Here is a 116,582-nt window from a genome sequence, read left to right as displayed (position 1 = left end):
TTCTGCTACTATTTTCATTCCAGTAGGGATGGCAGACTCTTTTCGGGGGGGAGCAGTTGTTCCTGGGATATACAAATAGAGCGGAAAGTTAGAACACAAATTTAAACAATTGGAATTGGGGGCTGGGTTCTTGAGGGGAAAAGAAGTTGTAGCAATCAAGTGCCTCCACTAGAAGGAAAAAAATCTAGAAGCGGCTCGTCTAACACAGCAGAATAGCCTTCACCATTAGAGCTAGGGGATTATTTCATTTTTCAAAATAACTTACTCAAAAGATCGGTGGGCCGAAATAACCTAGTAGGCCAGAAGGAAAGGGTGAGAGGCGAGGATGGCTGGGCAGGTGGACACCCGGATCCCGCAGGTATAGGCAAATGTGTTCAGTCAAAGGAGCTGGCAAAGAGAACCACCGATGTGCACACCGTCTAGATGCAAATGTTCTTGAATAGTTAATTACTAATCACACTCATGTGCTCTGTAGAAGTAAATTATGAAAGAAAAAAAAAAAACCCTCAAGTTGCCCGACTGAAGAGAAATGTTATCTTCTTTCCCTAACACACTCCCTCCCCCGTGGGAGTTTGAGTTTCTTCTGTCGGCCCCTCGGCTGGTGATGTCAGTGCAATGGTATGAGCATCTCCACCCCACCCCCCTCCCAGACGGCTCATGATTCACGCAGCAGTCAGGAGGCCACCAGCAAGGAAACTCAGAAAGAAATCCCGCAAGTGGCATCATTCGCCTGTGAAGGTGTTTCCACTGGACCAGTCTGATGCTAACTGGACCACGGCTAATGGACCACGGCTAACTTGATCTTCAATGCCAACGACATCACGGCACCCATTTCGCCACCACCAAATCCACCGCACAAACACCAACAACCCAGAAATCCAAAAACGTATCAATTAAACAGATTTTGTATTCTCCTAGGACCTGCTCCAAATTCCGTCAAGAAAAGCTCCCCAGGAAGAGAAGTTAACAAGAGGACATATAACGGATGCTAAATGTGTAAACATATGCCAGCAGCTGCTGCATAAGGCCTGCTCCGTTCGGAGATCTATAATTGGGAGGGGATAACTAGGACAGTGAAAATAAAAAATAAAAGTGATCTTCCAGAGTGGAATAAAAAAGAAATATATTCATCCCACAGTCGTAAAACCATTCATGTGCAGTGATTTTTTTTATAGTTTTATAATTTTGTATTGTTTTATAAATTATTTATAAGGTGTTGTAATGCTTCTTATATTAATTTTTTACAGATGAATTTTTTGCTACAAGGCATAAAAAGGTGCCTGAACAAATTCTTAGGAATATAAATTATATTGTGTGACTTGTAAGTCTTCGGGACCTCACCTACTGCTTAATTTTTATTATGACATTTCTTATTTCCACTTGTAAACAACTTCATATGCCAACAGCACTTAAGCGTCTTTTATGTTCCCATGAACTGAAGGTTAAGGTTGCCACTAACAAAAAATAAAAGCCACTCCAGGCACATGTGATTGTATTCCAAGCTTCAATATTTTTCTTACATATTCCTAAATCACGGTCAGCTTCATTTCCTTCATGGTTTGATGAGAACGAAAAATGACCAATGTTATATTTCACACTTGTTTGTGGGCTTTTTTCTTCTTTTTCAACCAAAAAAACCATTTTGAACCGCTGAGAGTTTTAATTGCATTTGCAAGGTTTTGGTTTCTATATGTTGTAATCACACCATACACACGCACACGCACACAACACACACACACACACCCCACAAAAGAGAGAACAAAACAGCAAAAGGAGCTAGGAAAAAAGAAAACCAAGTAGAGGCGTATCAAAGAACTCAAGCTATAACCAAAAAGAAATTGTAAAATGCCTTTGCTCATCTTCTCTACGCTGGACCAAAGCTCAGTATTTGTAGGTATATGCACATTGTATAGATATGGCTTAAATGTTGCTGACAATCTTGCAATACTAAACTGTTCCTATTTTAAGAAAAAAAAAAAGAAATACAAACTGTTCATCAATGTTTTACCTCAGCACTCTACTTGTACCCAGTTAATGACCAAGCTTAAAAAAAAATGGAGAAAAAGGAAATTGATTTTCATTTCAATGTTTGACTGTAAAATCTGTTTGGATAACATTTTGTAATGAGCTTTTCGTCACGTGGTTTGCTTGTCTTCAACTTGAAATTATGTGAGGCACATTTGTTTATTTGTTGTTAAGAAAGTGATTTTTTTTTGTTTTTGTCCTACGTGCTGTGATCTAGACTGGTCACCAGGGTCACTGATGAGGCACCACAGAGAGCTGCCTCTCCATGCGTGGGGCAGGCAGCAGGAAGGAGGGCAGGAAAACCGACTGGGTTGTTTTGAAAAAATCATCATGATGAGAAGTTGACATGATGGACTTGTGACCAAGAAGCCAAACTGGATATTTAAAAGCTCCTTACTTGCTCTGACATTGAAACCAAAGCTGATTTATCTGCACAGGTTGCTTAATGTTTAAAAAAAAAAAAAAAAAAAAAAAAAAAACCTGACGAAACTGTACTTAATCTAGAGCAATATCTGTATGGTCAGTAAAGCTGCACTTTGTGTATTTCTTAACAGCTTCAGATCTGTCACTTTTAATTTGTACCATAAAAAATAAAGAATTGTTTGACATGAGCTTCTAGGCTAAGCGTGTCTTCAACTCAGATATGTCATTTAAATTGCAAGCATGTAAATGAGCGTGTGTTGTAATGGTAGCTGTTAAGAAGAGGAAGGGAATCCAGGCAGACCGGTTAATGTCATGATTGTTTCAACTTTCCAACAAAATACTAGATAAATTAGGACTCCGTTGGTTGCAGGTTACAGAAATCCAACTTAAACTTGCAGAAACAAAGAGATCATGCTGTTTTGACCCGACCAGGAGCACAGCTGGATACAGTGGTTCCAAGCAGCTCATCGGCTTGCCCTGCTCGGCTTCCTTCTCCGACGGAGACCCCAGATGTGGAGTCTTGTGCGCCTGTCTCTAAATGAGGAGTTGTGCTGGGGAATGAGGTACTTGAATCGGCCACTCAGGGTCACAGACCCTTCCTGTCTATTGGCGGGGGGGCGGGGGGGGGGGGGTCCATGTGATAACAACCCTGCAGGACCCCAAGGATGAAGGAGGAAGTCTCCACAAGACCCTGAAGACAGAAGACGGAAACTATATAGTAGGCAGACAAAACCCGCAGCCACCCCAGTCTCCTACTAACACCCAGCTGTGTGTCACGTATTATAGAGGATTCTGCTCTTAAGCAATGTCTGTCAGTGCATGTTCTAGAAAATTTTGGCATTTAGAATATGCTCCTGATTCAGTTTAACGTGAATTAATGTTGTTTTGTAATTTACTAAATCAAAAGGAAGGTGGGTATATCTTGTCAAAATACCAGTTAAAAAAATATTTTTAATTAGAATCACAATCTGCATATCTTTAATGACCTTCAGCAAACATTTCTTATGCTACATGGAGGTCCATACATCAACTTCATCTTGTGATTGATAGAAGTGCTTCAGGGCAAGCAAAAGAACCAAAAATCGGAGTGTCCGTACATTATAAATAGGCAAGGAAAGTGGCCAGGAAGCTCCGAGATGGATTTTTAAGAGGAGCAAAAAAAAATGCTGATACTTCTGCCTTCGTGGGCAGTGAAAGACAAAATATAGTCGTTGTCAAGCTTTCTTTCCATTTAAAATACTCTAAAAATACTCTGAGCAAAGGTCGTGCCTATAATTAAGCCTATTATTATAAAATATGTTTGATAATATACCTTTAAAAAGATAGCCATCTCAACTATACTCAAATTAAAAATAAAATAAGTATGTCAAAGAGGTACCTGGACTTCCATCTTCATTACAGCATTATTCACAGTAGCCAAGATATAAAAATAAATTGGGTTGTCTTTTGTTCATTATAGAAATGCTTAATATACTGAAGGGACACAATTATTTCAACTGTCACAATAAAAATCTACTAGTTTCCACCTACCAACATTGGCACGTTCAGCAAAGTTGGGTTCTACCGTCATGCTGGGCCGAAGAGAAAGACCAGGAAAATATCAACTTAAAAAGTCATAATTGTCTCCATGCTTAATAAGGACATTCCAGCACCAATAATACAATATTTGGGCAACAACCACTGATATAAATATAATTTCTTTGTAACTATATATCTGAATCACTTTATTAATATACTTTACCTATTATAAGTCTTATAATAAAATCTAATAAAGTAGAAAACAAAAAGATGAACATAAAATAAGATCCCCACCACTTACATTCAGTCATTCCATACTCCACAAATACCTGCTAAACACTTCCTATGTGCCAGAAACTTTTTGTTGTGGACACGCAGAAATAAACAAAATGAATCCTTGTCTTTAAGAAACTTAGAATCACTCCAGGTTTCTTGTGTTGTAATATTTCACAAATAAATTTCAGAATCTAAATGATGAAACACAGTTCTGAAGCTGATTTGAAACCAGTAAATGAACGGGCAGAAATAGCCCGAGTTCCAAGACAATCACCAATACCTGTTTTAAAAGGCTCCAAAGGCTGTCCCAATACAATTTTCCACTAAGCCAACCATATACGTGTCATCTGTTCAGCGGCAAGTGTAGCAGGACAATAGTTGATGAAGTTAATCAAAAATCCGTAGTTGGAAAGAGTTCAGGAGCAAGCTGTCACAAAGCAGATGAAACCAGCTCCTCATTAACTCACACAGGTCTGGGTTCCTTCTCCATCATTCCTCCCTTTGAAAGGAGTCTAAGCAAACAGCCCTTGAGAACCTTTCTGCTTATCGGCACTACCAAGAGAAAGCCATGGTCAAGGGAAAAAGAAGACACCTGTGGAGGTTTTCTATGTATTAGGTGAAAATCTATCTAGAACATATGAAACATCACTGTGTTTTCTTAAAGCGGATTGTGGACATAATTTACATTCTTCTTTATGGGCTCTCTCCATCTATCTTCATCTATCTCCACTTATTTTGTTTTGTTTTGTTTTGTTTTGTTTATTTATTTTGAGAGAGAGAAAGAGCATGTGTGCTCACACATGAGCCAGGGAGAGGCAGAGAGAGGAGAGAGAGAATCCCAAGCAGATTCTTCACTGTTAGCACAGAGCCCGAAGTGGGGCTTCATTTCACAGTTTGGGAAATCATGATCTGAGCCCAAATCAAGAGCCAGACGCTCAACCAACTGAGCCAGCCAAGCGCCCCTTTATCCTTGTTAATGGCTCCACCCATCAGCGATCCAAAGCAGAGGTCTAGAAGTCATCCTTGACCCCTGTACACACCCACATACACATCTCCAAGTCACCACAAATCCTGGCAATTGTGCCTCATGAATTCCTTTTGACTCTGTTAACCCGAAAATGAAGAGCCACAGTAAGAGGCAAACGAGCACTTATTTGGCATCAAAGAATTGCAATTCAGGGAGAAAAGATTCAGGTGGAAACCCAAATAGCGTCCTGCTTGTAGGATGGAAGGAAGCAAGGGGTTATCATAAGGAGAAGGAAGAGGGACAGTTACATGAGTTGAGGGGGAGAGAAAGCTTTTCTATAGGTGTTAACAGGCTAAGCTGCTCTGGGTTAAACACTCTGTCTTCAGAAAGTCCACAACCATCAGCCTTGTGATCAGGAGGTCCATACTCGCACCGACTTCTCAAGCAATTGTTTAAACAATTGCCGTTTTCAATGAGAAAGAATGAAATATGGCCCTTTGTAGCAACGTGGATGGAACTGGAGAGTGTGATGCTAAGTGAAATAAGCCATACAGGGAAAGACAGATACCATATGTTTTCACTCTTATGTGGATCCTGAGAAACTTAACAGAAACCCATGGGGGAGGGGAAGAAAAAAAAAAGAGGTTAGAGTGGGAGAGAGCCAAAGCATAAGAGACTCTTAAAAACTGAGAACAAACTGAGGGTTGATGGGGGGTGGGAGGGAGGGGAGGGTGGATGATGGGTATTGAGGAGGGCACCTTTTGGGGTGAGCACTTGGTGTTGTATGGAAACCAATTTGACAATAAATTTCATATATTGGAAAAAATAAAAAAATAAAAATAAACAATTGCCGTTTTGCCCAGTCCAAACAAAGACAGGTAAGACCATTTCTCTGCAGCGGCCACTCCTGGTCTGTTTTTAAATGGCTGCAGTCATGTCAGTTTTCCACACTCTGTCTCCTGGTCTCCATCCCCTACTGCCACTACTTAGTTCAAACCTGCCCACCTCTCACCTGGACCACCTTGACATGCTCCTCCTGGTCTCTCTACCCATCCTATATGTGCCCCCCAAGATATCATTCTAAAAGGCCAACATGAACCTATTTCTCTCTTAAAATCTTCCCTATGCTAACCATTGCCTTCTGAATGAACACGAAACTCCAGCACAGCTGGCCCTTTCATGACCTGGCCCTTATTTACTTCTTTAGCCTCACCTCTCATCAATTCTCAAACCAAACTTCCTAAAATTTCTTCGCTACCCAAGGAACATTCTATGCTTCTGCTTGGGACATCCATCCACTGCACTGTTAACCTATCCAACTTCTACCCATTCTTTAAGGCTCAATTCTGTTCAATTCCACAAAATTGCTACTGGATTTCCACCATGTGCCAGGCACTGGGCTGCTTTCAGCGTACGTGTACTGAGCTTGCATGTTTATCGGTCACCACTTACATGTTACAAAATCACTGCCAGAGACCTCTGAATGACCTACGGATTTGGCTTACCTGTGGACTTGGAGTTTGGCAATATATTCTTTTAGCCAGTTGTCATTTGTATGTGGCAGACTTTCCTGTAACGGTAATTTTATATCTGTATAATTTTTAAAGTTCTTTCATGTACAGCAGTCCCCCCCTTATGCACAAGGGAGATGGTCCAAGACCCCCAGTGGATACCTGAAGCTGTGGACAGTACTGAACCCTATATATACTCTGTCTTTTCCTATAATACACAGTGATGATAAAGTTTAATGTACAAACTAGGCACAGTAAGAGATTAGTAACGATAACTAATAGTAAAGAGGAACAATTATAGCAATATGCTGTAATAAAAGTTATATGAATGTGGTCTCTCTCTCAAGATGTCTTACTGTACCGTACACATCCTTCTTCTTGTGATGAGGAGACCTGATCAAATGCCTAGTGATGAGATGATGTGAGGTGAACGACGTAGGCATTGTGACATAGCATTGAGCTACTACTGATTTTCTGAAGATACATCAGAAGGAAGATCATCTGCTTCCAGGCTGGTTAACCATGGGTAACGGAAACCACGAAAAGCGACACCATGGATAAGAGGGGACTACTGTACTTTTTTTTTTATTTGCTCCTAACATAAGCCCTTGGACGTGTAGGAGTTTCTATTTTAGAGATGAGAACTAAGTATCATAAAATTAATGGGCTTGACCAAGAACTCAGAGTTCATGAGTACGGCTGGCATTTAAATATATTAGGAATTAGAGTATTCACCGAGGTGGATACACATTGAACTCCTGTGAAATGGTGTCTGATGCCTGTGTAAAGTACAGTATTTGACATATGGTATAGTTCAGGAAAGGCTGCTGTTGAAGATAAATTCCAATTATCTAATTACCAAGTCCACCATGATTAGGTGAATGTAGCCTGAATGATTCCTGCTTGGCAGAAATAGTAAAAGATACATAAATGGAAGTTAGAAATGACTGTATATGTCATACGATTCCAACATCACCAAGAGTCACGGGCTCCTCGTAAAAATACAGACTTCCAATTGTTCCAAAGGCAGATGGGTTGAAACCAACTGAAAAGCAAAAGAGAAAGTTTCTAAATCCTTCAGGTTGTTTGACTAATCTCATCAGCAAGTGAAGAACATGAAATAAGCGTAGAAACAGGAAGCTGGTCTGGACCAGCAAGTCCACTCCAGAATTTTTCTTTGATACTCCCATGTCACCCTTAAGAATTTTGGTTGTGCTCCCAACTGTCAAGTGCTTCTAGCTTCAGCAGACCTGATGCGTTGTCATTTAGGAACAAGGCCCACTCTCTTCATTGCTTTATTTGTACTCGTACAGTCTGGCATCTGTGTGGCAGCCTTTGTATGTGTCAGTGGGCTTCATTATCAAGGTCATTAGGGCATTATCTCTGAATATGGTGATGTTTCTAGAATGTTTGGCTATTTGCACACAGGTGATGGTAAGGAAGCCAGTATAATTACACAGATCCAGAACTGAAGTAGCTTCAAAACCTGAACTTCAGTGAAAGAGTAAGAGACCCACATGCAATAACATTAGTAATGAACCATATTACTGATGCCCCTTCCAGATGCTCTTATTATGATGCTGGATAAAAGCAGAAAGGAGACAGGCATGTCTTAGATTCCTACTATATGTATGTATTACGTCCTCATTTCCAAATTGCGCCCTCTTATCTGAGATTTGCAGCCTTGCCTACACTTACTTAGGCTACTAATAAATGTTCTCATAGAGGAAGATCCATCAAGACTTACTTACATCCCAACTGACTAAACTCTCCAACTAATGCCTCATCAAAGTGGATCACTGGGCCTCAGATGAGTCTACTTTGGATCCTGTGGTTCTGGTCACTTAGACCACATCGTGACTACAGACAAAGGAAGAGAGATCAATTGGGAAACATTTTTGCTTGGTTTTGCTTTCAGTTTTTCTTGCTGACACCTTGTATTTTATAAGTAATCTGTGTTTGTGGAAGAAAAATCAGAAAATCCCAAGAAACAAAGAGTTTCCATTGTCAGCATATTATAGTTCAACTGTTTATCTTTTTATTGGTCTATTTTAACATTTATGAGCTGCCTAATGTGATTATCTTGAACTACAGAGACAGAGGGCAAATCAGGAAATCAAACATGGAACTCATGTAGCTTGAAATCCCATCTCTATGAAGCACCACAGCTGCATGAGTCGCCCAAACTCAGGAATTATTCTCCCAAAATTTTCATTAGACCCATCACACAGCTCACCTTAGAGGAAAACACAACAGCCCCCTGGTTGTCCAGGAGATGTGATGCCTGAGACTGTTTCCACATAGGCTTTACTAACCAGGCAAGAGGTACTAGTGAAGAAAAGTAGGTTCTAGTCATGGAGACATGCATCCCCAGGTATTGGCAGGACTGTAGTGCCGAACATCATGAATTCCTTCTTAGGTTGAGAACTTCTGCCTTACGTTAAAAAAAAAAAAAAAATGGTTTCCTCTCCATATAAGTCCAAACCATATCAACACTTTGGGTGACCATATCACGTTCACATCAAACATTATACACACGTGCCCAATGGAGAACCAGTCTAGGCTATAACAGCACAGAAAGATAACTTAAACCCATCAAACCCATTCCCTGCCATCTAATTTGACAACACACACCCCAACACACACACATCAAATATAAGATACTACTAGTTTTTCCCTTTTGGAGAAAAGAAAACTAAAGCACAGAGAGGCTGTCTCAAGCCCTAAGTCTCACGGCTAGCCACTGGAACAATGAAGATAAGAGACCAGGTCTGTCTAGGCTTTAAGGCCTACTTGTCAAGGCCGTACTGAAATATCCTCCAAGCCCACCAACAAAATTCAGGTTCTCCCGAACCTAGATGCCCATGGAATGCGTGGGCATACCTTTTGTGACACTTCTGTTTCTTCCCAGCATGATTTTCCCTCCCAATGCCTGCCACCATGTCTTTTTTGCCCTTCCAGTTTCATGGTGAAAAAACACAGCAGGATCACCCACATTGCAAGAACAAACCCTGGGGCTGACAGTGCACTTCCTTCAGCCCCCGATGCTCACCACCAGTGTCCACCTCAGACCTCTCAGAGAGAGGAGGCACACGGCCAGCCTGAGAGACGATGAATGCCCTAAATACCAACAGATGTTGAACTTTTTCAACCAAACTACGATAAATCATACCAAAATGGCCCAGCCTTCCTCTCCAGACCTGAGCAGAGAGAGATGGGAAGGATGGTTTGGAGGCCTGCTGATGATAAATGTCTACTTTGGTTACACATCAGGGGGGCATTTTGAAGGTAATGCTGTTAAGAACAACAGGCATGAACAGACTTCCCTTTAATACTGGTGATTAAACAAAATACTACTCATTTGGTTCTCATTCATATGTTGCTTTTCACGAGAATTACAGTTATAATAGAGGTCATAAACTCAAATATTTACAGTGCTGAGAAGTAAAGTGTATGAGTAAAATGAACCCAGGAGAACAGTATAAGAAGGATAAAAAGGAACTGACACTTGGCTTCAATGTCAGGGACGATACGATGTGGTATGGAGTGTGATGGGCTGGAGAACACGTGCCTTATCTAAAGGACATAACCTTGCCTCAGCTCTGGCCTCTCATCACTGTGTGGGAAAGCAGGGCCAGCATCGGCAGTCCTTCCAGTTTTTCCAGAAAAGCTGAAAGCCCTTATTTTTATGTGAATTATCCTAACTTATAAATATCAGCAACAATTTTTTTTTAATTTAAATATATAGGGACCAAGCAAAATCTATCTAAACACTCTTGGGTTTTGGCCTCTGAATATAATAACTAGACAACTCATAAATTATGAAATCCGGGAACTTGCTGCTCATTATTTAAGTAATCTGGTGATATGTTCACCTGCCCAACACTGTGATTGCAGAAACAGTGCCCCATTCATTTTTTAATATCAAGTACCTACACTGAATATACACTAAGTGCTCAACGAACATTGACTGAGGTCAAGTACAATATCACCACCAAGCTGATCCTTTAGTGGCTATGGTCCTTGGGGACCCCCACGTTACACGGGGAAAACAAAAGGTACTGGCCTGCGATATATGGGAAATGTATTGACCTGATGTCTCCCAGCACCTGGCATCTCAAGCCCAGCTCAGTGTCTTCCCTAATTCTCTTCTAATTCAGTTTCCTTCCCCAACTTTATAATACCAGTGCCATCAGCGTTTATAATAAAGTCTTTATCAAGAAAAGGAGGAGGGAGGACCTGCACATTTTACTATGATGGATTGAAAACACTGATACACTTGTTGGTATATTTAGACCATTCATATATAAAGGAATTATTGATGTAGTTAGATTAATATTTACCATATTTGTAACGGCTTCTATTCATTGCCCTTGTTCCTTGTTTCTTTTCTTGTCTTCCCCTCCCCTTTTTTTTTTCTGCCTTCACTGGTTTACTTGAGCATCTTATATGATTCCCTTTCTCCCCTGTCTCAGCATATCAATTATACTTCTTTATTTATTTTTTTAGTGGTTGCCCTAGAGTTTGCAGTACACATTTACAATTAACCCAAGTCCACTTTCAAATGATGGCATACTGCCTCCTGGAGCTGTCCAAGTATTCTCGAACAGAATATTCCCTATCCTTCCCTGCTGTTCTCTATAATATTGCTGTCATTCACTTACATGTAAGCTGTAATGACTAAATACATTGTCATTATTATTTTTGAACCAACTATTATCTGTTAGATCAACTAAGAATAAGAAACACAGGGGCGCCTAGGTGGCTCAATCAGTTAAGCATCTGACTTCAGCTCAGGTCACAATCTCATGGTACATGAGTTTGAGCCCCACATCAGGCTGTCTGCTGTCAGCACAGAGCCTGCTTTGGGTCCTCTGTTCCCCTCTCTCTGCCTCTCCCTTGCTCACTCTCTCTCTCTCGCTCTCTTTCAAAAATAAATAAACATTTTTTTAAAGAAAGGAAATAAAAAAAAAAAAAAAAAAAGAGTAAGCCTGGGTGGCTTAGTCAGTTGAGTGCCCGGCACTTGATTTCAAGTCTTGTCATGATCTCATGGTCATGAGGTCAAGCCCAACATCAGGTTCTGTACTGAGGTGGAACCTTCTTAAGATTCTCTCTCTTTCTCTCCCTTTCCCCCTCCCCTGCTTGTATGCGTGTGTGTTCTCTCTCTCTAAAATTAAAAAAAAAAGAATAAGAAAAATGAAATGTTTCATCTTACCACCATTTGTTCCTTCTATAATGCCCTTGCTTTATGTAGACCTTTGTCTCTGACATATATTAAATTCCTTCTCTCAGAAGAATTATTTCCACATCTCTTTCAGCACAGGTCTCTTGACAACGAACTCCCTCCATTTTTTGTTGTCTGAGAAAGTCTGTGTTTCTTCTTTGCTTTTGAAAGATAATTTCACTGGATACAGAATTCTAGGTTGGTGGCCTCTGTCTTCCAACACTTTAAATATTTCACTCCACTTGCTTCTTGCTTGCGTTATCTGAAGAGAAGTCTGATGTACAAGTGAGGGGTTTTCTTCTCTATTTGTAATGCTCCTTGTAATATCGCTTTCATTTCAAAAGGGAAGGTTATATAATAGTATTAAATAATCTTAAGGGATTTAAATAGTTCTTTCAAAAATTTTTTAAAAATTTTATAAAGGTTATTAGAGCTAGAAAAATCATAATAGAAGGGAAGAGTTGATTGAACTTTCTAAAAATTATTTTGGGTTCATAAGGTAAAAATGCAGAGAACCAAATCCAAGGCTCCTAAAGCCACCTTCTTATCCCTGAGGATGATAGTCACGTCACATTGAACTTCAGGCTACAATAAAACCACAGAACACCGCCACATAATGTACCGATAAATGAAATACTTCCACCATGTGAAAATATTTATGTTTTCAATCCAAATGGAGCATTTTACCAGCATACCTGCTTCATTGCATCTCATTGGTTTGGGCCCACATCTCGGCCCACCAAGGTATTTCTCCCCATGATTCTGCCATTTAACAAAAATACTTGCTTGCTCTCAAAGTCTGAGGCCAGCTTTTTGGAGATTCTAAGTGGATGCCTTCGGCCACAAGTTGCAGAAATCACCTCTGCTTTCTTAGATAAAAAGAGGGGATTCGTAGAGAGGGAATTAAGACCTCAGAGAATGGACGTGTGCCTGGGTGATCCGGAGAGGAAAATGTACCGGATCTGTCTCTTGAGGACTAAGAAATGGAAAGCACAACTATCTTTTTGTAGCACCAGCCTCTCTAAACATACTTTCTCCACCATTCTTGGATGTCATCACCCAGAACTCTGATGTTGCCTCTATCTTGAATGAACGCTAAAATACCTTTGTCTTGTTTGGATTTGCTCAAGAGAGTAGCTAATAGGTCAGAACTCTGCCTCATGACTGAAAGCCAGGGGGTGGGGAGAGAAAAAGCCTTAGGCTTTTTACTATCAAGAGTGAGAGGCCAGGCCCCACACACTACACCATGAAGACAACACACCATGGGGAATCCCCCCAGTTGAGCAGTTAGGATTGGACACTGGAAAGTCAGATAAATATCAAAGTTCACCATAAATAGGGTATTTTTATTTCAACAAGTATTTTGGAATAACACAGAGCAGAATTGATATTCAGAGGCTCTCTACCACGGCAGGTAGAACTGTGGATCATAATCAGCCTCTGTTCTGAGTGGCTTGCGTTGTAAAATACTTTGAATATCATCCTGATGCCATCCTGTACATAAAGCTATATGAAGCAGATTGAGCGAAATAAGATGGGTGACAGTGTTAGGTAATATAATTTTAGGTCAAATAGAAAGATGCGATTAATAAGTAATGAGACCACTTTGCTGGTGTGGTTTCTAAATGAGCTCCAAGGACAATTCCAAAGGAGAAGCCCAGAGGTTTTTGATCTTTGGCAGCAGCAGGAGAATAAGGAGGCTATGGCGAGGGATAGTCTGGTTTTTGCTGCGTTTGTTTTTTGTATATAAATGCTGCTCTTTTTAAGGTCCCAGGATAAATGTAGCCATATTTCTTTTTCGAATCTTTCCTGCACAAAGAAAATATGACTGACCAACTGTTCTTAGTCATGAGCTTTGCAAAGAACCATGATAAGCAACTTGGTCCAAGAAAGGGACTAAACGAAGCATTTCTTTCTAGGGGAGTCAAGGTGTTCAAATCACCTGACATCCACACCAGTGAGAGACAGTTGCAAGGAAAGGCATCGCAATGAGTAACACGAGTACGCATTCAACGGACCAAAAGGATCAACATGAAGAGGAAAAAAACAAACGGGACTCACAAGGTAAAATTTTTAAAAACCAAATTTTAGATGTTAGGGCTGAGAAAACAAACCACCGGGGCCAGAGAAAGTCCCTGCTGGAGACAGCCCTATCTGTTCACTAAACCCTTTTGGTTTTCATCTGCTTGGCTCTGAACACCCAGAGAGGGGCCTCTGTCTGCAGACCTCTCCCCACACCCCACTCCCCCACATTAGAAGTTGGATCCATCATAACTGAAAAGTTTCCCTCATTCCGAGGAGGCCCATTATTCTTTGCTGTACTTTTAACGACGGTCAATAACTTGTCCCTTTTCCTTCCGTTATTATATTCCTCAGTATTTATAGACGCATCAGTGGTTTCTTTCCTTCAAAATGTGCATATTCAATTCCCTCGATCCCAGCTGACTGCAAAATGCATGATTTTGAAAAGAGTAGGGAGGAGAGGGAGAAACGAGGGTCATCTTTATGATCCTTTGCATATCCCCAGTTTATCAATGTCTCCTCAATAATGTGGAAGGCCAAGCTGGACCAGGCATTTAGTGCTTTAAGTGGGCACATCTACCAGCCCTCCCTACATATTGATCAGCTGATTGATTTTTAAGATTTATAGAAATGCACTCACTGCCAAGGTCTCTGGGCACCTCTATGACAGTAACATTAAGCAACATAAAGAGGTAGATGTTCCTTATCCCAAAGGTTTCCTCTTGCCACTCAAGAGGCTTTTTTTTTTAATGCACATTAAAAGGTAGACTTGATGCCATGCACTGAAGGTCGTCTGAACAAGGTTTGCTCAGAAAGCAAAAGGAAAAAGTTTTCTCAGCCCTGGAAAGCACCTGTTCAGCAGCAGCAGCTCTTTTTTGTTTGGGTCCCATTGTCCTTCCTGGATGTCCTGGACGTCCTAATGGACAGTCCTCAAGACTCCCGCACACAAGTGACCACCGCTTCCTTGCCAGTGACAACCTTAGCCCCACTTTGTTTTCTCATCTCCTAGATAAAAATTGGCGAGATTCTCAATCACTGAACTGCCGCTCCCCATTTCCCAAAAGCACCCAATCGAGAATGAGCCTCACTTCCTTAAACCCTCCCTGACATCACTCCGCACAAACCCAAGTCCTATAGCAAGTCTCCCCTGACTCCTCGTCCCCAGACACCCACCCGTGGTGCCCCTACTATGCGGCTTCCCTTGCTGCTGCTGCTGCAGCAAGGGAATGGAGTGAATTTTGTTAGACTATAGGAGTGTTTCTGGTGGCTTTTGATGGATAGGCTTTGGCAGTACCTGGAAGTGAGGCGCCACCATAATAAATACTTTAAAAAGTACCCCTGGTTGGGGGGGGGGGGCCTGAGTGGCTCAGTAGGTTAAGCGTCCGACTCTTGGTTTCGGCTCAGGTCATGATCTCACGGTTCCATGAGTGTAAGCCCCACATTGGGCTCTGCGCTGATGGTGCAGAACCTGCTTGTGATTTTCTCTCTCCCTCTCTCTCTCTGCCTCTTTCTCTCTCCATCTCTCAAAATAAACAAATAAATTTATAATTTAAAAAGTATATATCACTGGCTAATAAGTAATTAGTGCATTGAGGAACCGGTTATTGGAGGCTACGAAGATGATACACGGCATGAGGTGGTGAACCATGGGTAAAATGTCACCTGTGATTGCTTGGAAGGTAAATAATGTTCTTCATGGACTCGCAGCTCTAGGGAGATGGCTGGAAAACAGAGCATTAGTAGACGTGTTGGCTGTTGCTGGCAGCTGTTGACAAGGTACCAGAAGAAAAAGATAAGTTCAGGAAAGTATCTGCAGGGTGCCAGTAAGAATGAGACAGGTAAGAGTCTGGAAATTCAGGGACTTGTAGGCTGAAAGAAGAAAGCCATTCAACCCCAACTGGGAAAAGAGAAAAGTGAGGTGGCCTCTGACCAATAAGGGCAAATAAGACTCAGCCTTTTAAAGTTTTTTTTCATTATTTTTTTAACGTTTATTCATTTTTGAAAGAGAGAAAGAGACAGCACAAGCAGGGGAGGGGCAGAGAGAGAGAGACATGGAATCCAAAGCAGGCGCTAGGCTCTAAGCTGTCAGCACAGAGCCCAACGGGGGGCTCTAACTCATGAACCGTGAGATCATGACCTGAGCCTCATGACCTGAGCCGAAGTCGGACACTTCGGCCAACTGAGCCACCCAGGCACCCCTTTAAAGGGTCACTACTATGAACCATTGTTAAAAACTTTAAGGGCACCTGGGTGGCTCAGTTGGCTGGGAGTCCAACTTTGGCTCAGGTCATGGTCTCGCTGTCCCGAGTTCCAGCCCCATGTCCAGCTCTGTGCTGATAGTTCAGAGCCTGGAGCCTGTTTCAGATTCTGTGTCTCCCTCTCTGTCTCTGCCCCTCCTCCACTCGTGCTCTGTCTCTCTGTCTCTCTCAAAAATAAATAAACATTAAAAAAATTTTACAACCTTTGAATGGGTTCAAGCATCTCAGAGGAAAGGTTCAACCAAGGGTGTGGTGTGCAGAAAATCCTTTCTGTTAGAATATCTCAGTCCATAGAGACAAAGTGTGGATCTTCCATCCACACCTGACAAACTCAAGGGGCTGGACTGTTAGGATGAGCGAAAGAAAGAACTGGAGTGGGGACAAAAAGGCAAAGAATTACAGAAAATCTAAGAAGTGTGCCTAGAAAAGACTTGTGGGCGTGGCTCATGGAACTGAGACGAATCAACTAGATCAAGGGTCGGCAAACTTCTACAAAAGGACGTACAGGAAATAGATCCGGTCTTGTAGGCCATATTGTCTCTGTTACAACTATGTAATTCTGCTGTTGTAGGGTCAAAGCAGCCATAGACAACATGTGAATGTCTCTGTTCCAATAAAACTTTGTTAACAAAAACAAGGGGTGGCCTGGACTTGGCCCATCAGCCATAGTTTGCTGACCCCTGAACTCGGTAAGCTTGGAAGTCATTATACAGCTAAGGAAACCACAGCTGAGATTAGAGAAGTCTGTTATTGGGGCACCAGGGTGGCTCAGTCGGTTAACCGTCCAACTTTGGCTCAGGATATGACCTCATGGTTGGTGAGTTTGAGCCCCGCATTGGGCTCTGTGCTGACAGCTCAGAGCCTGGAGCCTGCTTCAGATTCTATGTCCTCCTCTCTCTCTGGCCCTTCCCCTCTCGAGCTCTGTCTCTCTTTCTCTCTCTCAAAAGTAAATAAACATTAAAAAATTAAAAAAAAAAAAAGGAATAAAAGTCTGTTATTGACTATTTGAAACATAAAACAACTCTATCCTTATTGCTGTTCCAGAGTTCTGCCCGGGGCCCTTTCCTCTCATTTTATATTCCCTTCCTGGTGAGCCCAATCCAAAGCTCCTCTAGTTTCAAGAAACAGTTACGCATTTGAGCTATACTGAGCTCAAAAAGGGGGAATTAATTACAAGGGGCACAAGCTTTGTTACTTATTACAAGCACTTGGAAAACCGGGCAGCTAGCTACTCAATAAATCTCTTCCTTCCCCATCTCTCAGTGTCTCTCTTTCTCTCTCTCTCTCTCTCTCTCTCTCTCTCTCAGCCAGCTTTCCATGTTCCTCTGTGAATATGCCAGCCTATGATCTTGGTGGTCTAACCAACTACGGCTGAGGAAGCACAGTTAGCATCACCCAGACTTGGATTCTGGACTTTACCCATGATGGTGAGGCAGTTTAGTGGGGGTCAGGGTAGAAGGGAAGGGACCAGGCTGGGTACATAGTGCTGCAAGTATCCTACGAGGCCACATGACCTTTCCTGATGTAGGTCCTCTCTACCACTCAACCTCATGCATCATGACTCTTGTGCAATCCTTCATGCCCCAGCCATCCTGCACTCATCTTGCCACCCTCTTTCTCTCTTATCTTCCAGCCTTCACCTGAGCTCCTCCCTTGCCTGGGAGCACATTTTCCTCTCAGTGGCTAACTCCTTCTTGCTTACCTCATCTCCAGGTAGGTGGAATTTCCTCCAACCAATCTTCCAAAATAAAGTTAAATGAGTCTCCTCTGTACTCCCCTGCCTTCTGGATCATCGGAGCAGTTAGCACGCTATACTACATACTGACCTACCTTTCCAACAAGCCCATCAACTTTTCAAGGGCTACTTTCCCAGAACTTGTGCCTGTACCTGCCTGGCACATCATCAGTGATCAATAGATGCTTGCTAAACACATAACCCTACCAACTCCCCAGATTCCCCTTCTTTCTTGGTGCCACCCTGCTGACCTTCCCAATCCATCATTCCAACAACGATGTCACAAACTTTCTCAGTCCCCTCACGCTCTGGATCACCACGCCCTACCAGGCCTGCTCATCCTCAACCCTGATTCAATTCAAACCTTTCTTTTCTTCCTGGGCAGCCCAATGCTGCTGGAAAAATTACAGGCAGATGCTGGATGCTACCATTTCAATCTAAAGTCTCTAGTCTCCGTGGAGAAATGAGTGGAATTTTGTAACTTTCAGCTATTTTGCAACTTTCCTTAGTCTGGCATGTTTTCCAGCCTCTAGGCTGCTGTCCTAAAATTTTTTTGGCATGGATTTTGACTTAAGTCTTATTTTCTGGCTGCCATGTTCTGGGCTGCATGGACATATTGGGGGAGCTAAGACAAGACGGTTCTGTGAGGTCTGCTGACATGGGGACTCAGGTTGTGTCCATGGCAGGGTGTGAGACTATTCAGTAGGGTGAGGCGAAAGACAGTGGGATCTACAGGTGCCTTCAAGATCCAATTCAAGATTCAAGGCACAGTGATGTTGACCTAGTAACAGATCCTTAGCCAGTAGAGCATTCTAGGGATTCTGAGAACAGCGAGGTGGCTATCATTCAGATGTATGCTTAAGCCAGCTCCTGAATACTTGTCTGTATACAAGCAAGAAAGAAATAAAAATGGGGAAATATGGCGGTACAGCAGCAGCCACCTGCTGGGGCCACTGGTGGAAACCCACGGTGCCCAGGGGCATTACAGAAAACCCCGACAGAGTGAACATGTCCCTGAGCACATAAAAGATGCTCTGTAACCCCTGAAATAGTTGTGGGGCTCTTTGAGGGGCTTCCGGGTCTAATGAAAAAGGGGATGTGGAGCTGGAGTGACCCAGGTGACCCCACCTCTGGGTGCTGCATTTGCCTCTTCCATACAGGCCATGAGATATAGTCTTCCACAATTTCTTACCTCATTTCCAAACACTAAGCCCAGATTCTGCACCTGCATTCCTGCAACAGGAATGACAGAAATGAGAGGGAGAGAACAGGCTAGAGCACCCATCAGGGGTTGGAGGGCGTGCTGATGAAAAAGAACAAAGGTCGAGTGAGCAGATCTGAGTTGAGGGAGCCTGATCTCAGGGAAACTGAAAGAAAATCCAAACTCATTCTAAACCACCATTGTCTTCCTTTAAAAATGGTTCCTTCTCAGTAATCTTTGTGTTTTCTGGGGCACCTGGATGGCTCAGTTGATTAAGTGTCTAGCCCCTGGTTTCGGCTCAGGTCATGATCTCACAGTTCATGGGATCAAGCCCCATGTCAGGCTCCACGCTCACAGCAAGGAGCCTGCTTGGGATTCTCTCCCTCTCTCCCCCTGCCTCCCTTGTATGTGCTTGCTGTCTCTCTCTCTCTTTCTCAAAATAAATAAATAAATAAAGCATTTAAAAAATTATAAATAATAATCTTTGTATTTCCAGTGACAGGTGCAAGTGCCCAACCCCTAATAAAAGCAAGATGAATAAATGAATGAACAAGTAGATAAATTAATGACTCCCCTAGCTCTGGAGACTTGATGTCTCCTAGAGAAAAGAGATTTGAGAATGATAGACTTCATAGCTAAACTAATATTAGCCCACGGACTTCATCTGGATCCACGAATATGGATACAGGAGATGGTGTCTGTCTTCAGCACAGAGGCTCAGAACTCTGGGGAGAAGGAAAACTTACTCAAATTCAAGCCGTGGCCACATCAACACCTCACCATGTATTAATCACATGGCCCACCCAGAAAAGCCATACCTGCCATGGCCCTCTAGCGTGAGGGCTGAGGGCTGAAAGGGAGAGGAAGCAGCAAGGAAAACAGAAGAAGCAGCCAGCTCCACAAACACGAAACCAAGCCACGGTGGCAGCTTCAGTTTGGAAGGGACAGATGACTTCATCTGAGCTGAGGTCCAACTCAGGAAGGGAGAGGGTGTTTTACTTGCCGTGATCTTGTCTGAATCCCTTTAAGAGTGAACTGTTGGATCAAAATATATTCCCAGTGGGTGGTTTTCCTGGGCCTGGATGTAAAATGAACTAGGGTTCTTCTTAAGCCATGGCAGGAAAAAAAAAAAAAAAGGCTTGGTATGGAAATGCAATAAACTTAAAAGCAGTGGGTCCATTACTTTTTCTCTTAAGAGTGACATTTATCAATAAATATCAGCTTATACCTGGCCTAGACATGTGATATGTAACCATACATGTCACATTTGCAGTGAGAAAGTTCACTGACCAAAATAAAATAAAATAAAACAAAAAATAAAGGAAATCATGCAAATTAAATATTTTCATTATTAGATTTCATTTTCTAGCTGTTTTAACTTAATAGAATTTTTTTCCTTAATTTCAGACTACATCATGCCTTTTGGCTGAACGATGATTATCTTTCCAGCCCAGTGGCCTTTTTCTGTCAATGGCAATTAAATCCACAAAGATGATTTGCTTTCTAACCGTTTAAGGTTCTCGTGTTTCTATCGCGCATCAGAAATTTTGCTCAAGTCAACCAAATTTTGTTAGGTAAATTTTATTTAATAAGACAGGATCCAAATCCCCAAATTAAAATGCAAACATCTTAGGGGCTTGCTAACTACAAGGTGTTTTATTGTGTGATTACTATTATAGGACTTTATACATAGTGAAAAGCTGAAAACCAGATCTTTTGGTCTGTTCTTTTTTGTTTTCTTAAAATTGTTTTTAATATTTATTCATTTTTGAAAGACAGAAAGAGACAGAGCACAAGCAGGGGTGGGGTGGAGAGAGAGGGGGACACAGAGTCCAAAGCAGGCTCCAGGCTCTGAGCTGTCAGGACAGGGCCGGACACAGAGCTGGAACTCACAAGCTGTGAGATCATGACCTGAGCTGAAGTCAGACACTTAAGCTTAACCAAGTGAGCCACCAGGTGTCCCTCTGTTTTGTTTTCTTAAAGTGTATTTTCTGAGCTCATGTCTCTCTTTGTTCCCATGTAAACATCCGCAAAATTTTTTTAATGTTTGGTACGATTGTGTAACTACATATTTTTTGCATAGGATTTTAAATTTCTATATTTCAAATGATCATTAACTACCACTTAGTGAGCACAGATGAATCTTTTAAAGTGAACAAAACAGATCCTGAGGCTATTTAGGAAAAAAAGAAAACGCATTTTAAAGTTCTTTTCAAACCATAAAAATAAATAGCCAAATCAGAATAAAATACAAAGCTTTGATTCTTCCTTTTTTCATTTTTTCTAAGCTATGTAAATCAACTCTATGTACTGATATACTTTAAATGGGTTTTAAGATCTTAAAACCCAAACTTAAACTCATTCCTCTGATAATGAGATTATATTCATTGAAAACACACACAATCCAATTGATACCAAACTTTAATATAGAATGTCATGTTTTTCCTACTTGATTTTGAAGAGTTTTGGGGGTTTTTGTTTTGTTTTTTGAGAGAGAGAAAGCACTCATGCACGAGTGAGGGTGTCGGGGGAAGACGGAGGAGAGAGGGAGAATCTCATGCAGGCTCAGTGCAGAGCCCAACACAAGGCTGGATTTCATGACTGTGGAATCATGACCCGAGCTGAAACCAAGAGTCAGACGCTCAACGGACTGAGCCACTTAGGCGCCCCCTCCCCCCCCCCCGCACTACTTGATTTTATTTAGCGGTCTAAATGCAACAGGATTCTACCAATGACCAATGAGGAGCACTTCATGCGAGTGTTCAGAGTGAGGTCTTGAAGTCAAATTGTCTCTGTCCTAAATGCCCCCTATGCCCACAGAAGGAATCTGGCCAACTGGAACTGAAATATAGTTTTTCTTCATCTTACTTTAAGAGATGCCTACATCTTAGGCAATCATAGCTCTCTGTTTGGATTTTTGTATTTTATCTGATTATAAGGCCTCCTCCTGTGTGCTACAATAGAAGTTTTGGCAAAACTAATAAGCTATAATAAAAAATAATAGCTGTTATGTATTAACTTCCTGCCAGGAACTGAACTAAGTACTTCACCAAAAGATTGCGTGTGTGTGTGTGTGTGTGCACGTGTGCACGCACTTCTGGGTATTTAGTTTTCACTACAATGAAAGAAGCTTTATTACCTCCATTATAAAGATGAGAAAAATAAAGCTTAGCAAGTTTAAGTAAGTTACCCAAAAAAATGTCGGTGGTAGAAATTAAACCCATGCCTATCTAATAGTCCATGCCCAGAATCTGTCCCCCAAAGATCCACATTGTATTTGTTGTAAAGTCATTTAAAATTTTTTTTAATGTTTATTTATTTTTGAGACAGAGAGAGACAGAACATGAGTGTGGGAGGGGCAGAGAAGGAGGGAGACACAGAATCCGAAGCAGGCTCCAGGATCTGAGCTGTCAGCACAGAGCCCAACACGGGGCTCAAACTCACGAACCGTGCCATCATGACCTGAGGTGAAGTCGGCTGCTTAACCAACTGAGCCACCCAGGCGCCCCTGTAAACTCATTCTTAAACTGCTTCTCATCTGAGAACATGGGCCTCCATTCCCAGAATCATGTGTGTAAGGTCTCCATCCATTCTACTGGAAACACAGAGCAAAACTTAAACTTAGGAGTTTCAGAAGCTTCTAGAATTTCTCAACATGGAGGTCTACCTGGGCAATGAAGATTACACGTCATATGTGTTCTCTGACAATCACTCATATCTGGGAGTCAAGGGAAAAGAAATAAAATAATAATAACCAGTGCTTACAGCCCTGCAAAACACTACTCCCACCTTGTAGGCTCAGAGGAATCATTAGCTATTCTCGCTGTTTTGGCAACTGATTCCAAACACTGCTCAAACCACAAATATAATAAAAGTTTACCGTCTTTTGAGAATCAGAAAGTGGTTTCACTCAAATCTAAATACCTTTATTGCAGTAGAATCACTGATATGTTTGTTTGTTTTTTAAGGGAGAAAGTTTGAAATTTGTAGTCATGGAAAGGTCTGTTTCTCTCCGTATGGCACTTGCGTGTAATAGAGCACTCTGTGATTATACACAGTGAAGGGCGTTAGAGCACTTCACTAATGTACAGACCCACTTTGATTTAAAAAAAAAAAAGTTAAAAGGAAGAAAAAAGTGCCACTATTTCAACCAAGCAGAAGTCTTCTTTAATTTGTAAGAAAGAAAAAGAATTCTTCCTTAAAACAACATCTGTGTAAAGCTGTTGAAATGTGCCATTTCAACCACTGTTTCAAATACAAGGGATTTTATGTGACCATTTGTTACAACTTGTAGTTTAACCATCTCAAAACTCATTCTAAACTGTTTACTTGCTCAAATAACATTTGATCTATTTTTTTAAATGTTTATTCATTTTTGAGAGACACAGAGAGACAGATCACGAGCAGGGGAGGGGAAGACAGAGAGGGAGCCACAGAATCAGAAGCAGGCTCCAGGCTCTGAGCTGCCAGCACAGAGCCCTACACAGGGCTTGAACTCACGAACCTCGAAATCATGACCTGAGCCAAAGTCAGACGCTTAACCGAATGAGCCACCCAGGTGCCCCTTGATCTATTTTTTTAATTGAACATTGTGTTGCTAAACTGAAACAAACAAACAAAAAGACAAGAGTATCAGGCATAGTGATTAAAACTTTCTTTCATTGTTAAGACAAGGCAGAGGTGAGAGAGCTAGACCATCTCCCACACTGAAGGCACAAAGACAGGAAGATGGAATCTCCGAGAATTTCCAAAATAGTAATTGATATATCTTGCCCATTTTTGAAAATTGACAATTTTCAAAAAACTATTAAATATGAATTCATATATTTATTTCTCATTTGTGGAACACATGGAAACAGCTTCTTTGATAACATAAGAAAGGAAAAAGCAAAAAAAATGAATTTCTAAAAGTCATAAATATTAGTGATAGCTTTTTCTCAACAGTTTGGAAATTTGGATTTCTAATAGGGAAAAAAACATGACCTGAAATAATTTAAGACAAAGTCCATTTCGGGGGTGCCTGGATAGATCCATCGGTTAAGTCCAACTTTTGGGTTCAGCTCAGGTCATGATCTCACGGTTCATGAGATAGAGCCATGCATCAGGTTCTGCACTGACAGTACAGAGCCTACTTAGGATTCTTTCTCTCCCTCTCTCTCTGCCCCTCCCCCACTCACACTCTTTCTCTCTCAAAAATAAACATTAAAAAAAAAAAAGGCAAAGTCCATTTTCACTTCTTATCATCAACCAAAGGAATGTTCTCTAGGATCACAAGTGCATTCTGATTTATGATGGAAACAATAGATTAGCAATAATAATGTTACCAGTTAGTAAAATCAACCCTAAGCCAATACTTTACTAAATGCTTTATATTAATAATCCCATTTAATTTAATTCTCTCTTTACATATGAAGAAACATGCTCATGAGGGTCACAGCAGCAGAGGGAACACAACGTGCCGGTAAGGCCATCTTTTTGGTTTCTTTAAGATGTGTAGTCGGCCTAGTAGTGTAATTTTATGGCTGACACAGGCAGTAACAACCAATGGGGAGAAAGAAAGAAGGCTCGAATCTAATAGGCAGGATGGCCGCTCTTCAAAGAGTAGCATGGTCATGGCCAACCATGTGTCACATTTTATAAGATCTCCAGGTCAGTGAGAAACAATTGATACTGGGGAAACGTCGGGAAGTGAAAATTTCCCACAATTCCCTTATTTACATTCCCTCCTTCTTCTTGGATTAGGGCACTTGGGATTGCTTTCAGACAAACTATCCATGAGGTCTAGGCCATTCAGTCCTTCACTCACTCCAGTGGGACTGTTCACCTTCTTTCCACCACTTATATAACCCGCTATCTATAACCCACTATCTATAACCCACTTCCTCCAGGACCCAGCTCTCAGCTTCCAAAAATCCCCCTCTGACCTGCTATTTCCCCTGCTGAGCCCTCTTCACTTCCCTCTTTCATCCGGTGCTTGGAATCTTGCTTCCCCAACCAGAACTAAGTTCTTCAAGGACCAAAATTCTACTTCTATTTCTTCTGTCACTCCAGGTACCTGCTAAATTAATGGACCAATGATAATTTTATTCTCATTCAGGTTGGAGATGTGGAGTACAGAGGCTCTGACTTTCAAACCACACTAATCTATTAGGATACCCATGACTCAGGAACTCACTATACTGCTTAATGTATTATTCAGTTTATTGATTATATTTTCCATCTGTAATAAATGTGTCCTCTTCCAAAAAAAATCTCTCCGTAAGAATAAGATAACTCAACTTCACTTAAAACCTGCCATTGGTTTCTGTGAGCTACTTAAGCACTTCCTTTTTATTATGAGCTCAGAGCAGGAGTCCATCAAAATTCTTATCTATGAATGAACGTTCCTAACTGTATCACTCTGGATTTTGACATGTCTCACTAAGTAATCCTTCCTACCCATCTGTATTCATTTGGCTAACCTATGCTGTGATATCAAATAAACCCTGATTTCTTGGTGGTTTGTAATGTAAATTTAGGTTTTGCTCATACAAGTCCTTGTTGTGGAGAGCAAAGTTCTCCTCTACCCAGTCACCATGGCAGTGGAAGAGGGCATATGGAGGAGGGATGATTGCCCCCACATAAGAGTGACTCATGTCTCTTCTGCTCAATAATCCATTGGTCGGAACTGGTCACATGGTCCCAACCCACTTGCAAGGCAATATGGAAAATGACGAGAAGTACCCAGACATTAAGTAAGCATTTATTAACTGTCTATGTCACACCATCCTTCAAGGCCCAACTTAAACGTTTTCTCTTCCACAAAGTTCTTTCTGATCTTCCTCAAATTCCCAACATCCCATAGGCCCACATCCATGCCTTTCATAGTTTATAGTCTCTGCCACAGGTGGAGTGTGCTTGTTTTTCCACACTTTCCAAACCGCAAGCTCCTTGAAGTAGGGGGGCTATGTCATATTCAGCTCTTTAAGGCCCCTTTTATAAACCCAGCACAGCTCACAAATCTTTGCTGAGTTCACAAGAATCAAATAGGGACCGAGCAGTATGGAAATCTAAATGCACCTTTGAGAAAACAGAGGGGAAAAAAGGAACAGAAAAGTTTATTGAAATTCAGAAGCAAAAGCCCCTCTTCAGAAAATCCTTCCTCATTTCCTCACGTTTCGTGGGCACAGCAAGATGGCATCATTTGAAAACACTGGCCATGACTGAACGATATATTAAAAATTTCTTTTATATTGGCAGCTTAAAAAAAAATGTTCCTTTGAACAGTCTCAGCAAGGCAAAGCTCTCTCTCCCAACACTTCTTTAAAAGTTAGAAGGCAGCTTTCTGCCCATTCCAAATCGCCAGAAGTAAAGTATCAAGTCATAAATGCCCCCCAGTGACTGACTGGGCTAGCTGGTGTGGGGTTTTTCCCTTCTACTTTGCAGAAAGAAAAGACAGTAAAACTTCCTTCAGTGAGCTGCCAAGGTGCTCCCAGGCCATTGTGCAGAATCATTGTCAGGTTAAATTAGGGAGTACAGACTCCATGAGTGTAAAAAAATCAATACTTGATGGAAGATTGCTCCCCGGAAAATCTGTTTTGATTCCAGGATTAATTCACAACCAAAGGCTTCTGCAAAATGACATGCCATTAGTCAGAAAATGAACACATTCTATCCTTGAAATTGGATGGAAATATGTCAGCTGATTGACCCATTCATTCTCCTCACTCTCTGGGCAGAAAGAGTGGGTGTGGTAGCAATGTGAATTAGTGCCCCAAACCTGGTCCATTTTCAAAACAGGGTAAAAAAATATTTTTTTTTTAAAGTCCAGTGTGAATTGGGAGTAGTCTCCAGGCCATTGTTGGAGAGCTATTGCAAATGTGTTTCGTCAAGGCAAATGCATTTGTCTGGAAGGCCCAACTCTCCTGAGTTTTCTAAGTCTCAGAATAAACCCTACTAAGAATCTTAAAATAAAACAAAGATTTTCCCCCAAAAGCAGTGACCTGCAATATTAATGACAATGTAATGTCTTTGTCACACACAAAGTAACAGTCCTCCCTCTCCTGTCTGTCAGGTTTCTTCAGCTAAAAACTTTTGCAAGAGGCAAGTTCCAACTCTTCATTTGTGCTAATGTCTTTGGTCTTCAGGGCCTTTCCTGACTTGTGCAGTTAAATCTGCGGCAGGGATGAATTTCATTCCATAGACTCGAATACACATAGATATCACTCGCTTTATTTCCCTCCCATAAAATTAAATCTGATTCCAAGGCCATCAGCATTAGAAATGTCTCTCCGTGCCCAGGGTGATGAAAGGCTCCAGGAGCTTTGACAGAATAAAGGTGCAGGGACACCCTTCTGTTCCTCTGTCCATACGGATCACCACAGAGAGCCTCAGAGTCCTCGAAAGCGGGTGGTTCTATTTCACTTAAAGACAGAAAACCTTGCCAACCTTGGAGTTCCAAGGCTTACCATCAGGATTCCCAATCCTCCCAGCTTTCTGCCATCTTCCCTACAAGACACCCACCTCTCTCCTCCCCCTTGAGCGCCCTCCATCAGCTCATCGCTGCAAAACCAACAGAAAGACAAGGGGTTGCTTTCAAACAACAAAGCTTTCCATTCTGCTTGGCTAGGTTTTTGGAATGGGACAGGAAAAATTAAAGGAAGGCGAAGCCCACTGAGGATGTCAGTAATGCCGGCATTCACAGACACACCTTGAAGGACTGATGGTGTCCGTGGCATCTCCACCAAAGCTCCGTGCCCCTGCCCCTGCCCCTGCTCACGACACAGGCTCATCTCCCAGGGCAAAAGGACATTTTCATCTGCTTGTGATGTACCCTGGGCCCGCACTGTGGCCGTTAACGGTGTCAAACATGCTGAATGTGTGGAACAGGAGGGGGGTCATGACAGTAGATGTTTGTATTCATTTTGCTGGGAGAGGAATCACCAAGGTGAAGCTCACCTCCTTCTTTGAACGCCTTTCCCTGCAGAAACCAAAGACAAAGGCGGCAGCCACACAGCTAACAACCAGGCAGCGGAAACAGTCCTGGCAGGGGAGGACCTCGGGGCTCAGCCTCATCACCCATGGTGACTCCATTAGAATCCTCTTATTCGGAAGTAGGGAGAGATGGCGGGAGGCTGTCTCGCAACCCGCATTTAAAAAAAAAAGAAAAGCTTCAAAACTGCTGTGCTGTCTCCGGTCCTCCAGATGCTCCTGAGAGCGCTGTGTTATTCCAGCCTAACAGCTCGCTCTCCGGACGACAACCCGTGTTGACAATACTCACTGTTCAGAGAAAAAGAGGACCTCTGAGAATCAAACAGATGCTAGCACCCAACGGATGGCACACGGCCCGCAGTCCCACATAAGGCATCTGATTTCCATATTTCAATTTGCTACAGCAGCCGGAGCCCTTGGGGCCCCCAAATTAGTGACCCCGGGTACAATTATGATAGCATGAATCTGCACTCTTTAAAAAGGTGGGGATGATTCTACAGCTGAATAAATAAACTAGATGACTAAGCAAAGCTACGTGAGAACGTTTCCCCACCCCTGCCTTGCAACTGGGAAGAGGGAAGTCACATTAAACACCAACGTGTTCTAATAGCACATGGTAATCGTGTTTATTCTTGTGCGCAGTTACACGTATGCTAGAACTAACACAAAATAAATATAAGACTTCTGAGCAAATGAAAAGAGAACCCTCGATATCTAGCCTCTCTGGATGTGAGAGAACAGTTACAACAGAAGTGAAGACCATAGTCTCTGAAATCTTTCCCCAAGCAAATGAAGATTGAAGAAGTTGGCATTGTAACTCATTATACCAAAGTATTTTCGTTTTCATACAGGATCCTCAATACCAGGACTCAGAAAGTCTCTCTTTTAGGGGTGCTTGAGTGGCTCAGTCAGGCATGTCTGACTCTTGGTTTCAGCTCAGGTCCTGATCTTGCGGTTCATGAATTCAAGCCCCACATTGGGCTCCATTCTGACAGCGAGGGGCCGGCTTGAGATTCTTTCTCCCTCTCTCTGCCCCTTCCCTGCTTTCTTGCTCTCTCACTCTCTCTTTCTCTCTCTCTGTCAAAATAAATAAACTTAAGAGTGTCTCTTTTATTTCTACTCCAGAACATCACCTTCCCACATTCTAGAAACATAGCTAGCCCTAGCACAGCAAAATGTAAGGACTGAATAAAGAATCTGAAAACTTAAATTCTTCGGTCAGGCCATCCACTGGCTCCAGAATTCGAAAGTCTTCTACAACATACAGGACTTCTCTGAACAACAGGTGATTAGGAAGATTTTTTAGACCATGGTCTCAGAGCTCCTGGTATTCCCTTCTGCAAACACACTGATGATGTGGTATTTGTATATGCATTGAGGGAGAGGTGTTTGAAGTAAGTCCTGTGGGGTCTCCAATGTGGTCAATCTTGAAAAGTAAATGGTCACTTAAAACAATGATTATATCCCCTCTGACTTTGTCAGCTGTAAGGTAACTTGATGCCAAACTTCTCGGTTGACTAGTAATGTTTGCGGGCAGCCTAAATAACAGTGCTTACACATATGCTTTGTTTCTATTAAACCAAACCAGTCTCAAAAAAACGTCAAAAGGGAAAGAAGATATTCAAGATATATCTTCAACTAATTCAAAAGAGTCTCCTCAATCACTCTAAAAGGAATGAATTCTTTCCAAAGTATATAGTGAGAAGGTGCAAGTTTTAGGACTCGCAAGGTGAAAGGATGTGTCTTAAGAAAGTCCTTGCCCACTCTTGAGTAATGAGTGCCCCAATATGTCCTATGGAAAAGTCACTGATTTATTTGAATCACGTTTTCTGGTCTGGAGTTTCATGTTAAGCACTGTTTTATAATGGGTTACAAAGGTGTAAGCTCTAAAAGGGGAGAACAGGAAGAATAGCACAAAGCCAAAACTCCATGAGGAGAACCCATCAACCCACCCACCTTTCCTTTGCTGGCCACACTCAGATAGTCGGGGATCATGGAGGCCACCAGAGAGCTACCACAGAGCCCGCTGTGCATGCACCAGCCAGTCTACACAAGACACACAGACACATAGACACACAGACACACACGCGCGCGCACACACACACACAGACACCACTCTATGATGCTTTCTCAGCTGTGGAAACCAGTCACACAACTGATGTCAGAACTGAATTCCACATTGTCCCAATCCTGGCACATCACTCCAACCTCTATTTTGACTCAGAGAGTTCTACCTCTTCTAATTCACTCAACTCCTTTCCCTTTGCCAGTGTCCTTTCCCTTCCCTCCATCTCAATAGCACCAGGCACACTGACATACACTGTTCCTTGAGGCCTTTGCTGGAAGTGGAAGCATGAAGCACTAGGGAGGCTTAATGTTTGGAATCAAACTGAACTGGGATCAAGATCTGATTGGGAGACCCCTGGAAGAGTTACCTAAGCGTGCTTAGCTTAACTTTCTGGCCCGTGAGCCATCTGAGACGTCTTGATTCAAAAGGATGGACTTGAATGCTGCTTCACGGTAGATGCTCAGGACATCCTAACCCCCCACCCCCTGCACTTTGAGCCCTTCTCCACATCCTCCCAACCATACGGTGAGCTCCTGAAATGGAGTGACTACTTCTCTCATTGGGCACTTCTAAGGGAGCATGGTGTGAGTTGAAGTGAATGATAATGCATTCAAATCCAAGCTCTCCCGCCCATCCGCCATTCCTTTCCCTACCTGTGAAAGTTTGAACAAGTTACTGGGTCTCTTAAGTCCCAACTTCCTCAACAAGCCAGGTTGAAATAATAGTCATCTCACAGGGTTGATGTGACAACCAATGACATATAAGTACCTAGCACATTACAGGTGCTTGATAGGTGTTCCATAAAAGAATCACCTTTTTCCTAATAAATGTTCTTTGATTTTGACAGGTTGTGTCTAGGTAATGCTTCTGTCTGCTCCTCAGTACAGAGAGGGATGGGATTCGGTCTTCCAGTCTTGGGTCAAAACTTCTTCCAAAACATCATCTCTCTTCATTCATTTAACACTGAAGCTTCCTGACCCAGAAGAGAGCAACCTGACAGTGTATACAACAGTCCAAACCAAACTGCTAGAGCAATTCATTGAGTCAAGAAAGAGTTAATTTCAGGATTTAGCATGAATCTCCATTTTTCACTTTCTCTTCTCCCGAGACTCATCCTCTTTAGAGGACGCAACAAGGAAGGAAAAAACTTTCCAGAAAGATCATTCATCTATTCATCATGCTAGGCACTGAGAAAGATGTCGAGATTTATTTAAAAGGCAAAGAAGGCTGGATTATGAAATTCCATAAAGAAAACCTTGAGTAAGATCTTACCACCAAACCAAAGTTCCCTGAAGAAGCCAGGACAGCAAAACTTTGAACAATGATCGGATTTCAGTTTTGAAGTTCATTTAGGCATTTCTTAAAAGAATTAGTTTGTGGGCTCTTCCACTTTGTCTAATAAAGGACAATGAACTTTATGTGACTTTCCATCAGACTTTGCAGATGTCATTCGCAGGAGTTAATGACTTTTTTTCTCTTCAATTTCACCTTGCAAGAGAAAACAGAGCTGCACTGGAGTTTTCCTATAGCAGGGTGACTGGTCAATACCTTGCTACTTGCTCTGTCAATGCCATCAAAATATTGTTTAATAATTTAGGAACAACATGTAATTTTCTTCCCTAGCAAGAGCATATTAGGCACTTACTAAATAATTGACAAAAAATACTTAATTCTAGGGATGTCTTGAGGATTTGCTGTTATTCAAAAAGAGTTTAGAATAAAATTTTCCTTCAACTGTTCAACATGTTACTCTTATTTTCATGTCTGGTCATGAAAACTATATCAGAGTTTGGCCCCCCTCCCACCCACACACACACCCTGATTTCTTTACCCGAAAGTGGTCTACAATATCTGTAGAGGGTGTGTATGTGCTGCCTATGGTCAAGATCACTGGGAAAAAGTGGTCTGGGGCTTGAATGAGGTTAGACAAAGCCCCTCTTCTTTAGGCCTATCCCAACCAGGGTCACAAATGCAAGATACCAAGAAGTTTTGATTCTTAGAACTTTAATCTCAACTAATGAGATGCTATTATCAAGGACACTCAGGCTTGGAATCCCTTTCTCCTGGCCATCTGCCAAAGCAGGAGCTTCCTCATCATTGGGCTGTCAGGCTGAGATCTATCCACGCAGTCAAGCTCTCTCTTGAATATCCCATTTTCAGGACTCTGAGGCATCTCACTTAACTACTGAAATGCCCTGAGTAGACTCACAATTCATAGGACAGCATATTAACCTATAACTTTATAAGTTAAAATGGTAGGGAAAGAGTAGTACCAGGTGTTCTGTTCCTATTTCAACAGTCACTTCCCACAATGTTCTCTTCTCAGTGTACTCTCCCAAAAGGACAAGTCTTGGAATAATGTTTTAAATTAATCAAACAAGAGGGTTGCCTTTCCCTCCTCCTCCCCCTGCCCCATTTTCTCTTTCTAGTATTTCCCCATTGGCCTAATATCAAGGGAATGGAGGAGAGCGCCAGCCCATCTCTCTGATACCACCCTCTCCCCACCTGACTCCTGACCATCACAGCTTCTCTAGGAGTTGACATTTTCTTCAGTGCCCATCATGTGCTGAGCACTGTTCTGGCCCCATGAGCAGCATGAGTGAGGGGTTGCTCAGAATCCTCAAACCCTGGTTCAGTTATAGCGACCCAAAAGTTATCTGGGTTATTCTAGGCACTTCCTTTACGGATGGTGATACACACAACCAGAATTTCAGCAGAGGATGATGGCCTACCAATGCCTATCTCTTGGTTGGGCAATCCAGGCTACTTTTTCTATAGGGTGTCATGACCAAATACACACATTACAGCAATCGAGATAACTAAAGAGTAGTTTAACCTTTTCTTGAATCTCTCAAGGAAAATTAACACTCAATAGCACTTCTTTAAAAGTCCTGTTCTTTTTTCCTCTTATTCTCACACATCCTATGCCCTTTGAAAGCACTCACTCTATACACCTCCCTGTCTCAACTCCAAAGTCGTCTTGGGACCTGCCCCCATCCATGCAGGCTTTGGCTTTTGCTCCTTCCCCTTCCCTCCCAACCCCAGTCTGATCTCTTTCCACCCCATCACAAAAGCCTGTGAAGCTGGCTGGCAAAAAACAAAAAACAAAAACAGAAAACAGCATAGGGCAACAAATATAAAGCTTACATTCTAGTGAGGATATACAGAAAATAAATGAGCAGTAAACAAAAACTATCAGATACGGTGTGTTTTTTGATTAATATAGTGCCACAAAGAAAGGAGGAGATGGTAACGTGAAAAGAAGAGCTTGGGGTGGAGGGACCAGGGTCACATGGATTAGGAAGCCGGGAAAGACATTTCCGAAGATGTGTGGACTAAGCAACAAGAGAAAGCTGGTCTTGCAAACATCAGAGAGAAATGTTTTCCCAGAAAAGGCAATGACTAGAGCAACATCCTGAAAGTGAAAATAAGCTTGGCATGATTGTCCTGGTGCAGCAGAGGCAGGAAGGGGTGCCGAAAACTAATTTATGGAACAGCTGCCTATTACCTCCCCCTGAAGCCTGAACACGGCTGAGGTGGAGTCCCTGGAAAAGGGGACTGCAGTAGACCTGCAGACCAACACTCTCTTCCCCACCCTGTAGAGGGACTATCCTACCCAACCCATTGAACTCAGCTGGGGGTCACATGACTAGTTGGGGGCTGATGATGTGTGAAGCTTCCAGGCAAAAGCTTTTAGGGCCAAATTACACGTCATCAAATCCTTTCTCTCTCCCCCCTGCCAGGACACCAACAGTGTTCCAGGAAATGACAGCTCTCTTAGATGGTCCTGGAATGAGGGAGGCAATGATGAAGAGAAATTCCTTGGCCAACCCACTATGGCAGTAATACAAGCAAGAAGTGAACCTTTGTGGCTTGAATCACTGTATCGGGGGGTTATGTTACTACAGCATAATTTTGCCCAGCCTGATACAGAGTCCTTGGGAAATATCCTAAAACTACTCCAGTTCTAAATAAAAGCAGTTATCCACAGGCCCCTGGGTGGCTCAGTTGGTTAACCGTCTGACTGTTGATTTCGGCTCAGGCCACGATCTCACAGTTCATGGGTTTGAGCCCCGTGTTGGGCTCTGCGCTGAGAGTGTGGAGTCTGCTTGGGATTCTCTCTCTCCCTCTCTCTCTGCTCTTCCCCTACTCTCTCTCCCTCTTTCAAAAATAAATAAGCATTTTTTAAAAAAGTAGTTACCCAACTGGCCTCCCAGAACATCTCCCAATACCCAGCCACAATATCTCTGAGAATTCTCAGGGGCTACTGCATGTGGCTCATTGAGGAGACTACCATGAGTTACTTTCCTTTCTCTCTTCCTCTGTGTCTCCCCCACTCCATTCAAGACTTCCTCTGTTATTCTGACAGCCCTCTGTCAGAGGGACGCCATTCCTGCCTGCGAACACTGTAGCTCCCTATTTCCACCACCACTTCCCACCAGGGTCTCTGTACTGGCTATTGTTCAGGATTTTGAGACACAGGTGAGAAGACTACCTCTCTTCTTTCTTTGTGTGTTACTCTGTTAGAAGAATCTGAGAACAGCATTACCTGTGTCTTAGAAATTTTAGTGGAGCTGGCTCTTGTGGTTGTTATTTTTTTATGTTTATTTATTTATTTGGAGGGAAAGAGACAGCAGGGAAGGGGGTAGAGAGAGAAGAGAGAGAGAGAATCCCAAGCAGATTCCATGCTATCAGCACAGAGCCCAATGTGGGGCTTGATCTCTCAAACTGTGAAATCGTGACCTGAGCCAAAATCAAGAGTCAGGCACTTAACTGGCTGAGCCACCCAGGCACCCCTCTTGTGGTTATTTGTAGCTTCCCACCCTCCTTGCCCTTCATGGGACTGAGCCAGAAGGCAGAGCCAAGAGCCGGGCAGGAGGCCTGACTCAGATCTGCTCCCCCCTCACAAGGGAAGTTTCATCCCTTCCAGAAGGCTTGTTAGTTCCTCCTACAAATAGTATTCTAGGAAGCCTACTCCGCTAGAGGAGAACCCCCAGAGGGGATGAGAACTCAGGCACCTAAGAGCTTAGCCTCCCAGATCTTCCACTATGGGAGCATATGGACCCAAAGACCCAGATGCTGTGCTCTGAAATCCATCACAGTGTTTGCCAAGGCCACACTTCCCTTGGGCGCTCCAGCCGACAACTTAGCACAGCAGCTAATTCCTAGGTAGGCCTCTCCTAGGAGATTCAGGGACCCCCTAAAGAACAGCTTTGGCTCAAGGGCACCCACAGAGCTGAGCTAAACTTTGCTTAGACTGCAAGGAGGTCTAGGACATTTGCATACAACCATCCCTCCTTCTCTTCTTCCCACAGGATCAGATTTTCCCTGTGGTCTGACGGCTCCCTCATCTTCAACCAGCTCCTTTCCTGCCTTCTCTCTCACACGATTCCCCTAGTAAGTCATCCTACTTTTAATCCTGTCTTGACATCTGCTTCTCATCAGAACTCAGACTAATACACCCTGCTACACAACTAAATATTTAGTGACTGAAGTTGAATTATCTATCAGGTAGGGGAAGCATAGCAATGTTGTGAGTTTGAAACTCTCCAACTAATTAAAAAAAAAAAACGGCAATCATTATTCTGGAGAAACAGATACTGCAACTGGAAGAAAACCTTTAATAACAGAATAAATGTAGATTAAAACAATAGCAAGATACCCTTTTCCCCTTTCAAATTGGCAAAAATGAAAAAATATATATGTATATATCATTCAGCTGTGAATACAGGTGACTCTCCAAGGCCACTGCCCTTCACACAGAGACTCAAAAATCCAGGCATCATCATCTGGAACATAAAGCCTCAAAAAACAGCAGAAAAGGAAGAGAAAGCTGGAGGTTTTCACATCAGCAATTAAATGCTTTGGCTGGAAAATTACACAAGTCACTTCTATTCACAGTGCATTAGCCAGAATCAGTCACATGGACCCACCTACCTATAGGGAGGGAAATATCCATCTGTGTGCCCTAAAAGAAGAGAACTAGACCTGAGTGAGCATTAGACAACCCTATTAGAATATTTAGATTGTATTTTATGTAATGGTTTAAAGAAATTGCTTTTTCCCCAACTAAAATGTTCGTCCTTGATCTATACAATGGTCTTTATAATTTCTTCCTGATACTTTTATTCAGCCTCTTAGAATAGCATTTTTTTAAATTTTGATAAAGAAAGAGAGTATAAGAAGGGGAGGAGCAGAGAGAGAGGGAGAGAGAAAATCCTAAGCAGGCTCTGGGGTGTCAGTGCAGAGTCCTACTCGGGGCGTGATCTCACAAACCGTGAGATTGTGACCTGAGCCAAAATCAAGAGTCAGACGCTTAACCAGCTGAACCACCCAGGTGCCTTCAAATAGCATTTTATAGCAAAGATCCAAGTTTCCAGGATTTTGGAATAGCTACTCATCTTCTGAATTGATGGAGCCTGAAGAGGTACATCAAAATTTAAGTCATTCTAAGCTTGAAACGGTGAAGAGACAACAGTGACTGTCACTGTTAATGTATGTTTTGGGTATTTTGGCTCTTTTAAACATGGAAATTAGCCCTCACTCCTGTGTTCCCCCAGAATCATCTAGGAACAACCAAAGGAAAACCACAGGATTAAAAACCTAAACCAGGAAGGGCAGGATCACCCACTGAATATCTGTAGGTCTTCTTGCTGTAGAATCCAACTAAGAGCTAAAGGCATTTTGATGGTCAGGCAAGTGTAGTAAGTAGTCAATTAAGCAACGTAACTAGGTCTCTATTCTCCTGATTTTGACTAGAACCTTTAGTATGCCAATAGACGTTATGAATTTCATAATGAGAACATTCTATGGAGCGTTTGTCACACTTCCTTGATCTTGGAAAAGTCTTGACATATTGAGAAATCCTAACGTTTGGCATAACACGGCTGAGGAAAGCTGGCCCCGAAGAGAGTACTGTGGGACGCTGGTTCTCCTCCATAGTCTTCCCCCACATGGCCTCAGTGGCGTTGTTAGCAGCATCACAGGCTATGAGCTAAAAGCCCACACAGGTTTTGTGATGGTGAATTGTCCTCCATGCTTCAGTTTTTCCTAAGTACCTGGCAAGCACCTCTCTCCCCTCAGTTCCCAGCTGGTGTGCCCAGGCTGGACCACATCCACGTCCACATAGGGATCACTGAGCTGACTTGTTCCACTCCACACCACTCATTCTGAAGGAGCTGACGTGTGCTAGATGGTGCGTGTCTCTGGGTTGAGTCCCAGCCACACCGATGACAGTCTCCTCAAAGCGAAACTCTCAGAGCTGATCTTGGATCAATGTTGCAAGATCACTTAACATCAGGCTGAAGGTTAAAAGTAGGGTGTGCCCGTGGATAAATGGGCCATTTATGAGATCGATTCACAAAGAGATTCAAACATCCCAAACTTCAGATCCATACCCAAAGCCCACACACTACTCAGGTATCTATCATTCTCAGCCAGCTGATCATCTATTTCCATGGCAACAGTTTGGCAAACCTGGAGCGGTGCTGACAAGGAGCCATTGTCAGAGAGGTGACTCCTACAGAGAATACGTCTTTGAGAGAGCTGGACTTACCAGAACCCGAAGCTTCTCCGGAGAGTTTACAGTCTCTATTAACCACCACCTGTTTGTCTTCAAATCACTATCACTAAACAAATAAATTTGCCAGGACACGATACATATTTTTAAATTCGAATATAAATACCGAGCTACGTCCTTCATCTGTGTGCTTATCTAGGTTATAATCTTGTGTAAAGAGGATGCAGGCGTGGAGACCAGAGTCCTCATCGCTAACTTGGAAAGCTGGCCACCCCTCGGCACCCCCGTTTCCTAGTCTACAAAGCTTAGGGCCTCGCAAGCACTCCGGCCGCCTCACAGGGGCCACACATAAGAAGCACACCCATGTTTCACAAGTGTGTATGTGATTCCCCGGCCCCCAGGAGCTGTTCCAAACACAACGTTTTTATTTGTTTATAAAGCTTTACGAATGGGGGGAGACAACGCAGGTTAAATGGAAGGAAAATGCATGAAGTTTCTCTCTTCTACCTCTTATCCTACCCAGAAAAAAAAAAACAAAAAAAAAAAACCATATGAAATTACTAGCCTAACACAGAGTTGGAGCCATGTGCCCCTGCAAAGGCAGCTGGTGTGTGGAAAGTCATTTCTTAATGACACGGATCTAGCAGAGGGTGCCACAGTGGGGTGAAGGCCTGGAGACTCTTACCTTCTGGCTGCTGTAGGAGCTGCAGAAAAGAATTGGTAATCTCCAAAAGGAAAGAAAAAGTTATAAAAATAAAGTTACCATTGCAAGAGGGCCGAATGAAATATCTTAGGTAAACAGGCCTTTGAGTGTGGACAACAAGGACATGTCCGAGAGGAATGACCAACTCCACGATGCTACGCAGACCTGCTCCCCAACACGCAGGATTGCTATTACCCTCCTGCCCCCCCCCGCCACACACACACACACACACACACACACGTGCACACACTCACTTGTGCTCACACTCATACACACATGCTTGTTCACACTCATGTTCACTTAGCCTCATACTCACACACATTTGCTCGTACTCACACATCCAAACACACATGTACTCACTCACTCCCGCGTCCCGCCCCTGCTTCCAACAGACCTGAGCAGGACAGACGTCACATCAAGCCACATTCAAAATAGTTTCAAAACCAAGTTCCAGACTCTTCCCTTGGAGTCGCTTGACGTGGCTACATAAAACATCTTCTGTGCTATGGAAGTGCCTGGAGACACCAGAGCCTTCACATTTGGGCAATAGGTACAGTGTCAGATAAAACAACAATAACAATCCAGATGGTTCAGCTAATAGAGTCACAGCAGTAAGCCCTATATCCTACCAGGGGCACCACGGTTACCAAGAGAGAAGTAACAGCCTCAGGGTGAAGCAAGGCTCTGGCTGTTTTCCACTAGGAAAACCTCCATGGAGCTGAATGTTCTTCACTTCAGAAAATTGCTCAACAAAAACAAGTGAAGACGGGAGAGGAACAGAGGTGCGGAAGGGGAGCTGTTGGCCACAGAAGGGGTTAGAAAATCATCAAAGACAGCTGACGCACAGAGGTAGAGACACGGAAGCCATTTATCTGCCTAGTAAGGAGGGACACCCATTACCCACCCATACCCAGTACTGCTGGAGGATGTGCCAACATTTTCTAGAGTTACAAAAGTAAAACTTCCGTAACTTTCATACTGTCTATCACGGCGGAAACTGGAAAGCTTGTGTGATGTCATACATCTTCACTTACTTTTTTTTTTTTATTTTTTTTTTTAACGTTTATTTATTTTTGAGACAGAGAGAGACAGAGCATGAACGGGGGAGGGGCAGAGAGAGAGGGAGACACAGAATCAGAAGTAGGCTCCAGGCTCTGAGCCATCAGCCCAGAGCCCAACGTGGGGCTCAAACTCACCGACCACGAGATCGTGACCTGGGCTGAAGTCGGACATCTAACTGACTGAGCCACCCAGGTGCCCCTTCACTTACTTTTTAATTGAGGTATAGTTATAATAGGAAGTTCATTCACAAGTAGTATAGATGGGACATGATTCTCGAAAGGAGGAACAGGAATTAATAGTTAAGTCTCTCTTGCCACAGAGGCGTGAATGAATAGTGATGCATGCATCTTGCATGCCGACGTCACGCCTCACTTTACATTATTTTCCCTACCCTCGTTTCCTAAGCCCTGATCCTAATGGCTTTTCTAACACTGTATTTTGTATTTATTGTTGCTGGTCACATTTAAATTATTCTTAAAGGCTTGAACCATATTGCTTATACTTATTTGTGGCTTAAAACAGACTGCTCAATCCCTTCTGGTTAACTTTGGTTATATTCCAGAAGGGTACAGTGAATGTCCATTCATGACGCCACTAAGTCCGCTGCCAGAGGAAATATGACAGTGTTTCTCAAAGGACAGGTCCTGGACCAGCAGCCTGGGCATCACCTGAGAACTTAACACAGATGCAAATTCTCAGCTGCCCCCTGCCCAGACCTAGTTCTTTGGTTTTCTATCTCTGCATAACAAATTACCACCAATGAAGCAGTTTCAAACCACACATGTGTGTTATCTCAGTTTTTTGTGGATTAGGAGGTAGGGTTAGCTGGGTCCCCCGGTTCAGGGTCTCACCAGGCTAAAATCGAGGTGTTGTGAGGGGCTGTGATCTCACCTGAAGCTTGGAGTCCTTTTCCAAGTTCACTCGTTGTTGGGAAGATTCAGTTCCTTGCCTTCTTGCTGGCCATCAGCTGGGGGCCATTCCAACTCATAGAAGCTGTCTGCTATTCCCTGCCAGGCAGCCTTTTCCAGACACAGCAGTTTGCCTCCTCAAGGCAGCAGGAGATCTCCCTAGCTTTGAATCTCTCCAGTCTGGTGAGACAAAGTCATGGATAAGGTAACATCATGATGAGTGTCTCACCACCTTTGCCATATAACATAACCTAGTCAAGGGAGTGACATCTCACTATACTCACAGGCCCTGCCTAGACTGAAGGGCAGGGGTTTACACACGGGGTGCAAGCTGGAGGGCCCTCTCAGAACTCTACCTGCCTCACCATGGAATCAGAATCACCAATCTGAGATCCCAGATGGTTTCCCCATGCCTCCCCACTCTTCAGCATAAACTGAGAAATTTAAGGATTTGTGTCAAATGAATGCCTATTTAGTCCTTCAAAAGAAGCTTTCCTCCACGAAAATATTCAGCTACCTTGAGTTTCTCAGGTACATCCCACTCTATGTGGGAAATCAGACTCTTCATCCTGATGGCTGAAAGACCAGATCAATCATGGGGTTAATTATACAGATCACTTTCCTGGCTCCTGTAGGCATAAAGATTATAGATGGCCCCATATTTATGTAGCCATTGTTAAAAATTCAACGGCAGCATTTATTTCAATGAACTCCTTTGGCTATGTGTTCAACAAATGAACTAAGGGACTACATAAAACATTATCCCTATTAGTTCAAATTTTCTGACTCCTTAAAAGCTTCCCGTGACTGAAGGAAAAATGCATCTGTCATACATCCCCTGCCATTACAAATACATTCATTAAAATACAAATAGCACAATAGGGCACCTGGGTGGCTCAGTTGGTTAAGCGTCCAACTCTTTTTCTTTTTTAATTTTTGTTCATTTTTGAAAGACAGAGTATGAGTGGAGGAGGAGCAGAGAGAGAGGGAAACACAGAATCCAAAGCAGGCTCCAGGCTGTGAGCTGTCAGCACAGAGCCCAACGTGGGGCTTGAACCCACGAACTCCGAGATCATGACCAGAGCCAAAGTCGGACACTTAACCGACTGAGCCACCCAAGCATCCAACTCTTGATTTCGGCTCAGGTCATGATCTCACAGTTTACGGATTCCAGCGCCACGTCGGGCTCTGTGCTGACAGCTCAGAGCTTGGAGCCTGCTTCGGATTCTGTGTCTCCCTCTCTCTCTGCCCTTCCCCGCTCATGCTTTGTCTCTCTCTCCCTCTCCAAAATAGATAAAACATTAAAACAAAATATGAACAGGGTGACAGTAAGTGAGCACTGGTGTTTGCACACACAGGCGCATTGAATATGGAGATTTTTTAAAAGATTTTTTTAATGTTTATTTATTTATATTTAGAGAGAGAGAGAGAGAGAGAGAGAGAGAGAGAGAGGCAAGCAGGGGAGGGGCAGAGAGACAGGGAGAGAGAGAATCCCAAGCAGGCTCCATGCACTGTCAGCACAGAGCCTGATGTGGGGCTCGATCTCACCAAATGTGAGATCAAGACCTGAGCTGAAACCAAGAGTCAGATGCTTAATGACTGAGCCACCCCAGGCGCCCCGAATGTGGACACTTTTTTAATAACACATTATGTTTAAGACTTTACAGGTTTTTTTTAAATGTTTACTTATTTATTCTGAGAAAGAGAGTGAGAGAGTGAGCAGGGGAGGGGCAGAGAGAGAGGGAGAGAATCCCAAGTAGGCTCTGCACTGACAGCACGGAGCCTGATGCTGGGCCTGAACCCACCAACTGTGAGATCATGACCTGAGCCAAAACCAAGAGTCCGACCCTTAAACTACTGAGCCACCTAGGCGCCCTAAGACTTTATAGTTATTAACAGACCCGGATGGTGTATACAAACTATCAAAATGCCCCTTAGATGGTAATCAATGTCTTAAATGTTTTCTGAGAACCTTCTAATCCTGAGCGCACACTGCTGCTGGGCACTGTCTGTGGAGAGGAGCTGGGGCTTCTGCCCTGTTGGAGTCTGAGTGGACAGGAAGGAGGCTGATGTTCCTGGGAGTCGTCGATAAGTCGCTGCCCAATTTCCAGCCCCAAATCTCGTCCCAGACCCAGGTGGTTTTGTAGTACAACACTAATCCACATTAGTTTCATACTAATTCATATTCGATACCACATCTTTCCCACAATATCCTCAGGGAGGAGAGCTCAGAGTTTACTGACAGACAAGGAAGTCATCTCTGAAAGGAGAATAAAAGATGCTCTTTTCAACACCGTCTGCAGTGGCTTTGCCCAGACACCACACAAGCCTGGGTGGCATCATCTTTCCCGGCTGACCGGGTGGCGTGCCTGTGCCCACGCTGTGGTTATTGAGCCGCGTGCGCTTAGGGAAGGTGGCTGGTGGTACCCACCCCTGGAGAACACACACAGGGTGCTGTCACTGCCCTGTTGCCTGGTATAATGGCATCTCTTTGTAATCACCAGATAGTAAGTTGTGTCAACAGAAGCCGTTGTGCAAAAGAGTGAAAGGGCTCACTCTGCTAAAAATAACAGCCTGAGGCATCACCAGGAGAGAAGTGTCTCTGCCTATTGTCCCGATGGTTAGGATAGGGTCCCCCCCCCCCCCCGTCCTACTGTTTGTCCTTGAAAATTCACTCTGAGAGGAGACCCACAGGCTCCTGTCTATAAGGACTGGAGAGACGGGGACTCTTGTGGGGAGCAGAAGCACCGAACAACACAGGCCCCAGTGAGGTGGGGTAACACGAGCCAAACAGAGAATGGAACATCTTCCTCTTTATCAGAAAGGGAAGTACCAGTACGGACTAGGGAAGGGGAATCCTTACACTCATTTTGTCCATGAGATATTGATACCCACAGAGATTGCACCACAGCAAATCATTCGTGCCAAGAATCATACTTTGGTTTCCAAATACTGAGTTCATTTTTCTTTTTTTTTTCTTTAAGTGTATTTATTCATTTTGACAGAGAGAGACTACGAGCAAGAGAGGGGGAGAAAAAGAGAATCCCAAGCAGGCTCTGCATGGTCAGTGCGGAGCCCAATGCGGGGCTCGAACTCACGAACCATGAGATCATAACTGGATCTGAAATCAAGAGTCAGATGCTTAACCAACTGAGTCACCCAGGTGCCCCCTCAGTTTGTTTTTCTATATGATTTTCCCATCTTAAATCTTATCATAGTAACTAAACTTAGTGTGGTAATCATTTTGTAATACATGCATATATCAAATCATTGTGTTGTACACCTTAAGCTTATACAATGCCATCTGTTAATTAAACTAATGGGGCGGAACTCTCTTAGACTTCAGCCTACCTGAGCACATGTTTATAGAATCCTTTTGAGGCCTTGAGTGAAAGATACCACAGAAGTGTGAAGTAATATATGTTTTCCTATAGGAGCACCTGGGTGGCTTAGTTGAGCATCCGACTTCAGCTCAGGTCATGGTCTCACGGTTCATGAGTTCAAGTCCCACATGGGGCTCGCTGCTGTCAGCACGGAGCCCACTTTGGATCTTCTCTGCCACTCCCCTGCTCATGCTCTCTCTTTCTCTCTCAAATATACATAAAACATTTTTTAAAAATATGTTTTCCTATAGAATCATTGGTTGTCGTTAGGAAGAGAAGTTTATCTTAATCTTATTTCTTACCTTAGAATCAACTCCTGAAAAAGCTAATAACATTCCTTCTCTGGTCCTACTGCTTCCAGAGGCTGAATTCAATTAGCAGCAAAATGTCTAAATCACGGTTCCAAAGAATGCTGAGATAAACGGAACCAATACAGAAGATCCAGGAGAAAACGCTGTTCTTTGTTGGCCAAGGAATGAGCTGCTGTCTGGGTTATACTAAGCAAAAAAATTAAAATTAAATTAAAGGGGCACCTGGGTGGCTCAGTTTGTTAAGAGTCGGACTCCGGCTCAGGTCATGATCTCACAGCTCGTGAGTTCTAGCCCTGCGTCGGGCTCTGTGCTGACAGCTCAGAGCCTGGAGCTTCCTTCCTCTCTCTCTGCCCCTCCCGCACTTGTGTGTGCTCTCTCACTCTCTCTCTCTCTCTCTGTCTCTCTCTCTCTCTCTCAAAAATAAATAAACATTTTTAAAAATTGAAAAAATAAAATTAAGTTAAAGATGCCGAGACAGGGCTCCCTTCCCACCACCTTCCCCTCTCCCTTGTCTCACAGAGGACCTTGAAACAAGGAGGAAGTGTGGTAGGGAGAGAAGAATAAGTCATTTCAAGTCAACAACTCTGCTCCTGGTGCTACTGTATTCAGGGTTCACCCCATGTGGGAGGTTCGATGCTCAGCCTCCCTCCTGAGAGCCAGAGAAGAGCCTGAGCAGAAACGACAGCATCTGCACACCGTATGTGGATACCAGGCCAGATCGGGCCAGACAAGCTGGTGAATTACTTGGTTCAAAAGTAATGTGCAAAGTAATATCCCTTGGTGACACGCACATTCCTTTAAGGAAGTGCCTGCCCATAACCACGCCGCAAGGATGCACGTCAACCAAGCCATCAGCAACATGTTTCTCTCTGGGTCTGCGCTTTTTGTGGACTAGACTTCAGAAAAGAGAGCACTGATGGTGGAGATGTCAGATTTCCCTCCTTCCCCATCTCACCCCCAAAGTCACTTCCCACAGACCCTCCAGGACCTCCCAGGGCACCTTCTTTCTGTGCACCTGACTCCTTCCAGAATATTTGTCATTCTTTAACCTGGTAGCCTCTGTTTTTCAGGCTGCTGGCATTTCCATTTCCTTGTAGCACAGCTTTTTTACTTCACCGCCTGCTCTTCTCCTTTCTGGCCCCTCGAAAGCTCAATGGAAGGCACTTATTCCCATTTTTAAATCTACAGTCTCTGTTCTGAGATTTTATTTTCCTGGTAACGGCCCTAGCAAAAAACACTTCTGAGCACGTTGGGGACTCCTAGGAAAGGAGGGTTGCATGAAATAATAAAGCCCGAGCTGGTGGGAATTCTGATCCCAGTCACCCTGCCATGTGTGGGCACGGAGAGATGAAACTGCTTTTGCCTAGTCTGCTCCCGGGGGAAGGAGTTTCAGGGGACCTTGTCTTCTTCTCTTGCTACCCTTGCCCAATCAACATTCCTGGGTACCTCCAATGGTGAGAGCAGGACTGAAGCCACTCCAAAAAGCAATTTCATGTGAGATTTGTTTTCATTTTCCTTTAGAAAAACTGTGACTATTTTTTGCCACTGGAGACCTCAGGAAAGTTACCATGTGCTCCGTAGCTTTAGGGAGCGTCAACTCTCCACGGAAGGGACCGAGACAATGTGATGGGGGGCAATCCTTAGCGTCAGCTGGTAACGGGACACAGTAGGGGCAACGCTGGCCCTTCTTTCCTTTAACCCACCGGTTAAACGAAGAGCATGGCCCTGGTCTCAGTCCCAGGTAAGAGCGCGGAGTAGTTCCAAGTTCAGTCCTCTAACGCCACCTGGTGTTAACTTCTCTAATCACTCTTTATCCAATTCAACGAAAAATCCCTTTATAAATTTCTTTTTAAAAGTGCTAACTTCACAAAAGTCTGATGAACACAGCGCCAAGTTCACGTGTGTGGGTAACGCTCAGAGGAAAGGACGTTAGCATTGCTGTTCACTTGGTGACTCAACAGGGCATGGCACCCGTAACCACTAGAGCAAGCTTGTTTTTCTTGTCATGGCTGTTATACCAAAAGAACTCAAAAGATGGGGGTTTAAGAGAATTTGTAGTGTCTATGATATAGTAGCTCCTGAAAATTATCAATGAATTGCCTTTTATGAGCCACAAATAACAGTTACTTGAAAATCTAACAAATACAGTTTTATTATTAAAGAGATGGTGACTTGAGTAAGTAAAATCCTAAAGGCAAGCTTTCCCTAATTGAATTTTATCCCTAACAAAAGGTCTTTCAAAATATCAAGTTTGTTTCTTTCCTCAGTTGAGAATACCCCTGTAAAACAGGGATGTTAGTAGCCATCCTTCCCTGAGAAAAGACAATAAAGAAGCTCTGATAGTTTCAGAATTACCTCAGGGCCTTGATGTTATCAGTCTGAAAATAAAACATAAACACCTACTCCAAACTCAGGGTGTACCTTCAAGCTGATATACGGGTTTTATCATTGTACGTTTTCCTAAAATTGAGCGCATGCATGGCAAAACGCATATATTGAAGCCAGACTGCATTACACATGCAAATTTACTTTATAAGTGACTACATGTTTGCAAACTCTTGCATTTAACCCACCCCCAAGGACTCAAGGTCTGAAAGAAATTAATGAGGGCTCTGTCTATTTCATAATGAGAAATACATCATCTGAAAAAAAGTCCTCCAGGGGTATATTGTTCTGTATTGGAGGGGGCAAGCTAAGAAGGAATCGTCTAAACAAGAATGAATGTAATCCAAACAACTTTGGAGCACTTCCTGCCTGCCAGCACTGTTCTCGGTGTTTAACATGTGTCTCCCACGTGATCTTCCCCAAACCTGATAAGATGGATTCTTGTGATTCTTTGTCACAAATTAGCTCTTACACAATTGATGATAGAGAGTGGGGTTTGTAACACATGATGCCAGCCCACGCCTGATTCTTCCCAGCACGCTAATACCTTAAAGTGATCAGAGACAAACGTTCTCACAGTCAAAGAGGAGGCTTAGCAATAAATAGAGACTTGGAAAAAAAGGGGAGGAAGTATCAAACTGCCATTCTTTACTGCAAGTGAAGCCTGGTTTCGAGGCTTCAGAACCACTAGGTTTTCCACCATGTTGATCCATTTGGGAATCATGCTAGTACTTTCATTATGATTGGTACTCTTTCATTAGCACTCTGATTACAGAATCCCGTAGGTTTTATTTGGGATGCCCATCAGCCCTGTTACTTTTAGTGCATGATTTTGCAAAACGTGGGTTTTTTTAGGAATGCGTGAATGGCATACATCATCATTCCCATTTTACAGCTAAGAGAACTGAGGCATCAAGCATTGAACTAACAGTCTTTCCAAAATCACACAGCAATTACACGATGAAGTCACAGTTGACACCCACTTTGACTGCAGATTCTTATTTTCTAGCCCCTAAATGTGAAATTTTAAATGAATATTAACATATGTGGTAGTTTTTAAATATGTCCACAGATTCGTTTATTCTCCTCTCTTCAAAAGGTAGAACGTGGTCCCCACTACTCCCTTGAGTGTGGGCCGGACTTCACTCGTTCTACCCAATAAAATATGGCAGAAGGGGGGTGTGCGGCTGCCTGGAAGACAGTGTGCTTGGACTACGTTAAAGTTCAAAGTTTTCTTGCTGCAACCAATACCATTAAGAATGTGAATAGGATAGGGGCGCCTGGGTGGCTCAGTCGGCTAAGCGGCTGACTTCAGCTCAGGTCACGATCTCGCGGTCCGTGAGTTCGAGCCCCGAGTCGGGCTCTGCGCTGATGGCTCAGAGCCTGCAGCCTGCTTCCGATTCTGTGTCTTCCTCTCTCTCTGCCCCTCCCCGTTCATGCTCTGTCTCTCTCTGTCTCAAAAATAAATAAAACGTTGAAAAAAAAATTAAAAAAAAAAAAAGAATGTGAATAGGATATATGAGGACTTTAAGAGACAAAACAGATGAACGTAAGGGAAGGGAAGCAAAAAGAATATAAAAACAGGGAGGGGGACAAAACATAAGAGACTCTTAAACATGGAGAACGAACAGAGGGTTGCTGGAAGGGTGGTAGGACGGGGGGTGGGCTAAATGGGTAAGGGGCATTAGGAATCTACTCCTGAAATCACTGTTGCATGATATGCCAACTAACTAGGATGTAGATTTAAAAATTAACTAATTAGGGGCGCCTGGGTGGCTCGGTCGGTTAAGCGGCCAACTTCGGCTCAGGTCATGATCTCACGGTCTGTGAGTTCGAGCCCCGCGTCGGGCTCTGTGCTGACAGCTTAGAGCCTGGTGCCTATTTCAGATTCTGTGTCTCCCTCTCTCTGACCCTCCCCCGTTCATGCTCTGTCTCTCTCTGTCTCAAAAATAAATAAACGTTAAAAAAAAAATTTAAAAAAAATAATAAAAATTAACTAATTAATTTAAAAAATAAATTTTATCCATTTAAAAAAAGAGAATGTGAACAGGATAAAATATTTGCAATTCATATATCTGATAAGGAACTTGTATCCAGGATATATAATTATTTAAAAAAAAAATTCATACAACTCAATAACAAAAAGAACAGCCCAAATTTATAAATGGGCAAAGAATTTGAGGATACATTTCTCAAGAGAAATGGCCCGTACACACATTAAAAGTTGTTTAACGTCATTAATCGTGAGAGAAATGTAAATCAAAACCACTGGTTCATGCCCATAGGATGGCTATACTGAAAACCACAGCTCATAAGTATTGCCCAAGGGTATGAAAAATTGGAACCCTCATACACTGCTGATGGGAATATAAAATGGTGCAGCCACTTTGGAAAACAGGCAGTTCCCCAAAATGTTAAACATAGAGTTACCATATGACCCAGCAATTCCTCCCCCATATATATACCCAAGAGAAGTGAAAATAAATGTCCGCAACAAAAAGATGTACATAAATGTTCCCAGCAGCATAAGCCTTTCAGCCCCAAAGTACAAACAACCCAATGTCCATCATCTGATGCATGGATAAACCAAATGTTATGCATTTAATGAATATTATTCAGCAGTAAAAATAAAATACTTATCAGAGGAGGACTAAATAAAGGAAAAGTTCTGCAAAATCCAAGGGAAGAGGGCTCCAGAGACATTGGGCTTTGTATTGCCTAAGCCAACTGGGGCTTCTTTGTCATGGATCTGGAATAATGGATGTAAAAGGCAGCACTACCCTCTGACCAGGGAAACCGAGTCACAGGCCTCACTCGCTGGGTGTCAGATGAGTTCCAAGACAAGGAACTAACTTCGCCCTTGCAGAACTGGGAGTCTGTGAGCTCTCCCTGGACCAAAGTGGCTACTGTTCTGACATGGGCATCCTTCACCGGGGCCACTCACTGAGCACAGGGTCTGACACTGACCCAGAGGGAGGGATGTCTCCAGAGGGGAAAAAATCCAGATATGGTTTCAGCCTGTCCAGTCATGAGAACTCAGCCCTTACCTTGACTGATTCTGACAACAAAAATAAGTCAGATATGGGGTACCTGGGTGGTTCAGTCAGCTAAGCGTCCGACACTTGATTTCGACTCAGGTCATGATCTCACAGTTTGTGGGATGGAGTCTGACATCAGGCTCTGCACTGATAGCACAGAGCCTCATTGGGATTCTCTCTCTCTCTCTCTCTCTCTCTCTCTCTCTCTCTGGCTCTCTTTCTGTCTCTCAAAATAAATAAATAAACATTTTTTAAAAATACATCAGATGAGAACAGTAGGCCTGCTTCTTAAATACCCCTTAATGTTCTGGGTACTGCACAATGTGGGGTTCCGGATGTTTTTGCTTTTTAATAAAGAGGCATATAAAAAAAAGAGATAGAGAAAATATTAAGAAAATGCTATAACATGGATGACCCTTGAAAACATTTTCACAAGTGAAAGAGGTCAGACACAAAAGGCCACATATTGTATGATTCCATTTATACAAAATGTCCCAACAGGCAAGTTTATAGAGACCAAAGGGTGATAGTGGTGGCCAGGGAAGTGGGAAGAGGAGAGAATGGGGAGTGACTGCTTTCTGTTTGGAGTACTGAAAAGTTCTGGAACCAGGTAGTAGTGACTGCGAATATCCTAAAACACTGAATTGTATACTTTAAATGGGTGAGTTGTATGGTCGGTGAATAATATCTCAAAAAGCTATCTTTTTAAAAAGGATGGATGTAAAAGGCAACACTACAGTCTGACCAGGAAAACTGAGTCACAGATCTCATTCGCTGGAAGTCAGATGAGTTCCAAGACAAGGAACTAACCTCGCCCACAGTAACAGTGTGATGTCTGCCCTGCTCCTGCTCTCTTTCCTATGCATAGTGTGACATCACTCTCTCCTTCCCCTGTGGGGAAGCCTGCTGCCATGCTGGAAAAAGTTCACATGGCAGGGAACCAAGGCCTCTAGTCAATAGCCATAGGAGTTGTCTTGAAAGCAGATCTTTCCATCCGAGCCAGGCCTTCAGGTGACTGAAGCCCTGATTGAGATCTTGACTGTAATCTTATGAGATACTCTGAGCCTGAACCAGCAGCTGAGACATTCCTAGGGGCCCCCGCCCTTCACACCACGTGAGATGATAAATTAAGTTTGCTGCTGTAGGCTGCTAAGTTTTGGGGTAATTTGTTACACAACAGTAGACGCACAGGCTTACCCCCAATTTTATTGCACTTCACAGATTGTACTTCACAGATACCATGTTTTTTATAAGATGAAAGTTTCTGGCAACCCTACATGAAGCAAATATGTCAGCACCCTTTTTCCAACAACGTTTGCTCACTTTGTCTCTATGTCACATTTTGGTAATTCTCGTAGTATTTCAGACTTTTTAATTATTATTACTTATTATATTTCTGATGGTGATCTGTGATCACATTATAACTTGCTGAAAGCTCAGATGGTGGCTAGTATTTTTCAGCAATAAAGTATTTTTTTAATGTTTATTTATTTTTTGAGAGAGAGAAAGAGAACATGGGTGAGGGGCAGAGAGAGGGAGACAGAGGATCTGAAGCGGGCTCTGCACTGACAGCAAGGACCCTGATGCAGGGCTCGAACTCACGAACTGTGGGATCATGACCTAAGCCAAAGTCGGACACTCAACCAACTGAGCCACCCAGGTGCCCCAGCAGTGAAGTATTTTTAATTGAGGTATGTACATTGTTCTTTTAGACACAATGCTAGTATTGCACACTTAAGTGACTGCAGTGTAGTGCACACCTAACTTTTATACGCACTGGGAAACCAAAAAGTTCATTTGACTTGCTCTATGGCAATAATCACTTTATTGCAGTGGTCTGGAACTGAACCCACAGAATCTCCAAAGGATGACTGTGTTCTGAAGTGAAAAAAGCAAGTAGCACAACATCGTGCACACTATGATTCCTTTTCTTGTTCAAAATATATCTATGCATATGTAGGAAAAAAATCACAGGCAATCACTACCTCTAGGTCGACAGATTATTTGTATTTTTTTCCTTTTAACTTCTCTTTATTTTCCAACTTTCCATAACGAATCTTTTGTGAGAAAAAGCAATTGATGTTACTTTTAATTTTTTTTTAGATTAAATGGAGGGCAGGGTGGGGAAAGACTTTTTTCCTGAAGTAGAGTTGACACACAGGGTGACATTCATTTCAGGTGTATGACAGTGAGTCCACTACTCTGTACCTTATGTTATGCTCACTATAAGCATAGCACCTTCTGTCACCACACAACACTATTACAGCACCATTTTCTATGCTCCCTATGCTGCACTTCTCATGACTTATTCATTCCATGACAGGAAGCCTGTACCTCCCACACCCTTTCACCCATTTTGCCCATCCTCTCACCTCCGGCAACCACCAGTTTGTTCTCTGTATTTATGGGTCTGTTTCTTTTTGTTTGTCCATTTGTTTTGTTTTTTAGATTCCACATATGAGCGAAATCATACGGTATTTGTCTTTCTCTGTCTGACTTATTTCACCGGCCCTCTAGGTCAGCCATGTTGCCCTAGATGGCAAGATGTCCTTCCTTTCACGGCTAAACAATATTCCATTGTGGGGACAGACTTTGACAATAAGTCAGGCGGGAGATGAGGACTTGGGCCAAAGCAAGACTGGTGTGCAACAAAGAAAATACAAGCGATGTTTTGAAAGAGGAGAGAAGGTCATGAACGACCTAAGTCAGGTGATGAAAGGACAGGGGGAAATCAGGTCTATACGGATTAAGTCACCCTGTGTTGTGATTTACAATCTTAGGAACACTTGTCATCACCTAGGGCTGGAGGAAGGCTGTGACTTTGAATGTACTCCATCTGTGGCATCACTACTGTTTATTAAAGATTTTCTTAACAATTTTTTAAGTATTCATTTATTATTTTTGAGAGAGAGTGCAAGCAGGGGAGGGGCGGAGAGAGCGGGAGACAGAGAATCTGCAGTGGCTCTGTGCTGACAGCGTAGAGCCCAATGCGGGGCTGGAACTCACGAACTGTGAGGTCACATCCTGAATGCAAGTCCCACACTCAACCGACAGAGCCACCCAGGCGCCCCTTAAACATTTCCTAGGTGCCGGCAGTGAGTTCCACATTCAAGTATAATTCTTGGTTATTCCTCACAACTTTTCCTGTAAGTATTCTTTCCACGTTTTAGAGTAGAAAGGAGGAAACTGTGTTCAGAGAGGTCAAGTGACTTGTTCAAAGCGGCACAGCTACTTACTTGCAGAGTATGGCCTGAGTCTGGCAAAGGCAGCAGACTGTCCCTCCAGCGTCTCCCAGGGAAGAGCTGTGCTGAAGGCAGCGTGATGCTTCTCTGTGCCCCAGAAATTTGGGGGAGCTGGAAGGAGCCAGCCACAAGTTCTGCTGCTAACAGTGCCACTGTCTTCTGGAAAGGGCTTCTGTCACCAACTGGAACTATTGCAGCATCAATAACCCAAAGCCACGGGCACTGGCAGGCTGTAAATAATTTAAAAGTATAAACTAGGTCCATCCCTATTACTGGGAACCAGTTAGACTCTAATTCCTCTTCTATTTGTTAAAATGGATGGGGCACCTGGGTGGCTCAGTCGGTTGGGCGTCTGACTTCGGCTCAGGTCATGATCTTGCGGTTCGTAAGTTTGAGCCCCGCGTCGGGCTCTGTGCTGACAGCTCAGAGTCTGGAGCCTGCTTCGGATTCTGTGTCTCCCTCTCTCTCTGACCCTCCCGCGTTCGCGTTCTGTCTCTGTCTCAAAAATAAATAAACGTTTAAAAATAAATAAATAAAATGGAGCCACATGTTTAAATAAAGACTATGACTAACAAGAATAGAAAGAATAGCTCAGGTAAACATTTCGTTAAGTTTTAAAACCACTCTCACATCGTGGCCACCAAGGTTCAAGCCCAGGGGTGGGGGGTTGTGGGTCTGGTGCGGGTTTGCCACACTGGTGTTTTTCTCCACTTCTGCTCACATGAAGGAAGCCGGCAATTGTTCGGTGACAGGAAACAAGGAAACAACAGTGCTTCTAAACAGCAGACTCTGGAATCCAGTCTGCGGGAATATTCCACAGAAGAATAGGAGCTTCACCAAGTGGTAGGAACATGTTAAATAAATAATGGTTTCCAGAAACAGGAGACCAAGAAACAGACGTTTCTCGGGCTCTTGGAGATGTTTACGAGAATATGAGTAGAAGAGAAATAGAGATGCTTTCTACCATGCTTCCCTTATTCTGGATGAAAGGCCAAGAAGAAAAATGACAGGGAAGACGAGAAATGAGAAGGATCCTGAAAGAGCCCTGGGGAAGGGACGTGCGGGGAGAGGGCCCCAGCTGGGGTGCAGCCCCCAGGAAGCGAGAACAAAGATGAAGGAAGGAAGTAAAGAAAAGAAGGAGGGGGGTAAGCGAGGAGGAGGATGAGAGTCCCTGAGCTCGCACCAGGACCCCAGAGAGCCCTTCACACCCGAAGAAAGAGGGACTTTCTCCAAGAAGCCTTTATTTACACTTTCCCCTTAGATCCACATTTCCCTCAGGGAATTTCTGAGAAGGGGGAAAAAGCCTCCGGTTGTCAGCAAACACCAGGAGTTTTGAGAAGGATGCTCTTAGAGTGAACAGCAAGTCTTGCGCTATGGGCCGGCTTCTCCCTGTGATTCTACACCCACACTCACACACTCACACCTCTCCTTTGGACACCCCCAACCCACGCTGTCAGGGTCTTCCCGCCCTGCTCTGTGCTTTGTCCACAGTGGACCGACCACCTGGGGCCTTACCTTCCTCAGGAGCCATGCCCAGCGCCTTGGGATTCCAATACCGCTCCCTCCAGAATATGTGTTCGTCCTGTGTACTCTCCTAGAGAAGCAGTTTAAGATTTGACTTAAACTTATTTACTTACTTAGCCTAAGTAACCTAAACTTACTTAAAATCCAAAAGAAAAATCGAGTTGATTATATATCACGTTTCAAAAGAAAACTTGTGGGGCACCTGGGGGTTCAGTCAGTTAAGCGTCTGACTCTTGATTTCAGCTCAGGTCATGATCTCATGGTTCGTGAGACTGAGCCCTGAATCCCCACATAGTGCTGAGAACACAGAGCCTGCCTGGGATTTTCTCTCTCTCTCTGCCCCTCCCCTCCTCTCAAAATAAACTTTTTTTAAAAAGAAAACTAGAGGAAAGAAGGAAGAACAGAAGAAGGGAAAGAGAGAGAGAAATATATAAACCTTGCTAAGAGCCTGCAGGATGCAAATACTATGCTAAGTGTCTTAACCCATTTGGGCTGCTGTAACAAATACCATAGACTGGGTAGCTTATAGACAAGCGAAATTTATTTCTTACAGTTTGGGAGGCTGGGAAGGGGTGAGAACTCCCTGGGGCCCCTTTCATAGGGGCATTAATCCCATCCATGAGGGCTCCAGCCTCATAACCTAATGACCTCCCAAGGCCCCACCTCCTAATGCCCATCACCTTAGGGGTTAGGGTTTCAACATAGGAATTGTGCGGGGACACAAACGTTCAGACCATTGCACTAAGTATTCTACATTTGTCCCCTCATGTATTCCTCAGAATAATATAAGGAGGTCTTTTTTGAAGATAAGGAAACATTAGATCATATCCAAAAGCCACAGTTAACTCAGAACCAGATTCGAATCAGATATTCCAGGCTCTGAGTATGAAATTGAGAAATGTGTGTGATGGAAGAGAGGCTCCTAAGTGGAAACCTTACTGAGCACAGCGCCCCCTGGGGGCAGTTAGAGGAGTATGTGGCCGCTCTGGCCTCTCACTGAAGAACAAGCTCCCAACTTCAGCCATGTTTGATTTTGCCTCATTCACAGACTCCATTTTGTTCCCTATTCTTGTTTGACTTCTTTCCTTATGTTTGTACGCTAACCAGTCCTATTTCGCGTATTCTTCAAAGCCTTCGCAAATCTCTGCAAAAAAAGAAATAATTAAAATTTGTTTAAAAAACTCCCTTTAAAAAACATAAACTAATTAAAAAGAAATGTACTGACAATGTAGAGTCCAAATTCCCCTGGATCAGGGTGGCCCAATTGCAATGACAGTGGATGGAGTACCCAGTTGATGGGTCTGAGTTGTGAGAGGGAACTAAGCCTGGCTCCATTTCTCCAAATCACACTTGATCTGCCATTGGTTTCCTGAATGAGTATGGCCAGATGGTCAGTTGTTACTCTGCAAAGTGTGATAATAGCACTCCCCACAAGGTGTTCTAGAAAGGTTTTGAAGTGCTTGGGTGAAAAGAACCATAATATAATTTTTTTTTTTGGAGTGGAGGGGATGTCAATACCCTTTTTTCATCACACCCTTTTTTCAGTAACCTTTTAAGAGCAGCTGATGTGTGTTGTAATCCAAAGCTGCTGACTCGGAATGAAAAATTGGTCACTGAAAGTACTTCAAGGTTTTTTAAAAAACAGCTAAAAGAGCCCATCCAAGAGCTCGCTTCTGAGTCCCAGGGAGGCCCCCAGATTTTCTCTTGCAGGAGAGATCTTCCTCACTGCACCCTAGCAGTAAGGCTGTCTGAGCATGAACAGGCCTGGAGCAGTGGAATAGACCTGGGTTCAAATCCTGACTCCACCACTAACCAGCTACCTGATCTTGGGCAAATTATTTTCACACCCTGGCCTCTGTTTCCTTATCTACAATGGAAATAATAACAGTTACCCCCGCCCCCCAGACTTTGTCACTAGGATTAAACCAGATATCTATATCTAGATATCATGTGCCCAGTAAATGTGAGTTGCTGCTCTCAACAGGATGAGCAGCAGCTGGGGTATCATCTCTCAGGTATTCATCTTGTCTCTTCCACAGGTCCTTTCCCAGAGCAGACACAACCGAGGTTTTGGTGGGGAAGGGGTTCATTTTGGATCTGGTAGAATGTGTTGGGAACTTCATGTTATTGACAGAAAACCTTTCCAAGTCACCTCCTCCTCTAGCCACTGCCAGGGATGTGACATTATTCTCCTTGAAGCCCCTACCAATTACCCCCCAATACTTTTGAGGCACGCTTCATCTTCCTGTCTGCAGGATTCAATCAGGCCACTGTCCTACATGGAAACTAAGGGCAAGACTCCACACAGCTGGAAGTCCAGAAGCTATGTCATCTCTGTCAGAGAAGACCGGAATTAACCACTTGGAACTTCCTCCTCTGCCTCTGGGTTTCTGCTCTTCAGAGAATGTGGGTCCTTGTTATGGGATTTAGGAGACAGCAGAATTAGGAGGGAAACTGGGGAAAAGATTGATATTTGTACAAGTATGTGACCATGGCTGCCCCTAGGGTATGTGGGGCCCAGACAAATATATAAACAATCATATATAAACAATTAAAGTCACCAAAATCTTCATACTAGCACATCTGGTGGCCCAATTTCAGGTGATCCCATGAAAGAAATACAAGTCAGCAGGAGCTATACAATCTCCAGACCACCCTCCTGGAACTAGGTCTGGGTCCTGGTCCCAATCCTGGAACAACGTCACAGGCACAAGGCTCGGATCTTCTGGAGCATCTGGTCAACCCTATACGAGCAGTAGAGGATGGAAGAAAGTCCTAAAGGGGAGAAATAGGCACCAGAGCCCACATGGGTCCTGCAACAGGGTCCAGGAGTCCCACCTGGATGGCACTGCTGACTCCTGCCTATCTCCAGCATTGGACAGGGAATAAGAAAAGTTCAAGGAAGGCACTCAAACAGCAGAGTCCTCTGAGGCACAGGGCTGGGCCAGATCTCAGGACAGGACTGCATTTGATACCAGAGCCTCTGCGAAAGTTTTCCTGAGTCAGGTTCAAAAGGAACAGTGCCTCCTTCCTCTTGGTGTGTGGACATTGTGGGGTTCTCGTAAATTCTAGACCAGACAGTCTTTCTCTTAAAGTTACTCCTGTCTCTCAAGGACTATAGCTGTGGACTAGAAGGTCCTAGTGCTATTACCATGAACTAGTTGCCCTATTAGCAACATGGCAGATAGAGATAAAAACAATTAAGATTGAATCTAGGACAAGGGCAAGCCAACTCAATTCTATCAGGAACTACTTGCAAATTCATTGTTTTTGCTTGGGAAGTTATAAGCCTGGACTCCTCCACAGGCCTGCCCCTCACATTTGCAGGCCTAGGGCAACAGTACACATGGAAGCCCCTGGCCCACAACCCACCCATTTCTCTTTTCTCTCTGCTAGCTCTACTCAGATCATAAAAGACCTTTCTCGTATGCATATGGACATCCCAGCTCACCCAGCCTATTTCTGTCTCCCCTGACCCCTGCCAAACCACCACTCCTTGACCACCCTTTGGGTACACAGGTGGTATAATTAGCCCTCACTCAAAAGGACAGACCTGGGAAAGACATTTATATTGACCTTAGCATTGGGGCAAGGAATTCTGGTGTCCCTGGTACCTAGAATATGGTTTTGAAGTAGGGGGGCATGGACTGTAGGTGGACACACCACTTGGGCTCCTGGACCTCTCATCCCCTGGGAAAGGCACAGACGGAGGAGGGCCAGAGCCAGTCCCATGAAAGCTAAAGCCAGAGCAGAGGCCCACCTGCCTGGGTCTAAGGGTAATCCACCCCAGCATATGATTTCCAGACCCATACCCCAACCCCTACTTCGCTTTTCAGTTTCTACTTCCTCAACCTCCTTCGGCCCACTCCCCAACTGCTGCTTTTCACTCATGCATAAGAATTCCTAGTTCCTGTTTTTGAGTCATCCTGGATCTGACCTTGAAGCTAGTGTTATACAAAAAAGGAGATATTACATCTTTTTTAAAAGTCTACAGAACCTGAATATTTATGATACACCGCATCAAGATCTCCTAGCAAAGAAATGTAATTCTTGTCACCCATGGCTACTGAAAAATGACTTTCTGGATACACTAGTGGCACTTTTTATCTTTCATAGGCTGACAGATAATGGGATTGCAAGTTTCAAGCAGTAATCTCCTCATCTTATTGTGATTTCTGGGGGGGGGGGGGGGGGGGGCGCGGGGGAGACGATGTAGTTGAGCTCTATAGAGGACCGAACAGACAAGCAAAATAACACTCTGCCACAGGAAGTTCCCATAGTGGAAGAGATCTGAGTTCCCTTATACTCTTTCCAGGGGAACTGACATTGTTCCATTTTGTGATTAAGGACACCAGTGAAGAAGCAGAAAAGCAGCTATGAGATTTGCTCCAGAAATCAAATCCAGAACCCAAGTTCTTCCACATTATGTGATATCGCAATATAATTTCTTTGAAAAACTGATCTGATCTTTCTTCTTTGAAGTCACACATGCTTTCCATGTAATTTCCTTACGGTGGTGTGGCATAATAAAAAATATTGAGCCTTTGTCACAGTTTCTGGTACTTGGGTCCTAAAACCCTTGGAATCTCCAAAGCAATGAGAGTCTTTTGCATGCTAATAAGAGGACTGGCTGTTGGGGTCCCCTGGATCACTCCAGGATGGGGACCAGTCTCCAGAATGACCAAGCCTTGATTAGAAGCTAGGAACTTTCAGCCCTACCCTCCAACTCCAGGAAGGGGAGAGGGACTGGAGACTGAGTCAATGATTTAATCATTTGTGTGTATGTAGTGAAGCCTCCATAAAACCCGTAAATGGCAGGGTTCATAGAGTATGTGGGTTGGTGAGCATATCCCTGTGCTGGTTTGGTGGTGTACCCCAACTCCCTGTAACAGAAGCTCCTGTGCTTGAGACCCCCTCAGACCTCATCCTATATACCTCTTCATCTGGCTATTCGTTTATATCCTTTATAACATCCTTTATAATAAATCAATAAATGTAAGTAAAATATGTTCCCGAGTTCTGTGAGCCAGTCTACCATATTACCAAACCTAAGGAGGGGGGGTCATGGGACCCCCCCCCCCATTTATAGCTGGTAGGTGAGAATTATGGGAGGCCCAGGACTAATGACTGACACATGAAGTGGGAGGCAGTATTGTAGGACGGAGCCTTTAGCCTGCAGGGTCTGCACTAATGCAAAGTAGTATCAGAATTGAATGGAATCATTGAACACCAAGTTGGTGTCTGGAGAACCAAAGAATGGTTGTTGGTGTACAAAACAGCCCAGAGTGGTTATCTGGCACTGCCCTTTATTATGGTCATTTGTGTTGGTTTTTTCCTATTAGTTGTATTTTCTTTGAGAACCCAAACTGGGTGTTATTCGTATTTGTATTTCTTACAACACCTAGCACAGAGCCTAGCCCACAATAAAAGATGAATAGACAACGTTGAACGGGTTCCAATTTGTTGTGTTGACTGCTCCTCAGATCTTTATGATCACACACATTTAGGAAGGCTGAGCTGGGCTGGGCTGGGCTATGTATGGCTTATAGTGACAAGGCACTGAATCATGGCATTCACCAAGGACATGTCTCTCAAACCTTCTTACCAGCCTGCTGACTTGCCTGGACCCCTATACTTACCCCTGTTCTGTGACCACATCAGCAACTTGTCGCAGCTCCAGTTTCAGAGACTTTCCTCAAATACACGTATTTGTAGATCAATTACAATTGATCAGGAGAAAAAAGAAGAATGAGCATTCAGCCTTTGACATTTTTACTCTAGAGTCTCTTACAGCTGAACTTGAATGACAAGTTCAGTCTGTCCTTAGGGAATGAAACCCTTCCTCCTTCACCTCGCCTCCATCAAATCCTTAACAATAGCTATAAAACAGAAGACTCAGATCCCTAGCAGATCTCTAGGTAGGCTGGGGCAGGAGCAGGGAGCAGATTTTAACTGAAATTCTGCAGGCTTTGCAGGGATTGTCCACTATGGAATGGCCAGCAGACCTCAGCAATTCCCATGTCTCACAATCACTCTCTCTGGTAGACATAGACCCATAGTCTCCTCTAAACACCAAACCACAGTGCAGCGAGCAGCAGAGGGCAGGCATCCAAAAGACACACCAGAAAGACTCAGAGGAATGGTGTCCAAGTCTTTGTCTCCCAAAATCTATGTCCTTTATTGAGAAGAGAATACAAAAGGGAGGGGAGAAGAGGAAGGAAGAGCAGGGAAGAGTAGGGGAGGGCAAAGAAGGGAAGGAGAAGAGAGAGGAGGGGAGGGGGGGACAGCAGAGGGAAGGAGAGGACATCAACCAGGACAATGTGTAAGACAGCACAGCCTCTTAGCCAGCCAGGTCATGAACATGGGAGCCCACCAAGACTCATATTCTAAACTGTAGTTCTTCAGTTCAGCCTGGGTAAATGCATACTGGTTATAGCAAAGGATTCAAAAAAGCAAGACCTGACCGGGCTGCCAGAATCATAACCACAAAAGACAATTTTGTAGGTTTTGTGGCTATTTTCATTCAGTCCCTGGATCAGAGTACATCTGACTCCCTACAGGATAATCTCCAGAATCCAGTCTATTCTCAAATGCCTCAAGTAGCAGGATTTTCACGGCCTCCCCTGGGAAGTCATTCTAAAAGTCGAATGGCCAGGGTATTTTGCCTTGATATTGAACATCCATTTTTCTTTTTCCTAACCTCATCCCTATTATCCTGTGGAATAAACCCCTTCCCTCGGCATTATTTGTTTCTCTAAGTATTTACCGATGCATTTCCCAGACATACTTACTGTACCATTTTGAGCATCTCTGCACTCGAGCTTCAGAGATCAAGAAATGGCTAAGAAATGCAGTGACAAATAAAGGCTCTGCCATCTGGCAGGCATAAACATAAATGAGATGTGAGCCCAAAATCTCAATAAAGAAGGGATCATCATCAATCCACCCTCTACGCAGAGCCCCACGACAACCAGAGAATTACCCTGCAGTGAGTGATGCTCTGCCAGTGGGACCCTGTTCTCCCTGTGATTCATTTTCACAGCCTAATGAGTTCTCCCTTCCCCAAAATGAGTTTATGAAATGCCAAATTTATCTTATCATATGTATCTTTAATTTCATTCACCCCACTTGGTATACTTTTTATCTCACTGTGCTATGGTGCCTGGTGTATAAATTCTCATTGCACAAACAGTGGAGCGTTAAGAGCTTGCCAGCTCCTTGATGTAAGTAGAGCAATCAGAGTGGGCTCTGAGCGTGGGCTGCCCAAGAGCACATTAGCCTTGTTTCCACCTTGATGAATGTGGGGAGATTCAGCTGTTTTCTCCGTACATTTAGAACTTTTTTCCACAATCCAGAAGAACTCCAGTAATTAAAAATGGCTACTCAACCATCTACTCTGGTCAAGAGGGCCTCCCTTTATCTCCCGTCCACACCCCACCTCCAGCACATACCCTGTTCGGGCCAATCTCCTTCAGACCTCTTACTCTGATGCCTCACCAAAATGTCCTTTCTTCTCCAGCAAATGGTCACCCAATTTTATAGCTGGACAGTTCCTTAGTTGAGACTTTTTTTTTTCTCCTTTCAGATAAGAGAGCTAGAGACTTGGAGAGAAAAGTTGGATCTGATACTTCCTTCCTTAATACAGACATTCATTGAACACTTACTGTATGACAGGAGAAGCACCAGATGCTCTAGGAATATACAGGAGGGACCCCTAATTCAAAGAGGGAGACATTACTCTTTTCACTCTTGACCTCCCTTCAAGCCATTCTCCAGATTGTAGCCAGAGTGAGCCGTTTAAGCCATGAGTGAAATCAGGTCATTTCTCTGCTTAGGAAACTTCGGGGACTTGCTATGCATTCAACTAAAATCCAAACTTTTTTTTTGTTTGTTTTCCTGTTTGGGCGCACAGTCATGCAAGGTCTAGCCCTGGCTACCTCTGCACCTCCACCTCTTCCACTCTCCATGGCTCACCAAATTCCAGCTCCATTACTAACCGGCTTTCAATTCCTACAATGCACCAGGTTCTCTCAGAGCCTTCCCACATACTCCTTCCCTTTTGTTCCTTCAGTCCAAAATGCTGCCCTGAATCCTCTCAGTGACCCCCTACAGTGTCACCTGGCTTACCTGGCTAGCTCGTTGTCATTTTTCAGGCATCAGCTTAACTGTCACCTCCTCAGCCTTCTATTACATCGGATCCCCATCCCACCCTAAGGTCACTTTCATTGTTCTCTGGATTTTCCCCCAAGGCAACTCACACGATTTTTGCTATATGTTTATCTGTGCTTCCCTGTTTAGCGTTTGTCTTCCCAAACAAATGCTGTTAGCAATTAGTATACTAAAAGATAAACTGAGATACATTAAGTTTTGAACAGTTTATTGGAACAACTATTGATCTGACTCAGGCAGTGCCAAACCAAAATTGGGTAGAGGTCAGAAGCTAAGGGAAAGACTTAGAGCATCAAGAAGACACAGAAACAGCAAAGAAATCACCTGCTTGGTTATAATCCGAGTTGCCTTATTTAGGGAAGCCTGGTTAGTTGTGATTTATTGTTCTTAAGTTTCAATTTCATAACTGTAAGGCATTTACAGAAATTGACTCTGGCTTGGGTTTCAGTTTGTTTGTGTAGGCTGCCAAGACATTAGAGCCATTTCGGTCCAATGGTTGCCTTGTTCAATGACTCTAAAAATGATTAGACAAAATCTTTAGGAAAACAAGGATCTCGTATGTTTTATACACAAAACACCCAGTTCAGTGCCTTCACAGACTGGCTCAACAAATACTTGTTGAAAGATGACTTCCTGAGGAGGTGACACGAGCTGAGTCCCAAAGGGCAGGAGGGAGTTAGTAGACAAAGGCAGGGGAGTGGCATTGCTGGCATCTGGTGAGGCATATGCAAAAGTCTGGAAGCATGACCATACAAAAACCATACGTTACCGAGTATGGTTTGAACACTGCGTGCAAAAGGAGGACTAGTGGGTGATGAGGTTGGGAATGCCTGCCAACGAACATGGACACTCTCCTGTACACCAGGGAGAGCTAATGAGTAGGTTTTTAAAGGAGCAGAAAGATAGTGCATTTGTATTTTTGTATTCTCTAAAGGTCACTTTGGAGAAAGGGTAAGAGAGGGAGGCTACTGCAGGCACCCAGTGGTGGATAACAAAGACCTGGAAAGAATGATTCAAAGGAGATTTAGAAAATCAGATGGGATTTAGTGATCAATTAGCTGTTGGGGTGAAGAAGAAGGAAGAATCCGAGATAACACCCAGAGAGATTTCTGGCTGAGGCCATGGGGCTGAAGGGCTATCATTAATTTAGAAGCACGGTCATAGAAATAACTTGGTTCTACAGTATTTCCTTCAAGGTCGACACAAAGATTCACATGCTTCATCCTACAATGATTTTTCCCCTGCTCTGAACTCATCCAGCATTTCTTTTTATAGACTGTACAACCTTCCCAAACAGGATGGATTCACTCGTATCCATCAGGGCCCTGCAGGAAACAGATGGCACCCTCACGAGGAGTAATTGGGTAGAGTACACTGAATATTTACAAAGGTGTGGGGAGGGCACAGGCAAATCAACAACTAGCACAGCTAGTAATGGCTCGTCAGCTCTCCAATAGGCCTGGCCCACTCCTGCCCCGGGGTCACTGTCTGTGTTGCCTTCCCTGCTTGAAATGTTCTTTCCCCAAATATCTACATGGCTCGCTTCTTCCCCTTCTTAACTCTTTACTAAGATGTCACATTAGCCTGGACTCTTTAAAATTGTTAAAAGGCAAAACAAAACAAAACCTCTCCCCCTTTACCTGCTTGATTTGCCCCTAATCATTTATCACTACCTACCATACAATGTATTTTACAAATTTACCTTACATAAGATAAATGTAATGAAATAAAGACAAAGTCTTCCTCAGATGAAGTGACGTTGAGCCTCAACCTGAATGAAGTGAGAGAGTGGGCCATAAAAATAGCTGAAGGAAGAATTCAGGGGGTGGGGAACAGCATGGGCAAAGGCCCTGAGGTAGGACTGTGCATTCCGTGTTCTAAAAAACCAAGAGGGAGGGTGAGTCACAGAAGTTGAGGTGGGTGAGGGCTGGTGCAGATCATACCAAGGAACTGAACTTCATTAATTTTAATGAATTTAAAGTTAAATGGACACATGCCACTAGTGGTTAATATACTGGACAGCACAGGTGTGTATAATATCAAATACTTTAGAATACTTGAATAATTTTTTTCCCAAAGGTATGCTGCTGCTACATAAATCTTCAGATTTACTCCTTTTTGCTTTCCCAAGAGATGTTGGTGCCCAAATAGGATTTCTCTGGGAAACTGCTGTTGCTAAGATATTTTCCATACTTAGACTATGATAGCAAGTGTTCTAAAGAGCTGAGGCAAATAGCCACATGACTTAAGGCAGGAGGGGGGGGGGAAGAAAAGAAAAAACTTTCAACTAAAATAATAAGGCAAAAGTTGGATCATGACCTAAATTACAATCTTTTTTAGGTTTACAAGGCATTTTTATCTTTGCTATGTTGAAAAGGTCTTCACTATCAGGTGGAGCAGACACTTTCACTGAGAAACCTGAAGCAGGACAAAGGTGAAGGGACTGCCCAAGGACAAGAGCTGTCAGTCTAGGGCCTGAACTTCTGGCTCTGGGTCTCACTGTCTCATCCTGACAATGTGTATTAGTCCTGACTTCTCTTAGCTCGTCCAAGACCATTCCACATGATTCCCTGTGTACTTTTATAAATGAATTTACTGGTTCAATTTGAAAACTACACCCTCCTCAAGCATTTCATTTGTCTAAATTATCTAAAGATTATTTTTGATGAAGCTTAGTTTAGGAAGCTGTACAAAAAGTATTTTATGGAGTTCTATTACTAGCTAGCTATAGTGTGCCTTAACTAATAACAGGTCTGGTGATTTTCTCTATTGATTTCCTGCTTCCAATTTTATTGATTTATGCTCTAATTCTTACTGTTTACACACACACACACACACACACACACACACACAATTATATACATATTTGACGTAGGATGAATTATTGTTCAAAATATGTGTGGCCCCTCCCTCTAAACCATAGGAAAGATTATACTTCCTACCCCATAGACCTCAGGCTTGGTTGTATTTTTTTGGCCAAAGGTATGCTCCACTTCCAAGCACAAACTGTAAGAGCCATCATGTGCTTCCACCATCTTCTTTTTCCTTTGCCATGAGAATAGTGATGTCCCTGAAAGGGAATACTCCTTCAACCTGGATCCCAGAGTGAAGACGTAAAACAGAGCTATAGTCAGCCCACAGCCAACATGTAAGATGGGTAAGCCACTCACTTTACTACTGATAGCCAATGAGATTTGTGGCATGTTTGTTACTGCAGCATATCCTTACCTAAACTGCCTAATACCATATACAAAAGAGGTAACGGTTTCTTTTTCAAAAATTGTTCAGAATATAAATATTGCTCTTAAGACTTCCTCTTTTCATGTAACATATCTTGAATCCTATGTTCTCAACTACTAGGTTAAGCTGCCTCTCCACAGTCTTGCCCTGGAAGGAAACAAAATACTACCAAACTACAAACAATGAAGACATTGTCATTACAACGTTGTCAGGCTAAGTGAGGGTTGGAGAAAGGAGTTTTGTGATCTCAGGTTCACTCTGCATATTGTAACATAGTATTTATCCAGTGGTTACAGGCAAAGGGCTGTCAATAAAGCTAATTATGAGGTTCAGTCAGACACTAAACTTAAAACTATTTTGGACCCTTATTATTTTCAAACCAACATAAAAAGCTCTTTTCTACCATCTGCATGCATCCCTACCCCATTATTCTCCTATCAGACTAAAGATCTTTTTTACTGTTTTCTTTTTGGGAGACCTATAGGAATCTCCAGAAAACAGCCTAACAGAAACAACAGTGTAAGTAGTGTGCCCTGATTAAAACCAATGCTTACCCAAAATGTGGCAAACTAACTTGATCAGAGAGATATATAAGAAAGCCTTGTAATCAGGGCACCTGCTGGCTCAGTCAGTAGAGCTCGCAACTCTTGGTCTCAGCATTGTTAAGTTAGAGACCCACATTGGGTGTAGAGATTGTTTAAAAATAAAATCTTAACAAAAAATCCTTATTATAATCCCAAATCCCCCTTTTTAGCAAGAACTAACACTTGGTTTCATGTTCTACTATGAATTAGGCATTGCGTCTAAGGCTCACATTCAGCACTTGTGAAGCTATATGTTAACATTAAAGCTCTCTCTTTGAAGTAGCTTTATTTCTTTCATTTTGAAAATAATGTGCCCATAATAGTAAACCAGGAAAATTAGTACAAATATTTTTAAAAAGATAAATTAGGGGCGCCTGGGTGGCTCAGTTAGTTAGGCGTCCGACTTCGACTCAGGTCATGATCTCGCAGTCCGTGAGTTCGAGCCCCGCGTCGGGCTCTGGGCTGATGGCTCGGAGCCTGGAGCCTGCTTCCGATTCTGTGTCTCCCTCTCTCTCTGCCCCTCCCCCGTTCATGCTCTGTCTCTCTCTGTCTCAAAAATAAATAAACATTAAAAAATGTATATTTAAAAAAAAAAAGGTTAAATTAATTGGGGCAAGTGGCCGGCTCAGTCAGTAGAGTGTGCAACTCTTGATCACAGGGTCGTGAGTTCAAGCCCCACACTGGGCATGGAGCCTAGTTTAAAAAAAAGAAGATAAATTAACCATATTCTCACAACTCAGAGACATAAGCACTACCAAAATGTTGATGCTTTTCCTTCCTGTCTTTGCTTCTATGCATATGGTTCTCTTAACTGAGATCGGCGTTTATATAATTCACACTGTCATTTAACATTAAGTCATAAGTATTTCCCACGTGTTTATAAAGTCCTAGCATTGTATTCCATTATATAGATATCACAATGTATTTAGCTATTCCCCTCTTCTTGAACATTTTAAGTAATGTCATAATAAGCAACTTGGTATACAAATCTTTGCCCACGCTTTCTAGTATTCGCTCATTATTTATTTACGGTAGTTTTTTTTTTAATGGAATCACTGAGTTAAAGCCTATATAATTCCTTTGTCCAACCCAAACTTAGCCTAACAAAGATGTAATGGCAGTGTCTTCATAGTTCCAAGGCTTTTGATGTATATTGTACTAATTGCCTCTGGACCCAAATAACAAGAAATCCCACCATAAGCCCACACATCAAAAGGCCACCGATGTCAAACACAAACACACACACACACACACACACACACAGTGCATTTATTAAAGAATATATGGGTACCAGAATCAATCAGGACCCAGGACACAACATTATCCATAACCCTAAACACCCACTTTCATGAATAAGACTATTCCAGCCCCAGGGACACACAACTTCACCTCTCTCGCCAGATGTCCTTAAAACACAAAAGTAACTGCATCTGAATACCCGTAAGATTTATGAGTTATGCCACTGCCACATCAGAGATGGACACTTCTCTGGAGAGGTAGAAAGCACATAGGTAAGAGAAGACAAATTAACCTGACAAGCCCTTCCTGTCAACATAAATGCAGCAGCTTCTTAGAAAAGAAAGTACCATTTGCTAGTAGTACTGTGTGTGTGCCTACTTTCTGATTTCCCTTCATGCTAGATGTATAGTCCTAACATACTCAAGAACTGGTGTTCCCTTTGCAGTGAGAAGGAGCACTTTGCAATATTAATCAATTTATATTACTCTTACATTTGATTCTATGGAGGTAAAGATATAACATACATGATGCATGATAACAGTTCTTTATGTTAGCAGACATTGGACATTGATACTGAACAATTTTGAATAGCTTTATGTTTATAAAAACATTTGCTAATATTTAATTAAACACTTAAAATTAAACTAAAATTTATTTAAATAAGTCTTATCTAAAATTCTGATAGTCATTATTTATAACTCTCATTTGCCTTTAAATTTTAAAGTAATTCTGAATATTTTAGATGAAAATAACTCTCTAAAAACATATATAATACATAACTTTAATTTTCCATTTCTTACATTTAGCTTAATTTACATGTGTAATGGAGAGATTTTCAAATGTATATCCTTTGAGTACAATTACATACTTAAGTATTTAGATAAATAGCATATGAGCTTCCATTTATATTCTCTTGCTGGGCTCCCAAATGTCAGAGATAGGGCTACGGTGAAGGGGGTTGACAAATTTCTCTCTACCAGCAGTATGTGAGCCCACATTTTCCCACACCAAGTTTAAACCTTACTTCTGATAATTCTCAGTGATTAAGTAAAATTTTTCATTTCCTTTGCTTTGATTACTAGTGACGATGAACTTTTTAAATACATGTTAACTAGTCACTTGTAAATTCTCTTCAAGTAATCTATCTCTTCATACACTTGGCCCATTTTAAATTTAGGGCATTAACATTTTTTCTTACTGATTTGAGTGAACACATTATATATTAAATATATCCACCCTTAGTCATATTTCTTGCAAATGTTTCCCCAAATTATCAATTATTTTACATTTTTATTTATATTTTTTACATACATTTGTATACAGTCAAATCTATCCATCTTTTCTTTTGTGATTTCTCCTATGGAGTTTATGCTTAGAATACCCTTTCCCACTCAGAAATCAGATAAATGTTAATCTTAATTTTCTTCTAGTATTTTCACTTCTTTAAACACAATGCACTCACTAATGCACCTGGGATTTATTTGGACATGACATAAATTCATGATTGCATTAATTTTTTATATGTAGCTATCTAAATCTTTCTCAGTGACTTGAAATGCTTCCTTTATTGTGTACTAACTTTTGGAGTTTGCTTTTAAAGAAATATATTCCCTTCTAGGGGTGCCTGGGTGGCTCAGTCAGTTAAGTGTCCAACTTTGGCTCGGGTCATGATCTTGCGGTTTGTGAGTTCCAGCCCCGTGTCTGGCTCTGTGCTGACAGCTCAGAGTCTGGAGCCTGCTTTGGATTCTGTGTCTCCCTCTCTCTGCCCCTCCCCAGCTCATGCTCTGTCTGTCTGTCTGTCTGTCTCTCTCTCTCTCTCAAAAATAAATAAACATTAAAAAAACTTTAAAAAAATAAAAATTTTTAAAAATTTAAAAATACATTCCCTTCCATTCATCTGAGTCTATTCTTGAGCCACATTAACTAATTATTGCACAGATACAATATTCTAAATTTCTCACGAGATTAGTCCTTCTCTTTCCATTCATCTTTTCAGACTTTTCTCCCTTTCTCATCTTTCCATTCTTGCAGGTGAACCTTGGAGTCAGTCCTCAATTTGCTGCCCCTTTGGGCTCTGCCTTGACTGGAAGTAAAGCCAAAACCAGGAGACCACCTGGTAGAGGTATGGGAGTGGGTAATCCTTAAAAATAAATCTAAGTCTATTTAATACAGTTGTCTACTTACTACAAGATTACTCCTAACTCTAAAATCAGTCTCTGGAACTTTAGTACCCACAACTATTTTGTTATGTATGGAAAGTGCATAGCTTGTGGTCAAATGGACTATCACATTGACCTTAGACAAGACAAATGAACTTAGACAAGTTATTTAACTTCTCTGAACCTCACCTTCCTTATCTGTAAATAGAAGTGGGTAAAGCTGACCTCACAGAGCTGTTGGGAGAATTAAGAGATCATGTAGGTAAAACAGCCAGCATGGGGTCCAGCATATGGTGACTGCTCTTGAAATGTTAACTTTTTTCTCCCATTTTAGCATTCTTGCTGTGCTACTCCAGAAGCATGCTCCTAGTCCTGCTCTGTATCTTTCTTTTTTCTTTTTCTTTTTTAATTTTAGAGAAAGACAGAGAGCATGACTCGGGGAGAGGGACACAGGGAGACAGAGGGAGAATCCCAAGTAGGCTCCATGCTCAGCACAGAGCCCCAAACCAGGCTCGATCCCACAACCCAGTGATCATGACCTGAGCCTAAATCAAGAGTCAGATGCTCAACCAACTGAAACACCCAGGGGACCCCAGGCTCTGTATGTTTCAAGGCATTAGGGTGTCTTTGCAAAATATATTCTGCTATGGTTTAAATAGACATGTCTCCCCAAAATTGTATGTTGAAATTCTAATACCCCATGTGATGGTTGTAGGGGTGGGGTCTTCAGGAGGTGATTAGGTCATGAGGGCAGAGCCCTCACTAATGGAATTAGTGTCTTTAATAAAGAAGCCCCCAAGAGCTGCCTGCCCACCTTCTGCCTTATGAGAACATAATGAGAAGTTGCCAGTCTGCAACTCAGAAGAGTTGCAGAGCATGACCAGACTGGCACCCCAATCTGGAACTTCCCATCTCCAGGACTGTGAGATATAAATTCCTGTGGTTTATAGGCCACCGGTCTGTGGTATTTTGTTCTAGCAGCCCAAACAGACTAAGACAGATTCTAAGATTGACTCCTCGGAGCATTCAAGGATGTCACATGGACTGACCCTTAGCTATCTGTAACAGGAAAGGAAAAAAGTCAACCTTCAGCTTTTGTGGAATCCTGAGTCACTCTATTTCACTGTTAGGGCCATTTGGCTATGTTCTTGCCTGCAGAAGTTCTTCTGCCAGCCACAGAGAAGTGCGAATAATTTAAATGATTCAAGCCAGCTTGTCAACATGTTCTTCAGATCTTTCTACATAGATATTTACTCTTTGATCTTTCACAAGATGGATCATCCTCAGCCAGGCAGAGAAAGTGATTACCCTGGATGATTATCCTGGAACTGACACTAAATTGGAACCAGTTTCCTTTCTCCATGAGAGCATGACTCCAATAACAGGAATTATCTGTTAAAAAGAAAAAAACAGAAACATAAAGTCATTTTCTCTACAAATTGCCCTAAGTTAGAGCCAGAAATCTCTAGACAGAGCCAACAGTACCACACATTGTAAAACAGTCTTTAGCAAGGTCTCATCAACCCTGCCCTGCTTCACCCAGCCTTGGCACAAGCCCTCATCCTATCCCAGCATAGCCGCAGCACACTCAGGCTTGATCCAAGCTGTGTTACCTGTTGTTACCTCAGACCTGAGCTCCATGCTGCCCTCACCCCCCTCACCCAGGCCGGCTCTAGGCACTGTCCTCCTCGGCAAGACTGTGAAATAAATGCTTTCTGCCTCTGTAGTATGATAAAAAAAAATAAATATTTGGTCTTTGTCCCTGATTCCTGGCACAGAGCTCCTAAAATCCTTGGAATTTACTGTCTTTTGAAGAAATACATTTTTTAAATGTTTATTTATTTTTGAGAGAGAGATGGAGGGACAGAGTGTGAGGAGGGCAGGGGCAGAGAGAGAGGGAGACACAGAATCTGAAGCAGGCTCCAGGCTCTGAGCTGTCAGCATAGAGCCCGATGCGGGACTCGAACTCATGAACCATGAGATCATAACCTGAGCTGAAGCCAGCTATTAACCGACTGAGCCACCCAGGTGCCCCTATTGTCTCTTGTATGCTCATGAGGTGGCTCATGGTGGAAGCTGGACACTAGAAAAACCAACCACATGATGAAAGGGTTAGAACTTTCAACTTCACCCGCCCCCCCCCAACCTTCAGGGAGGAGAAAAGGGCTGAAGATTAAATTCAATCACCCATGGCCAATCAGTTAATCAATTGTGCCTATGTAATGAAAGTTCCATAAAAACCCCTAAATGACAGGGGTACCTGGGTGGCTCAGTCGGTTAAGCGTCCTACTTCTGCTCAGGTCATGATCTTGCGGTCCCATGGGTTCAGGCTCCATAGTTTCGAGTCCCGCAGGTTCGAGCCCCACGTCCGGCTCTGTGCTGACAGCCCAGAGCCTGGAGCCTGCTTTGGATTCTGTGTCCCTGTCTCTCTCTGCCTCTCCCCCACATGTGCTCTGTCTTGCTCTATCTCTCAAAAATAAATGTTAAAAAAAATATATGGCACAAAAACAGACAACAGATCAATTGAACAGAATAGAGAACCCAGAAATGGACCCACAAACATATGGCCAACTAATCTTTGACAAAGCAGCAAAGAATATCCAATGGAATAAAGACAGTCTCTTCAGCAAGTGGTGCTGGGAAAACTGGACAGCGACACACAGAAGAATGAACCTGGACCACTTTCTTACACCATACACAAAAATAAACTCAAAATGGATGAAAGATCTAAATGTAAGACAGGAAGCCATCAAAATCCTCAAGGAGAAAACGGGGAAAAAACCTCTTTGACCTCGGCCACAGCAACTTCTTACTCAACACATCTCCAGAGGCAAGGGAAACCAAAGCAAAAATGAACTATTGGGACCTCATCAAAACAACAAACTTCTGCACAGCGAAGGAAACAATCAGCAAAACTAAAAGGCAACTGACGGAATGGGAGAAGATATTTGCAAACAATATATCAGATACAGGGTTAGTATCCAAAATCTATAAAGAACTTACCAAACTCAACACCCAAAAAACAAATAATCCAGGGGAGAAATGGGCAAAAGACATGAATAGACACTTCTCCAAAGAAGACATCCAGATAGCCAACTGACACATGAAAAAATGCTCCACATCACTCATCATCAGGGAAATACAAATCAAAACCACCATGAGATACCATCTCACACCTGTCAGAATGGCTAACATTAACAACTCAGGCAACAACAGATGTTGGCGAGGATGCAGAGAAAGAGGATCTCTTTGGCACTGCTGGTGGGAATGCAAACTGGTGCAGCCACTCTGGACAACAGAATGGAGGTTCCTCAAAAAATTAAAAATAGAACTACCCTACAACCCAGCAATTGCACTACTAGGTATTTATCCAAGGGATACAGGTGTGCTGTTTCAAAGGGGCACATGCACCCCCATGTTTATAGTAGCACTATCAACAATAGCCAAAGTATGGAAAGAGCCCAAGTGTCCATCGATGGATGAATTGATAAAGAAGATGTGGTATATATATATATATATATATATATATATATATATATATATACACAATGGAGTATTACTCGACAATCAAAAAGAATGAAATCTTGCATTTGCAACTATGTGGATGGAACTGGAGGGTATTACGGTAAGCGAAATTAGTCAGTCAGAGAAAGACAAATATCATATGATTTCACTCATATAAGGACTTTAAGACACAGAACAGATGAACACACAAGGGAAAGGAAGCAAAAATAATATAAAAACAGGGAGGGGGACAAACCAGAAGAGACTCTTCAATATGGAGAACAAACAGAGGGTTACTGGAGGGGTTGCGGGAGGGGCAACAGGCTAAATGGGTAAGGGGCATTAAGGAATCTACTCCTGAAATCCTTGTTGCACTATATGCTAACTAACTTGGATATAAACTAAAAAAATAAAATAAAATAAAAAATTTTTTAAAACCCTAAATGACAGAGTTCAGAGAGCTTTTTGGGTTGGTAGGCACACCAGTATGCTGAGAGGCATTTGGAGAGAGCACAAGAAGTTCCACAAGCCTTGTCCCATACTTTGCCATATGTGTCTCTTCCATTTGGCTCTTCTTAAGTTGTACCCTTTATAATAAAATGTAATAGTAAGTAGAGAATTTTTCTGAGTTCTGTGAGTCATCTAATAAATTATCAAACTTGGTGGGGGGGAATGGTCATAGGAATCTTCAAATACGTAGTTGGCCAGGCAGAAGTGTGGGTCACCTGGGTATCCCACTTGCAGCTGGCATCTGAAGCAGGGACAGTCTTGTAGAACTGGGCCCTTTAATTTGTGAGGTTTGACACTAACTCCAGGTAGATGGTATCCAAATTGAATTGAACTGGACACCCAGTTGGTGTCAGAGTATTAGAGAATTGGTGAGGAAAAATGACTCATATTTGTTGTCAGAAGTGGTGTGAGAAATACCACACAGTCCCAGACTCCCTACCCTAACCCCTGTACTCCAAGGACCACCTATCCTTAACTGTGTTCCCTGGACCCCCAGAAGTACTCCAAGAAATCCATGAATCTTAAATCCAAAACAAGCACTAAACTATGAAATTGTCCATTTCTCCTCTCATCTCCCCTGCCCACCACCACAAGAAATGTCTGTGTTCTGTGTCCTGTGCCTTTCCATGTCTGTGCCTTTGACCACCTAGAGTGTTTGTCTTCTTTTCCAATAAATTTGAAGTCCAGCTCAAATGCTTCCTTAAAGTCTTACCACATCCCTCCACCAAACATTATCTTTCCTTACTTTTGGAACAATTAATATCTATCTCTCTTTATCTGTATGCTTTAATGACATGTCATTTTCTGTCTTATATTAGGGTTTTCTGATGTTCATCATTTATTTTCCCTACTAAACTATAAACCCTTTGCTGACAAGAAGCTTGAAGTCAAGTCAGAGAGATATGTTGTGATCCATGGTTGAATTATCTTTGTATTCACAACTTGGCTTGGTGTTTGGCTCTTAGTATTCAGACAATGATTTCATGAATGAGTCAATCAATCTCAAAAGTGCTATATGAAACCTACCAGCTTCAAGAGAATAATTACTAAGTGAACATGTGGAAAATGTGAAGTAAAAGGTCTGTTCCTTTCTATACATGGGGCTTGTATTAGTCAGGGTTCTCCAGAGAAACAGAACCAATAAGAAACATATATAGAGAAAGAGATGTAAGAAGAGATTTATCGGGGGCGCCTGGGTGGCTCAGTCGGTTAAGCACCGACTTCAGCACGGGTCATGATCTCACGGTTTGTGGGTTCAAGCCCCACATCAGGCTCTGTGCTGACAGCTTGGAGCCTGGAGCCTGCTTCTGATTCTGTGTCTCCCTCTCTCTGCCCCTCCCCTGCTCATGCTCTGTCTCTCTCTATCTCTCAAAAAGAAACAAACATTAAAAAAAATATTAAAGAAGAGATTTATTGTAGGAATTGGCTTCCTTGACCATGCAGACCAAGATGTCACATGACTAGGAGAGTGGGGAATGTAATTCAGTTCAAGCCCAAAGGGAGTATCAGGGGAACAATGGCATAAGTCACAGTCTGAGTTCAAAAGCTCAGGAGTACCAATATCTGAAGGAAGGAGAAGATGAAAATCTTAGCTCAAGCAGGAAGAAAATTTACCTTTGCTCTGCCTTTTCATTTTATTTAGGCCCTCAGTGGTTTGGGTGATGCTTATCCACAGTGATGAGGGGAATTCTCATTAATCAGTCTACTGATTCAAAATCTCATCTCTTCTTGGGGAGCCTGAGTGGCTCAGTCAGTTGAGCACCTGACTCTTGATTTCAGCTCAGGCCATGATCCCAGGGTTGTGGGATCAAGCCCCATGTCAGGCTCTGCACTGACAGCACAGAGCCTGCTTGGGATTCTCTCTCTCCCCCAATCTCTCTGCCCCTCCTGTGCTCACTCTCTCTCCCAAAATAAATAAATAAACATTTTTTTAAAAATCTCATTTCTCCTGAGATACGCTCACAGACACATCCAAAAATAGTGTTTTACCAGCTACATGGTATCCCTTAGCCCAATCAAGTTGACAATAAAATTAATCATTACAGGACTCATGGGGAAATCAAACCTGTTTGTACTTACCACCCAATTCATTTTTGCCCGGAATCCTAGTTTACAGGACCAAAGAAACTGGAATCTGAATCAACCCACAAAGAATAAAAGAAATCACTGAGGCTTTTCCTCCTGGCAAGATGGCTATTGCTTTTCTGTAATTTGTTCCTAAACCTCAAAAGCTTCAGGCCATGCCAAATTCTAAGAGCAATTATGAAGTGCTTTTTTGAACCTGCAGACCACAAACCAATTTGTGTGGTTAAACATGTCCATCAGATAATGGACATCTCCAATGTCTGATGATTTGGGAAGAAGTGAAAACTGTCTCACCAATCTTTGGTGATTCATGCTTTCCAAAAGAAGTGACAAAAAAAAAAATGTACACACTTTCAAACAATGAAATGTGGCAAATTCCACGACACCTATCATCCCTGAAGGCTGAGCATGATCCCTTTCTCTCTCCATATGGAGAACTATCACAGCTACAGGGAAATGCTTTCCCTCTAGACTCAACAGCTGATGAGACGCCCTGAAGAAGAGAAACACGAAACAAACCAAAAGGAAGACCTAAACACCGATCTACATTAAGCTGACTCCACTAAATAAATGGTGAGACTTATCTGCTATACTTCACTAGGCAGGAAGATGCTTCCATTTTATTACTGTAGTAAATTCAAAGCAGAAAGCAACATATATTGACACTTCAATCAAGAAGGCTCAGATAAATATACACGCACACACATACAAGCACACACTCTTACATGCATGTTCCCTGCCCAGCCCACTCAGCTCTGTGTGTTGAAAGCTTTATGAAAGAAAGCCTGGAGGATATCCAAGATTGCTAACAAGATTCAAAGGGATGGAATTTTACAAATCCTTATAAAAGAACAGGGAGCCCTTGCCAATGAGAATTTGAAATATGTTCTTCTGCTCTTCTGGCTGTACAGAAGAAAAAGAGTCATAAACAACTTGCCAAGAATATACGTTCCCACAGAACACATCACCCTCAAGCTAAGTGCTCACTGTCCTCTCTTCTTTAAGCACTAGGAATCAGTGACGTTACTGGGATAATACAGACCTGCCTGCCACCTTCAATCACTTGGCAAATTATAAAACAGGACTATGTCACTTCAGCTACTGAAATAAGGAGGCAGACCGACATTACCAAATAAGCATGTGCAGTGCAGGGGTGTGAGAAATGGGGCAATATTTCAAGTGCTTGGAAAGTGACAAATTTTATGTTGAGCCACATCCACTGCAGGGCCGCATACGGTATTTCTTCAAGGTGCAGGTATTGCATGAAGGTAAACTGTGCTGAGCATGTTTGTAAAGTATTTATATTCCATCAGCTTTCTTGCCAGAGGAAATAGTGGTTCTTTGTACATTATGCCAGATAAATTTTATAATAGAAGCCACAGCCCATTTCTAAGCAAATTATTAAATCATCAGCTTTTTAATGAAATGGAATTGTCTGCACTGATCTTCCAGATAAAATTGTCTGTACTGGTTTTGGGGGGGGGGGGGGCACCGAGGTGGCTCAGTCAGTTAAGCATCCCAATTTCAGCTCAGGTCATGATCTCACGGTTCGTGGGTTCAAGCCCCACATCAGGTTCTGTGCTGACAGTTCGGAGCCTGGAGCCTGCTTCTGATTCTGTGTCTCCCTCTCTCTCTGCCCTTCCCCTGCTCATGCTCTGTCTTTCTCTGTCTCTCAAAAATGAATTAAATAAATAAATAAAATTTAAAAAAGATGTTCTTTTGTAGAACATGACTGTCACAGGACAGAAGAATTAACTCAACCATATGCTGCAGAAGACTGTGGAAAGGTAGGCAAATCAGTATTTAGTGAGCAAAATGCCAGGCACTAAGTAGGCACTTGCCATGTGACTTCACTAAATCCTAATATCAACCTATAAGAAAAGAACAATTATTCCCATATCAGAGATGAGAAAATTCAAAGAAGCTAGATAACTTGCCCAGAAACACAATGCTAAGAAGTGGCAGAAATAAGATTTGAAAAATCTAGGTCTTACCAAAACCTAAGCTCATTCAAATGCAACGTGCTAAATCCCAACCTGGACAAAGTTGGCCTAGATAATCTTGCCCTGGCTTTTCAAGCCAAAATTAAATACAAGTAAGCCACCTGTAGTAATCCACCTGTCAACCAATATATACTAATGCCCAAATATTTTGGGTAACTGGTGGCATGCAGTGTACTACATTTCATGTATATAGACTAAATGTCCTAATATAATTGCTGTTAGCAAAACAGAAGACTCTCTAGTCACAAATATGGTCAAAACAATTTCTTAAAAGGAGTTGAGTAGAATGGGAAGCTAAGGGTCATCTAATCCATGCTTCCATTTATTGATAAAACAAAGATTCGTTGAGTCCCTAAGACCATGTACTTCTCTAGTCACTGGGGATACAGCAGTAAATAAACCACATAGCATTTCTATTCTCATAGATCTTACATGTTAATGGTGAATACAGGTAATAAATAATATTTTTACCATGGAGAAACCTGGAAAACACTACCTTAACCATATGCTAAATGTTAACATCACCAATAATGTCATATGGATATCATTTATGCCCTGATATGATGTGATAAAAAAGGCATTTCACCCCTGTGGTACTCTTTCAAAAACAAAAACAAAAACACCTAACTGTAATCTAATTAAGAGAAAAACATTAAGCAAACTTGTATTGGGGACATTCTACTTGATTTCTAGCCAGTACTCCACAGGGCTATCGAGGTTATAAGAAACAAGTAGATTTACACACAAATGGAAACTAAACAACATACTCCTGAACAACCAGTGGGTCAAAGAAGAAATCAAAAAGGAAATTAAAACATACCTCTAAACTAATGAAAACGAAAACACAATATACCAAAACCTATGAGATGCTGCAAAAGCAGTTCTTAGAAGGAAGTCTATAGCAATAAATGCATATATTAAAAAAAGAAAGATCTCAAATAAGCAACCCAACTTTACACTCAAGGAGCTAGAAAAGGAAAAACCTAAGCCCACAGTTAGCAGAAGGAAGGAAATAACAAAAATCAGAGCATAAACTCTCTGCTTAGAGATTAGAAAAATAGAAGAGATCAACAAAACTAAGAGATGGGGGTTTTTTTGGAAAGGATAAACAAAATTGACAAAGCTTTAGCTAGACTAAGAAAAAAAGAGACAATACTTGAACAAATAAAACTGGAAATGAAAGAGATGTGCAACTGATGCCACAGAAATACATAGGATCATAAAAGACTACTATGAACAATTATATGCCAATAAATCTAATAAATGGGTAAGTTCCTACAAATACACACTTAATCAAAACTGAATCATGAAGAGAGGTGCCTGGGTGGCTCAGTCAGTTAAGCATTCAACTCTTGATTTCAGCTCAGGTCATGATCTCACTGTTCATGGGTTCGAGACCTGTGCCTACAGTGTAGAACCCGCTTGGGATTCTCTGTCTCCCTCTCTCTCTCTGCTTCTCTCTAGCTCGCTCTATCTCTCTCTCAAAAATAAGTAAATAAACATTTTTTAAAAGACTGAATCATGAAGAAATGAAAAATCTAAACAATTAATGAGTAAGGACATTGAATCAGTAATCAAAAACCTCCCAACACAGAAAAGTACAGGACCCAGTGGTTTCACGGGTGAATTCTACCAAACGGTTAAAGAAGAATTAATACCAATCCTTTTCAAAAAAATCCTTTTCCAAAAAATTGGAGAGGGGGTATCTCTTTCCAGATCATTTTACAAAGTCAGCATTATCCTAATACCAAAGCCAGATAAGGACGCTATGAGAAAAGAAAGTTGTTGACCAATATCTTTGATGAATATATATGCAAAAACTCTCAAAAAATATTAACAAAACTGAATTCAACAGCACACTAAAAGGATTATAGACCATGATCAAGTGAGATTTATCTCTGGGATGCAAGGATGGATGATCATATGCAAATCAGTAAATGTGACACATTATATTAATAGAATGAAAAATAAAGATCATCTAATCATCTCAATAGATGCAGAGAAAGCATTTGACAAAATACAACAATTTTCATGATAAAAAAAAAACCCTCCACAAATTAGATATAGAAGGAACACACTCAACACAATAAAGGCTGTATACAACAAACTCACAGCCAACATCATACTCAACAGTGAAAAGTACAAAGCTTTTCCTCTAAGATCAAGAAAAAGACAAGGGTGCCCACTATCACCACTCTTTTTCAACACAGTACTAGGAGTCCTAGCTACAACAATCAGGCAAAATAAAGAAATTAAAGGCATTCAAATTGTAAAGGAAGAAGTAAAACTGTCTTTATTTGCAGATGATATATTCTTGTATAGAGAAAATCCTAAAGATGCAACCAAAAAACTATTAGAAATAATTAACGAATTAAGTAAAGTTGCAGGATATAAAATCAACATACAGAAATCAGTTGCATTTCTATGCACAATGAAATACCTGAAAAAGAAATAAAGAAAACAATCCCATTCATAATATCATCAAAAACAATAAAATACTTAGGAATAAATTTAAATCCATTTATTTACAAATAAATTTTTAAATAAATTTAAATAAATTATAAATAAATTTATAGATAAATAAATTTAAAGGTCTGTACAGTCAAAACTACAAGATTTTGATATGTGAAATTGAAGACAAACAAATAGAAAGACATCCCATGTTCATGGATCAGAAATTCATATTGTTAAAATGTCCATACTACCCAAAACCATCCATAGGTTCAAGGCAACCACTATCAAAATTCCAATGACACTTTTCACAAAAATTTTTAAAAATCCTGAAATTTCCACGGAACTACAAAAGTCCTCAAATAGTCAACAATCATGATAAAGAACAAAGCTGGAGGCATTACACTTCTTGATTTCAAACTATATTACAAAACTATAGTAATCAAAATAGTATGTTACTGGCATAAAAATAGACAAATAGACCAGTGGAAGAGAATAGAGAGCCCAGAAATAAACTCCTGTATCTATGGTCAACTAATATTTGACAAGGGATCCAATAACACTGAACAGAAAAAGAATAATCTTTTCAATAAATGGTGTTGGAAAACCTAGATAACCACATGCAGAAAAATGAAATTGGACCCCTAGCTCACACCACTCACAAAAACTAACTCAAAATGGATTAAATACTGCAACATAAGACCTGAAACTATGAAGCTCCTAGGGGAAAACATGAGGGAAAATCTCTACACTGGCCTTGGCAATGATTTTTTTGGATATAAAACTGAAAGCACAAGCAACAAAAGCAAAACAAATAGTAGGCCTACATCCAACTAAAAAGCTTCTACACTGGAAAAGAAACAACAAACAAAATGAAAAGGCAATTTATGGAATAGGAGAAAATACTTGCAACCCATATATCTGACAGGGGTTAATATCCAGAATATGTTAAAAAATGCATACAACTCTATAATGAAAACACAATCTGACTTTAAAAATGGACAGAGGAACTGAATAGACATTTTTCCAAAGATGACATACAGATGGCCAATATGTACATAAAAAGATACTCAACATCACTAACCACCAGAGAAATGCAAACCAAAACCATAATAAGGTTATCATCTCATTCCTGTTAGAATTGTTATCATCAAAAAGGCAAGAGATAACAAATGTTGGCTAGGATGTGGAGAGAAGGAAACCCTCGTGCACTGTCAGTGAGAATGAAAATTGGTTCAGCCACTGTAGAAAACAGCATAGAGGTTCCTCAAAAAATTAAAAATAGAACTACAAAAGAATCTGCAATCCCACCTCTAAGTATATATACAAATAAAAGGAAAGCAGGATATCAAATACATATCTACATTCCCATGTTTACTGTAGTATTATACACAATAGCCAAGATACGAAAACAACCTAAGTATCCATCAATGGATGAATGAATAAAGAAGATATGAATATACATATATATTCACATATATATGTATATTTATATATATGAACCTTGAGAGCATTATGCTAAGTGAAATAAGTCAGAGAAAGATAAATACTGTATGATATCATTTATATGTGGAATCTAAAAACTCTAAACTTGTAGAAACACAGAGTAGAGTGGTGGTTACCAGGGGTTGTGAGTTGGGGGGAGGGGAGGGGGAAGATGTTGACCGAAGGGTATAAAATTGCAGTTAGAAGATAAATCATTTCTGGAACTCTAATACACAATATTAGCAAAGAGAATCAATAAAAATACTCCTGGAAGTACTATGCAATTATAGCACGGTTGCAGAATACACGGTTAATATACAAAAGTCAATCACTTTCTTATATACCAGCAATGAACAATTGTAAATTAAAATACAAATTATGGTAATGTAAATTACCATTTACATTAACACCCAAAAAATGAAATGTTTAGGTATAAATCTAACAAAATATGTATATGAAATATACAAAGAAAACTACAAAACTCTAATCAAAGATATCAAAGAACAAAATAAATGGAGAGATATTCCATTTATGAATTAATTAAAATGAGTAATTGAAACAGGATGGTACTGTCACAAAAGTAGATACATGGATCAATGGAATAGTACAGAAAACCCAGAAATAAACCCACAATTATATGGTCAATTAAGTTTGACAAAGGAGGAATGAATATACAATGGGAAAAAGACAGTCTCTTCAACAAATGGTGTTGGGAAAACTGGACAGCCATATGCAAAGAATGAAACTGGACCACTTTCTTATACCATACACAAAAATAAACTGAAAATGGGTTAAAGACCTAAATTTGACCTGAAACCATAAAAATGCTTGAAGATAGCATAGGCAGTAAGCAGTATCCTCTCTGACATTGGCCATACCAACATTTTTCTGGGTATGTCTCCTGAGGCAAGGGAAACAAAAGCAAAAATAAGTTATAGGAACTACATCAAAATAAAAAGTTTCTGCACAGCAAAGGAAACAATCAATAAAACTAAAAAGCAACCTACAGAATGGGAGAAGATATTTGCAAAAGCATATATGTGCATATCCCATGAAGGGTTAGTATCCAAAATACATAAAGAACTGATACAACTCAATAACCTCCCCAAAATGAATAATCCTTTAAAAGTGGGCAGAAGACATGAATAGACATTTCTCTAAAGAAGACATACATATAGCCAACAGACACATGAAAAGATGTTCAACATCATTCATCATCAGGGACATGCAAATCAAAACTACAATGAGATATCACATCACACTATCAGAATAGCTAGAATTAACAAAATAAAACAAAACAAAACAAAACAAAACAAGTGTTGGCAAGGATGTGGAGGAAAAGTAACCCTCTTGTTCTGTGGGTGGGAATGCAAATTGGTGCAGCCACTGTGGAAAACTTTCTCAAAAAGTTAAAAATAGAAATACCCTATGATCCAGTAATGACACTACTAGCTATTTACCCCCAAAATACAAAAAAACAAATTCAAATGGGTACATGCACCCCTAGGTTTATTAAGTCATTATTTACAATAGCAAAACTACGTAAGCAGCCCAAGTGTCCATCAACAGAAGAATGGATAAAGAGGTGAGATAGATAAATATACATATACATATACATATACATATACATATACATATACATATAACATATATAACATATATGTGTATATATACATACTTATATATATATAAATACATACATATATATATAATTTAATTATTTCATTATACATATAATGAAATATTATTGAGCCATAAAAAAGAATGAAATCTTGCCATTTGCAACAATACGGATAGAGCTAGAGAGCATAATGCTCTGTCAGTCAGAGAAAGACAAATACTATATGATCTCACTCATATGTGGACTTTAAGAAACAGAACAAATGAGCAAAGGAATAAAAAGAGAGACAAACAAACCAAGAAACAGACTTTTAACTACAGAGAACAAACTGATGATTACCAGAGGAGAGATGGGTGGGGGGATGAAGGAAATAGGGGATGGGGAATAAACAGTACATTTATCATGACGAAAAAGAAAAAGAAAAAGAAAATCGAAAAAAAGAAAATTCTGTTTCGAAGTTACAATCTGATAATATATTTGATTAGTATTGTGAATGAGAGTTAATAAATTTGGACTGAATGTAACAAATGTCTGAATCAAAAAAGGAAGAAACAAGGAAAATTGTCATATAATTCATGTAACTATTCCTTAAAATCAAACTTTCCAACTCAATGACCTCTTAATAGAGTTATTATTAAATGTTTTCCTTAATTTTGCACTAAAAAAAAAAAAAGACTTACCATAAAGGTACAGTAATCAAGACAGTGTAGTATTGGCAAAAGAATAGACAAATAGGTCAATGGAACAAAATATAGAGCCCAAAAATAAACCCATAGAAATATAGTCAGGGCACCTGGGTGGCTCAGTTAAGCATCTGACTTTGGCTCATGTCATGATCTCACAGTTCATGGGTTCAAGCCCCATGTCAGGCTCTGTGCTGACAGCTCAGAGCCTGGAGCCTGCTTCAGATTCTGTGTCCCCTTCTCTCTCTGCCCCTCTCCTGCTAGTGCTTCGTCTCTCTCTGTCTCTCAAAAATAAATTAACATTTAAAAAAAAAGAAATACAGTCAACTGATCTTAGACAAAGGAGCAAAAGCTATATACTAAAAAAATATAGTCTTTACAACAAATGGTGTTGAAACAACTGGACATCCACATGGGGAAAAAAAAGGAATCTAAAAACAAATCTTAGACCCTTTACTAAAATTAACTCAAAATACATTGCAGACATAAATATAAAATGCAAAACTATAAGAAGACAACATGCAGGAAAGACTATATGACCCTGGGAACAGTGATGACTTCTTAGATATAACACAAAAGCATGATCCCATAAACAAAATAGTTCACAAGCTAGATTTTATTAAAATTAAAAACTTCTGCTCTTCAAAAGAGAAATTAAGAAAATAATCTCATTTACAATTACACCAAAAATAATAAGCTACCTGAGAATAAACCTAACCAAAGAGACAAAAGACCTGTACTGTAAATATAAAACACTGATGAAAGAAATCGAAGATGACACAAAGAAATGGAAAGACATTCCATGCTCATGGATTGGAAGAATAAATATTGTTACAGTATCTGTACTACCCAAAGCAATCTACACATTTAATGTTATCCCTATCAAAATGCCAACAGCATTTTTCACAGAACTAGGACAAGCAATCCTAAAGTTTGCATAGAACCACAAAGGACCCTGAATAGCTAAACCAATCTTGAAAAGGAAAGCTGGAGGCATCTCAATTCTAAAGCTGCAGTAATCAAAACAGTATGGTACTGGCACAAAAATAGACAGTTAGATCAACAGAGCAATATTGGAAACCCAGAAATAAACCCACAGTTACATGGACAATTAATCCTCAACAAAGCAGGAAACAATATCCAATGGAAAAAAGATAGTCTCTTCAACAAACGATGTTGGGAAAACTGGACAGTGACATGCAAAAGAATGAATCTGGACCACTTACTTACACAAAAATAAATTCAAACCATAAAAATCCTTGAAGAGAACACAGGCAGTAATTTCTCTGACTTGGCCATAGCAATTTCATTCTAGATATGTCTCCTGAGGCAAGGATAACAAAAGCAAAAGTAAACTGTTGGGACTACATCAAAATAAAAGCTTCTGCATAGTTAAGGAAAGAATCAACAAAACTAAAAGGCAACCTACAGAATGGGAGAAGATATTTGCTAATGACATATCTGATAAAAGGTTAGTATCCAAAATATATGAAGAACTTATAAAACTCAACACCCAAAAAACAAATAATCCAATTAAAAATGGGCAGAAGACATAAATAGACATTTCTTCAAAGAAGACACCTAACAGACACATGAAAAGATGCTCAACATCACTTATCATCAGGGAAATACAAGTCAAAACTACAATGGGATACCACCTCACACCTGTCAGAATGGCTAAAATCAACAACCACTCGTCTTGGTGAGGATGTGGAGGAAAAGGAACACTTGTGCACTGTTGGTGGAGGTGCAAACTAGTGCGGCCATTCTAGAAAACAGTATGGAGTTTCCTCAAAAAGTTAAAAATAGAACTACCTTGGGGCGCCTGGGTGGCTCAGTCGGTTGGGCGGCCAACTTCAGCTCAGGTCATGATCTCGCAGTCCGTGAGGGCTGTGAGTTCGAGCCCCGCGTCGGGCTCTGTGCTGACAGCTCAGAGCCTGGAGCCTGTTTCAGATTCAGTGTCTCCCTCTCTCTGACCCTCCCCCATTCATGCTCTGTTTCTCTCTGTCTCAAAAATAAATAAATCTTATAAAAAAATTTATAAAAAATAAAAATAAATAAATAAATAAATAAATAAATAAATAAATAAATAAAAATAGAACTACCTTATGATCCAGCAATCACACTACTGGGTATTTACCCAAAGAATAAAAGAACACTAATTCATGCACCACTATGTACATTGCAGCATTATTTATAATAGCCAAGATACGGAAGCAGCCCAAATGTCCATCAATTGATGAACTAAAGAAGTATATATATACTCAGTCATAAAAAAGAATGAAATCTTGCCACTCGCAACGAGACGGATGGAGTTACAGAGTATAACGCTAAGCGAAATGAGTCAGTCAGACGAAGACAAATACCATATGATCTCATTCCTATGTGGAATTCGAGAAACAAAATAAGCAAAGGGGAAAAATAAGACTCTTAATTATAGAGAACAAACTGATAGTTACCAGAGGGGAGGGAGTAAGGGGTTGGGTTAAATAGGTGACAGGGATTAAGGAGTGCACTTGTGATGAGCACAGGGTGCAGTATGGAAGTGTTGAATCACTGTATTATACATCTGAAACTAACACTAAATGTTAACTAACTGGAATTAAAATTATACATTAAAAAAAACTTCTACTCTGAGAAAGATACAGACAAGACAATGAGAAGACAAGCCACAGACTGGGAGAGAATATTTGCAAAAGACACATCTGTTAAAGGACTGTTATTCAAAATATACAAAGAACTCTTAAACCCAACAGTAAGAAAACATATTACCTGATTTTTAAAATGGGCGAAGACCTGAATAGACACCATACCAAAGAAGAAATATACAAATGGCAAATAAGCATGCAAAAAGATGTTCCACATCTTCATCAAAGAAATGCAAATTGAAACAACAATGAGAAACCACTGTACATCTATTAGAATGACAAAAATCCAAAACACTGACAACACCAAATGCTGGCAAGGATGTGGAGCAACAGGAACTCTCATTCATTGCTGGTGGGAATTCAAAATGATTCAGCCACTTTGGAAGACTGACGGTTTCTCATGAAATTAAATATACTCTTTCCATATGATCCGGCAATCATGCTCCTTGATTTGCCCAAATGATTAAAAACCTATTTCCACACAAAACCTGCTTGCAGGTGTTTATAGCAGCTTTATTCATAATAGTCAAAAACTGGAAGCAACCAAGATGTCTTTCAGCAAGTGAATGAGTAAATAAACCCTGGTACATCCAGGCAATGGAATATTATTCAGTGCTCAAAAGAAATGAACCACAAAGCCATGAAAGGACGTGGAGGAAACTAAGTGAAAGAGGCCACTCTGAAAAGGCTATATATATAGATTCCAATTTTATGACATTCTGGAAAAGACTCACATACAGAGATAGTAAACAGACCAGTAGAGAGAGAGGGAGGGATGAACAGGTAGAACACAGATTAACTGTATGAAACTACCCTGTATGTTATTTTATCATAGTGGATGCTCGTCATACATTTGTCCAAATTCGTATAATTTGCAACACCAAGAGTGAACCCCAAAGTAAAATATGGATTCTGGGTGATAATGCATTCATGTAGATTCATCAGTTATAACAAACATACCACTACAGCTCAGAAGGTTGATAGTGGAGGTGCTGGCGGGGGGCGGGGGGGGTGCAGGAGCTATACAGGAATTTTCTGTACCTCTGCTCAATTTTGGTGTGAACTTAAAACTACTCTAAGAAATAAAGCTTATTGGGGCACCTTGGTGGCTCAGTCAACTCAATGTCGAACTTCGGTTCAGGTCACGATCTTAGTGTTCCTGAAATGGAGCCTGCATCTGGCTCTGCGCTGATAGTGCAGAGGCTCCTTCAGATTCTCCCTCTCCCTTTCTCTCTGCCCCTCCCCTGCTTGTACACATGCTCTCTCTCTCCCTCAAAATAAATAAACTTAAAAAAAAACCCTGCTATTACCATTCATCTATAAGTGTTTGTGTAGACATATGCTTTAATTTCTATTGCATAAGCATCTAGGAGTGAAATGCCTGGGTTATATGATAGTTTTTTAAAAGCTGCCAAACTGTTTCACTAAGTGGCTGTAAAATTTTATAGCACTTCACATCATTCAGGAACATTCAAGACTTCCAGTTCCTTCACAGTCTCACCAGCACTTTGTATGTTAAGTGTTGTAAATATTAGCCATTCTAATAAGGTGGTGTCTTACTGTGATTTTTATTTGCATTTCCCAAGTGATTAATGATGCTGAGCATCTTTTCATTTGTATATCTTCTTTGGTTAAGTGTTCTAATCTTCTGTACTGCATGTTTTTATAATGGCCAGCAAAAGTTGAGGCACAAGGTCATATCAAAAGGAAAAGTTTTCACCTCTTTTCTCTCCCCTCCCATGCTCTTAAAAATTAAATCTTTTTGTAAGAAGCTGCTCGGGTTTTTATAATAATATTTTTTTTTAGAGTAGTTTTAGGTTCACACCAAAATTGAGCAGCAGGTACAGAGATTTCCATTATGGCTCCTGCCAGCCCCCACCTCTACTACTGTCAACATCCTGAATTATAGCGGCCCATTTTTTAAAAATATTTTTTTATTTTAATTCCAGTTAGTTAACATACAGTGTTATATCAGTTTCAGGTGTACCATATAGTGATTCAACAATTCCATGCATCACCCTGTGCTCATCACAACATGTGCATTCCTTAATCCCCCATCACCTATTTAACCCATCCCAATTCTCTCCCCTCTGGTAACCATCATTTTTTCTCTTAAATTAAGAATCTGGGGGCACCTGGGTGGCTCAGTCAATTAAACATCTGACTCTTGATTTTTGTTCAGGTCGTGATGTCACCGGACGCTCATCCGACTCTGCTCCCAGTTACTTTTTTATCATAGTCATCTAGTGGGTATTTTGTGGTATCTCACTGTGGTTTGGATCACAGCATTTGTTTTTTAGTGGTATCTAAGAATGGCACATTTTACAATTTTATGGATGAGAAAAATACAGCATAAGAAAGTGAAGTCCAAGGCCATATAGCTAAAAAGTGTAAGAGCTGATCTTTCCTGGCCCTAGGCACCATAACACCAGAACCCATACTTTTTTTTAACCAACTGGACTTTAATTATATAATAAATAACTGTACAAGTGAATATAACTTTAAATGACATTCCACAAAATATTTTTGATGTCCTAACTTGTATGAAGCAGTTTGTAATCTTACATTTGTACATGCTTCGACTTAACACACTTTTAAAACTTTTCTCCCTGTCTCCATTTTCATTCTGCTAGTCATCTGGAAATGACATTGTTTAGTATAAACTTTATGGCTGAACTTGGTTGCAAGGTATAAACACTAATGTTATATCATTATTGGAGACACCATGCTCTCCAAACACTGATGATGTGTTTTATTCTTTAAGTGAAATGTATGCAATAAAAGACTGTCTTCAAAACTGACCTTCAATCTCCTGTTTTACTTAGAAGTGTTATCTATTTTTTTTAGTTTCATTCTTCCCCATTGTTAATCTTTTTAATTGAAATATAATTATCATGGCATAAAACTCACCCCTAAATCTTAGCAGTTTAACAAATTAAAGTTCACTTCCCCTATACACGGAGTCTACTATAGGTCCAACGGTTCTCTAGGGAAGCTCCCTCCCTCTCCACCACCTTGATCCATAAGCACTAATGATTGCTGCATCAGGGGAAGAAAGAGCTGCAGCTCAGGCAGGAGCTTACACAGCTTAAGTTGGGGGGTGAAGAGTATCATTGCCACTTACTAGTTATGTTTGGCTCCCACCTGTGTGCCAACAATTTAGGAAGTGTAGTATTGTGGGTAACCAGAAATGGAAGAAAAAGCAAGCAATAGTGAGTATTAGCAGTATCTTTGGTATTTCCTATGGGGAGCAGTCTCTAATTCATTCCAAATGCAGTCTTTCCACTCACATCAAAGGGGATGGAAAGTGAGAATCCTCTAGGCAAACCCACTGAACAGAGGCAGAGCCTTCACATAATTGTTCACTCCCAGGTGTACGCACAGGGAACTGGCTCAAGAGATCACCCCTAGGGAATGTGATCCCACTGAGACCGGGGTCTTAATAGGCTATGTGGCCCCCACAGGCCAGGTGTCGCTTAGGTACAGGGCGATGCAGCCTCACTCGCCCAGTAGCCGTATCTGATGGAAAACTGGAAGCACGGATGCTGCCTCTGCTAGGCCCCTCCCAAAGAGAGAGGAAACCACAAGCAAGGAAGAGAAGACCAAGGTGGGACGAAGGCAAGAAGGTGAACCCCATCTGTCTCTGTCCCAGTACCTATCACAGTGCCTACCACGCTAATTGCCTCAGTAATTATTGCATTAAATGTGTGGCACAGCGTGGAGAAAACAATTATTAATAACCGAACCTGACTGGAATCACTGCCAATCTTTCCCTGCTGAACTTTTTCTGTATTTCTGTGCCTAAAAATCCCCAGAGATGTTTATTTGGATCCAAAAAGGTCAGACCTAGTTGCTTTTACCTCTTGCGAACACCCCTTGAAGCCAGAGGTCCCTGCTACCACCACCACCCTGTCTTCCTCTGACGCTTCTCCTTAAAATCAGAAGCTGTTTGACAGCCTATAGAATCTCCTCAATCCTATTGTTTCCAAGGAGTTGCTCCCTCATCCTCTGAACCCCATTACCCTCAACTCTGCCTCTCATCAAAGGAGAAAATAAAGCTCTCTTCCATATGGCTTAGACTTCTACTACATGGCCTAAGTGAATAAATGTTTATGGGCTAAATATCACTGTTAAAACTCAGATCATATCACAACATATATACATACATATATAGGACATGTGTATCTCAGATCATATCAAAACACACACACACACAGGGTATGCGTCAGTATGTTGCACACATACATATACAAGACATATCTATTCAGGGGACAAGCTTATAATAAAGTGATCCAAAAGTTAAAACTAACAGGTAATGAAATACACACAAATACAATGAAAAAGGAAACAGGGATGACAATGTTATCATCAGATATATAAGACTCAGAAAATATATCACTCAAAAGTCATCACTGGGATGAAAAAGACAAATGTTAGAGAAAGACAAATATACGATTTCATTCATATGTGGAATTTAAGATACAAAACAGATGAACATAAGGGAAGGGGAGCAAAAATAATATAAAAACACAGAGGGAGACAAACCATAAGAGATTCTTAAATACAGAGAACAAACTAAGGGTTGCTGGTGTGGTGTTGAGTGGGGGGAAGGGCTAAACGGGTGAGGGGCATTAAGGAGGAAATGTGTTGGGATGGGCACTGGGTGTTACATATAAGTGATGACTCACTAAATTCTATTCCTGAAATTATTATTATACTATATATTAACTAACTTGGATTTAAATTGAAATAAAAGGAAGAAAGAAAGAAAGAAAGAAAGAAAGAAAGAAAGAAAGAAAGAAAAACATTTATTAATGAAAGACACATTGCAAAGGGAAAAAAAAGTCATCACTGGGAAACCTGAAGACCTCAAAACCTGAAGACCTCAAAGAGGTAAGTTAAAACTAGAAACACAAGTATGGACAAGACTAAGAAGCATAAAGTTCACTGTGCATGCTCAAATCCAATTAAATATATAGACTTTAGAATAAATGGCTGTTAAAAACATGGTTATAAAATTGAAAGTAAAACCGGGGCACCTGGGTGGCTCAGTTGGTTAAGCATCCAACTTTGGCTCAGGTCATGATCTCATAGTCCATGAGTTTGAGCCCCGCATCAGGCTCTGTGCTGACAGCTCAGAGCCTGGAGCCTGCTTCAGATTCCGTGTCTCCCTCTCTATCTGCTCCTCCCTCGCTCATGCTCTGTCTCTCTCAAAAATAAATAAACATTAAAAAAATTTTTTTTAATTGAAAGTAAAACTTTAAAAATCCATGAAGTGATTTTTTTATCATAACTTTCTGTATCTCCCCTAGCCTGCTCTACCTTTAACAACCCAATCTCAGTAAATTCTTGTTTAATCTGGATTTATAGACAAGTTTATTACTACCTAATTACAACTGGAATATGTAATTTCTTAGAGTAAAATATTTGAAGAATTTTTAATGAAATTTCATTCATTCATTTAATAAATATTTATTAAGGATTATGCTAGGCAGTAGGATAAACTAGTTAACTGGGACACACAGTCCCTGACTCAAATAGCTGACAGTTTAGTAGGGAATGCAGACAATTAGGCATTTATAAGGCCGTAAAGACTATAACACATGTAAGAGGGACAACTAACCCAGACTTAGAAGATCAGAGAAAACTTCCAAATGGAAGTGATATCTAATAGAAGTTGCCTTTGACAAAGGTATGGACTACATACCTAGGCAGAGGACAAATTATTTGGCAAAGGCCTGAAAACTGGGTGGCAAGAAATGAGACCAGGCAGGGAAGTAGGAGCCCGACTACATGAAGGCATCTGGCATGTCTCTAAAGAGAAATCAGAAAGTTTTGCAGGGAATTAAGTGAGGGGCAGCCCTACCAGATTTTGCTTTAGGAAGAATGCTGTAACTAGGGAGAACAGATTGGAAGAGGGATACAACATGAGGCAGGAGGACCAGTTAGAAGCTGTCAGATTATCCAGGTAGGATGGGATAGTAGCTTCAACCAGGGAAGTGGCAGTGAGAATGAAGAATGGGCAAATATTTATGACACGGTGAATGAGCAGAAGTGGTGGCCATTCAACGAGTTGCAATGCCTCTCAAGCTTGACTCCTCATGTGAATCACCTGAGAATGCAGATTCTAGCTCAACAGGTCTGGAATGGGACCAGGAACTCCACACTTCTAATAGTTCCCAGGTGATGCTGATGCCACAAGTGCCTGCAGCACAGTTTGAGCATCAAGGAGCCGGAAAACACAAGGAGAGGAAGAACGCTGAAAGAAAAAAAAAAAAAAAAAAAAAAAAAAAAGATAAATTCAGATGTAATGCACTGAAATGAATACAGTAAATTTAAGTGGAGGTAGCCTCCTGCAGGCAGTTGAAGACATGGGTCTGACGTGTAGAGAACAGCTGGGCTGGAAGGAGAGATTTGGGTCACGAGTAAAAATATTGTAGAAGTTGCCCCTACCCACCTACTCCCATTTTAAATGGAACACTGGGGTTGGAAGCCACATTGCAGTGGGTTCACAAGTGGAAGGTGCAGAGGTGGAGACACCAACTCAAGAAACTTAGTTCAAAGGGAAAAGGAAGCATAGAGCAGTAGCTAGAGGACAGTATGGAGTTGAGAAAGGATCTTTTTTTAAAGATAAGACTGACTTGAACATGTTTAAATGCTATTAGACATAGCTGTCCACCAACAGGCCATTTGAAAGATCAATCAGGTTTCCTGTCTGACATCTCCACTTCATCCTTTGTAATATTCAGCAAACATTCTATATCGGACAAATTATTTTCCTCTTAGCTTTAACAGCTATATTATAACTGGGGTCTCCTATAGACACAATGCTTTAAAATAAAGGAGGAGCGCTTGGGTGGCTCAGTTGGTTAGGGGTCCAACTTTGGCTCAGGTCATGATCTCATGGTTCATGGGTTCAAGCCCCGTGTCAGGCTCTGTGCTGACAGGTCAGAGCCTGGAGCCTGCTTCTGATCCTGTGTCTCCCTCTGTCTCTGCCCCTCCCCTGCTTGCTCTCGCTCTCTCTCTCTCTCTCAAAATAAACATTAAAAAAAAATAAAATAAAGTAAATGAAATAAAGAAGGCAACTCTGCCCAGATCTACCTACTACCCTACTATCCTTATTCAAGGCTCTCTCTTTAGGAGCCATATATTGAATGCTCTCGTATCATTTTCACCACTAACAACAACTTGATTTTGCATATTACTATTAAATATATTATTTCATATTATACACCTTAGAGCAAACCTGACATAAGCAATTAAAAGACAGCACCCAAGGACTTAATACCACTGAGAATAGCAGAACATATGAAAAGTTTAGAAAGGACAAGAAAAAGCGGAAAACTACTTCACTAGGCATATGGAAATTAGGAGTTCTGCTGGCTGGCTGCTAGAGACTTCATGATGAAAGCCAGCATGCTAGAAACTTGGAAGAGGAACTGAGAAAAGGTCTGTGCCCTCTTACAAGTTTATTACACTAACTACAAAATAGCAGTTTGCAAAGGCACAAATAAAGTGTGGGAGACTGAGATAAAGAATGAAACTTAGCAAGAGATGAGAAATAGAAGGACATAAAAAAGAATTGTTGAAGGCTTTGAAAGAAAAGACAAGGATGAACGATAAGCAGAAAGAACAGGAAAAGAATAGAGTGAATCCTAGAGGTTGACCTCATCACAGAGTATTTATATAAGAGATACGGAGCTGCAAGATAAGTTTGCTAAATACTTTGAGTAAGTTCACATCGTGACACCAAAATTTATGCAGGAGGTGTCATTGTTATTTACAGTTCATTAAAAAAAAGAAAGAAAGAAAGAAAGAAAAGGAATAGCTATTTTTGAAAAAATTGAATCACACACTTGAAAGGACCTTGAAAGATCATCTGGTTCTTGACAAAGGAGTACAGCTGTCACCGTCCAGCTGTTAGTAAGCACCTACAGCATATGTCTCAGACTTCCAGCCAAGGTCACACTCTGCCAGGGCATCCCCCAGCCAATAACTGAGCATGGCAGGTGTATCAAAGCCTGGTCCTATGCACCGAACAAAAGACTCCTCTTTGCCCTCTGCTCCTGGCTCCCTTTTATGTTGTCCAGACCTCTGTGAGATCTACCTAGGGACCTTCCTATCACAGGGATCAGATCAGCCTCCCCTTGCATCGGCTTTCTCTGCCTAATCATGGCTCCTCCACTTTTACCTTTCATGGGCAGTGTGTTCCCTATCCCCCAGTACATTTCATGAACTCCTAACTCTATCTCCACAGCTGTCTCCTGGTGGATGTAACTAATGCAAAGAACATATTCGCCATTCACGTATCTGACAAAGGATGGAACAATCTTTGAAATACAATAAGACAAGCCAATTGTTTTTTAGATGGACAAAGACTTCATTTAAACAGATATGCAAATGGAAAACAAGCACATGAAGAGATGTCCAATATCATAAGGCATCTGAAAAATAAGAAGTAAAAGCACAGTAAGATACCACTCACTACACACCTATTAGAAGAGCTAAAAAGACTGACAATTCCAAGTGAGGAAGAGGATGTGGAGTAACTGACATTTGCATACATTGCTGGTAGGAGTATAAAATGGAAGAATCACTTTGGAAAAGAGTTTGGTTGTTTCTTATAAAGTTAAATTTGTATTTACCATATGACTCAACAATTACACTTCTACACACTCACTCTGGAGAAATGAAAACTTGTACACAAAAGAGCTTGTACAAGAGTGTTCATAGCAGATTTATTCGCAATAGCCAAGAACTGGAAACAATCCAAACAATACGTGAAGGAACAAATTCTGGTATATCCATACAATGAAAAGAGTACTTGGCAATAAAATGAAAACAACCTACTGGTACATGTAACCACGTGAATGAATCTCAAAAACACTATGTTGAGTCAAAGAGCCAAATACTTAAAAGGACATATATGATTCCATTTCTATCGAGTTCCAAAACTGGCAAAACTAATTTGGAGTGATAGAAATTTAATCAGAGGTTGCCTCAAGGAGTGAGGGGCTGACTGCAAAGAAGTATGAGGAAATTTCCTAGGGTGATGGAAATTTCTGTATCTTGATTCAGTGGTGGTTACACAGGGGTATACATCTGTCAAAACTCATCAAACTCTACATTCAAAATGTATGCATATTACTGCATGTAAATTATACCTCATATAAAGTTGATTTTGTAAAATGTATTCCTGGCATGTATAAATACTAAATAAGTACTAAATACTAAGCAAACATATAAATACTATATCTAACAGTATTTGTTAGTATTGCAAGTGCAATATTTATCTCATTTACATTTAGATGGTTATTGCCAGAAAATTAAGAGGCTGTTGGTCTGTTTATTTTTCTTATAGCCAGAGGCCTTATCAAATTCCCCTATTCTGTCGTTTTTAATGGAATTCCTTTGGGTTTTGTGGGTATACAATTATATAAACAACAAAAAGAAATAACTTCATCTCTTATTATCCAACATTTTTAAGTTACTTTATTTACCTCTCTTATTGCATTTACTAGTCTTCAAAAGAATGTTAAGTAATAAAAAAAAAAAAGAATTAATAACAATGGGGATCACCAGATGGCCTTTCTTTTCTCTGCTTTAAAGGAAATATCTGAGTGTTTAGACTAGCAGTTGGATTTCTCATAAACTGTCAATATGTAATTTCTTTCCATTTTATTTTGTTAAATTCCTTCAAATGATTTTTCAGCTTAGATAGCATATGGCTTTTCTCCATTAAACTACTGATGTAATGAAATATGCTTATAGATTTCCTAATATTGCAACAGTTTTCTTCTCTTGAATAAAACATCTTGAATTATTCTTTTGATAAGGCAATGGATTCCCTTTTGAATATTCATAAGCTAACTTGAACTTTAGTTTTTTTGTTTTATACTATCTTTATCAGGTTACTATAAGGCTGGCTTCATAAAATGATTCAGGGCATTTCTTTTTCTTTGCCCTAGGAGAGTAAAAAATATTTAATTATCCATTGTCCTTTAGAGATTAAAAAGGATTTAAGGCATTTGCCTGTGTGTCAAGTCTTCATGCTATTTTTTATAGCGGATGTTTAATGTCCAATTTTTCTAGGGTAATTAGTCTCTTCCTGTTTTCTACTTACTGGGTCACTTTTATTAGAAAGTCATTCAACATCTCCTAGGTTTTCAAATGTGTGGCTCTTGAACTTCAGTTAGTAATGTATACCACTGGAATTTCTTTCTGCATCATTGCCTCCTTTCTCTTTTGTATAATTTTGGTATTGTTGTTGTTTTTTTCCTTAAATCAAGGTCAAAAGAGGATTACTGAGGGTGGGTGGCTGGCTCAGTCCCTGGAGCATTCAACTCTTGATCTCAAAGTAGTGAGTTCAAGCCCCACATTGGGTATAAAGCTTACTTTAAAAAAAAAGGTTATCTGTCTTATTGGTGTCTTTAAAGAACCAACTTTAGGATTTATTTATGTAAGTTTGGGGATTTTCTCTTTTATTAATTCCAACTGATATCTTAATTGCTTTTCTTACTAGTTTTGTTCCTAATTAAGATATATAACAAAATTTATGTATTTTTTTCTTTCTTCTTTAATAATAAAGATATTTAAGCCTATAGAATTGCTTCAGTATAGCTTTCATTTGGTCCTATGTTTTCTGGTAGGAAGTGTTCAGATTTTAATTGCTTACTGTATGTCATTTTAATTTTTATTTCCCCTTTGATCTAAATGTTATTTACAAAGGTGTTTCTAATGCCCACTATTATAATTCTTGGAGTCTTTTTTTTATTATTTATTACTAATTTTGTTGGATTATGATCAGATAATATGATCAGATAATATGACCCAGATAAAATGTCTGGGATTTTAAGTTTATTAAGGTATTTTATGTAGCCAAGTATAGAATGTTTTTACACATTCTATATTTATACATGGACCTACCAAGTAAGTTATATAAATTACTATACATTATTATATATGTATGCATATATATAAAATGCAAAATTCTGAGCATTTACAAATTATAACCTAAACCACCACCCACTCTCAGACACATGCTCATGGTTCCCCTTACTTTGCTTATTTTTTAAATTCCTTTTCATTCCTTTTTTAATTCCTTTTGTTATGATCTTATAACAAACTACGTAATTTACTTATACAGTGCTTACTGTTTATCCTGTCCATTCTACATGAATGTAAGGCGGACGAGAGCTGGAAAGTTTTGTCTATCGTTCACTGATGTATCCCAAAAGGTACAACGGTGCCTGGCGCGCGCACACACACACACACACACACACACACACACACACAAAATACGTTAAATAAATGATCGTGCCACATCGCCACGCAAAAAAGCAAAACTACTGGTGTCCATTCATCCACGAACATCTTAGATGCTTCACCATCTACCACGTGTCAGAACCGTGCCAGTGCTGGGTTTACGTAAACAAGTCTCCGTCCTCACCCAGCCAATAGGGCACGCGAGACGGAACGCGAGCCAGTGAAGGATACCGTGAATCCATGAGAGATGTGTTCGTCTCATAAATGTACTCTTTATATGTAATGATCCCAAAATGGCCGCACTAGCTAACTTTTCGGCCCTTATTGTCCTTTGCTTCTAACAAAAACCGTTGGGCTGTCAAATCCCTACAACGTACTGAGGAGGCTTCTGAAAGTGAGAGAGTCTTGGCCAGTAATCACCTCCAAGGGTTTTACCGACGCGCGGGGCTCCAAAACCCACAACGCCGTCGGGACCGCAATGGGAACGCAGTATTTCCCTGAGCGTCCTGGCTGCCCTCCGCACAGGCCAAGAGCGGACGGGTCCCGCGAGGCAGGAATCTGCCTCGCCCACGACAGGCGCTCGCCGACACTCTGGGTCGACTGGAGTCCCCAGCTCCCAAGCGCAAGACGCACAAGCGGCAACCGGGACTCACCCAACCGACATCACCCAACACCACATACGCATGCGCAGCAGCTGAGGCACGACCCGCAGCCTTCGCCCGGTCCCCCGGACCGGAAGGAGTTGCTGGCGCTTCCGGCGGTGGTTGCCTCGGTGATGTCGTGGGTTCAAAGTACTCCCTTGGTCCAGGGTCCCGGAGAAGAGGGGGACGTGTTTGACGAGGAAGCGGACGAGTCGCTCCTGGTGCAGCGGGAATGGCAGAGCCACATGCTGAGACGAGTCAAAGTAAAGCTGCGTGGCGGGAGCGGGGAAGCTATGCCGGGTTTTGGGGGAGACGGGCGCGGAGTTGTCAGGAGTAAGGGTCTCGAGAGTAGAGGCACGGTGGTCGCAGCCTGGCCCGGCGCTGCCCTCCACACCCCCTTGCCTTCCACTCCGGCCCGCGTCCTGCTAGGATTTTCCAGTGGGGTTACTTGAAGCCGTGTGAAACCACCGGGCGCGTTAGACGCTGGAAACAGACCAAAATAAACTTGGTCTGGACTTTGATGAGGATCACAGAGAAGGTGGGGGAGAAACGTATACACTGACTATTGCTAATTATGGCTGTCAAAGGACATTTTTTACCTGGGTTGCTTGAAGGGGTGAAGAGCGTAAAGTTAGGAGTGGTATTAATCAAGACATATGAAAAAAGTGAACTTAAGAATAACGAAGAGCGATGAAGGGAAGCTACTGGTGGCTAGGTGAGGGAATACTGAAGTTGGTTTCTTATTTGTTAGGTGTGAATTACCCGTATCTCATTTGCCTCATTATTCACTGAAACTAAGCTTAATACCACATCCCCAATTTCCAGTTGGAGCACTCAGAGCTTAGTTCACATGGCGAGTTTGATTTCCACCTAATATCATTGCCAACCATTAAATCGCCCCTGATCTGCCCTTAATGTATCAGGAAAATGTTTGCTTAGCCCAGCAACCTTGTTACCAGTTTCAGAAACGCTTTATGTGAAGCGTGGGCTGGACCAGTCAGTAGTGATCATCTTTTGAGCGCTGTGGCACCATTGAAGATGCTGGACAAAATCCCTGCCCACAGAGAGTTTGCAGTTTATTTGAATTTAGGTATCAAGAAAAATTTCTAAAATCACACTTTTCATTTTTTTACGAACCCAGTTGTGTTCATTGTTGAAGACCTTTGATAACCTCTTTACCGCCCTGCCTTGTCACATCAGTCAAGGCTGCCTAGGGGTCAGACATGTAACTCTCTCAGTTTCCTTTCTGTGAAGCCATTTTTTTTTCTTAATTTTTTTTTTAACGATTATTTATTTTTGAGACAGAGAGAGACAGAGCATGAATGGGGGAGGGGCAGAGAGAGGGAGACACAGAATCTGAAACAGGCTCTAGGCTCTGAGCTGTCAGCACGGAGCTCGACATGGGGCTTGAACTCACTGACCCCGAGATCGTGACCTGAGCTGAAGTCGGACGCTTAACCGACTGAGCCACCCAGGCGCCCCTGTGAAGCCATTTTTAATAGGGTTGTTTTTTTTTTTAACTGTGTAGGAATCATTATTTTTAAATGTGCCAAGTAAGTCTAGACTTCAGCAGTGAGATAGGCCAATAATAAACTTTTATGAGAAGCATTGTCTGCTTTGGTTGTGTGACTGTACCATTTGTTGTGGAACCATTATGTTAAATAGTAAATAGTGAAGGCCTGTTTCATCAGTTTTCTAAATTGGTCCTATGACTTTCTAGAGAAACCTATAGTGGTTCACGTGGTGTTAATCACAGCCACAGTTCTTCGTTATTTATTTTTAGGAAGGTTACAGAGATGGAATAGATGCGGGCAAAGCAGTTACTCTTCAACAAGGCTTCAATCAAGGTTATAAGGAAGGTGCAGAAGTCATTATAAACTACGGGCAACTCAGAGGAACATTGAGGTAATTTTGTAACTTAAATGCTGAGAGTCAGTTTAGCCTCAATACTCCTGGAGGACTTTTGAAAAGTCGTAGGTAAAAATAAAGTATTTGAACTGAAGTGTTTTTCCTAGTGTTAAATCCACAAAAGAGTACTGCAGAGTATAGAATAATATTGCCTTCAAAAAGTCAAAAATCATCACTTCATCCACTGTAGTATGTGAGTCAGGTGTGGTCCTTTATTGCAAGGAAATGATAGGAAGGTGGATATTTTTTGCTACTGAACTTCCACTAAACTGTATCTCAATTTAAAAGATCTTCACATGTGGCAGAACACAATATGACAGACTTCTAGACTAGAATTACATGATGAGAATTATAACTGGTAATAGAGAGGGAAATAATTCCGTTTATCTTAGTGCTGAACATTGGATACCTGTCACGATTCCATAGTAATAATGGCATATGTCAGGGCCAGGTAGTCAGATGGCACATGGAGCTAGGAGCATGATAGGCTTGTCTTCTCTGACGTTGTATACCTTTTAAATTGTCCTCTATAGAAAAAAAACAAAACAAAACATAAAATTTTCAAAGAATCACTAATTTTTAAAAGAGCAGAAAATGGGGCACCTGGGTGGCTCAGTCGATTAAGCAGCCAACTCTTGATTTTGGCTCAGGTCAAGATCTCTCATGAGATCTAGCTCCACGTCGGGTTCAGGAGTGAGCATGGAGCCTGCTGAAGATTCTGTCTCCCTCTGCCCCTCCCCCCTCTCTCTCTTAAAAAAAAAAAATTAAAAAGAGTAGAAAATAAGTCATCAAAACAAAAATTTCATTTTTTGAGCTTTTAGAAAATTCAACTATCAGATATCAGAATTTAGAGTCTACTACGGTGGGAAAATGATCAAGTACTCATTTTACATCAAGCTAAATCTTTTATAATCTCAGAAAACTTATTGCTAAATCTTTTGCATCAATTGATTACATTTTTAAAACATGACTACTTTTCACAACAACCATTATTTTATGTCATGATTACCTGAACAATCTGAAATCTCAGAAAACAAAAAGTACTGTCTGTACTAGAAAAATAAAGAAAAATATTTGTTAGGACTAGAAGAATTCTTAACCTTCTTCAAGAAAGTTGTTAGCTCAACAAACAGGGCCTATTCTATAACAAAGTTGGGAAAGAGAAGTTGCCTCAGAACTTTTTTCCTGCCCCGCAGTGTTTTGATGGGAAGCACCTATATGGTTGGAACAATTGTTTTCAACCTTGGCTGCACCTTGATATCAGTTGGGAAGCTTGAGACTCTGATTTCATTTGTCTTGGATGTGACCTAGACCTTGACAGTTTTAAGAGCTCCCCAGGTGATTCTAATGGATATCCAAGTCTGAGAATCACTAGTCCAGAAACTGTTGCATGTCCTTAAAGGAGAAACTAAGTTTTGTGATCTCTTCTCTGAGTTGCATCCCTTTTAAGTGGAAGCTACACAGTCACAAAGAGAAAACCTAAAATCAAGAAAAGTGGATGGAATTGTGAAAGAGGTCTTAGGAATTATAAGCACTCTAAATGGTTACTCCCAGTTGTTTAATTTTTATCAAAAGATAATATCTTTATATATTTTAAAATCCATTTTACCATTACTTTCCTGATTCTGACTTGCATCATTATTGATTTCTTTTTGCATGGTGTTATGTGGAAAAGAAGCACGTAGGGTTTAGCATCAGAAATTCAAAAAAGCCTCTGATTGGTTCATTTTTTTCCTGTTTAACTCTTGTTTATATTTTCATTCAGTGCTTTGCTCTCCTGGTGTCACCTTCATGATAATGGTTCGGCTCTGATCAGTAAAATAAATAGTCTTCTGGATGCAGTTGGCCAGTGTGAAGAGTATGTGCTCAAACATCTGAAATCAATCACGTCTCAGCCCCATGTGGTAGATTTGTTGGACTCTATTCAGGATATGGACCTTGGTCATGTAGCTCCAGCTGAGAAAAAGATGGATGAAGGTAAAGATGAAAGACTCTGTGAAAATAATGCTGAGCTTCACAAAAACTGTGGCAAGAGTCTTAGTGAGGCAGATTGTTCATCTCTAGAATGTTGTAGAATACAAGAGCAGACACATTCTGAAAACCCAAGCCTCACATGGATTTTAGAACAGACAGCCAGTTTGGTCAAACAGCTGGGAGTATCACTTGACGTATTACAGCACCTCAAACAATTATAAAAATTCTCTTCGTGTTTCTGATGAAAGTAATGTTGAGAACATTTGTTGGAACACTTTGTTTCTTAACAAACTAACCAAAATTTACAGTGGTTTCTACATGGAACACATCACTTGTAGGTTATCCTTCATGGAAGTTTGAAATGTCTTCAAAATTAACACTATTAAATGTAATAACAGCTTTTTTTCTTTGTCACTGGTAATTTTTATGTACTTTAAGGTACACTCAGAAACTCTAGTTGCAACAAGTTTCTGATCAAAATCAGGCATTTTCAGACTCATTAGCAAAAGTGAACAACAATCAAATGCATTTTGTAAGGACCTAGCTCTGCTTTCTCCTCTTGTCACTATGAGGTGATTAGGACAGTATCACCAATTAATTAGACCAAAGTTACCATTAAATAACCTGGTGGATAACACTGTAAATAGCCACACATAGGTGTATAGAAATATATATATTGAAATTAAGAGGCTATAAGTATAATAAACTGAAGAAATGTTTATACTGATGATTTAAAAACTACTAAAATTCATTTTAGTTTTGTGTTAAAGGCAAGGACATACAATTCTATGGAAAATACAAAATACATTTCATGTTCAAAGTACCTACTTAGTTTTTCCAAGTATTAATGAGTTAGGAGTTGTGTTATCCAGCAATGTGCCAGATTATTTCTAAGCTGCAATTCATCTTACATATTCACATAGTAGTAAAACACTGAAATCACTGACTTCTGTATTACCTCGTAGCAATATTCTTTGTCTAGCATAGACAAAATTAGATCAAGCTTTTGCTCTAGGACCTAAGCATATAAAATCAGGAAAGGAATTTTCAGCACTTCCTTGGCCTAAAACACAAAGTTGTGTGAGGTACCTGCCGTCAAAGGCATCCAAATAATTGCCCTTTGTCGATGGCCTCAATTGCTTTTTCACCAGTATTTATATTTAGTATCTACTCTAAAAGACAGGCATACTAAGATGGAGAATCCAACATCTTTCAAGAGATTAATAAAATATTCTATTGAGATCTTAACACCTCCTGAAAGTTCATAGAACATGAGAAATTAAAGCAACAAATTTGAAGTCAGAAGACCATATACTGGGGTGTCTGGCTGGCTCAGAGGAGCATGTGATTCTTGACCTAGGGATGGTGAGTTCAAGCCCCACACTGGGTGTAGAGATTACTTAAAATCTTTTAAAAATAATAATAGTAAGTTAAAAATAAAAAGACCGTATACTGTTTTAGGATTTCTAAAACATGCTAAAGATAACCAAGTGCCATTTGACATCACCTTTAAAAAAAAATGCTTATATCTCTCTAGATTAAACACTATTTCAGAGATTTACTAATTTGTCTTGTTACATATTCTTTTCTGTGTTTATGGATACAGCCAAAATCTCAAATCCACATGGAATATTATAAGCAGTCTCTAAGTCTGAAAGTGTTGTTCTGCCCTGCATATTAGATATGAAATGTCCATCCCTAATGATGCCTCTCAAGAAAGTCACCCTGAGTGAAAATTTCACAAGTGCAATAAACCTTGAGATTTTACCTGGGCTCACCCTGCTAAGGTTCTCTGAAGATAACACCCCTTGCCACCATTGATAATATGGTGTTTTTGTGCAGATGTTCATAAAGAAGAAAATCAAGAGAATTATCTGAGTGCATGGGGCTGTTGGTCAAAAACATCTCTTAAAATTGCTTTGCCTTTTAAAGACAAGTTTGTGGACTGCAGAGGAGTATTAATGGTATGCTTATTATACCTGTGTTCAATGAACGTGAGTAAGGGAAAGAAACCTTGCTCGCATTATGTGTTTTGCTTTGACACCTCTGCTATAGGCCTGCCAGTTCTTGTCATGAAGGACCCTAGCCGACCATAATGGTAAAGCAAGACTGCCCCAGAGTGGGCACAGCCCGACACTGAAGGCCCAAAACCCATACATTAGGCCTGAGTGATGTGGCTTCCTTAGAAACAGGATTTTCACCTTAAATAATTTCTAGATGCTGAAATACCCAGAGCTTTTTTGTTTGTTCTAATGGGAGGGAGAGTCCACAATACTCTGCTTTTTGGACATTTCAGTTGCTAGAGCTGCTGAGGCCACCAAAATGTTTGTGATACACAAGCAGGAAGTGGGCAGCTGAAGTTACCTACCTGCATCCTTATCTCAGTTATATCCTTAGCACTGCTTGTTAACTGCTTCTGTGGTACATCAAAACAAAAGCTTTGAAACAAATCCAAGTTGGGATTCTCCCCCATCTCCAAATTAAAGGTAAAGCTTTACGTTCCCATCTAAGAGGGACATGCAGATATATATAGGAATAGTCCTTAACGTGTTTTAATAATCTCGTTAATTTCAGACCAATGGCTGTAGTAAATGTCCTATGCTCTGTTAATAAACTATCAGGCCTTTTGCTCTACAGAAATTCTCAAATCTTCGCCATGACGATACTTCACCCGCATAGTTTGCCCTTCTTGCATCTGCTGTCCCACACTTCTCCCAGCAAACCCCCTGGAAGAGGAGTCTGCTGTCGCTCCCTGATTGCTTTCTCCCCATTCACTCTTCAGCTTCAAACTGCTTTTTTGCTAGGGTCACCTATAGTTGAAGTCACAGAACTGCCCCTCAGTGAGTTGTCTCCTCCATCACTGGACATGATGACCGTCCCTCCACGGCCTTCTGCAGCAGCACTGTTTCTTCTGTTCTCTCACTGTTGCCTATCATTTTGCTAAGTCCCCTTCTCTACCTGCCTGAGGATTCCACAGAATTTCATTCTTGGACCTTTTTTTGTCTTTGTACTCTAACCAGATCATCTCCTTTGTTCCCACGGTTTCGATTATAATCCTAAAGCTAATATTACAACCCCTGTTTCTCTCCCAAGCCCTAGACCTGTATTTCCAACTGCAGTCTCTCTTGCCCGTCTCAGTGGCTTAGCCATACATGTCTCAAACACCTCCTTTCAATCTTCTCTCCTCCCTCCCATCCCAAACTGCTTTGCCTTTCATATTTTCAGTCTTTTAATGTCATCTCTGTTTACTCAAAGTTAGGAACCTTTTTTTTTAATTGAGATATAATTGATATAAAATATAGTATATTAGTTTCAGGTGTACAGTACAATGATTCAATATGTGTATATATTGCAAAGTGGTCACCACAATAAGCCTAATTAACATCCATCACCATACATAGTTACAGTTTTTTTTCTTGTAAAGAGAACTTTTAAGATCCACTCTCTTAGCAGCTTTCAAATATACAACACAGTGTTGTTAATTATAGTCACCACACTTTACATTACATCCCCATGACATTGATTTTATGACTGGATGTTTGTAAAAGCTAGAAATGTTTAAGTCTTTCTCTTTCCTTTGCTGTCATACCCTACTTCCAATTGGGAGTTTTTGCATCTTTAGAACATACCTTGAATCTGGCCACCTTTCTATTCACTGGATTTTAATTAACCTTTGCACCGGCCTCATCACTAATGTCAGTACCTCCAATCTAGTGCTCTTCCTGTTCGTGCTCCACTGCCACCGTTATCTACCTGACCAGTTTCCTTCTAGAGTTTAGAGCCTATACCTCTTCCCTTTTTTTCTATTGGATAAGTTACAAACTTGAGTTTCATTTCTGGACCTAAGCTGCATTGTCAGTCTGATTTCCCATCATGCCCCCCACTCCACCATGCACATTACGCTTCTTTATGAACAATACTCTCTGCTTTATGGACAATTCCCAACTTCTAAACTTACTCACTGCTGACTCTTCTTCCCAGAATACATTATTCCACATCCTTCCTTCCCAGAAAATTCCTATATATCCTTCAGTACCAGCTCAGATCTCAACTTTCTCAGGCAGAGTTGATTGCTCTTCCCAGTATGCCTTCATCATTTTGAGTATCTCAGACTTCAAATTTATTAAGGAAATTGCCTTATTCATTGTTACATCCCCAGTACTTAGCATCATACCCTATACTTAGATGCATAGGTGGTGCTTGATGAGAGAGAGAGAAAAAAAAAAATGACTCTACTAGCCAAAATGAAAATAAAACCAGAAATTTAGGATTCAAAAATATGTCCTGTTCTTTTGTTTTGGGAAAGGAAAAGGAACGTTTGTATTTCATTAAAAAAAAAATGTTTCTTTCATTTGTATGTTAATAAAATCCATATACCCAAATTGTGTATCATCTTATACAAGGCTAAATAGTAGCATTAAGACAATACTACTTACCACTCATTTAAAATTGCACTAACAAAGGGGCACCTGGGTGGCTCAGTTGGTTAAGCATCCGACTTTGGCTCAGATCATGATCTCACAGTTCGTGAGTTTGAGCCCCGCATCAGGCTCTGTGCTGACAGCTCAGAGCAGCTGGAGCCTGCTTCGGATTCCATGTCTCTCTCTCTCTGTGCCCCTCCCCCACTCGTGCACTGTGTCTTTCTCTCTTAAAAATAAACAAACATTAAAAAAAATAAAATTGCACTAACCAAATTGTGATGTCACATTTAAAGATACAAAATCACATTTGGAGTACAGTTTCAGCTATTAAGAAATGGCAGAAAGAAATCATGAGAGATGAAAACCGGAAAGAAACACAAAAATACTTGTTTTTAGCAGCATGTCTGGTGCATAATATCTGATAGCAGGAAGGAGTTGGAGGGAATGGAGGAGTGGGAAAGAAATCGCTAACAAATACAGTGTTTACAAGATACAGGCACTGTTCTGAAAACTTTGCATATATTAATTTGCTTCGTTCTCATAACAACCCCATGCAGCAGAGCTATTAATTATCCCCATCCTAGCGATGAGGAAACTGGGCCACTGAGAAGATGAAGCCGCTTTTCCGATTCACAGTTATTAAATGGCCCAGTTGAAATTTAAAGCAAGGCAAATCTAGTTCCACAGTTTGTGCTCAGGGTAGTTGTGTGCTGAATAATAACCCAGTAGCAGGGGCCATGTTTAGTAGAGGGACTATGGACTATATTTTCCCCTCACTGTTAATTTCTACTTTTCTGCAGTTTTCAAATGTCCAGTCAGCAAGTATTATTTTTATAATAAAATGTCATGTGATAATCAGCAGCTCCAAAGAATGAAAAATGTACCAGAAATCTGTTTGTTATATATCTAGAAAAAGAAAAATACCATTTCCCTACTGGGGGAAGAGAACCTTTAGGAAGTGGTATAGAAAGTTGTGTTTAGCATATTCAGAAATTGAATTCTCCTTAGACTCCTTAGACTTTCTACACTTCTCATAGAGAGGATAATTTGTGCCACCTATTTTCTGATAATGTTTCTTGAGCTTTCTAAATTCCTACTTAACTTTCAAAAACAGTTAGCTCACTGCATTGCTAGAGATCTGCCAAAAAGAGCCAAGTGTCCTTAACATACGCCAAACTTCATTTCCTTGCCCTATAAATAGTGTGATCTCTCCAGAAGGAATGTTAACGAAGTATGACAAGACCCACCTGTGATGGATTCAATTCTGCGGAAGTTGAATCCTCCTTGTTCTTTCATGCTTGGGTGGGCAATTCACCTCTGAGAGAGAGGCCCTCCTGTCTGGATCCTGTTTATTTCCAAGGAGCTGCTGAATTGGTTGGCCACTGGGTGGTGCTGTGCATCGTGCTATGTGATGTCCTCTTTGCTTAGTCTTCGCGGTCACAAGGACAAGACAATGATTATTATCCCTAAAGCCAGGCCAAACAGATTGAGTCATTTCTAACACTGGGTGAGTAGGGAGAGTTTTCTGAAGAATGTCAAGAAACTCAAAAAATGAGGATGCCCCCACCTTTTTAATTCTAGGTTGAGAATTTTTCTAAATCAAAATAACCAATCATAAGGAACCCTGTTCCCAAGAAAAAGCACCTTTTATTCTCCAAATCCCTGAGGCCTAAAATTAAATATCTAGACTGCAATATATATGGCTTTTATCAGAATTGATATAAAATTATAATTTCACATGCTTGAAGTATCTATTTTGTCAGGCAGGACTGTGCCTAAAGTGTTTCAAACAATCTCTCTCTCTCTCCCTCCTTCTCCACCTCTCTCTTTATCTCTCTCTCTTCCTCTACCTCTCTCTCTGTGTGTCTCTACCTCTCTACCTCTGTCTCTATTCTGTATCTGTATCTCTCTATCTCTATCTCTCTCTTTCTCTCATACACAAACACAACTTCTCAGGGAGAGACAACTTACTTTGTTAACCTATCAAATATATAACAGCCCTTTTTTTAGTCAACAAATCTACGGCCAAATAGGTTGTCCTCACATCAAATGCAACTCTTTCCAGCTACTATTAGGCCTGTTTTCTTAGGACGTGCCTAGTCACCATTATGTAATATTGCTTTTTTACTTATAAAATAAGTATGTAAGTTCTATAAGAATTTTTTTGGCATAAAATATAAATAACTTGTCAAATCCTTTGTAATAATAAAATAAGAGTGATTTGACAACAATAGTACTGACAGTCCTTGCCAATAAAGCAAAACTGAGCTGAAATGGGGATATAATATAAATAACCTGAAAATAAAAGATGTTTCTTTTTCTTCTTTGGAAACATTGCAAAACATTTCTTTTCAAATCAGACCCTAAAATAACCAGGGACTCTTATTTGTGATTATAAACTTTATGGTAAAACATCAAATGATACTTGGGGCGCCTGGGTGGCTCAGTTGGTTGAGCATCCGACTTTGGCTCAGGTCATGATCTCACAGTTCATGTGTCCGAGCCCTGCATCAGGCTCTGTGCTCACAGCTCAGAACCTGGAGGCTGCTTCTGATTCCGTGCCTCCCTCTCTCTCTGCCCCTCCCCTGCTTGCGCTGTCTCTCTCTGTCTCTCAAAAATAAATAAATGTAAAAAAAAAATTAAAAAGAAAACATCAAATGATACTTTAGGAATCCTCAATGAGGAAGTCATTTACTTATTAAAAACTAACCATAAATTTTTTATTTGTAGTAGATATTCCTGTTATGGAGTTGATTGTGGAAAGAAAACCCATTTAATGCACTTAGACATTTAAATCCCAAGTGGGAGCCAATTAAACTATTGTCATTTGAAATCATTTTGTTTTGCTATTCAAGATGCCAAATAATTTATAATCAGTCTGTGTTTTAATCTTCTTCTAGAATTGTATCAGGTTCATATGAAGTCTGCATTCTGGCAGTGTTCATTACGATTATGACCCCATTTGTCAGCTCAGAGGCCATTTTTACTTATGTCCATGTGCTAGGACAAAGGACTGCCTTCATGAAGGTAGCAGCAGCACCGAGATCAGAGATGTGGCCCATGTTCACTCAGCTGCTCACAGTCTCTACCTCTTTAGTGTGAACATGAGACTCCTGACCTCATCACAGGTTACTGCTGTCTCCAAGGAAGTAACCAAGGGACGACTGGAGAAAGGTCAGGCAGAGTAAGTAGCCATTAACATACCGTTCCGTTGATGGAAAGAATGAGTGGAGAGGCTGGCAAGCACACTGAAGATCAGTACAGCTTTTGGTTTGATACAGTGGGGTATGTATCAAATCAAAGATGCCCTACCTCCAGGATTTGATCTAAGGAAATAATCGAACAGGTAATAAAAACTCAGCACAAAGATACTCATGGCCACATTCCATCTCGAGAAGAGAACAATTAAAAACAACCTAAGTGAACAACCCTAAAAGAATAGCTAAGGAAATTATAATCCATGTATTCACAGAAGTGTTACACACCCATTATAGGTTATCACAATGAGAAAAAAGGAAGATACTTATGGGGTATTTGTAAGTGAAAGCCACTGTAAAAATGTCACATACCTATGTGGACAAATTACATTCAAAAATGTGCATTTTACAGATAAAAACTGCAAGATTATTCTCAGATATAGTGATGTATTAATGTGGTAGGATTAGAGGAGGTTTTTTTTTTTTTCTTCTTCAGAATTTTCTTTTATGTTGTGCTGTTTTACGATAAGAAAAGAAAAATATTTGGAAAACTCTTCATTTTTAAGAACCATGTAGGCCTTATCCTGAAAATCAAAATCTGGAAAAAAAAAAAAAAAAAAGCAAATGTATTTAATTCAAATCAGAAAAAGATCCCCAGACTACTATCTGGTGAGGGGGCATATAACAATAAATCAGAAAAATTTATTAAGTTTATAATTTTTTCAATTATATCAAAATCTTACATTTATTTCTTGAAGTATACATAATCAACCTTAAACCCTAATGGAAGAGAAAGGGGGTATGAAATGCTAGAAGCCATTTCTATTTGCCTTTAGTGCATTTTCTTTTTCTTTTTTTTTTTTAATGTTTATTTTTGAGGGAGAGAGAAAGAGAGAGAGAATGGGGAGGGGTAGAGAGGACAGAGAGAGAGGGGGACAGAGGATCTGAAGCGGCCCTGTGCTGACAGCAGAGAGCCCAATGCGGGGCTGGAACCCACAAACCGTGAGATCATGACCTGAGCCGAAGTCAGATGCTCAATGGAATGAGCCACCCAAGTGCCCCAGTGCAGTTTCTAACAGCTCTTGTAAGGTTGTATTTCAGCTGATACTAACAATTATACGAACCGGATAGTGGTGCCCCAGGAATGTAGGTACATTCTCAGTAGCACGAGTACACTGGCTTTAAAAATCTCTGGGACTGTCTTCTCTTAACAAAACAAAACGAAACAAAAAATAAAAAAAGTGTTTTATTGGATTTGTCACACTATCGTTGCTGTTTTAAGAGAAAAAGATCAGTCCACAAAATTGGAATTCCTGTTAGCCCAATTGAGTTATTTTTTTATTACCTTCTGGGGAAAACCAATACCGTAAGTATGAATCACTTCTACATGATACATCTTACCCAATAATAAGATACTCAAAACCTCAAGAAATCCAACAAGAAGTGACTGACTGCTAACTTAAATAGATTTGGAAGAAAATATATATATTCATACCATTTCTTTGATTCTCCAAATTGATTGCATTGTGGCAACAACTGATTAAATTTGCCATTATTTTGTGTGTGTTAATAAACCGTATGCATACATGCTGTCTACTTCGGCAAACAGACTTGAGCCTCTTGATTTCCAAATCTGTAAAACAGAAGGAATGGTAGCAATTTCATTGTTTCCCTGAGAATCACGTGCCTTAATGTATGTAAATGAAGTGCTTCCTCGGTGTTGGATATCCAGCAAACAGTAAGGAGAGCCATCCTGTGGCTCCAGGCAGCAGCCCTGAAACCAGATTGTCACTTCACCGTCCTGTGCCTGATTCCTCACTGTCAAATAATAGTGCTACCTTATAGGGTTGATGAAGACAATGAGTGGAACTGTATGTGCAGGACACTTGGGACAATGCCTGGCACATCTGGAGTGCTCACTACACGTTTGCTACTGATTTTATTTTCTCCTGAGCATCGTGCCTGCCATGTGGGTAAACTGTGGCAAGGGGGTTAACCGTCTTTAGACAACTTTAGCTTTCGTGAAATTCTGCTAGGATTCAGACACAGCCGAGCTTCCCACTGGCATGGCTAAAGGTAATCAGCATGATTTCTTCCTCTGTTATTTTTTTTTTTTTTTTAAGCAAGGGTTGGGGGAGGAGAGGGATGGTTACATAGAGAAAAAAGAGAAAATTCTTTAAAGATTTACAACTATTAACATAAAAGTATACTTTAAAGTGGTGATGATCAATAGGAAAGTTTTGGGAAACTGTGGGAACGTTTTCTGATTGTCAGAGTGATGGAGGAGGGGCACTACTGGCAAGAGTTGTGCAGAGAGGATGCCTTACCTCCTGCAATGCCCGGGTTGATCCTTCACAACAAAGAATTATCCTGTATCCCTCAGGACTTTCAAATGTCCCAGCAGACATGCATGTAAATGAAAAACCTTAGTTAGCTTAGAATCTAACTCATACTGGGTGTTACATGTAAGTGATGAATCACTAAATTCTACTCCTGAAACCAGTATTCCACTGTGTGTTAAACAACTAGAATTTAAATTAAGTATCAGAAGGAAAAAATAGAATATAACTATTTATTACATATGCACACACAAATGGGTGGGTGTTCAACGTTATTGTTTTTCCAAATTATAAAGTAGTTACGTTCCTTGTAAAGTATTTAAACATTACAGAAACAATGTAGAACATAGTATTTAGGAAAAGTAAAGCTTCCACCTTGCTACCTGTTATGGACTGAATTGTGTCCCCCCCAAAAGTCACTTTGAAACCTTAGCCCCTAGTACCTCACTCAGAAGGTGACTGTGTTTGGAGTCAACGTCCTTTAGAGAGGTAATTAATTTAAAATGAGGCTGGTAGGGTGGGCCATAATCTAATCCGACTAGTATTCTTATAAGAAGAGGAAATTTGGACACACAAAGAGACACAGAGGGAAGACCATGTAAGGACACTGGAGAAGGCTGTCGTCTGCAAGCCAAGGAGAGAGGCTCCAGAAGGAACCATACCTGCTGACATCCTGATCTTGATCCAGAACTAAGAGAAAATAAGTCTCTGTTGTTTAAGCCATCCAGTCTGTAGGATCTTGTTATGGCCACCCAAGCAAACTAATTAGCCCTCCGGATTCCTCCAGAATCTTTCTAGGTACATACTAGCAAATGGCACAACTGTATTTTATAGAAATTCATCGCTTCAACAGATACGTTTTGAATATACAGTATTTTCAGAGAGGGTACCTTGGTGTGCAAAACAAAATCCCTACTAAAATGAAATCATACCAAATACACAAAAAGCAGCTTTATCTGTTCACTTTAAATGTATCTTAGATATCAGTCTATGTCTGTAGTAGTGATAACAATCATTTATTGAGGGCTTTGTATGTTCCAGACACGGGAATAAACCCTTGGCTTACAATGTCTTACTCCCCATGCCTCCAAGCCAGACGAGATAATAGACTTGAGAACCCTTTGGAAACTCTAAAGCTCTAACTACATGTAAAGGATCTTCCCCCCATAGTGGCCTTCGTTGATTCACTGACTGGAAGCCATCAAGCTTGGACGGAGCTTTTATTCACCATACATGTGAGGAAACTGAGGCTGTTAATTATCTTCCTCTCACTTCTCCTTTATATTACAATTACAGCCATATCACAATTTTTAAAATTACATCTGTAGGCAAGTTATTATACTTTCACTTCGAGGTAGTCAAGGATGCATGACAACACATTACTTATGGAAAAGTGCTGTATCTAAAAACCATGGCTTTAGGGGCGCCCGAGTGGCTCAGCTGGTTACGCATCAGACTTCAGCCAGGCCATGATCTCATAGTTTCTGAGTTCCAGCCCTAAATCCTCAGAGCCCGCTGGGATCCTGTCTCCCTCTCTCTGCCACTCCCCTGCACTCTCATGTGTACATGTGCTCATTCTCTCCCTCTCTCAAATAAATACATACACACATACATACATACATACATACCACTGCTTTAAAGGTAGCAACTTAGATAAAATCTGGAAAACAGAAACTTTTGTATGTATCTTCTTCATTACTCTTTTTTTTTTTTTTAATTGCTATTTATTTCTTTTTCTTGGCTAACTGGCTCCAATTTATTCTTAGTCTCTGCTGGTTTCCAGGGCTTTTTTAAAAGCTCCAAAACTCTTCTATACTTGTCTCTTAGACATGTTAAATTTTCTTTCGTCTTTCTATTGCTCCAGCCTAGGTTTAATTAACATGTTACTGTGGACTTTCTGGTTTTGAAAAGCTAGTGACACTTAGTCCTTTGTGCACGTAGGGAGCTTGTAAACTTGGCAAAGCTTGGGAGAAGGAAAAATCACAGCTGCCCCACTTAATGCACAGCACTGGCGGGAATCTCCAGTATTTCTTTTCTAGCAGTGTGTCTCCTCTCAAAAAAAAAAAAAGTCTTCCCCACTTATACCAGGTATGTGGCCATTTGGTTAGAAGTTGTTTGCTTAATTACATCCACTTGCTTGTTACTAACAAACTAACAAACAAGTTTTCCTGTTTATTCCCTCCCTTGCTTCTGCTCTTGAAAAAACCCACATTCTGTTTTTAGAATTTTCTTTAAAAACTAAAACACTGTCCAATTTTAGTTTCAGTTTAATTTAGCGTAAAATGAAAACCTTATAAAATAAGTCACTTGTGGTCATTTTAGAAGCAGTAGAAAGTAATTTACCTTATAAATTGGTGGATTTTTGCAAAGCGATAGCAGTATATAAAAACCCCTAGTGTATAACTTTCTATATAGCTAGTTCAGTGGTCTGAAGAGCACATGTATTCTAGGATCTGAAATCGAAGCTATTTGTTGATTGTTTAGGAAGAGCGTTCTTGTTCCAAATCTGAAATGTGTCCTTCTGGTGGGACATCAACTTTGCAGTGTCTGAATTGCTTAATTAGAATACAGTAGTGTTCGGACTTATTGATGTGTATAAAAATACTTAATAGATAAATTATCTTTTCCTATATCATTGGGGACCCCAAATCCTGTTGGGTTTTACTAAAAGTCCCCCTATTCTTTTTGATGGAGTATAAAATAGCTCAAACTTGGTCTTGGCTGTTCAAGAAACCCTGTTTTCTTCAAGCTGGTGTTTAACCAGCATAGTCTAAATCCGATCCACCCTTCCCCACCCCCACCCCCCAAAAGGCAGTATTCCCTTTGACTCCCAAACACCTGAGGAATCCTGGTGTACCAAAAGGCTGTTTCCTACCTATCTGGTGAGGCAACTGTTAGGCTTCCATACATAATAAGCTATCCTGTCTTAAAATCTTGTCAGTGATTTAGATTTTTCTCCTGGACTCCATGGGGAGACAGAAGTCTAATAAGAGATACACATATCGAGTTGTTTGTGGATTATTTGGATAGATTTGAGAAAAAAAAGAAATCAATGCAAAAATATGGTTGGTATGTATCCAATACTGTCCCAGAAAAAAAAAAAACAACACAAAGTTTCCTTTAGCTGAGCACGCAGTCATGCTCAGGGACAGATGTTAAATGCATTGACTTTAACTTCCGCTGCTTTACCATTTTTGCCTGTGCTATAGGAATACCTCGTTGCTTCCCTCCTTGCTTCCCATACATCCCTGTCCTGCAAATATTGCCAGAAGGATCTTTCTAAAACCCGAGTTCGATCATATTCTCTTCCATGCATCTCCATGACTGAAACAATAGGTCCCCGCCTTCCTTTCCAATGTCATCTCCTGTTAGTATGACAAAGCCTCACCCACCAGCGATAGTAACACATGGTGTTCCCTAAGTACTCCGCATTCTTCTATTTATTGCTGTGCCTGGAATACATTTTTACCACTGTCTCCTCCTTTACATTCAACTGAAGTACCTTCTCTAGGAGGCATTACTCATTCTCCCAGGGCTAAAGGAACAATAACTTTCTCCTCTGTGCTTCCCCTGGTTCCTCCTACACGCCACCTCACGTGTTATAATTAGTCCTCGGTGTTGCCCCATTAGTTTTGTGAGATCTTACAGGGATTGAACAGATTTTCTTAAAATCTGGATCCTCAGCATTTAGTGCAGTGCTAGACATACAGTAAGTGCTCCATATACTTGTATGGGACAAATAACATTCGGCAGGATGATTCTTTTCTCTCCCACAGTCTAGATGAGACTTTCTTAAACTCATCCAAGTCCCTTTATTTTCTGGGGAATGGTGTCTTGAATGTCTATGAGGATTTTGTCCACTGGAAAGGTATTAATGAATTAAGTGACATAATTGGTCTGGTTTGTGTAGGTCTCTTGAATTTTGTTTATATGACTCAATTTGGCAGAACTTGATTGCTTTGATTGAACAGAAGAAATAGAATCCCCAAACACATAGTAAGAGCCTATTAAGCAACCAAGGGAACCCATGGACACAGACCTTGTGGGAGCATTCAGATGACTGTTAGATTTTCCTCTTTTATTGTATTCTCTCCCTAGAATTTTGTCTTATTGGATCTGATGGACATAAAGATCTGTTTGGGATTGCTTGTTGGAGCATGGCTTTAAGTTTTAAATGGCCAAC

General features: G+C 41.1%; 1 protein-coding gene and 2 long non-coding RNA genes across 3 annotated transcripts; 1 reads left to right on the top strand and 2 right to left on the bottom strand.

Annotated features, from left to right (window-relative positions):
• Nucleotides 1-27,948: 27,948 nt before the first annotated feature.
• On the bottom strand, nucleotides 27,949-41,040 carry LOC122233017. Its single transcript, XR_006210434.1, has 3 exons — nucleotides 40,908-41,040; nucleotides 40,374-40,570; nucleotides 27,949-28,418 (listed from the first exon to the last, which is right to left on the bottom strand). It is a non-coding gene; the product is annotated as an uncharacterized LOC122233017 (long non-coding RNA).
• A 13,062-nt stretch (nucleotides 41,041-54,102) lies between these two features.
• On the bottom strand, nucleotides 54,103-98,641 carry LOC107180813. The gene is made up of 3 exons (XR_006210430.1): nucleotides 98,573-98,641; nucleotides 70,919-71,056; nucleotides 54,103-54,343 (listed from the first exon to the last, which is right to left on the bottom strand). It is a non-coding gene; the product is annotated as an uncharacterized LOC107180813 (long non-coding RNA).
• On the top strand, nucleotides 98,594-102,845 carry YAE1 (YAE1 maturation factor of ABCE1). Its single transcript, XM_007094789.3, has 3 exons — nucleotides 98,594-98,823; nucleotides 100,344-100,465; nucleotides 102,234-102,845. Exons 1-3 carry the CDS (start codon nucleotides 98,695-98,697, stop codon nucleotides 102,661-102,663), a joined length of 681 nt encoding a protein of 226 aa, XP_007094851.1. The 5' UTR covers nucleotides 98,594-98,694; the 3' UTR covers nucleotides 102,664-102,845.
• The last annotated feature ends 13,737 nt before the right edge of the window (nucleotides 102,846-116,582 follow it).

This window comes from Panthera tigris, chromosome A2 (genome assembly GCF_018350195.1).
Source record: "Panthera tigris isolate Pti1 chromosome A2, P.tigris_Pti1_mat1.1, whole genome shotgun sequence".
Classification (NCBI taxonomy): domain Eukaryota; kingdom Metazoa; phylum Chordata; class Mammalia; order Carnivora; family Felidae; genus Panthera; species Panthera tigris.
The sequence above is the reverse complement of the archived record's forward strand: the minus strand, read 5'-3'. Positions and strand labels throughout refer to the sequence as shown.

Excerpts from the sequence above, each read along its gene's own strand:
- YAE1 (XM_007094789.3), top strand. The coding sequence starts at position 98,695 with ATGTCGTGGGTTCAAAGTACTCCCTTGGTCCAGGGTCCCGGAGAAGAG. Across the intron at positions 98,824-100,343 it reads ACATGCTGAGACGAGTCAAA|GAAGGTTACAGAGATGGAAT; the intron begins GTAAAGCTGCGT and ends ATTTATTTTTAG. Across the intron at positions 100,466-102,233 it reads CAACTCAGAGGAACATTGAG|TGCTTTGCTCTCCTGGTGTC; the intron begins GTAATTTTGTAA and ends ATTTTCATTCAG.